A 144179-nucleotide genomic window follows, 5' to 3' on the forward strand; every position below is an offset into this window, starting at 1 on the left:
TCAGTATCCAGTTTCGCTTTCACCTGGGGACAAAGATCATTCCCTGAAATCTCCAGGATTATTGTCATCGTCTCCAACTGCTGCTTCATAAACTCAAGGGAAGGAGGAGGTGCCTCACCAGGCACAGGCAATAATGGCATGGGCACAGGTACGGGCGTGGGCTCAGGCGCAGGCACGGGTGCGGGCACTTGCACAGGAACGGGCTTGGACATGGGCACGGGCACAGGCACTGAAATGGGGGGCAATGGCGCGGACATGGGAGTGGACACGGGCGCAGGTACGGTGACATTTATAGTTTGGTGATCCTCTTCAGCTGGTTTCTCCACTCTACTCTTCAGCTGATTATTAATATTTCCAACAAGTCCTTCTTGGGAGATAGTACCACCCTCTGATGCAGCGTTGACATCGAAATTATTATCAGAAATATTTCCAATGGGTCCTTCCTGGAAGACAGTACCAACCTCGGATGCTTTACTCTCTACTAAGCTAAGATTAGCAGAATTTCCAGCAAGACCTACATTGGAAATACACAACCCTGGATTTGAACTTGTTAAAACAAGGCCTTCCTTACTTTGGCCATTATCTGAAAGGCTACAAAGAGATTTGGTCTTGCGCTTTACTACGTTATCCATTTCAGTATCCTTTCTCTTCTTCCCACTTTTATTATCCAGTAAATTACTGTCCACACGTTTCCCTATTTTTCCTCCTTTCTCATCAACCAGGGAAGCAGCAAGTTCAGCTTCATCATGAAAAGTTGACATTCTATATCTGCTAAAGAACCACTCAACCAACTCAAAGCTTTTATTCTCAGTTGGAAACATACAGTCAGCAGCTTTAGAATGAAGTCCTGAGAGCAATTCTTTTGGAGACGCATTTATGAATTCTAGACTGCCAGACATTCTACTATGGCTGATGGATTCTCTGTGCCGGTTTGTTCGGAACATGTTGCTACCCAATTTAGCAGATGAAGCAGATCCATTTGGAGTCTCCACCTCTTCACTGGTTGTGTAGGGGTAAGATAGATACTTACTTTTTTTCCGATCTCTGAAACCAAAGCCAGCTGTGAAGGGAAAAAAAACATCCCGGTCAGTGACTTGCAGCCATACTAGTGAAACCACAGTGTCATTTTTGTGCACTACACTTGATTAAACAATACAAAACGAATTCTCACAAACATTCAGTACAGATAAAGAAGCCACCCTAGATACCAACATAATAATGGACCAACATGTGATATATATGACCATAATATTGATTACTGAATGGGCTTAGGTTAATATATGATTCATGACCATAAGTAACAAGATACATGAGTACAACATTTCCTCAAATGCAGGGACTACCAATGTAGCATCTACTGAATTTCTTTGACATATATGCCAAGCTTAAGATTTATGCACATGTACTTTTTGAAATCAAATTGGAACAAACAACTTTTATTAATGCAAGAGACATCAGAATTTAAGCCCTGATAAAGAGAATAGAAAACTAGATTTCGATCGAGGATAGGCTGCAATTGGAAATATCACAATTACCAAACATAACATCAAATAAATGAGATTATAAGTGCTACTTGAATATCTTACTTCCTCTGATTTCCTGTGAAGCTTCAGTCACGGTGCCTTCTTCAGTTGTTGTTTTTGTCTGGTCCCCAGAATCAACATCCATACCTTGTGTTGGCTGATCCATATCCATTGCCATCTTCCAAAGACAAAACCAAGATTAGCAAACAAAACAATTCTGAGAGAAACAAAACGAAAAAGATTGAAGAAACCATGAAGATTTTACAGGGCTTCTCCTAGTAAAACTCAATTACCACTTAGCTCACTCCCCCCAATGAATCACTTCTCGTGATCGCCAATGGCTGCAGCTGCAGGACAGAGAAATTTTTGCTTAGAGAAACCCTCATACAAAAGATAAGATCAGTCAATGAAGCTTAGTTTAATCACCTAAAACCCAATGTAGTTCAAAGCATAAACGTCGTATGGAAGTGAAATCAGGTTTGCATGTTTTTTTTTCTCTATAACAAATAAATAATGTAGATAAGGGTGTGGATGTGAATCGAAACAGAAGAAAAGAAGGAATTGAACTGCAAATCACATAGGGTCATGATGATGATGATGAATCCATAAGAGAAAGTAATAAGAGTGAATTACGAACCTGGACGATTCTTCAGATCAGAGTGAACACGAGACAATGGACTGAAGGTGGCAGAGAAATAAGGGCCTGTCTTCTTATATCAAAAAAAAATAAGGGCATGTCTGTTATGCGTAACCTTTCCCTGGATTGGGGGATGAGATTGACACGAAATTGTAACGTTTATTACTATTGTTATTATGATAAAGCTCAAGAGAATTTTAAAATTATTTTCTACAATAACATGAAACAACATTAGAGTTAATATTAAACAAAATACATAATAATTTAAGATATTTAAAATAATTTTAAAAATATATATTTACAAAATAAATTTAACCATTGACTAATTTCATATTTTTTAATATTAAAGATATTACTTTATATAAAAAAATTATCTTTTATATAAAAAATTGATATGTAAATAATTATTAAAATGACAATACATAATTAACTAATTAATATTGCCACTAATGTAAAACTTAACTCCATTTTTTACATAAAAATATATAATATATACTTAACTAATTAACATTATATTGAACTTTTTTTACATAAAAATGATATTTAACTTTAGTACTTAATATATTTGGCATAGGTAAAAAGTAGTAATAAGTTTTATTTGTTTGTTTTTTTAAAGTTCCTGAACTTATGATTAATAATTTAAATTTATATATTTTAATTTTTAATATGAGAATTTGAAAATTTTAACCATTAATAATTAATATAATGATTTTCAAAAATGTAATTAATATAATGAGTAATAAAGTGGATGTAATTTTCCTTTTAGTTTTAAATTTTTTTATTTAATGTATTTAATAGTACAATATTATTTCCTTACATATTTACTATTATTGTTCAAGTGTACTTTACATATATAGATAGATAGATAGATATAGATAACTACTTAAGCTAGTACAACTGTTGACAACTATCATAACAAATTTCTTTTACTACTAATTGTCAACAATTATTTTTAATATATACTTAATTTTAAACTTTTTACTATAAATTAATTTATTGTTGGTATTAAAAAATTTTAAGGTAATAGTTTTATCTTCTTAGTCTGCAGTAACATTCGAAATTCTTGTTCATTCACAACTTAATCCACTCCATCATTTCCTTTTATGTTTACTACCATATACAATATTAAAAAAATTCAAATATATATTCATTTCCTATTATACATGATGCAATTCTAGTTCATGTGTCAATAAATACCCTCTCAATACTCAGAAAATCAAACAACTTAGCTTTAATTCATTTCATTGTGCTCGTGTGAGCGGCTATCACCAATGTCTGATAAAGTGAGTGTGGACAACAAGCTCAAACGTAAGATGGAGGAGCCACCCTCAACAGGGACAAATCTAGAGGAATCACTAACTCTGAGGATTGGAAACACTTCCAAATGCTTGGAGATATCTGAGGGTTTAGGTAATTCTTTTAAGGCTTAATTGCAACTTTGGTCCCTGACATTTACAAAAGCCACGATTTTGGTCCCTCACCTAATTTAATTACAAAAATCGTCCCTCACCTAACACTTCGTGAACAACGTTGGTCCAACCGTCAATTTTTTAACGGAAGAAGCTTACGTGGCGTCTGAAAGCTTATGCGGAAGTGCCACTGGCGTCAGAATCGATTTTTCCTCTCCTCTCGGCTGTTTTTTTTATCTCATAGTGAAGCTTTGCTGTTGGGAGGCCTAGTTGTTGGAACGCTGGGATTGAGGTTGTGTCCTATTCCTCTGAGTTTTTTTGTTGTTTTTTCCTCTGAGATGTAGAGGCATGTGCCTCCCTCTCTCCAGTGGCACTTCCACCTAAGTTTTCAAACACCACATAAGCTTCTTCCGTTAAAAAATTGACGGTGGGACCAACTTTGTTCACAGAGTGTTAGGTGAGGGATGATTTTTGTAATTAAATTAGGTGAGGGACCAAAATCGTGGCTTTTATAAATGTCAGGGACCAAAAATGCAATTAAGCCTTCTTTTAAAGAAAAAATGCAACAATACCAATTTGCTTGCAGGTACTGTGACACGAAACACCCCACTGCTCGATCTCTTGGGGCACACCAAAAGGCCCATAGGCGTGAGAAAGCTGAGAGAGCCCGCTCAAATAGTGAAACCTTGTACCCGCTTGGCCGCATGCATAACAAGTCGTCTTCACCTCTAAGAGTAGGTAGCTATGCTAACCACAAGCTGCACCTTCCAAACACATCCTTCACTGCACCACACCAATTGCAATATCGGATGAATGTGACTTTGGGTGGAGGTGTTGCTGGAATTCCAGAGAGATTGAACCGTGTGGTGGATCTGCAAGAACTTAATCAGGTTCCTTCATTTGTAGAGAGTGGAGCAGACAAAAGTTTCCAAGGTTCTCTTTCTCTTGGAGGCCTTGAGGGAAATACAAGTGTGCCATCAAAAAATTCTGTCTCAGAGGAGCTTGACTTGTCTCTCACTCTCAGACCTTTTAGGCATTAGAGACATGTCCTTGTAGTTTCAATTTTATCTTTTTACCTTGACTTTCATTGTTAGTCCTTCAATAATGATGATTTTAGTTATCGAAAAAATAAAGGGTTGGATGGAATAAAATATTTTCCTCTCCATATAAGCAAAAACTTCGTTTTTCTAAATCCTTAATTATTATCCTTCACTAACTGCTTGGGATATGTTTACTTAGGCTATGTTTAGATAGTCGTTTGTATCACCATCAATGGACTTTAGCAGTCACATACATAAAAAGCGAGTGAAACTCTTCTTATAATTCAAGATGAAAGTCTATTCAAGTTGCACTCACTTAAATATTATCACTTACTTAGTCCATAAATTTATGAAAATGGATTTTTCAGATTTAAGTATTTATCTATATACTCAAAATATACATGGACTAAATGCATAGAATTTACAAAAACTAAATTTATGGTTTGCTCCTTTTTCTTTACAATTTAAAATTTGTAAGTAAATCAAACCATAGAGAGAGAAGCTCTGCAAGAGCTTCTTTTTTATGGCAGTTTTCGACTGGTCAAGGGCGCAAACAGGAGGATTCATGGTGGCAGTCAGGGAATGGTGATGACCCTTGTTTAGTGGTGTTTTTAGGGTCATTTCTTTCTTTGTTTTGAGTCTTTTTGTTGAGTCTCATGTAGTGTTTCATGCATTCTCATGCATTTTTATCTTTCTTTGAGTCTTTACTTCGTTTTGGTAATTTTGTAGTTTTGTAGGGAGTTTTCTTGCATTTTAAGTAAGTTTAGGACTTGCATGGTTTTATTGTGTTAATTGAAGGATCTCTTGTGCTTGTGGAATTTTATAGTGTTTCATGCATTCTCAAAGAGCTTCTGGAATTTTCCTTGGCTTGTTGGTTAAGTTTGCAGATCAGAAACTGAAGGTGAAAGAAGGCCAAGAAGCATGGAATAGAAGGAGGACTTAAAGAGGCTTGAAAGAGGAGTTACAAGAAGCTAAAAAGTCTTTTCCAGCGAGCTTAAGCGCCTAGGCGCTGGGAATTGGCGCCTAGGCGCTAGTTGTTTTTTCTGAACCTCCTGGAATTGGCGCCTAGGCGTTGGGAATTGGCGCCTAGGCGCCAATTGACCTCCAGAGAGCATGTTTTTGGCTGGAATTGGCGCTCAGGCGCTCTGAATTGGCGCCTGAGCGCCCAGACTCGACTGTTTTGCCTATAAATTGGTTTTTAGACATTTCTCTTGGGACCTTTTGTCATTTTATCATATTTTCATAAGTTAGAAGAGAGGGTTTGAGTTCTGGAGCTTGAGGAGCTTTCCCTAAGCCCTATGTTTCAGGTTTCATCTTTATCTTCTTGTATGGATTCCATAGCCATGCTTGGCTAAAACCCCTTTTGTTTTGGGTTCTTTGTAAGACTTTGGATGTTTTAGCTTTCATTCCTTTTCTATTCATGTTGTTCTGAGTAAACCCTTGAATCTCACTCCTATGCTTTATCTTTCAAGCTTGAATGCATGCTAGCTTTTTACTTTTCTATAATCATAACGATAGTTTGTTATAGACTTGAGACTTGTTGTGAGATTACCTCTTCTATACTTGCTGCTAGAAATAGAGGAAGGGTTGAGGTTTGTTGACTTGAATTGCATACTTAGTGCTTCTAACAAATGTTTAGGTTATCAAGGAATTGAATCTATCTTTTGATTAGAAAGGGTTTTCTTTACGAGGCATCGATAGATGACTATCTAGGCTAGAACATCAAGGAGAGACTCAGGATTTATAGAATAGGAAGGTTTGCTAAAACTGAATTTGTTGAGCAAGAACCCAAGGCAATCTCATCCCTGAATTTCAATCGCTTTATTACTTGATCACTTGTCTTTTTACAAACTCAAGAAACAACCAATCATTAAAACTGAATTTTACTCGCTTTTCAACCTTGAACTTGAATATTAAACTGGATTTGCAATCTAATTCCCTGAGGTTCGATAATTTAAAACCGGGTAGATTCTGTGCACTTGCAGAAGAACCAACAAATGGCAGGCAGAATCTTCAACAGAGGCAATCAGCTGTGAATCAGGGCAAGGCTTTGAATTTTTCGTTGTTTGTTGATGGATTAAGAGATCGAGTAACAGTAGCGAAACAACAGGCAATCTTTTCAAAAGCAGGAGTTTTGAGGGATATTTATATACAACGAAAGAAGAAGTTTAGAAGACGATTCAGGTTTGCCTTCATTCGGTTTTGTCGGGATGAGGATGCGTGGAAATCAATTCAGATGTTTAGTGGTGTGAGGCTGGAAGGTTATTTTTTAGTGGTGCAGAAATCTAAGTATCAACGTCAGTGGCAAACACCAACGCCTGCAACCCCCTCAACTTTATAGAAGTCTGGTATGAAGAACGCATCATCGAGATATTATTTGACCAGTCAATGAAACAAATGTTACATACAATTGAAGAAGCAAGTATGGTTAAATGAAGAAGCTGAAGAAAGGCTTAAGTGATCGGTAGCTTGAGAAGCTAGATTATATCACATATGCTACAAAAGAATAGTTGAGCAAAGAACAAAGTGAAAGTGTACAATGTTGTCATAAGAAGTCACATCAGACAGCTATCTACCAACTCCAAACTTTCACTCAAAGATGAGATCTGCTACACGAGAACTTCACCTACCTTTTGGATCACCTTTTCGGAAGTCTTCTTTGAAGTAACGTACAACAACGGACAAAAGCATTAAATGTAAAGTGGATGGCCATTTGTACTATGGAAGAGTTTGAGGGTCAAGCAGCAGACGACGCAACAGGTCTTAACCTAAAGTGAGAAGTATATAAAGGAATACTCGAAGAGCTGAAGAAACACAATACTTTCAATCCTTTCAGCATTGGAACACAAGTCTTTAGAGTTTCTTTGTTCATCATCATCAGAGCATATACAATTCAAATCTTTCTATGAAGATACTCTTGATATTATTTCGTGTCATATCTTGTTCACACTGTAAAAGAGGAACTTGATCTTAATCTTTTAACATCATAAGTAGAAGTAAAATCCTTTTTTCGGATTTGGGAGAAGTTCTAAAGAATATTTGTTGGTAGAAGTCCTATCGAATACTTGTTGATTAGAAGTCATTGATACTTATTAGTGGTAAATCTTGGTAGATACCAAGGTCTAGACGTAGCCCATCGATTTATGATGAAACGGGATAAAATCTCTTGTGTGATTTTGTTTGCTTTAAATTCTTTATTGCAAACGCTTTTATCTTTCGGTTGCACCTTATTAACTCTTTTGACTATACCTTTAAGAACTTATATTTCCTTGAATAAATTTTAAAAATATAACAACTAAATCTCAAAATCAATCATTAACTAATTAGTCCCTATCTAATTAATCCCTAACTCTATCAGCATCAGAAGGAACCCTAAAATTAGAAAAAGGGAGAAAGAACGAAGAAGAGAAGAGAGAGAAACGCTTATGCTTCTCCATCTCAGCAACGCTCTTCCCCGATTTTCTGAACCAGGACGATTCCATGATCTTGGAGATCGTGATTCAGGTACTCGGGTTCGGGTCGAGAAGCTTGGTGATGAGTCTTCGAGCTTCAGGGGAGAACCATGGAGGGCATTTGACGTCTCCTCTATGAGATTCCAATCATCTATGTCTTCCTCCATGACTAGCAAGGCCTTGACTTTCTCTCTTTCCCGATCTCGTCCCTTTTCTATCTCTCGAATCTCTCTTTCTCTCACAAGGTTTGGGGTTTTTTTGGTTGGGGCTTGGTTCAGTTGCTAATCTGCGTCTGGGTTGAGAATAAGATAAAGAAGAAGAAGATGGTGGGAGGAAGGGAGGTGGTGGGGGTTGGGTCTGTTGGGTTGGGGTTTATGAAATTTTGGGTTTAGGGTTCCGTCGACCGCCACAGCTTCCTCTGATGAAGGCATTGAAACAGAGGTTACAGATGCAGGAGCTTCTTCCACCATTGTCGTCTTCGGCAAATTTTAGAGAGAGAGAGAGAGAGAGAGAGAGAGATTTTGATTCAGATCCACCCAAAACCATGCTTCCTTCATCAACTTTCGTCCCCGCCGTTGTCTTTTCTCCGTTCAACCTTCGCCTCTGAAACCAGCGAACCTTCTTCTTCCTTCACCTCACCTCTACTTCTTCTTCTCCTTCTTCAACAATCCTCTTCTCCTTACCCTCATATCCACAATCTGATCTTTGTTAATTAAATAAAGAAATTTGTTAATTATAATTAACTAACACACTTGTAATAAAAAAAGAAATTCACGTGGAAACTGTGATTGTGTAAAAATTTAGTCACATAAGTATGAAACACAGGTAGAGACTCAATTAGATTAAAAAATAATTCTGGGGATCCCAAATTGAAAAAAAAATTAGGGACTAATTTTGATACTCCATCAAGGACCTCCAAAGTATTTAAACCTATTCTAAAATGTGCTGCCACGTGCACGCGTCTTGTTTTTGTGTTTCATGGTGGTCACGATCCGTGAACTCCTTTGAAAGTGATGAAGTGAAGCAATATTATTTAAAAGTTAAAACAGACACAAAGGTGTACAAGCTTCTTATCCTCCATTGCTTTAATTTAATTAATTAATTCAAAATCTTATAATGCGCCTCGTTATCCGGAATCCAAATTTGGTTTTGAAGATATTCATTTATGAGTATTTCAATATTAGTGCCTACTAGGGTGGGCATATTTAAAACTGGTCCACCGGTACACCATTATCATATGTCGTAGGATCTGAGAATCTTGGAATATTTTTTTATTGTATAGCTAGGATTAATTGATGATAAAGGATAAAAAGGTAAATTTATAATCCTCTTCATCTTCCCCAATCAACTGGTCTTCATCTTCCCCAATCCTCTTCATCTTCGGTGATGTCATCGCCGCCACTTGACCCCACATCTCCGGCGAAGCTCCGATGATTTCCAGTTTCAGGACCTCTCCCCCACCTCCTCCCCCTAACTCCCACACCGCCACCAAAAAATTCCTCTTCTCTTCATCTGGTACACCATGCTCTTCATCTTTCCAGAACGTGGAGAAGCCATGGGAGGTGGGGATCTGGGAGACGCGGGCTTTCTTTCCAGAACTTGGAGAAGCCATGGGAGATGGGGATCTGGGGGACGCTCCTCACGCTGCGAAACCGCATTTCCTTCTCCCTCGACCTGGCAGATTTATGCACGACGAGCATTTGGCATCTTTAGAGGTAGGAGGAGAATTTGGATGTGAGTGGCTACGGGCTGCGGCGGCATCGGTTAGATCGGCCATAGCGGAGTGTTCCGGCGGAGGTGGACCTGAGGCGACGGTGGCTACTCCAGTGCCATTGTCGGTGTCTGGATCGTTTAAGGAAGGCAGTGTCATGAACCTGAGGCGGCGGTTTCATGAACTTGCTGCACGGTTCGATCTGAAGAGTTTTGCACTTGATTTTCTTCGTGTTGTTGATTGTGGTGGTGTGTGTGTCTGTGTGCGTGGTTGCAGATAAGGAAAGAGAATTGTCTGAAGCTCAGGAAGAGATTAATAGGGAAGATGACTGAATTTTTTATATTTTTAATATATTGTAAATTACAAAAATAGCCCTTGGTGCACCGGTGGACCAATTTTTAAGTTGCACACCCTAGTGGGCACCTTCAAGATATTTCCCAAATATAAGCGGTACGTGGTGGAACAGCATCTTTACCCCTTAATTTATAGAATAATGTTTCATTCACACTTCTCTTGAAGGTGGAATGAAGAGAGAGATATGAAGAAAAGGAAAAGTAAGAGATTTGATAGATGATAAGAGGAGAGATAGAAATAAAAATGGATGGAAATGAAGTGTTTTGTAAATGAGGTGTGTATATATCATTGTTGGCACACAAAAATTGAATAATTGCTATATAATTGTAAGTCAAAAGTGTGCATTAGTCGATTTGGGAGTAGCTAGCCGTTAGCCAAAGTTACTAAGGTAGCCGAATGATGAGAAATTGTGAGGTGTTAAGAAAACATTTTTTGTTTATTTTTTTAAATGAGAGGTTTTGATTTTTGTACACGAGATGTAAGCCATCTTCATTAAACAAACTGTAAGGGCCCGTTTGGTACGATGTATAGTATAATGTCTGATAGTATAAGACCTGTTTGTATTAGGCCTGATAGGATAAGGCCTGATAAAATTTTAATACAACGTTTGGTCATACACTGTATAATTTGGTGGCAACACTAGTGGTGTGGTAGTGGTGGTATTGGAAGGTGATGATGGATGGCGGCGGTGGCGACAGTAGTGGCAGTGACAGTGGTGGTGGATGGTGGTGTTGGTGGTGGTGGTGGTAGAGGGTGGGGGCGGCGACAGTGGTTGTATGAAGGTATTAACGATGGTGCCTATGGTGGCAGCGGCGACAATGGTGGTGGTGGCAGTAGTGGCGGTGATGGTGGAGGGAGGTGGTGGCGGTGGTGGTAGAGGGTGGTGTAGTGACAATAACGATGACTAGAGCGTGGTGGTGGTGTCGGCAGTGGTGGTGGTGGTGGTGGCGGCGGTGGTGGTGGTGGTAGTGGTGGAGGCGGTAGTGGTGGAGGGTGGTTGTGATGGCGGCTACTGTTGTGGTAGTGGTGGCGGCCACGGTGGCGGCGGTATTGGAGGAGGCGGTGGTGGTGAAGTGTGGTTGTGGTGGTGGTGGTGGTGGTGGCGGCGAAGGTGGTGGTGGTGGTGTCGGCGACGGTGGTGGCAGCAGTAACGGTGGTGCTGGTGGTGGTAGTGGTGGAGGCGGTGGTGGTGGAGGGTGATTGTGGTGGCGGTTGATTAAATATATTGAAGTAGTTTATGCATTGCACTCTTATCATGCCTTATCCATCATCTATACGGTGGATTAAATAATCCATCATTTTGATGTATAAGAGGAGATTGATGTATAAGCTTATACAATACAATATGAGCACCAAACAATGGATAAGTTCATAGTGTATTGAATAAGCTCATACTATCATGCCTAATACGGTGTACCAAATGAGCCCTTAGTATTTGCACTCTTGGGATTATGGACCCGACCAACTCAAAGCACCCTTCACCGTAGGCGAGTAAATGGTTAGAATTCATATCTCATGTTGGGTCATTACTTTAAATGTAAGAATATAAAGGGCCGATTGATTGTAGTTTTTAAAAATTGTATTTAAAACTATTTTTGGAAACTGTTTTCGAAAATTATTTTTCCAAAAAAAAACTGTTGGATTTAAATGTTTTCAAAATTTAAAAAATTGTAATATAAAAACTAAAAACTGAAACATAAAACATCTTTTATTTGTTCTAGTATTTTAGTTTTAAAAACTGAAATTAAGAACCACTTTCAAAAACAGTTTTTGAAAACAAACAGGTTTTTAAAATTTTCAGTTTTTAAAAGCAGAAAATTGTAATCAAACACGCGCAAAGTATATTTCACTTTGATATCCCATTATATCATTCTATTTTTCATCATAACATAACAACACGAGCTTAATTAAAATTACTTTATTAGCAAATCTAAATTTACTATAGCCATAATATATGCCATAAATATGAATAAGCGGCTTGATAAACATTTGAAGAGTACGGTTTGAACACAAATGACATTCATGCATAAATTCTCTTTAGTGATGTATGCAAGTTAAAGAATTTGGATGAAAATCCACCATAGCAACATCTGAAACTGGACCAGAACAGAACCTGGCTTGTCTAATCTACATTCATCGTCTAACTACAAATGATGCTTACTTTAAATGGAAAAGCTTCCTTAGTCTGAATAATAAAAGTTCAAATACTACGGGTCAGACTTAGCCCTAGAGTTTACCTTTCTCAGAAGGTTTTTGATTTCAGTATCCAGTTTGGCTTTCATCTGGGGAGAAAGATTATTCCCTGAATTCTCCAGGATTGACGTCATCATCTGCAACTGCTGCTTCATAAACTCAAGGGGAGGAGGAGGTGCCTCACCAGGCACAGGCAATGGCATGGGCATGGGCACGGGCACGGGCACGGGCACGGGCACGGGAGTGGACACGGGTACGGGCACGGGCGCGGGCACTTGCACAGGAACGGGCTTGGTTGGCTGTGTAGGGGTTAGAAGTCGTTCCACTGTTGGACCGGCTGCAGGAAGATGATGAAGCTTGTAATCAACAAGAGCTGTGCCAAATGGTTTGTTCTTTTCTAAGCTATGAAATGCTTCTCCAGCATCTGTGCTTCTGACAAAAACAATTTGAGCAACACCAGTGCCTTTAAACAACTGAGATTCAGATGCCTTTAGCGGACCAAACTGGTAAAATGCTGTCAGTAATTCATCTTTTGATGGGATATATGCCCCTGGGGCAAATTGTAGGTGAAGAAAGGTTCCAGGTTGTGATTCTCCATTAGTCTCCACTACTCTATCAGTATTAGAAGGCCTTGAACATCCAGATAAGCTTCTTGACTTCCCCGGCCTGAATCCAGGTGTAAGGACATTCACCGTCTCAACTTCTTTCCTGATCAAATCGGATTCAGTGCAAATACCATTCAAATCGGGTAGCTCTGTGACATTTTTAGTATGGTGATGCTCTTCAGCTTGTTTCTCCACTGTACTTTTCAGCTCTGTTTTATTTACTGAGACAGTGCCAACCTCTGATGTGGTACTCACGAATAATCTATGCTTACTAATATTTCCAACAAGTCCTTGCTGGGAGATAGTACCACCCTCTGATGCAGGGTTTTCGAAGAAATTATGCTTAGCAACATTTCCAATGGGTACTTCCTGGGAGACAGTACCAGCCTCTGATGCAGTACTCACTAGCAAGCTATGATTAGCAGTAGTTCCAGCAAAACATTTCTCAAGTGTAACACCAGGTCTGTGTGGGGATAGCCGCAGATCTATTACCAGTGAACTGCATTTGGTGCCTTTCACATCTGTATACACTGAAGCAATCTGAGGATCTTGTGGAGCTTCTATCTTCCGTCTCTTTTTAGGTCCAACCTTTCCTTTGGAAGTACGGCAACTCAGATTTTGGGGAGCTTCAGTAACTGAGCTGCCTTTGCTGCTGCCCTCATTTAAATTTATCTCAAGCCTCAGACTGTCACCTGTAGAAGTATTTATGTTCATATTTGATAGGCCATAAAGAGACTTTGTCTTACGCTTTACTGAACTTTCCATTTTATTATTCTTTCTCTTCCCACTTTTGATATCCAATAAATTACTGCCCACACGTTTCCCTGTTTTTCCTCCTTTCTCATCAACCAGGGAAGTGGCAAGTTCAGCTTCATCATGATAAGTTGATATTCTATATCTGCTAAAGAACCACTCAACCAATTCAAAGCTTTTATTCTCAGTTGGAAACATACAGTCAACAGCTTTAGAATGAAGTTCTGAGAGTAATTCTTTCGGAGACGCATTTATGAATTCTGGACTGCTGGACATTCTACTACGGCTGATGAATTTTCTGTGCCAGTTCGTTCTGAACCTCTTGCTACCCAATTTAGCACATGAAGCAGATCCATTTGAAGGGTTAGTAGCTCTGCTTGGCAGCTCTGTTTTTTTAGCAAGACTAGGAGTCTTCACCTCTTCTGATTGGGCTGGCAAATCTTTATGTCTAGGTCCACCGGTTGTGTAGGGGTAAGATAGATACTTACTTTTTTTCCGATCTCTCGAATCAAAGCCTGCTGAGAAGGGGAAAAAACTTCCCAGTCAGTGACTTGTGAAACCACAACGTCATGTTTGTGCATTACACTTCATTAAACAGTACCAAACCAATTCAAACATTCAGCACATGGTCAAACAAAGATAAAGAAGCCACTCTAGATACCAACATAATAATGGACTAACTAATGTGATATATGGCCATAACATTGAATGAACTTAGGTGAATATATGATTGATGACCATTAGTAATACAATACATGAGCACAACAATGTCTGCATACTTAAGAATAACTGCAGGGTTTACCAATTTAGCATCTACTGAAACTCAGACATATTTGCCAAATAAAAATCGTAACAAACTGAAATTCCAATTTAAATCATTGAAATCAAGTTGGAACAAAAAAGCTTATGATCAAGCACATGTGCTTTTTGAAATCAGTTTGGAACAATTGTCATTAATATAAGAGACTTCATAATTTAAGCACCTATCAGTAGAATAGAAAACTAGATTTTTTATTGAGCATATAATTGGAAAAAATTGCAATTACCAAACATGAGCACAACAATGTCTGCATACTTAAGAATAACTAATAACGGACTAACTAATGTGATATATGGCTATAACATTGAATGGACTTAGGTTAATATATGATTGATGACCACAAGTAATACAATACATGAGCACAACAATGGCTGCATACTTTAGAATAACTGCAGGGTTTACCAATTTAGCATCTACTGAAACTCAGACATATTTGCCAAATCAAAATCGTAACAAACTGAATTTCCAATTTAAATCATTGAAAACAAGTTGGAACAAAAAAAAGCTTATGATCCAGCACATGTGCCTTTTAAAATCAATTTGGAACAATTGTCATTAATATAAGAGACTTCATAATTTAAGCAACTATAAGGAGAATAGAAAACTAGATTTTGATCAAGGATAGACTATAATTGGAAAAATTTGCAATTACCAACATAATATCGTATAAATGAGATTCTAAGTGCAACTTGAATATCTTACATCCTCTGATTTTCTGTGAAGCTTGCGTCACGGTGCTTTTATCAGTTGTTTTTGTCTGGTCCCCATAATCAACATTCATACCTTGTTTATGCTGAACCACAAGGTCTGGTGAAGCTTGAGTCACGGTGCTTTTATCAGTTGTTTGTGTCTGGTCCCCATAATCAACGTTCATACTTTGTGTATGCTGAACCACAAGGTCTGGTGAAGCTTGAGTCATGGTGCTTTTATCAGTTGTTTTTGTCGGGTCCCCATTATCAACATTCATACCTTGAGTATGCTGAACCACAAGGTCTGGTGAAGCTTGAGTCACAGTGCTTTTTTCAGTTGTTTTTGTCGGGTCCCCATAATCAACATTCATACCTTGGGTTGGCTGAACCACAGCCATTGCCATCTTCCAATATACTATTTTATATACTATTCACATAAAAAAAGCAAAGACAAAACCAGATTAGCAAACAATTTGGAAAGAAACAGAAAGAAAAAGATTGAAGAAGCCATGAATATTTTACAGGGCTTCTCCCTAATAAAAACTCAATTACCAGTTAGTCCACTCCTCCCAATGAATCAATTCTCAAGGACATCCAAGGCTGCAGGACAGAGAAAATTATGATTAGAGAAACTCTCATACTAAAGATCACATCAACCAATGAAGCATAGTTTATCAATTCAAGAGCTAACACAGATTCACCAAAAATATAATAATGACAATAACAAATCAAATAAAAACCCAATCACGCAAAAAAAACATCATATGGATATTTCTTGAGCATAATTACAGTAAAACTCCAATATGGACATTAGGGAAAAGACAGAATCAGCGCTATTAACCGCGGATAGCGGAAAATAGTGGACAGCAGCGGAAAATAGCGGAATAGCAGTGAGTCCTCAGAGCGCTATAATGCCGCAATAACCGCTATTTGATAACACTGAACAGAATAAGAATGAAAATAAAAAACAATAATGATTTAGCAGAAAAAGTACTCCACATGTAACAAGTTCATAACTTGGGCAGCCGTGAGTTACCAATACAAAAGTTAAAATCCAATGTGGTTCAAGCTACCCCTAGGGCACATATCTAAGAAAATAAAATCTGGCATGAGAATCCAATCAATCCATAAAAGATTTATCAACTTTCTTTCCATTTCCATATAAATTCTAGAAAATTCTACAACTTGGACTGTTGCTCAAAACTGTGAAAATTGGAAGCAACCAGCTACACTTAAAAATATCAAAATCATATTAACCAAAAAGGGAGAGACCCCATCAAAACACCAATGTGGTCCAATTTACAGAAGAAACCTAAACCTAAATAACCCACAAAATTCACAATCAACACCAGACAGCAGAAAATCAAGTAAACAATTCCAAGAAAAAATAAACAGAGAGATAATTAATTTCAAGCAATAGTGAAATCAGGTCTGCATGTTGTGAATCGAATCAGAATGCAGATTAGGGTGATGATGTGAATCAATTCAGAACAAAAGAACGAATTGAATTGAATTAAAAATTCCAGCAAAGCATTTGCGATTTTTAGGGTCGTGATGATGATGATTGATGAATGTGGGTGGGGGAAATGAAAGAATGGGGGATCGAAGTGAAAATTGAGAGTGAATAATCGAACGAACGAACAAACCTGGAACGATTCATCTGATCTGAGTCAACTCAGGACAATGTCGCAGAAGAACAGTGAGAGTAAAAGGGGAATCAAGGTCGCAGACCAATTAGGGCCTGTGGCTGACTGTGATGAACTGGACTTGAAACTCAACTCCAAACCTCTCTACAAACAGTTATATATTTCGTAACCGGTTACCGGCTACAACGGTAAATTCTTGGAGTATCATGTTTTTTGACGTTATAAATGATATCATATCATATGCAGTTTCATTTTACTTTCCGATGTATCAAAAAATAAATAGGTGATTTCATTTATAAAGATATGGTATCCTAATTACTAGATATCATATTTATTTTCCAATACGGGATTGATTCTGAGACCTCTCTCACTTAACTCATATGTCTTGTAGCTTTTACTACTTGAGCTATCATTCGGGAACAGTCTACAACTCTACATTATATAAAAGTTTTTTTTAACGGAAAAATTATATGAAAACTACAAAGCTAGAGAATCCTTAGACAACCAAGGAACAACAGCGTCCAGGGGTGTCTCGAGGCAAGTGAAGTCAAACTAAGCATGAGGTCCTAGCTTAGCAAGGCAATCTCCAAGACCATTGGCTTATCACGGAATATGACGCAAATGAATCTCCCATTTACGTATGGATATCCGTAAAAAACTCGCACTAGCATGGAAACGAAATATCTCATGGCGAAGCATCTCCACTGCATCTGAATAATCTGACTCACAATACGCCTTCCTAATATTGCACTGCTAGAGAATGAACCCACTCATGCGTGGTTGATGAGTTAATCAGCGGTCATGAAAAGGCATTTAACTGCATCCAAACCTACGAGAGTGAGGAAAGTCCCTCAAATACTGGAATCTATCCTCCTAAGGGTGAGAGCACCTAGTGCAATTGAGAGAAGTAGCAAGAGAACAATAAAAACGACACACATTCACTTGTATAGCGTCAAGAAGAAGGAACCAAAAAGACCCTAACCTTTTCGGGGGCATGAATCGAACACACTCAGTGCCATGGTGCTAAGATATTATTTTCGAATTGGGATTATATTTATTATAATGGGTATTTAGCATTAGATATTGTTTTTGAATGGTGTATTTTGAAATTTCTTTTATCAAGTGAGGAGTCGATATATATTGTTGATATTGTGATGGGGATTCTCGAGTTGTCATGGCTATGAAAGTCTTTGTATTTAAGCATATCTTTCGAGAGAACACTTCACTTTTCTTGGAACTTCTCGGATGAACCGTCACATGTGAAAATATGAACTTTTAAAATTACGTTTTTGCAAATTGGTCACGTTTTCGAACGGTTACAAATGTGACCCCTGATTGAGAAATATGGGCGTTACAAATACACTGTTCTAATTAGTTAGAATCGCGTAATTATTCCTCTTAAGTATTTCTATTTTAATTCTCCTAGAGTTATGTATGGATACAACCAAATACACTTGTATATGCTCTCTTTTTACTTTTGCGTTCCTACCGCAATATGGTATCAAGAATCAGAAAAGAAACCCTAATGAATACTCGACCTCACCTTTTATTGAAAAAAATGTGTATCATTTCTATATTCAACTTTCTTCCTTGTCAGTACACACAAATATTCTTGTCACCATTGAGAAATCGTTGCATATGAGAGATGTGTTAGAACTTAACACTAAATATATCGTTTTATCATATTTTGAATGACAACAATTTTCAAGAGTATAAGTGAAGTGATTAAACATATCATGTGTATTGTATTTCAGGAAATCACACTTAGGTCTCTCATACCTTATCGTCTGATATTCAAAAGACCATGCAAGAAGACGATCAACTTAAGAGGAGAAAAGTCAAAACAATAAGGGCAGACGATACAAGTAGAGAAAGACAAACTAGCCAGATCGTTTGAGCTAGTGAAGAGAAGAATGATCAAGACACAAGACAGTCTACAAAGTTAGAGTCAAAGTATCAAGACCGTCTACGGAAGAAGTCAAAACTTCAAGTCCACTCAAGTAAGATCAAGTAAGGATATCAGATCGTCTAAGAAGACTGCACTCAACGTCTACATATATCATCTATCTCAAGCAATGTTATTAAAACCGGACCGGTGATTAAACCGGTGAGGGCACCGGTTCAAGGTTCATCGGTTCAACCATAATTAAACCGTGGTCCAACCGATATTAGCGCTATTTTAAATTAAGTGAAAAAAAACCAAAAAAGAATAATAGACCAGCAAAACAAATGTCCCAATTCCCTTGACTAAAAAACAACCTAAACTAAACAACTTGGGCCACTACTATACCCGCCCAACAAGAGGCCCTTGTTCCAAGTTTGTCCACAATTCTTCCACCAAGAAAAAAGAAGAGAGAGTGTGTGTCATGTCACATGTGTGTACTGTGCAAAAAGCAAAAACCAGAAAGCTTTGTTTGTTGGGGTTTCAAACTCATATTTTCGTTCCTTTTGAAAAAGCAAAAAGATTTCAGAAACAGACAAATGGATTCTGGTTTCATGCCCCAAACCCTGAGAGAAAGAGAGAGAGGGTGTGTGTAATGTGTTGTGCAAGCCGCAATTAGGGGAAACGCAACAGAACCAGATCAGTGACAAACCCACACGAGCAATTTTTGACCCCCATACCGCCGCGGTCCGCCAGCCACCGCGCTCAGCCCCTCGCCGTCGACGACGCCACGCTGATGATTGATTGCTGCAGAGCCTTGCGTTTACGTTTTTATTTACGGTGTTTCTTTTCTTCAAGACTTCCAGTTTTTCTTTTTTAGTCCTCTGATTTGGCAGGGCCGAGCCCATTTGACAAAAAAACGGAATAAAACTTAGACCGCCCATAGCCGTCAACCGGTCGGTTTTCACCGGTTCTCCCAGTTTTACGCCGGTTCAGCTCCGGTTCTTTACCCAAGAGGTTTTGTGGGTGTTCCGGACCGGCCTAGGGTCCGGTTCCCGATTCTTCTGGTTGAACTGGCCGGTCTGGTCCGGTTTTGATAACCATGATCTCAAGGACTGAACGAATAAAGCTGTGATCAGAGAATGAGCGCCAAAAGATTTTGAAATACATCTCTAACAAGCTAGAGGAGAAGATCAAGTGCAAGAAATCAAGTTATACACTATATAGCACGTTGATCAAGGAAACAAGCACAATGACAACAACTTAAAGTTTCCTCTTTTCCTCGCATACAAGAAATGGAGAAACGGAATATAGATTATTGTCTTTTCATACTATCATCTACTCATCGTGGAAACTCTCTTCAAGATAATCCATGTCCAAAAAAGAAGCTTCAAGTGATTGGTCAAAGCTTATCTCTAAACTCCTAGTGACCAACATGAAGAATGATTGAAGCAAGAAACATAGTCTGAAGAATAAAAGAACGATGTAGAAAGATCATCTGAAGAATGGAAAGACGACGCTTATCAAAACAATAAAGAATGGAAAGACGACAGAAGCAAACAAGCAATTAAAGAAGATTGTCTGAGTGGAACAATGTTTATCAAATGATGAAAGCTGCAAAATCTAAAGAATGATTGTTGAATACAAATTATAAAAGAGCTCAGAATAGCTTCTTGGAGAATTTTTGCAAAGTTAAGATCACATATTCTGATAAAGGATAAAGCAAAGCAAGAAGTACAAAGGTGTCACTATCACTTTTGCATATGTATACACCAACAGATAGAAGTTCAGACCTATGTTACCTACAAGCTAACAAAATACATCTTTTCAACAAAAGGTCTTAATCAAACAGTACTATTCCAGCAACGCGTCTAAATCAAGTACACAATGTACTGTTTCATCCAACGGCTAGAAGCTCTGCGAAGAACACACTCCAAAGGCTATCTTTCTCTCACAGTTGTTTCAAGAGTATAAAGTAAAGAACAGAAGACTTGTAGATTAAGCTTTTACGCTCACCATGCATGCATAAAGATTATGGGCACACAATCAAGGGAGTTTTTGTGCTCAATATAATTATCCCTTTAGACTCAAGAAGAAAAGAAGTCTTAGAGCTCATCACTCATAAACGATCATCAATATTTTCTGCTTCAAGATGAAGATAAGTTTTTTCTCAAGAGTCAAATCTCTAACTTACTTTCTCATGTAATAGAACATAAAGTATAGTCTTAGAGTCAAATATCATCCATAAAATACTTTATGATTCATGAACTTAAATGTATCTACCATCACTCTTTCTAGAAGAGACTTTTGTAGATGAAATGATCTTGAAAAATATTGTTTGAGGAGAAGTCCTATATACTTGTTGTAAATGAGGATTCATGATTATATTTAGTGAGGAGAAGTCCTAATAATACTTGGTTTTCGTGGAGAGAAGCAGTGTTCAAAGAATACTTGGTTTGCCTTAAGAGGCAGGGTTCAAAGAATACTTGTTTTACCTAAAGAGGCAAGGGACAAAGAATACTTGTAAGCAGAAGTCTTTGATACTTGAATAATGAAATCTTGGTATAGCCAAGGACTGGATGTAGTCCTATCATTCAAGGGGTGAACAGGATAAAAATGATGATGTTCATTGACTCCTTCCCTACTCTCACATTTCCACTACACCAAAATATCTCATTGAAGATGATAAATCTTTCAATCATTTGAAATACAAGTTTTTGGATTGCACAATTCAAACTCCCTCCCCCTTCTTTTGCTACTCTTGATCAACTTCACGGTGTGTTGCTCTGTAATTGTTGTTTCGAATAAAACCTAATCCAAAGAAGCTTTCTCCACAACCAAAGCTTTAGGGTAACACATACTCGCATAGTGATGTTTACCCAATTCTGCCAAAAAAATTCTCTTTCGGCTATTCATTTAGTCATTTTGACAAATAGTAAGCAAATAGTAAGCAATGTCGAAAGTGTAAGCATAGGTAGAGAGCTCAGTGTGAAAAGAAGAGCAATGTCTTTATGACTTATGAGAGAGAATCAGGGAAAAGGAAGAGAAATATTTTTAGATGAGAGCAAGGGGAAAAAATGAATAAATGGTGAAGATTTAAAACAATAAACTGACAAGATTGATTTCCTATTAATTATTCAAAAATTTACATAAATAATCATGAAAACAATCACCCATGTGCACTGGTTTTTTTTTGTTGAGATACATGTGCACTGGTTAATTACTACAAAAACTACTTCTTTTATGTATATTAAGATTACAAGATATATATATATATATATATAGAGAGAGAGAGAGAGAGAGATTGAATGTATTATATGAGAAATAATATCTTTGTGAGATTAAGAGAAGTAAATAAATCTTTACCATTATATATTACTAGAAACGATCAAGGTTAAAATAATTCTTCCAAAAATAAGTGTAAAACATATGTAAAATTATTTTACTCTTGCTTATTTTAAAGAAAAGGTGCATCTGAAATATACATTTAGAACAATTTAAACAAATTCAAAATTAAAATTTGATAAAGTACTATATATATATAATCTGAATTATGAATTTGAGTGTGTTACGTTATAATGTAATAATGTAAGGATGTTAATGTTATAATAAGTCAACAATGATTAAATATGAACTATATAAAATAACTTTTCCAGTTAAAAATAATATGTACCACGATTGTTTTAGTAATATTACCTAGTAGTTTCCATTATTTGATTCAAGTAAACAAAGTTGAAAAATAAAAGGCGAAACTTAAGCATATTCACAAATGAACATGAGGATAGAGAAAGAAAGAGAGGGGGAGATAGAGAGAGATAGAGGAAGCTACATTTGAAGTGAGATAGAAACATTCAAAATGGCATCTCCTACACAAGATCGGCCAATTCGTGTGTATGCTGATGGCATTTATGATCTCTTCCACTTTGGTCATGCTCGCTCTCTTGAGCAGGCAAAGAAATCGTATGCTTATTATTTTTTTTTGTTTTGTGTGTGTGTGTTGATTCTATATGGATGTAAAAGAAATTGCTGTTGTAATTGCATGTACCATTTTATAATTTTTTGACCTTTATCACTTAATTGATAATGACAATGTTTTGGAGTTGCAGGTTTCCCAACACGTACCTTCTCGTTGGATGTTGTAGTGATGCAGTTACAAAAAAGTTCAAAGGCAAAACTGTCATGACAGAAGATGAACGTTATGAGTCACTTCGTCATTGCAAGTATTAATATTACTCTTCTTTTCCTTTTTCATGTTATGAGTAAATGTAAAATCTTGAAGGGATATGACATTAATATTTAAGAAATCGTGGCCTTTAAATAAGTTTAATGATTTAGAATGTAAATTAAATAACTTATAGATAGTTGGTAGATATTAGAACTATTGATTAGTGAGTTAGTTTGTTATGTAAGTGGTTAATTAGATATGTGAGTGTGCTATTAGTTAGTTGCTATTGCACTGTATAAACAATAAACAGTACCCACATTACTTTTTATAATGATTGATTACTGGTTGAAATACTTTTTATTTGCACATCCTCTTATTCTTGATTATGTTGAATGAATTTATGTTCCTTACAGTCTAATCACAACTAGATAGTATAGGGGAAGAAAACAACACCATATATTATATGAATTATTGTTTGGTTGTGAACAGATGGGTGGATGAAGTGATTCCAGGTGCACCTTGGGTTGTCAATCAAGAGTTTCTTGACAAGCACAACATTGAATATGTTGCTCACGACTCTCTTCCGTAAGATTAATTTATTTTACTTTACCTCTCTATTTACACAAGTTATGAAATATAAGTGAGATTCTTGCCTGATAAGAATACTAAGTAAAAATATTAACATGATATTAAAATAAGTCTCACAAGAATTTAATTATTTCTAATATGGATTTGTCTACCATGGAGTGGACCAAGAAAATTTTGGTGCACAAGTTAAAAAGGTTTCTCTGTAAATTAGTTTTAAAACTTACGAGTATCGTATGAATAACTTGTACTATATGCTAGTGGTAAAAATATGATTTAATGGTGTAACATATTTTAGCATTCTCAACCATATAATTTCTTTATATTATAGAGTAAATTTTTTAGTAACACTTTTATTGTTCTATAATCATTATTATTTGAATACATCATGAATTTGAATTTTCATCGAATTTTTACTTCATGAAATTTGTTACATATCAATATTTATACAAATATGTACGTTGTTAAAAGGTAATTTTCACATATCAATTATACTTCCACCTTATCAAAATATAAAGAGAAAAGAGATAAATAAGTGTTATGATAGGTGATGTGATAGGAAATGCAGAGAGAGAGAGAGAGGGATAAGAAGAAAAATGAGTGAAAATGAGACATGAGAGAAAGTAAGGTGTGAATATATCAAACTCTACTAATAATTGTTGAGGACTCGATCATCGTTTATGATAAGAACTTTCACACTGATAGTCTTGAGCCCCAGATCCACAATTGATCATGTATCAATAATAACTTAATTATCAGTCCAATGGTCACCAAAGAAATTTACGATCCCTTAGATAATTATAGAAATTGGTTCACCTGAAGATATTAGTTCATGTCTCAATTACGGTTGACATGTTGCATCACCTTAATCAATGACTATAGAGATTATGAAAGATATTAAAAGCCACCTAGTTTGGTTTTCAAGCAAAGTAAATTAAATCATTCACAATTGTTTTCAGTTATACCTTATTATCCTGTTTGCGAATGATGATAGCATTCTTTTTCTTAACCAATCGTAGTATTATTTTATGTATACTGTGGATTGTAAAAGTTGGGAAGATAGGACCATGTTTTCTTCAAGTCGATAAAAGGATGTCGAAGACACAAAGAAATGGTTCTTGATTGGCAGTCATATAACAAGTTGATGTGGAAGACTTAGGTTATAATACTGATAACATGGCGACGCTACAATCTACACTTCATAGTTAATATATTATAATAGATGAAATTTTTTATACTCATCTTAGTATGACATATCTAGAAGGTATTGTAGCAACTAGACTATATATTCTTATATTAATTATTTTCCATGACTATCGTATGCAAGTTTTGTACTTTTATTTATCTTGATATTGACACATCTAGATAAGGCCTTGTTTAATGTTTATACCTATTTTTACATGTCTTTAAAATAAATGAGAAGATAAAAATAATTATGAATAAAATAAAATGAATGTATAATCTTTTTAATTTGGTAAAAAGTTAAATGGATGATCTAATTATCATATTTATTGACAGATATGCTGACACTAGTGGTGCTGCAAATGATGTTTATGAATTTGTAAGTAAGGGAATATTTTCTAAATTTCTTAAACAATTTGTTGTCACTTTCTCCTACATATGTAATGTGTTGTATGCTTTTCGGTGCAGGTTAAGTCTGTTGGGAAATTTAAAGAAACCCAACGGACCGAAGGAATATCTACATCTGACTTGATAATGAGGATTGTTAAAGATTATAATCAGTATGTGTTGCGGAACTTGGATCGGGGTTACTCAAGAAAAGACCTTGGTGTGAGCTATGTTAAGGTATGAATTTGTTGTATATATCCCTTTAATGTTTCATGCTTTAAATATGATAGATTATTAATTATATAAAGAGCATTGCTCTTGTACCTTTTTAAAAAAGGCTCGATATTATTTAGTATATTGTTTAAAATATTAGGACTAGATTACAAATCATAAAAGTTCATCTTAATAGATAACATTACTCATTAAAGCAAAAAGGTACAAAACTTGAGTATCAGAGAAATCACCTTGCTCATTCTTATATCAAAAATGTATAAGATTATGAAATCTTTATCCACAAAACCACAAGACTATATGTGCCAAGACATGATTGATTTCTATTTCATTAACCACTTAACCGAATTTTATCAAAGAAATTTCAATTCGTAGTAAATCATATTCATTCATTTCTTGTAACAAATTTTTTGCGCCACATAGCATCATTCTTCTTATATTGTATTTCTCGTATTTCTGTAAACATGGTATGACATATTGTCTCCCATTTGATGAGAATCATGGTTATTTGGTGTTTAATGTAAACAGGAAAAGCGACTAAGGGTGAATAGGAGTTTGAAAACCCTACAAGAGAAAGTAAAAGAGCAGCAAGAAAAGGTTAGTGTGAATTTTATACCCATTTAATTTTTTTTTCTATCAAACCCTGTCATTTAGTTAACTTGAAGGGTGAATTGTAAATGACTTTTGAAATGGAAGAGAATAAGAGGTAGTGGGATAAGAGAATACTATAGAGGTGGAATAAAAATGAATTCATAAAATGGTGTTTATGGATGTATTAGAGAAGTAAGAGAAATTATATGGTGGACTACATTAAAAAATTGTTTCATCCACGAACCATGTTTTTTAGCACTCAGTATATTTTATTTACAATATCTTACTGATGTGCTAAAATTAATTTATAAATAAACTCTTTTAACTTGTTAACATTTTTTGTTGTGGTTCACATATCTATTGTTCCTCTAGATTCAAATTGTTGCAAAGAATGCTGGTATGCATCGAAACGAGTGGGTGGAAAATGCTGATCGTTTGGTTGCTGGATTTCTAGAAATGTTTGAAGAAGGATGCCATAAGATGGTGAGCTAATTTTTATAAATAAAAAATTCATTTAGCTTCTAATTAAACTTTTACTTTTTCTTTGTATTTACTACTTGTTGCTGCCTGAGTATTTATTAGGGGACCGCAATAAGAGATACAATTCAAGAAAGGTTGAGAACTCAACAATCAAGTGATGCATCATGTATGCTCCAAAATAGCAAGGATGATGGAGATGAAGAGTATTATTATGAGGGGGAAGATGATAGTGATGAAGAATATTTTGAAGAATATTTTGATAATAATCATGAGCGTAATCCCAAGAATAATGAGCTTAATACTCATAATAATGGAAAAGACAAGAACACAAGCTAGGCCTACTTTTATGGAGTTGTTGCATTCTTGTCAAAATGTACAACTTTACACGAGCCTTCTAATTTGCTAGTTTATGGTCAAAATTTTCAACGTTTAATGTATTATTATATACATGAAACTGTTGTGTGTGTCCATTTCCTGAACTTTTTTATATAACTAAAGTCTCATTACTAATATATAGATGGTGAAATTGAAGTTTCATCATCTTATATTCATTTTTTCTAAAATGAGGATAATATTTATTTCTAATTATTTTTTAGAAATAGTCATTCTCAAATTGGACAAATACATCCAAAATAACAATAAACACCTCGCAGAACATTTAATACCAAAAAATAAAATGAGAAAATTACAAAATTAAAATCCAGTATTTTATAAGATTAATAAATAGTAGCTATTTGGAAGGTTTGACCACATATAACGAAAACCCGAATAATTTTCCCTATTGAGTGGAAAAGTATATTTAAAAAGATGGACAGAGTCATGTGCAGTAACAAAAACAGACGAGAATATTTTTTTGCCAAAACCATCTTCAGTTTCCTAATACTCACAAAAAAGGAAACATGATTGCTCCATTTTTGTGTGTTATTGCAACATCAACACGAAATTAAACCTAAAAACATCTATTATAATATTATCAATAGTGAATTATAAAAGACTCTTCTTTTATTTTATTGTTTGACTTTCAAGCTCAAAATCTCCATTTTCGCTTAATTTATTATCTATTTCTAGGGATAGCAATGAGTCTTAGACCATTAGGTACCCGCTAAAAATACCTACAATGAATGTGGTAAAAACCCGCTATATGAGTATGAGGTTGGATATATATGGGTAAATACCCGTAAAAAGTAGTGGGCATGACTGCGGTATGGGTACTATAATACTCAACCCGTTCAATACCCAACTGTCAGTAATTGTAAAAATTACTACCACTAAATCGTCATTTCTCCTCAAAGAGACTAAAATTAGGTAAATACATCCAAAATAAAAATAAGCATCTCGCAGAACTCCTTACAAAAGACTTAATTCCAAAAAATAATATGAGAAAATTATAAAAGTAAAATCCAATTTTTATAAGTTTGATAAATAGCTATTTGGAAGGTTTGACCATATATACCCAAAACTCGAGTCCTTTTTCCCAATTGAGTGGAAAAGTAGATAAAAAAATATGGACAAAGTCATGGGCAGTAACAAAAACAGGCGAGAATATTTTTTACCAAAACCATCTTCAGTTTCCTAAAACCGACAAAAAAGGAAACATGATTTCTCCACTTTTGTCTGTGTTATTGCAGGAACAACATGAAATTAAACCTAAAAAATACCTATCATAACATGATCAATAGTGGATTAGAAAAGACTCCTCTACTTTCATTTTACTGTTTGACTTTCAAGCTCAAAATCCTCATTTTTGCTTCATTTATTATCTATTTATAGGGATGACAATGAGTCTCAGATCATTATGTACCTGCTAAAAGGGAATTGTCATTCAGACCCCCCACAACTATTCAAACCGAAGGAATTTTCTGAAACCCGAAATTACCCCTTTCGAATGCACCTTTAAATTGCGTAACAGTCGCAGTTTGAACCTCATGTTCCGAGTGCGACACGAACGCACACTGAGAGTGCGTTGGTGACGCACTTTTAGAGTGCATTAAAAACGCACCGGCCATTGACCATGAGTCAACAACCGGTAAAACTCTCAGGGTGCGTCTTGGTCGCACCTTTAAGGTGCGTATCAAGCGCACCCTTAAGGTGCGTGTATTCTGAACACGCACCTTCAAGCTGCGACACAGACGCATCTACAAAGTGTGATAAAAACCATAACATAATGGGTCGGGTCGCGTAACGAACATGGGTTTCAGGAAGAATCTTGGGTGGCTGGCAGCAGAAGGTGGCGATGGGGGTGGCGGCGACTCCACTCGGTTGCGGTGTCGCTGGCGAAACCGATGGCGGAGGCAGTGGAGGAGGATGCGTGAGAGAGCGAGGGAGATTTTGAATGAGGAAGATTTAAATGAGTGAAATGTGTTTGGGGGAGGGGGGGAAGGTTTCAGAAGTTTGAAGAAGTGGGAGAAGTGAGGGGGGGGGGGAGTTAGTGGAGAAATTGGGAAGTTTTTTTTAAACAGGGGCATTTTGGATAATTCACCAATTTTGAGGGGTCTGAATAGCTGTGGGGGGTTTGAATAACAATTCCCCTGCTAAAAATACCTATAAAGGGTAGGGTAAAACCCGCTATGTGAGTATGAGGTTGGTTATGGGTAAATACTCGTAAAAAGTACGTAGTAGACATGAGTGCGGTATGAATATACTATAGTACCCAACCCGCCCAATACCCACAAGCAATTTCAAAAACCGCCAATAATTGTAAAAATTACCGCCACTAAACGTCATTTTTTCTCAGAAAGACTAAAATTAAACTCAGTTACAAACTCAGAGACTAATTTAATCATTATCCCAAATATTAATAAAAACATTACACGTGGTGTGTCAAGTTAGCTCTGACATGCCACTAAGCAAGGTCACCTCACCTCTCTACCTCAGGCTAGGACCAAAGCTAATATTTTCCTAAAAGTAGAGATAAAAAGAAAAGTTTTTTTTTTCAATTAGGGACGAAAATTGAAGTAAGCGACAAACACAATGATCAATTAGATAGTTAACTTTTTTTTCGTATTATTTAATAAAAATCATCACAAAAATCTAGCCAAATAAGATTGTCTCAATAGATTGATGATACTTAGTTTTTTTTTTAAAAGAAAAAAAAAAACAAATTCAGAAATCAAGTGATTGAAAGAAAGGTGTAATAACAAAATAATAAACATAACGTGTTAGCTACGCCTATAACAATGGATCTAGAAGCATAGCCCGTTTCAACCCTAGAATAGCCCAATAATTATTACAGAAACAAAAAGAAAAAGAAAGAGTATAGTATTAAGAAAAAAGACCACTAGAATTATAGAAAATGAAATGGTACACTATATATATTATTCTGCATTGGTTGGTCAACAATTCTGCCCAAGTTAGCACCTAATTTGTCTGCTTTACGTCACTTTCAGGCCTCAGCATGCGGACACCAAAGACAACAGCTACCCGTGTTCCTACCGGAGAATGATCTTGATGAGGTGGTTTGACACTCTTTTCAACAATTTATCATTTACCAGTTGAAATTCATGTCTGCACCAAGTAAGGCTCTAGTTTCCAGTTTAGCCGGATTCATATGAATTTCAAACATGAAAGAGTTTTAAAAGGACGCTAGGTAACACTTTTGCTTTCTCAAGAGGAAGTGCTTGGAAATAAACCTCCTTCTCCTCCTCCGTGTTCATGATCATGATGTTCATGAACATCAGCAACACCACCACTGTTTGAGGGTCTGGGATTGCTCATAAACGTGTCGTCTCCACCTTGTGTGGTCCTAGCACGATACATGTTGTAGTGTTGGTTTTGCGGCTGATACAGATTTTGCTGTTGTTGTTGTTGTTGTTGAAGCTGCTGAAGATGGAACATAGTTGGGTTCAGAGGAGGAGGAGGAACTGGACGTGGGACGAGGCCGAAGCCCATTAGGTTAGGCAAGCCCGTTGATGATGGTGCAAAGGGTGCGGCTGGACCTCCAGTGAACTGTTGCACCATGGCACGGAAGTTTGTGGTGTCTGTGTTGAGTAAAGTTGTCGGGTTTCGTCGTGAAGCCCGGGATCGCCGCCGTGTAGGCTTCGACACGCGGCCGTCCGGGCCCAAGTTGGTGCTGGATGTTGGTGGGCTTGAATTCATCGTGGCGGCGGCGGTAGCGGTAGTGGTGGTGACAGTAGTGGATTCAGAGAATGAAGGTGTGAGGGTTTGATTAGGGAGATTTTGGTGATAGAATTGGAGCCAGTCATTTGGGTTAGACATGGTTTGGATCATGGCCAGTGGGCGTACAAGAAGGAGAAGAAGAAAGAAAATGAATGAGGGAGGACTTTTCTTATTTGGGAAGAGTAAGAGGGAAAGAATGGTGTGTGTTGTGATGAGTATTTATGGTGCTTTTTCTCTTCTAATACTTTTTTCACGGTGGTTTCTATTTGTATTATTATTTACTTTAGTCAACTCAAAGGTGTGAATGTAATGGAAGATTCTGTTCGAAAAAGGACAAAATTTAGATCATACTATACACAACTGTTTTCACTGTTCTTCAATTTAAACACCACATGGCCGGGTAAAAAAAAAGAGGAAAAAGTATCATAGTAATGAATTAAGAAAGTGGATAGTCAAGCTTATTATTGTTCTTGAAAAATGATAAAACTTAGATACAGTTCGATAAACCTTGTGCATTAATAGCTACATCCCGATTTTAATCCCCTTAATGAATAAAGATAACACTCCCTCCGTTCCTAAATAACTAACACTTTAAGGTTGTAGCACAAGTATTAATAAATAATAATTAATGTTCTTGTTTTATTAAAACTACTACTATCTAATTTCCTATTATATCTTTTATCTCTCTTATTAATTCTAACTTTTCAATTTTCCTACCACCAATAAATGAAGGATACAATTGGTATAATATAGTTAATGCTCTCTTGAATTTTGTAAAGTGGCAGATAATTAGGAATAAAATTCAGTTAAAAATAGTGTCAGTTATTTAAGAACGGAAGGAGTAGCTCATTTGCACCGCTTATATCTTGCGGTTGAATGTACATCCAAAATTCCAGCATTGAGATTATAGTTTATTCAGTAGAGCATAGAAACAATGCTGTGTAAATGTTGATGTAAACCCATCCAGATTCCACTTGGTTTATTATTGCCAGGAAATCCCGTTTCAGTAGCTTCACTATGAAAAGCCATTAACCAGTGATAGAAGCTAAGACCGACGACACAATATGCAGAGATCCGGTAATGACAACAACACCCTTTTCATCCCCTCTTCTGGTTAGAATCTTATTTGCAGTTCTCAAACAACCCTTTAAAGACGACTCGGTAACCAACATGGTCTTACCATCATCACCTAAATTGCTTTCAGAGCTTACTGACTGTTCCTTTTCCTTTAATAATTCACTGTACTCTTCCAATCCTTCGTGACAAATCCCAATGCCTAGCTCTTCAGAAGCTTTAATCCAGGAATCTCTCAACGAAGAAGCTGGAGTTGTTCTAGTTACATCTCCAGCAATATTAGCTTCGGTTAAAAGAACAGTCTCCGCATGAACACCTGAACAAATGCAGTAGCATATGTAGACAAGTCACTTCACAGTAAGAGTTTTATAGGCTTAACTACACATTGCATTAAGAACTTGGCTCCTTCAAAGTGAGACACACTTAAAAAAGTATGAAATTATAATTAAATGAAAAATTAATTAAATGAATTTACAACTTCTTGATTTGATATATGTGTATATACTTTATTACAAATTGTTTAATTTTTGAAAATCAATAGCTGTAGCTTCACATTTTTTGCTCTTTTAAACGTAACCATTACTTTTGAAGAGTTAAATCCTACATTTAGAATATTATGTAAGACTGGGGCCTGACCCCTCATTGTAACAAAAAAGAATATTATGCAAGACTCAAGATCAACAACTTGAAACAGCATTGATAACCAGCAATTATTCGAAAATTTTATGTCACAAAATCCTTTTAGTTATTAAATAAGTCCTTTCACCAACAATGGCATTATAGGCAGGCAGAAATTAGAGGTCTGAAGGAATCACACCAACTTGATATTCTAAGCTCTCAACCAAAGAACTTTCTCATATTAAAAGACTGGCTGTCACTTTCTCATGTTCCCCACTTGGTGAAATTCTATTTTAACATGATAGTTTAATTAAATTAAGTTTACAATATCAGACTAAACATACTTTACCTGAGAGAACCTCTCTAGCAAAACCGACATGGTCTTTGTCATTTGCCATTGCAACAACAAAAGCAAACCGAGCCTTGGGAAATGCCATCCTTATTGTATTTATCAGTGCTTTGGCTGATTCTTTGGTGTGAGCTACAGCATATATTCACACAACTAATCAGAACTTTGGTTCTAACATATTTGTGGCACCAAGCTAGAAAACTATTTGTTCTTTCCACATTATAAACTATAAGTAAAACTATATACACATAAATTGTCAAACACGACACGACCACGTGAAATATTAAGGATGTGTCCACTCTGGAACAGAAAATTGTCCAAATTTCATGTCTATTTTTTTTCTCAGAAAATTTTCCCGAATAAATGTACCCCAATTCTCTTTAACAAAATTCAAGTCACCAGTTAATCCCATGCGAATTAAGTAAGTCAGAGCAGTCTACCTCCATCAAGAAGTACTGTTATTCCGGCAAGTCCTAATACCTCAGCTTCTTCAGAGGTTAGGAATTGACTCCTTCCAACGAGATATGTATGCTCTAAACCAGACCTAATAGATTCATCAGAAATTCTCCATCCTAATCATCCCATAAACAAGGAGAAAGTGAAGTTAGTCAGTACCAAAACAAAAAACAAAATAGAGAGAGATAATCAACATCAAACAAAACAAAGGCTTTGATTTAATTTGTCATGATCGTAATGACAAAGAGAATGGACCCAGGGGGCAGCTATCAAATGACTAAAGTAGAGTAGTTAAAAGAACTTGATACATGTTTGCACCAAATGCAAGAATTGTTATATCACATCATACTTAAGTGTTGTTTAGTAAAAGATTAGGCAGGGAAGAAGGCCTTTAACTTTCATGAAAATCCACAATGTGATCCACACATCTGGATTCTGGAGCCCAAGAAACCTCCGAATTAGAGTAGGAATATATTTAATTCAACTAAGATAAGAAAAAACACATGTTCAGGATTAAGTCAAGCAGAAGGTAGAAAAGTCGTACCTAAGTTGCGAAGACAGAGTGCCACACATGTAGCAGTTGCAGCATTTTGAAGCTGGTGATCTCCAGGCATTTGTAGCTTCACATCAAGTAACTTACTAGACTACATGAAAAGCTATACTAATAAGTTGCACATAAAACTTTTCCATGGCCAACAATGAAAATGTAGATAGAAAACCTGATAAAATAGCACAAGTAGAGAAATCAGGTGTATTTCTTTTAAGACATTGAGACGTGTGATACAACATAAGGCATGAGATAAAATTACAAACAAAGCAACAAGTATAGACACCATGGCTTATAAGATGCATCCCAAGCAAACAGTGTCGACAAGTAGGAACAAGTTGTGCCACCAAGGTATGTGCTTAACAGTGCAGTAACTAGGCAAACACCAAAAGCTACTGAATACAAGTTCTTACCAGTTTCAAGTTTTTCATAATTTGTATCTCTATATCACAAATTTGACAAGGCCTGCCATTGTGTATGCTGAAACTTTTTATATGACACCTATTCCCAGTATCACATGCTGACACTACAGGTGAATCCAAGGTTATTGCTTTATCCTGAATAATGCGCTCAATATGAGGGAGAAATGGTCCACCCAACACCAACTGAAATGCATATCATAGTCAGCAAAAATGAAATGATAAATGGACACTGTAAGAGTAATATTAAAAAACAAAGTTATGTATCCCAATCCGTCAGGGGGGGGGGGGGCAAGAACAAAGTCCTTATTTTTGTTTGATAAATGCAACTTCAAACAATAGAAGAAGCGACATCTTCAACCAACAAAAAAGTTATTTTATAGCTGTCACAGCACTACAACAGGCAAAATTTCACACTTATTTGGCCGGTCTGTTATAACATAAGCTAGTTTTATATAAGCAAAAGTTATGATAGTTCTTGAGAATAAAGGTAATTGTTAGGACCCCGATTAATAGGATTTTACCACTCTTACCAGAACAACAAAGTGGAAGATATTTATGAGAAATTCTGCAGGCTTAGTTCTTGAATGATACTTCATTTTCTAGTGCTGCAGATTTCACTCTATTTCAAATTTTCTATGGCAGGCCAGGAACCAAACCTCCTTAGTTCATTGCCTATCCAGGGTGACATTGGTTGAGGGAGTGGAACAAGGATTCATGGAATAAGAGATTGTTAGGATCCGAAAATCCTAACAGCCAAACAGCCGAAGAAAGGTAGGGATAAAAGAGTAATTTTTATATAAAACTGATTTTATTATGAAGAAAAAGTAACCAAAGAAGAAGAACCTTCTTTACAAGGGAAAATCTCTTACAAAGGTAAAAACCTATCACAAATCAACACTTACATGACTGTACCTAAGGAGAGTGCTCCTATTTATAATAAGCTAACTCTCCTAAGCAAATAACACTGGCCCAACAAAGGCCCAACTTAAAAAAAACAGACTAAAAGATAGACTTAACTAACTAACAGATAAAGATAGACTTAATCAAATAAACTAGACCCCTAATATTTAGAACCCTGACAGAGATGAAATCCTTAATCAACTTCAGAATAATCTTCGAAGAGTCCAAAACCGAATGCAAAACTTAGATCATACTAAAACGTGTCTTTCTACACACAATAAATTCAAATGAGATCTATAAAGAGAAACACCTAACCGGGCAGCCTTGTTTTATGATTCCTGCTTTTGCCATTGCAATAGTTTCCAAAGAACCCCCAAGAGCTGCCAAATGTTCCTCACCTACAGTGGTTATGACAGCTGCGGCAAGTCCAGAGCTTGATATAATATTTGTTGCATCCCGTGCTCCTCCTAACCCAGCCTGTAGAATTTAATAAAAATATATGCTATCAGTATGGCCATCTTGAAATTATTGGATTTAATTGCAAATAAGAAAAGACCCAGTTTACCACAAGCCTTGGCAACAAAATATGGAAGGTGCATAAAAAACGGAATAAACAATAGGATGACTTGTAAGTCAGTTAACAGTAACACAATTAATAACAGCAGTACAAGTGAGGAATTAGAGTTTAAATAGCTGGAGTTGTACAGGATAGGGAGAGGTTGGATAATTGCTAGGTAACTGAGTTATACAGGTGTAAAGGGTCATACTTCGTAAGGGAATTCTATCTGTGTATCTCTACATAACAGAAGTAACAGTCTTTCTACTTCATCTTTCTTCATGACTTCTTACCCTCTATTTCTTCCCATTTTTGCCTTCACGGCCAGTTCAGGTTCCTATCAGGCCAATACTAATAACAACCACTACGGATGAAGTGAAATCGATAACTAACCTCAATAACCGCAATGTCAACGTTCTCCTCAGCAAATAGGATGAATGCCATAGCAGTGAAAACCTGAAACAGCTCCATAAGTGATTTAACTTGCCAAACACATTAGTTGGTGAGATACAATGATACATAACTTCTTACATATTAAATAGCCATACAGGACAACAGACTACAGAGTAAACAAATAAGCATATATGAGACATCCACCTCGATTTATGTAGAATGCTATGAAGATGTAAGAAAAAGTATCAAAAAAGTGAAACATTAACTTCAGCAAACATGACAATTTCTCGATGATATTAAAAAATTGACAAGACTCTATACTTTAATACCTCAAAATGGCTTATGCAACCATTTTCCTTTTTAATTGCTTGGTCAAGATCCTGCTTTATCCTATGAAATAGTCCATTCAATAATTTTGCGGAGACAGGATCGCCAGATCTTCCTAGCAAAATGCGTTCCCTGATAGTCTGGATATGCGGACTGATTAAGAAAAATAAAGTCTGTCAGCAGCAATAATGGTATAAATCGTAAAGAAGCTACGGCTGAAAATGAAAATGCAATGTGCTCCAGTAAGTAACCGACAAGGCGACAACCTATGTTACTGACAAAGAAACTTCACCTAGTATAACAACCAACAGAATAACCTTCAGTCCTCAAAATATTTGATATAAAAGCAGCTGTTGACCCTTTCCCCTTGGTCCCAGCAATATGAACTGCCTACAAATGGAGTGATCCAGCAATCAAAATAATTATTATTACTTACTTCAACTGCATAAAATTGAGAGTAACCACTAAAAATGCATGGGACCCTTGTGAAAAACCTGTTAGTTTGTGTTATTTGAAGTTCAATATATTCATTCACACTCACTTTCCCTTCTAAAAATGCATGTATAGGAAACATTAGTGTTTGGATTTCAGTTGAGATCAACTCGAAAGCACTTTCAACTCAATAGAACCTATAAGTTACTTTCACATTCGCACATTAGAATTCGTGTTTTTCAATTAAAACTGTCTTGGAACGCGTGTGAACTGAAAACGAAACACTAATGTTGAGAGCAATGTGTGTGTGTGTGTGTGTGAGTGAGAGAGAGAAGTGAGACCTTGAATTTGGAGTGAGGATTGCCAAAATGGTCCATAAGGCGTGTCATTCTACGAAGATCGAATCCATCATCGGAATCGGTGCCTGCCCCAGTAGGGACACCGGACTTCTCATAATTTTTGAGGGAGTCAATGTAATCCAGTAAGTCTTTCATTTCTGGGTCCTCTTGGCGTGAGCACATAGCTCGTAGAGAACCCATTTGCCTTGGGATTCTTCTGAGTAACGAGGACAGAAGCATCATCTTGCTGTGGCGAAGCATCAGGTTGTTTTCAACAGAGATAGCATACCCCCATCACTCGCCGTATGTCAGTCGTTCGCACTTCGCACTCCTTCAGAGTTGCTCGTGCTCTCGACCCTGTTTTCTTCTCTCTTTTTTTTCTTTCTAATTTGTCTGTTGTCATCTATAAAGGGGTACTCTTTGCTAGTTATTCAAAATTGTTGCAGCAACATCGATAGACACGTGACGTGAGAGAAGCAGAGGATGTTTAATTTGTGCATAATTGCCACTATTACCCTTGTTTATTTTGAGCTATTTTTTTTTTTCCTTCGGAAAACTAACAAACAAACAGAAAAAACTAAGGAACCGCTAATAAATCCTTCAAAAGGAAGGTCTCTAGCACCCCATTCGGGCCATTAAAAATGGTCAGACTAGACGCCACCATCTGAGAGCCCCGCTTTGCTAAACAATCAGTCGTTGTATTACCAGCACGATGAACCCAAGCCACACAAATCTGCCACTGTCTATCAAGCAAATCTCTAATATCGCGAAGCACCACCTTGTCCGCATGAAAGGGCACCCGATCCCAGCAATAATCTCGACCAAGTCCCTACAATCAGATTCACATATCACATTTTTATAGCCACGACTCCAAGTGATACAGAGACCATGGCGCATCACCAAGGCTTCAGCCAAGAACAGTGTACTCACTCCCTTAGACCCGTAGAAACCCATCAAGAAGTTTCCCTCCCTATCATGAATCAACCCACTAACCCCCATGCTATTCGTCCCATCCCGATAACTGCCATCACAATTAAGCTTCACGAAATTAGCCGACGGTGGAAACCAGCGGTGCCCAAGCATCCTAGCACCATCCACGCAATGTTCAGGATCGAACACCCTTACCAGCTCGTCGTGCACATGGCAAAGATGACGCCATGCCTGCTCAACTGTCCAAGGATTCTCATCAAACGCCAACACCACACACTCCACAACCCCGCCACGAAGTGCACGCCATGGACACCTTTCCTTGCTGCGTCACCCAAGCCACGAGGTAGATTGTCCAAAATTGACTCCAAGACCGAGCTCCTAACCGTCCCCACAATTCACGCGAGTGCGGACACTCATGTAGACAATGCAACACATCCTCACATCCATGAGAGCATCGAGTGCTAAATTTAAAATTTGTGAATGAATATTTCTTAATTTTAGTTTAATTTATGCTTTCTTCTATTGTTTAATTTCAATCAAATTAGTTACATATAAAAAACTTAAATATGTGGGGTCCATTGTGAGATAAAAAAAAAACTAGCATTGAAGTAAAACTAAAAGAGTTCTTGTGAGTAACTAAATATTATATGACATTTTGAGTTCACAAACACGCTTTTAGGGGTTTTTTCTTTGACAGATGTCTCCACCCATTCAGGAAACAGTTACATGTCTCTCAAAACAAATGTCTTTCTCGGGATTCAAACTTGTCTAGCTTGCTGATGAGATCATGGGAAGTTGTGTGAATCAAGGATTTGAACAAGCTAATTCAAGCTATTGAAGAATGCATTATAAGTTTCTAGTAAACAAATTACAAGAGCAAGGGCCAAAAAGGATTAAAAAAAGCACTGAATGGGCTTGTTTAAAACACTTGAGTTAAACAAAGTTCTCTTTAATTAGAATTTGAGGTCAATCACGTTATGGTCATCATTTGGGTTTGAACAAGTTCATTTAATGCTTCTTTAATCCTCTAGCCTTGCTCATGTAATTGGTGTTGTAGAAACTTACAATACATCTTTTAAGAGCTTGAATTAACTTATTTCAATCCTTGATTCACATAACTTAATTATCTTTTTTTGTACATCGGAAAGATTAGATCACTTAATTATCACGTCCAAACTTTTTCTTAAAAAAAAACAATTTCCCTTGAAGAAAATAAACTAAATACCGTCATCAATTTCGTTTACAATTGATTTTTTTTTTGGTCAAATTGGTGATAGTGGCAATAGTGGACAACATATAAGGGAATACTAGAATTGACCAAAAGGAGAAAAAAAGGAATACTAGAGAATAATGGTCGAAGCAAGTTGGCGGGTGATGATAATGGTCACCACAATTTTTAAAATAATATTGCCAGCTTCATTTATTAAAGCACTGTTACCATCATTTCCCTTTCCTCTTCTCTTCTCTTTACTAATAACAATATTGTCATTCTCTTTGATCGATGCTGTCTAAGCTTAGCTCAGTGTTGGCCATTTTTGTCTCAATCTTATTCTTGATATTATCTTAATCTGGCTTTGATGGACAAGGCAGGTGCTGAAGTTCAAAATGATGCTTCTAGTTCAATGGTGTCTGCAGATCTTGCTCTTCTTCATCACCAGGTAAAATCTCAATGCTGTGCTGCAACCCTTTTGGCTGTAGCATGGTTTTTCTTCAGATCAAATGAGTTTCCATTTTGTCTGAGCAACAGGGTTGAAGATTATGAAAATTTCAATCTTTTAGCATCTGGGTAAACAGGAAGTTCACTTTTTTATTTGTTTTCTCTCTCTATGGAGAAAAAAAGTTGTCCTTTTACATTTTTTTTTCCAGTTTTTTTGTGTTTTTTTTCCTACCAAATTCCAATGAACTTGCTTTGATGGTTTCTTAGACATGTGGTGGAAATGGAGAAGATGACCAAACCTCCTTGATTGCTCAGTCCAGAAAACCTAGTCTGTCTTCTCTGCAAATACCAGCAAGGTCAATAGAAAGTGCATTATCTTCTTTTACTAGGACAGATGGTCCCACATTGTCAAGTCCAGGTTCCACTAGAGGACTTCCCCCAAGGCCAAATTCTGCAAAAGTCAAGTCCTCTATGAGAAATTTACTTTCGGCGAGGAGCTTTCGGGCGAAAACTAGTTCACAAGATTGTGAAAGGAAAGTTCTTATTGTTCCTGACACTTTGCCATCAGATGGCGGTGCTCTGGATCATAAGCCTTCAACTTCAAGGTCCCTTTCTCTTAACAAGGTTGTGTTCCCTGCATCAACAAAAGCAGCACATTCGTTGCCGGTTACTCCAAGTGAAAATTCAGGTGGAGAGAATGTAGATGGAAGACATCCAAGGAGTGATTCTGATTTTAGTGTAGGTTTCTGCTGTTCATTCTTGATTCGTGATCACTGCATCTATGGAAGTCACTGTTTTTCTGCATTTCTTTTTATATGAAAATGACTTGTGATTCTTAAAATATGCAACATTAATTAATGTTTTCGTTTTGTACAGAAAATGAAAGTTAATCAACATATGACTCGATCATTTTCAGTTCCGGTTAATGTTCAAACCACTATTTCAAAGCCTACAGATTCTAGGCGCCTGATTCGTGTAATTTCAGCTAGACCAAATCTACCAACTATTGATGACATTTCAAGTCACAATACTTCAGTTTCAGATATTGGTAAGTCACTCTTCATTATATAGGGGACATAAATTACTTTCTTCAACGTATCTCGTTTAAATTTCTTGATCAAAGAATATGGTTAATCAGAAACTGTCAGTTGTTTTGGCACGCAACAATTTTTTAATATCAGGCACTGAACCATACATAAAAGGTCACAATGAGAATGCATTGTTTAAAAGACTCTGAAGAGGAAAGATAAGATAGAAGTTATTATTTATCACCTCATTTTCTGTCCTTGTCATCAAGGCAGTGAAACTATTCTTTGTATTTTGTTACACCTAGCTTAATTGGATCTATAAATTAGGGATGGCTTCAAAGTACATAAATTTTTTGGATGGTATCTTTTTAGCACCACCCTTTTTTCAACCAACACCTCCCCACTCGTTCTGGAAATTAATTTACCGAAGCATAATTGGATGGTGTGGTAGAACCATACTGGTGCTAAAAGTAATCCCCAATGTTTTGAAGGACATCCTTAACCTATTAGCATCCCCCCCTAGAGCCTTTTGCAAGCCGTAAGTTTGTTGTTGTGCCTTCTTATAAACTTAAGTTCTGATTGTAAGTTAAAGTTATACGTAAGCAAAGACGAGTATGCTATGGATCATATTTTCTTTCGTTATATTGTAAAGCAAGTTTTAATTAAAATAAAACATGTATTAAGAAAATTAGACCAAACCATGAAGAAAGTCAGTTTATGTCCTTCCCAATTGACACACATAGGGAAGCATTAATCAAACATTGTTAAGTATTTGAAGAAAGCTCTGGGAAAGTGTATTATACAAGGATCATGGACACATGCAGGTGGAGGCTTTTTCAGATGCTAATTAGGCGGGGTTCCCTATGGATCAACTATTCACAGCATATTGTGTTTATCGTGGAAAAGTAAGAACTAAAATGTGGTGGCATGATCAAGTTACAAGTTGAAATGCTGAATACTAGGCTATGATTCAAACTATTTGTTAACTTATGTGGGTAGATCATTTCTTGGGCAAGATGGGATTTGAGAGCGCATCCACAGTAAAATTGTGGTGTAATAACCAGGCTGTCATACATATTTCATGAAATCATGTCTTTATGAAAAAAGTAAATATATTGAGATGAGTTATCACTTCATCTAAGAAAAGCTTCAATAAAATTTATATAGGGCTGTCATAATCAGCCCAGACCAATGTAAGGAAGGAAAAACCAACTCAATCAGTACTAAAATCTATCTCCTATAATCTGATTCAGAATCAGATTTTATTAATCTTGTCCTAATACAAATTTAATTACAATATCAGAAAATATCAATCTAATGCTTACTCTAATAACTCACTGATTAAAACATTGTATAGTGTCTTTCTTTTTATTTTGGATTCAAGGTTTGTATACTGTCAGTGTAAATTTTCTTTAGATAGACTTCCAATTGATTTCCGCCAAATCAGTAAATACATTTTTATTTTAATTAAAATTAAAAATGAAGGTAATTGTTTCTCCTACATACCGTTATATGATTGGATGTCAGTGTAAAACTGGTGCATCATAATGAAACCATTTTATTTTTATCTTACATTATTTTGTTGTCTTTATATTTGCATTATCAATGATAACTACTTTGAACTTCAGAAATAATATACTTAGTAATTTTTTTGCTTAAAAGTTTACTTACTATATCATTGTCCTTGGTTATCTTGTTAGCCCCAATCTCATATTCCTTCTCCTCTTTATGCGTTTTGTCACTTTGTTTCCTTTCCAGTCATTGAAGATGCTTCTGAGGATATTCCTGAGGAAGAAGCAGTCTGTAGGATTTGTTTTGTAGAGCTTGGGGAAGGAGGGAATACTCTTAGGATGGATTGCAGTTGTAAAGGTGAGCTTGCACTTGCTCACCAAGACTGTGCAGTAAAGTGGTTTAGTATCAAAGGAAATAAGACCTGTGATGTCTGCAAGCAGGATGTCCGAAACCTTCCAGTAACGCTCTTGAAAATTTCTAATCCTGTAACTGTTGCTTGGCAGCCATTGAATGTACCACAGCAGAGAGAAGTTACTTCCTACAGGTAAGTTTAATTGTTTCCAGTCATGTGCTAATCATTCTTTGTGTTTCATTTCCCTCTGAAACTAACATGTAAGATACCTACAATGTTCTTGTTGTGCTTATTTGTAGGACTATAAGTTCAAAGACCAACAAGTTTCATACTTTATTTTATTTTATGCTGATACTAAGTCTTGTCTTAATATTGCATATGTCTGATCTGGGGCTGTTCAGAACTAACTTTATGCATTCAAACCTTGAAAAATTAATGTATTTAATGAAGAGAAACTGCTCCAACCTATGGAGGAAAACCCAATATTCATAGAACAAGTCAAAATGACTTATCCTTATGTAATTGGCTGCTAGGCTGTGTAACAAACTTGAAATTATAGAGTGTGCTAAATTGTGTGTCATTTGAAGAGTTGTGGCATCTCAAGCCCAATAGAAGTGAGTGACTCTTTAAGCATGTGTGAGTGATCACTTGTGTAAATTTGTGCATAAAGCAAGATAGAAGATGTGAATCCGATAACTTCTCCCTCATTGGCCACTCCATCCAAGTTTCGACCATTGAGAGTCAACAAAAAAAACGGGACAATGGGTTGATGCAAGTTGATGATACAGGTAGGGTGACAGGGTGTTTATGTATGTGATACGAGTAGGGGTTTTGAATTTTAACAATAAATCAAAATGATGTAGTTTTGGTTATGTATATGCACAATGAGTACCCAATTTTTGTTTGAGAAGTTATTTCGATACGTATCCGATGCATACCTACGAATACCCAACGCGTACAGGGCATGTACTGCTGCAAGAGAAGAATGCCCATGATTTAGAGATTCTGAATTTGAATGTCTCATGTCTCGCAATTATCAGTAGACAGTGCTTTGTTAGGTCTACATACTTGTGACAAATCACTAGACAATCACGGTCGTTCTAATTTTAGTTTACTCTACAGGATCTGGCAGGATGTACCAGTACTCGTCTTGGTCAGCATGCTGGCATACTTTTGCTTTCTAGAGGAACTATTGGTAGGCTTACCTTGTCAACACTATGACAAAAAATGTTAGACCATTTTACTTGCATATTATAAATAAAATGATCTGAAGCGGGCAGTCACTACGTGGGAGCTGATTCAAAATTATATGGTTGAACTGACAATTGAACAACTGGCATAGCTATAGTTTCATATGGACCCTTTGAACTACTGGCATTACTATAATTTTATTAATATGTTTTGAACGTAACATTTTGAAAAGTGATTACAATTTTTTAAGGTCAGACATGTAAATCCCCAAAACTAGATTGCTCTTAATTTTATGATCAATTCCATTATTAGCTTGCTTGGAATTGGCCCCATGTATGTCTGCTTCACTAATTGGACAAAGAAAGGGTTGGTGGAGTAAATTTCATAGATAAGGTCTCAAGTGCTGTTTGTTGCTGCTGAGTATAAATAGGATGAATCAGAATGAAATGAACAAATAGAAACACTAGATAGAATACTTGAAAGGGACAGACGGCATGAATGTGACTTGGAAGATTTATGAAAAATGTATCAGTGTGGACCTATCAATAATATGTAAAATTGCAAATGATTAACTAATTTTAGGAAGGTATTTTTCTCCATTTTGCAACTTTTATCCAAGTCACTTTAATGAATTATGCCATGCCGTACTTTGTTGCTCATAAGTGAGTTTATTTTTGGGAGAAAATGAGATAATGTTTCTTTGAATATTTCGTTACTAGAAGGCCATCTTATTAATGTTGTTTATATGAAAAGTGCAGTATAATGTTATATACTCCTCTTGTTAATTATTTCTTTACCTTTATTCTTTGAAATTGGTTTGTACCAGGTTTCTGATTTGGGCTCTCGCGCTCTTGCCATTTCATTACCTTTCTCCTGCGTTTTAGGAATCCTTTCATCTATGATTGCATCAGCCATGGGTAAACTTGCTTCCTTTTGTTTGGCTTATTAAAACAGTAAATTTAGTTCCCGTGATTTTATCCTTTTCTTTTCCTTTTCTGGCTGGTAAGCTTTATTTCCATGGATATTGTTTACATTGAATGCTCCAGAGAATTTTGTCTAGCCATTAAAAGTATCTAGTCATGGTATTTGGGTCTTTAGATGAAACCATAACTATATCTTCAATGAATTGGATGTAGAAATTTGAGATATGTCAGTCAAATTAGATAGAATTGGAAGCAAGGTACAATCTATGTTTAACCTTACAATGAATGTCTAATTACAGGTTGGCATGCTGTTCAAACTTGTCATAATGCATGATTGTTTAGCCTGTACTGTTTGGTTGACATGCCTAGGTAAATAATGTGCTAAGAATTCAGAGAGAGGACTTATATTAGGGAATGAGGATACAGTAAAAATTGGTTAGTTCAAAGAAACAGATTTGTTAACAGCAAGTAATTATTATTTATTCATTGGAAAACTCAATTTCTATTCTTGTTAATTGGATTTAGGATTTCATAAAAATCGATTATGTTATGATCAAATGTTGAAATGTTATTTTGTTTCTGATATGGTACCCTGTAGTTTTCCTGTTCCTTAGACTCTAAAACTTCTACCAAATGTTATGTGGCAACAGCCACGATATGTTTAGATACACAGTGGAAAACTACGGTGAGCCAAAATCACGGTGGACAGAAGTAGCTTCTCTTAGCTTTTGGGGCTGTACTCCGTGATTTTGGATTTATCGTGGTTTTCCACCTGTATCCAAACACGCACAATCTTGACCTATTGATTTCTTGTTAACGTAAGCATCTGCGAGCTAAAAATGATTGATATATCTATTAAATTTTAAATCCCATATGTGGCTTGGTGGCAGTGAGCAGGAGTTACATATGGGCTTATGCTTGCTTCCAGTTTGCATTTGTCATCCTGCTTGCTCATGTATTCTATTCTATAGTAAGATTATCCTCTTTATGTTGTGCTTGTCATGTTTCTTCATTTCAATTTAATGGAGGTGTCACTTTGGGAGCAAAAGTATAAATATATCTTAACACACTTCTATTTCTACTTGTAGCTTAATGTTAACGCGATTCTATCGGTCATTCTTTCGTCAATCAGTGGATTTGGGATTTCAATCAGTATGAACTCTCTCCTAATGGAATCTATTAAATGGAGAACGAGTAGGCAGATTCAATCTTCGAATCAGAATGTTAACACGTCGCAGCAGCAGCGCCAGGATCATGCCCCACGGCATCAAGAACCTCAAAGACAGCATCCTCAGCTGCAAATGTTGTAGCAAGAGCAGCACCAATGACAGCAGACCAGTCTTTCACATCTATGAAGAATTGTGTTGTTTCAGTAACGTATTTTTTACACAAGCTTTTTTTTTTCCTACCGAGGTTGGCATTTCACTTGGTTTTGTATCAAAATATTTCAATCCCACATGAGCAGCTATGTGAAAACTGCAGGCAGTGTAGGAACGTTTTGTTAAATATATTTAGAGTGGAAACTTTTATGTGCTTACAATATATGGTTCTCTTACATCTTAAGGCACCGTTCCAAGTTAAGAGGAATCATACTGTAGATTGGATTTTTTTTTTCTATTGTATTTAAATGGGGTATCATGTAAGGACCATAGGTTTTGGTAGGGTGATGCCATTGTCTCCTAAACTCTAATTATTTAGAGTAGCTGAAATTGCTGTTCTATTAATCAATGTTTTACCTTTATTTTGAGTTCATTTTCTGTTGAATTCCATCACATGGGGCTGTTTACTCATGAGTCAAGCCTTGATTACAAAGGTATAGACGTATATGCCGTTCATAATATAGTTATCGACACTAGATCATATTTTGAAGCATTAGACCTAGTGAAGGATATGTTTGGATATTGTGGTGGATACCCAAATAGATTAGTTTTGAGGATGGGTGAAGCAAATGAAAGGGATGCATTAAAAATGGTAGGTTGTGTTGTAAGAAGCAATACTAAAGTGAAAAACTGGGGATGATTAAATTTGAATTTATACATAATGAAAATAAAAAAAATGAAGAAATGTGATTAGATGCATGTGTAAAGCTTTTTACATAGTTCGTGCATATGAATTAAATCATTCACATAAATTTTTATGTATTTCCAAATTGGTACCAAATCTCATTATTAGCAGGTCTGAGAAAAAACAGGTCTAGTCATGCTAGAGAAGCCGAGTACGACACTCGACATGAACCCAGGTAGGTGGTCAAAGCCCAAGTACTAACTAATTTCCTCTTAGAACTAATAGAAGATGAAGACCACCACAAGAACGTCATGTGGATCATTCACGTGGACAGATACACCAATAAAAAAGGAGGAGGGTGGGAATTATCCTCAGAGGCAGCACATACATACTCATAGAGTGATCTCAGCATTTTGATTTCTCTACAAGAAGTAACCAAGTCGAGTACGAAGCTTGCATCATTAGAGACTTGGGAGCAACAACAATGTTCATCTACTGCAACTCCCAGCTAGTGATCATCTCCCAAGCCAACATAGAATACCAAGCAAAACAATCGATCCTCCAACAATAGTTGGGACACTTGTGGCAAGTTTGCAAGGTCTCCTGGCAAACCGAGTTCCGACACGTCTCACAGGCTCACAATGGGCAGACATATTCTCACAACTAGCCTAATTGTCTTTTAGTAGCCTTGTTATTTGCCCACCCTCAAGGTTGTGATGTCAGCCTTATGTCAAAACTATTTTTATCAGTCTTTCTCTGAATTGTCGCGTGACACCTACTCTCACGCGCCACCACAATCTCATAAGCTCACTAGAGCGTGAAAATTATGTGCCGTCAAGTTTCCAACCACGTTCGACCCCGAGTTCCTGGGTTTCTCACCTATAGTGGTTCACATTCTCACTTATAAAATATGCTACGATAAATAATAGAAGAGAATTGTTATTCAGACCCCCCGACTCCTATTCAGACCCCTCAAAATTGGCGAATTGTCCAAAATGCCCCTGTTAAAAAAAACTTCCCACTTTCCCCACTAACTCCCCCCCCCCCCCCCCCCCACTTCTCCCACTTTTTCAAACTTCTGAAACCCCCCAACCTTTCCCCCAAACACATTTCTATCTTTCAAAATCTCCCTCCCTCTCTCACGCATATCCTCCGCTGCCTCTACCGGCCGCCATCGCCAGCTACACCGCAACCGTGTGGAGTCGCTGCCACCCCCATCGCCACCTTCTGCTGCCAACAGCCCAACATTCTTCCCGGAACCCAGGTTCGTTACGCGACCCGACCCATTATGTTATGGTTTTGATCGCACCTTGTAGACGCGTATGTGTCGCATCTTGAAGGTGCGTGTTCAGAATGCACGCACCTTAAGGGTGCGCTTGATACGCACCCTTAAGGAGCGACACAGACGCACCCTGAGAGTGCGTCATAGACCCTTATCTGTCAAAGCTTCAATGCTATGTTTTTGTTATGTTTTGAGTCTTATGTTGCCAATGTTGGTTCAGATATGGAAAGAACAAAGAATTTGAGTGTGCCACCGGCCAACGAAGGGAGAATTCCCCCCACGACATCGGTACGTAAGGCTCGTGAAGCCGCTGCCCTACGAAAGAAAGAAGAAGCACGTAAAAGGCGTGACGAGGCAACCCGTAAAAGGCGTGCAAGTAATGCAACGACTGCTGCCAGTGCGGTACAGGAGCCTGAACCTGAAGAAGTACAGGAGCCTGAACCTGAAGATGATGATATGGTTGATGCAGAACAGGGTTCTGGTCAAGGAGAGGAGGAGAGTTCTGGTGAAGAAGAGGAGGAGGGTTCTACTGAGGAAGAGGAGGAGGAGGAGGAGGAGGAGGAGGAAGAGGAGGATGGCGGGCATACACAAGCAGATCAAGGTGAGGAAGATGATGATGATGATGATATATTCTTTCCTGGGGGGCCTTATGACAATACCTTGTTGAAGAGCTTCAAGCAACATATATCACTGGAGGTGTGGAAGCATTACAAGAAACCTGTTGAAGTGCTTGATAGGGGTGTCTTGAAAACCTACCACCATGGGAATGCTATGCTTGAGAATGATAAGAAGAAGCATAACGATGTGAAAAATGCTTTTCGACTTATGTAAAGGGAAGGGTTGAGGCTGCTGGTCTATTGCCTTTGTTGACATGCAACCTTCCCTCTGTTGACAAGACCATGCTAACAGCGTTTGTGGAGAGATGGCAGCCGGAGACATCCTCTTTCCATATGCCATTTGGGGAGATGACCATCACACTGGATGATGTTAGTTCTTTGCTACACATTCCTGTGAAGGGAAAATTCTTCACTCTCCCAGTCCTGACTCGTGAGGATGCAGCCAGTGCATTGCATAAACTGCTTGGTGTTACACAAGCAGATGCTGAAGAGGAGATCCGGAAGTCCTTAGGACCTTATGCTCGTTATACATGGTTGTTGAAGGTGGTTGAGGACATGGCTAAGGAAGGGAAGACCAAGAAAGCTGCTAGAGCCTTCTTGCTGCGTTTGGTGGGCATGACGATCTTCTGTGGGAAGACAAACAACAAGGTGGATGTTGCATATTGGGGGATGTTCATGGATTTGGAAAAGGTTGGGGAGTATGCATGGGGCGCCATGGCATTGGCTTTCCTTTATGACCAGCTGAAGGACGCCACCAAGGTTTGCACCACTAGTCTTGGAGGATACTTAAATCTGTTTCAGGTATGATTCTACAACTCTTATTTTAGTTAAATTGTAATTAACGTAATTTAAGGTATCTCATCTTGATGTATGATTATTTGATTACAGGCATGGATATTTGAGCACTTCCCTACTTCATTGTTTGATAGAAACCTGAACAGGAAATACAGTGAGAAAGACCCGCGAGCTTGCAAATGGGTCACCAAGAGGGGGACTGTGGACCTGCATGCGAAGAGGCTAATCCTAGATGACCTTAGGGATAACAATGTTATATGGACTCCATATGACGGGCATAGAGTGGATTGACCCTTTCAGCAGGAGTGTCTTTACAGTGGGTGGATTCGGCATTTAGGCATCATCCGACCATATCTGCAGAGCGTGTGTTGAGGCAGTTCCATATGCTCCTGGATCAACCCAATTTACCACCGGCAAACATTCCCCCTATTGAGGATATTGATGAGAGGTTTGAGAACATGTCTCATTGCGTGGCTGCTCAACATATTGACACTCCAACGACAACGCCTCGCTACTTTGAGTGGCACAAGACAATCTCACACCGCTTTGTGGTCCCTCCTGAAACAAGAGGTCCTGTGGCAGTAACTCTTGTGGTAAGGATCAATAATTTAATGACTAGTTTGATTTTGTTTATGTTACAATTTATGATTATGTTTCATTGTTGCTTGTAGGATGTTCTCGAACAATTACGGGAATTGAATGATATCACAGTTGACCCCAGTGAGACCCCTCAGCGGATCCTCGAGGCAAACCAGCGTATGCGGGATACCATAATGCAGCACTTGGAGTATGGAGGTGATGATGATGACAGTGGCAGTGGCAATGGAGTTGCACCTCATGGTGGTGGTGGCCCTGACAGAAAGAAGAAAGGAAAAGCAAAAGCATCTACCTCGAAGACTAGTTAGGTCTAGTGTTTTAAGATTAATTAAAGGATGACTGTATTGAAGACAAATTACTTTTCACGTAGGTTGTGTTTTAAAGACAAGTTATGTTGTGATGTGATTAATTTTCCCTTAATTTAGTCTCCAATTGTTCTGTTTTGGTAACATGTAACATTTACTGTTCTCATCGCACACTCAGGGTGCGTCTCAATCGCATCCTTAAGATGCGTCTAAGATGCACCTTGAGAGTGCGACATGTAACACCCAAACAATGTTCCATGCCAGGGTCCCTGTACACGACACAAGTTCTGAATTAATCGCACTCCCAGCGTGCGTGTTAGACGCTTCTACATGGTGCGACGCAGACGCTCCTTGGAGCAGCGTCGACGACGCACCCTGAGAGTGCGATTTGCAACTCAAAACCAGAACCAGATATGAAACAGAAACAGAAACACGGTGAAACAAAATTAGTACTTTATTCATAATTTTTTGATGATAAATTACAAAATTTTCGAACATACAAGTACAATGACCCCTAGACCCTAAGTCCTAACCCTAGTACTTGACATATACAAGTACAATGACCCCCCATATGGGATACAATCAGGAAGGAGTCTTCTTCTTCTTCAGGTCATCTTTCTTGGCTTCTGAGGTCCCCTTCCTTGTCTTCTCCTCCTTGGCATCCCGGATAGATCCAGTGCAGCCACCTGAGCCTGGGTGAGCCTTGATGTTTCCATCACAAAAAGGAGACTACGGAGGGCATTTTCTACTGGAGATTGGACCTATTCTATTTAGCAACTTTGAGTACTTTGAACAAGAAAGGATGAGCAAGGATGGTCACCCCTACATTAGCAACTTTGGCACTCTGAATTTGAAATTTCACTTTCAAAGTACTCAAAGTTGCTAATGTTGGGGATAACATCCACATAACCCCAACCACTCAAAACCCCCTAAACCAAAAGAATAACATTAAAAAGAAGACATAAGAAAAGCATAGAAGAGGAGGAGAGGAAGAAGAGAGGTGTTGTGTGAAAAATGAAGGATTGGGAAGCCCTTTTTATAGAGCTGCGATGACCTAGGTTGTAACGACGCACTTAATGACTCATTTAATGAGTTTTACCGGTTGTTGACTCATGGTCAATGCCCGGTGCGTTTTAAACGCACTCTCAAAGTGCATCACAATCACACCCTCAGTGTGCGTCTATTTCGCACTCAGAAAATAAGGTCCAAACTGCGACCATCACACAAGTTAAAGGTGCGTTCGAAAGGGGTAATTTCGGGTTTCAGAAATTTCCTCCGGTCTAAATAGGGGTGGGCGGGGTATGAATAACAATTCCCATAATAGAATAGAATGCATGGAATGTCTCATATATTGATGCTTATAGTCTCTATGATGTTGTTTATAATGTAGCTTCACTTGAGATGATAGACTATGACCTTCCATCATATTTGAACAAAACACAAGCCAACATTGACGAGGTAAAATTACTTTTGATGGGTATTGATCTTTAGAAAGTATTGGAAAAGATTTAGAACTCGTGCTTGGTATTTCGTTAACTAGTGTCTTAGATCAAAGCAACAGAGTCCATCTTTAGTTTGTGATTCAAACAGGCAATATGGTTTGTCTCTCAATTTTCACCAGTAGGATCCTGAATTTTAGATTTGGGCGTTTCCGATTGTAGCTCTTCTCCTTTCTCAAAATGGTCACAATAAAAAACTTCATGTCATTATAAGACTCGCCAGTGACTCCAAAGCTAGAGAGTTATTGTTGTGAACTAACCTCCTTTAAGAAGGAAACATTTTTTAACACACTCCTTCCGACACACTCTTATTTGTTAAAATTCACTATGAATCTATTAAATTAGAATGGTACCTCCCTTGATTTAGTTAGTCCCACATGAAGTTTAACTAATACTACTAATGTGTTGAAAATTGTGTGGTAAATAATTGTATGTTAATAGACCTCCACAACTACGACATTGCTATCAGGAATTCCACATGTGGAGTTGCTCAACTACAAGAAACTGACGATTTAAATCACTATATTCAAAATTTGAGTTTTACAGAGCAAAGTCCACAGTTATGATTGCACAATGACAATGCTGTTACCATCACACGGAACACCGAAACATCCATTCCAAAAAAGAAAAGAGATTAAGATGAGCTAGCCATTGATGTCAGGCAGCATAAGGAATCGTATGACCACAAATTTGTGAAAGCTTAACTGTGTTTGAATCATCAGTGCACATTATATTTCACATCTGAAGGTGGGAGTCAATTCCATGTTGTTCCTGGAATCACTTTGATATGCAGGGGAGCTCCTAGAAATTGTAATGACTTCCAAATCTACCGTTTAGATTTTGGTTTAGTTACAGCTTCAACAAGTCTGAACATCCAACGGTCTAGCATCCCTGTTGATATAAATGAGTTTTACACAAGGAATTTGAGGGAAAGAAAGAAAACAAACTGCAGCAGGAAGTATTTTGACTCATGGATTCCAGAAAATCAACATGTGAAACTGGATTGTGAATATATAACTTTACAATCATAGAGATGAAGTATATCTAAGCATGAAGAAAAACATCATTTTTTTTGTTACAAGAGGAAAAGAAAAACATCATATTTTGGGAACTTTTCCATTTTATTTTCCAGACTTTCTAAAACGAGAAGTCACATTTTGCACATTAAAATATAATCATATGGAACGTACATGTTATATTCAGTAATTAGGGGACAAACCTGTTAAAGCAAACGTTCCACCAAGCACAGCACAAAGCCGAGTAATGAAATGAAGAAAACTGCGGCGTTCTTCTTTGATAGTGACAGTAATAGGTGATAGATCATACAAAAAGTAGACAGCTGCATACATAAAATAAATGTGAAACAACATTTGAAAAATGAAACCTAGTCTCAGAAGTGAACAAAACCAACTTCATACATAAAACCAACCTGGCCAGGTCCGATCAAACTGATGAATTGGGGAATAATATTCTGTAACTGAGAACTGATTAGTTGGTAGAACTTCTTTTGAGATATATCTATATTCCGTTGGAACAACCTGCATCACAATTAGAGAAATTACTACATTTTACGAAAGGATAAATTTGTTAGAATTAGCAAAAAAAAATTTAGTTCTGCTAAAGACTCTCTAGGGTTATGAGTAGTAGTACCCTTGCTAGTTTTTTGGACATATTCAAGCAAGATATATTGAGCACCTCAGCACCCTAATGAAGTTACTCTGATTAGGGATGAACGTCTAGAGTATGGAATTTGCAAGAATGAACATTTGCAGGTTGTCCATATATGGATAGTCTCCAATAAACAAATCTAGGATATGCTCTGATACCATCTTAGAATTTGGGTTACGCCTAACTCAACCTCCAAAAGCTATTTTCGGATAGATTTAGACCTAACCCAAATTCTAAGAAAGACTATGAAGGTTCCGAACACTGATTAAATGTAGCATTAAAGATAAAGGAGAAAATAGTTGCTTTCAATTGTCAGCATTTTGTTGCCCGGGACTTGGCTATTTTGTACATAATAAGAATTGAAACTAGAGGCAAGACAAATCTTAATTTTACTTGAAGGAGAAAGGCTATTATTCAATAAGCAAATATTTTCATAAGCAGGCTATTAAAAATCAATTTAGATAATGGAAAAGATGAGCAAAAAGTAAATTGGCATTTTGCAAACTATCAAGTAAAGCGTGTAGGAATAAATATGACAAACTTTGCTGCTATTGTGGTCAGATTTAAAGATTTTGCATGGAAGAGCCGTATACACAAACCTTTATATAATATTTAAACGTTCCACTTGTATCATGAAGAATCCTTGTTGTCTCATCAAGTGGGTTGTGAATTCCTGGATATTTGGGGCCAAATGACAAATCATGGATCATGTGACTTACATTCACATTCTGCGCTCCACCAAAGATCTGCAGGAAACCATCACAACTGAATTAGGTATCTGATCTGATATACAACAAATCACGAATCTTATTAGCATCTTTTTAAGAAAATTTAAGACAGGAAGGTAGGATACAAGCAGCTAAAACTTACATTGCCGTAATTTTATCTGCAAACTCCTAATTAAGATTTAAGACTAGAAAATTAGATTACTGAAAATTCACCCCAATCAAATTGGTATCATTTGCAAATAAGTGAATTAGGTCATGGTTTTTGAAAGTTCCTACTGTTGTGCAGAGATGCAGCATTGTAGTTGCGACCCATCAGGACGGAGGACTCTTTTTCTTATAGTTGGTCCTTTACAGTGCAACTGTATTGAGTAAAGCTACAGTGTGACAATATCCAGAACAGGAAGGAGGTTTATCTCAGTTATGGAAGTGAGACTGTAACATATATACAACCCCCACTAACCAAAGATTACACATCACATGAGTAAAATTCATATAAGTTTTGATTGTCATAGAACTCCAAATGATACAGATTGGGTAAATCTTTAGAGCCATAACAGACCTTAATAAAAGCAATGGTGAACCAATCATGGCCCAGCGATTTCCCCTCATCCATCTAAAACACCGTACTACCCAAGTAAAGCTTTCAAATACAACAGGACATATCTAAATGCATAATAAAGGCCTGTAATCCTTGCATCTTGATATAAAGAATCCTGCCGCTTAAAAGGAATTTGATATAAACTCAGTAGTTCCCTTAGATAGAGTTAGCTTCATGAGAAGCTCCTAATCTATCGACTTCTAACTTTCTTGACAAAAGCCCTAAAATCTAGGGCATGTAATCCTTGCATCATGTTATTTTCTCCCCTCTTTCCTTTCACACATTCCTCAGAGTTGAGTCCTGCTCCATCGAGGAAGACTGAATTCTGCCTTAAATAACTTCCTAGAGAAAGTGATGCAAACGATATTATTGTTTTTCTTTGGCTAGATATTTGATCTTCTGACAAAATTCACATGCTCTATTTACTTATTTACGAAAATTTGAGCCAGAATATAAGAGCTATTAAAAAGAATTCAAAGAAGTACTTCAGTTTTATTTAAAGTTAAAAGCTCCTTTAATTCAATAAAAGATACCTATGCCTGTCAGCTTTAGTAAAGTTTGTCAAAGAATTACAATATGCATATTGTCAATCACCAAGTACTAAGATTAATGAAGAAAAATATCTTACCATTTGTGCAACATATATATTTAATCCATGCACTGAAATATGAAAATTTCCAGCAACCCTCTGAACATCTAAAACACCATAAACCTGCAATAGAATTAAACAAAATTTTAAGCTTTTGCAAGGTTAGACAAAAAATGCCACCAGAAATTTGAGAGACTAGAGAATATATACCCGGCATCCTTCCCCATTGCTTAATGCCTCCTTCACCTTTTTTATTGTATTTTCAGTAGATTCATCATAGGTTTGTAGGTGAGCTTTTTCTTCTGAATGCTCATGATGTTCTTTATCATCATCTGTTCAGAGTTTTTATAAAGGAAGGCTGTAAGTGGATGAAAATAACTTCAAAAAATGCAAGTCTTCAGTCCAGTTATAATGCCATATACAAAGTCAAAAGTCTAACAGTTAATACCAGACTAGTTAATCTACAATATGAATTTAAAAAAAATATGATTTATGGCAAAGAAAATGTCAGGCAGTCTTCAGTCCATACACAATCACAGCAATAGAAAGAGATGTAAACCATAGGATTTATTCAGGGGGGAGTATTCATCCTCCACTGCCGCCATCATCTCAGCCTACCTCAATGGATCAGATCTCAACCTTCTTAAACTAAGACCTGGTACCCTAACTCGTCAACCAACCACCATGTCACTCTTGATCCTCACAATTATGGGACAGTGCCTCTCTTTTTGGATCTGATCAGATTCACATTGCCAATAGGCAAGGTATTTCCATTACTGCAGTAAGTCCAAATCATTTCGGGTGCAAAATCACCCACATTCTTCAGCTTAACGATCTTCTCTTATTTCCTTCAATTACCAAAAAATTGATTAGTGTACGTCTAGAAAGCACGGGTACCGCGTTTTCCTTGATGTACACGTCCCTAGTACGGGTATGCATGGGTACATGCCGGGTACATAGCCAGATGTAATTTCAAACAAAAAAAGGGTATGGTGTGGGGACGCATTGGGTACTCCTGGGGTACTTTTGGGTGAAAATTACGTCCTTTTATCCCTTTTTTATGATCAGCTAAACTTCTAAACCCTAAATGTTAGGCAGAGACACACGCATGCCACAACCTTGCCTCTCACATTCGAACCTTCACCTCCCCCTAGCCTCTCTCGCCTCCATCCCCTCACCAGCCATCGTACGCTATACTGCTAGGATTTGCATTATGATAGAGGGCCACTTTATAGTCATGTAATGTTTAGTAAATCTTACTTGGATTTTGTAATGTTATGACGAGGGTGGTCACTTTATAGTCATGTAATCTATAAATTGAAGGTAATCTATGCACTATACGATGGCAATTATAATAGACTAGGGGATGACTTTATAGATTTGCATTATACGCTACACCAGTTCATGGCAATTATAGATTAGGCCACCCTCATCATAACTCATGGAGGGCCACTTTATAGTCAATTAGTCATGTAATGTTTCATAACCCAGTAAATCTTACTTGGATTTTTGCACGGCTTGTTGTTTGGGAAGAGTGCATAGATTACCTTCAATTTCTTCAGTATCTTCATGCGGCTACCTCTTTTCATGTATTTCTCTAGGGAAACTCCATGGTTGAACTGCAGTTTAATATAAAAATTAAATCCATCCAAACTGATGGAGACATCGCACAGCACTTAACCAAACTAGAGACTATTGAAGGCTCACATGCCCTTACACAATACCCATCACCAGAATGGGTCAGTTGAACGAAAACATAGGCATCTAGTGGAGACTAGCAAGACACTTTTAGTTCATGCAAATATTCCCCCTCACATTATGGGATCATGCCTTTACTTCTGCTGTGTATCTCATTAACCGTACGCCTACCCCCAGTTCTTGAAGTCCAAATCTCCACACTTTGTTCTCTTCAAGGACATACCTGATTATAAACTCCTTAGGGAATTTGGTTGTCTTTTACCATTTGTCAATTCAACAAATTGATGTAAATAATCATTTTGTAAATGGATACCTAGATGAAGCGGTCTCTATGGAAAAGCCACCTGGCTTTGGGTCCTCTCTGCAAGCTCAATAAGGCCCTTTCTGGGCCACCACCTAGATCTGATATTGGGCCACCCCCCGCTGTCCAAAAAATCAAACTAGCCCCGTGGCTTTTTAAGTGCAATCTACCTGGCACCATGTATTCACAGTGCAATTTAACTGGCTTGTGGCTTTCCCGGTGCAATCAACCTAGCCCCGCAGATTTCCAATACAATAAATAAAAGTCATAAAATCTCCACGCTACAGATGTTTGCACCTGCGTGAGGGAGGTGTGTTGAGATCCCACCTTGACTAGAATAAGGCCAACAAATAGCTTCTTATGTTTTGGCAATCCTAATCATAAGGTAGATTTAGGCCAAGACCCAAATTCTAAGAGCCACATTCCAGTAGGTGCACGGATTGCAGACATTCTGATGACCAAGCCTCTTACTCCAGTTCAGTTTCCAGCTCTCAAGGACAAACTCTGGGTTTTTGACAAATACTCAATTGCTTCCTCACCCTGAGTGTGAGGAGGGCATGTTAGAGTGCTGTGTTTGCGTTCCAGCTTATGTATTGTAATAAGTTAGTTTTCTGTCACTGTTTCTGTTAGTGGTGGGTAGCCTTCTATTAGCTCGGTTTTGTAGTCAGGTATGGTTAGCAGTTACAAACAATTTTTGTTAGTAACAGCCGAAAACTTGTTAGGCTTATATGTCTATAAATGACGTGTACTAGCAGTCTACCACATTGTTGATCCATGAAATCATTCAGAAGTCTATTTAGATGAGCTACTTTCTCTCTTCTCTCAAGCCTATTCTTTTTCGAATATTTACCATGTCAAAAGCCTACTCTCCGAAGATCTTAAGCTAAGGTACATGTATAAATTTTACATCTAGTAGTTTCTAACTGGATATAGTATACATATGTGTATTACTCTATTCTATTAAGCAGGTAACTCTAGAATGGCATGAATCCTCTCATGCATCCCTTAAGTAAGATCTTCAGTCCGACATTTAAGACTAATTATATAAAAATAAATGAGACTGGTAGGAAAAGAGAATCCCCTTATCATACCATAAAAATGGTAATGCACATATCAATTAACAAATGAATTGAACCAAATCCAATATAACTCATGGAATTTTAACCTAGAGTTTTGAAATCATATGCATAATACAACAAGAATTACCATGCTTGTGACCAGCAGCATTTTCATTTTCGACAAGATCAGATATATACTCAGTGCCAATTATGTGGCCATAACTGTTCAGACGAAGCTGCAACAAGTCCAAGCAATTAGTGTAAATAATCATTGACGAAAAGAAGGTAGAGAAGAAAAACAAACAGCTAAATAAATTTACTTTAACTCCATGGCTATTATATAACAGCCACTGTGTACATTTAACAAGTTTATACTTTTGTAATATATGTTAAGAGTTAACAAAGAAAAAGAGAGACAAAATGCGCTGTGTCAAAAACACACAACAGAAGCTGAATATATTGAATAAATGCAATAATATAGTTTCCTAATTATTATAAATACATGATTTTGTTAGACTCTCAACTAATCAACACATTTTACAGAATAAAGTTTTCATCATTTCCCCTCAGGATTGAGTATATAGGTCATATGCACCAAGCGTATTCAAATATCATTCATCCAAGAACCTCACAAGGATTTAGTGAAAACATCCTTTAGCTGATAATTTGAATTGACAAAGCTAGTGATATCTCTAAATAGGATCTTCTCATTGATAAAGTAACAATCTAACTCAACATATTTGCACTTCGCAAGGAACACTAGATTCAAGAGTATATGTGAAGAAGCTTGATTATCAGAAATAAGCACCACTTGTATAGTCTCGAGAAATTGAAGCTCATTAATCAGTAGTTTCAATCATATGAGTTTGCAAGTGGTTGAGACCATGGTTCAGCATTTGATCTTACAACCACATGTCTCACAGTCTTCCAAGATATGAAAAATCCCTCAAATGAGAATGCGATACACAGTAGTCAACAACTATAAGACGCACATTTCTAATTCTAACAAGTTATTGTTAGACAATAGATGCAACATGCACACTCATACTCTCTCTCTCTCTCTCTCCCTCTCACACACACACACACACACACAAAAATATATAATTTGTTTGGTCAGGCATCAAGTTTTGGAGAAAAAAACTTACACCACATAAACTGTTATAAAGCCTAGGATAGAACTAGAAATTGTTGTACACTCAGAAATCAACTAAATCCTCCAAAATAAGCAATAAGATAAAGAAGAAATTTATTTACTTTCAAATTCAATGCATATGAAAGACAAGCGGAGACAACAAGACTTCAAGTAACCTTATAGTGAGTCTCTAGTTCTCAACATATTACGAACTCATCAAATAACATCACTCTAGTCTCCAGAAATCCTAGACGCGTTGAAAGATACACACACACACACACACACACACACACACACACATATATATAATAAACTAAAAACTGGCTTACTTTCCATATGTTTGTATCAAGATCCACCTCGTGCTTGCCTGACATATCAATGGCATCCACACTTAAAACTGGCCAAACAGACAAAGAAGAATGTTGAGGATAAGAATTCTGCATACATATCAAAACCGAGAAGAAACTCGGGAGCAACATCAAGCAGATGAAAAAACCATGCTAACCATCACAAGGTAAAGAAGGAAATGTCATGTTTATATGGATTGGAAGGGTCTCTCCACGCTTCAAGTCTACTGACATCTGCAAAAGATGAGTAAAGGTGAAAACTACATACAACCACAACATATACTATTCTACATATAGAACTCTCATTATTTAATATTGACATTAAACCATGATCAGCCAAGTCCAAGAGGTTACACAACCGGACCTTTTAGCTTATTCCTAAATATCAAAACCAGAGACAAAGGCACCAAACGTAGTTTAGCGGATTGAAGTCGAAAATAGCTAATTCACTTGAATAAGACCCGTGATTAGACAGTATGCAATGTTATTAGAATTTGCGAGGCCTAACTCAACCCAAAAGCTAGCTAGCTCAAGAGTTGAGGGTTGCTCTACCCTTTATAAAGGCTATCTACGTCATATTTCTAGTCATATTTCTAGCCAGTGCGGGACTTCTAACAGTTACCTAGCGCCCAATGTCGAACAATAAAAAAATTCCAAGTCACTTGTGTATCCATTCCAAGTCATGATAAAGTAAAGAACAATTATAAAAAATGCAAACCTCATGGACAGTGTTAGTTGTGAGATAATAACCCAGCTCGTGCAGAAACAGCGTCGCCATTATAATTAGACCAATTATGGAAACTGAAACAACAACAAGAAAACCGAATAAGCAAAATGAAGGAAAAGTCACAAATATTATAAAAAACTGGATCAGAGAAGAAGGAAAAAAGAGGATTACCGAGAGCGCCAGATTGGGTTTTTTGCAACAAGTGATCCTCTGTGCGAGGAAACGCGTCGAGGTTCTTGATGACTTGTTTCATTCCCATATTTACCCACCTTCTTATTCGTCTTCTTCTGTGTGTGTGAGTGCAATTCGACCCAATTCACAAAGCAAAGTGAAATGATTCAAATGCGAACGAATTGCAAAGTGAATTGAAATTCTGAATCGAGAGAGAGAAAGAAAACGGAAAATCAGAGCAGGGCAGCGACCATGGTCCAAGTTCCGAACCTCTCTTTCGTCGTCGTCGTCGTCGACGTCTTTGGTCTAAGAATGAAACCCAGGACCCCAGCCTCTGCCAGGAAAATGTAAATTGGTCAAAATTAATTCCATTATTAGGAGCATTTGTGGTTTTGTTAGTACTATTCTTAATTTTATTTTTACTTTTTGTCAACAAGGATGAGGAATTTATTGTATTATAGTACGAGTAATGAGAAATTTTATACGTTCAAAAATGAGTTATTTTATAAAATAGAGAAAATAAATTAGATATGAAAAGTTTCAATCTAAACTATTGTGGAGAGCTGGATTTGGCACCCAACCCTTAGATTTCACACCCCCAATTTTCGGATTTTCGGGTTCCTAAGTTTCCGAAAGTGGGGTGACATTTCTAATGAGTGGGGTGCCAAATCTAGCTCTCACTATTGTGTTGTCTATAAAATAGTTTTAACACTCATTCAATAACTTTTTTTCATTTGGATGTGGACCATCATAACTTGTTGGGCTGGATGAACGAGCTTCAACAAGGGATGAACCTGCTAACGGGTGGACCAAAAGCTCTCAGAAACGGAAGAACCTTACGCCACAGGGCGACCCATCTTGTCAGTCGGACGATCCACAGTTATGCCCAGCTGGCGTAAAATCTCGTGTTCTTGCCCAATTACGTCCAATCTCACAGATTAGTCAACCGACCGGATACCATTTACTTGAATCAAGGGTTAGGAGGCTCACCTATAGGAAGCCTTCGGTTACCAATTTTATGTTCACTTTTTTTCCACTTTAATAATACTCTAAGTCTTTTGCCCATCCAACTTAGGTCTTAGGGTTTTATTCTAGAACATAATTTAAATATTATTTAAAATAAAATATGGAGAGATTTAATTAGATGCATGTGTAAATGACACTGTGTAGAAATTAAATCCTTACAACAAACTCATTTTACTAACACAAAATAACTTATTAAATAAATTAGATCAAATGTGTTTTTTTTTTACATCAGAAAGATAAATTGCACCATCTAGGGATGAGGGATTGATTTCTGGACCTACCTCACCCAACCTATATGTCCCTTAGCTCTTACCACTTGAAAAGTACATGGAACCAGTGATTAAAAGATGTTCTTTATACTTGCTAAAAAAGTTCAGGTGATAGATAAATAGTACAAAAAATAAATAGAGAAAAACTCTGAAGGTGAGTGATATTGTTGATTCAATACGGTACTATTCTTTGAGAAATTATTGTGCTACTTTCCCGCTTGTTGGCTGTTGCCTGAGATTATTAGTAAGATAGGCAAAAGTAAAATCATTCTTCATCAAATTAATGTGCTTCGTGATAATTATCAACAAGACTTCCTTTGAGTTTTGTTGGCTGTCACAGTGCTCATAATTATTGTAAAGTGTTTAATTTTTACATAACTGCAATGTACTTTCTCAATGAGTTTTGTTCACTTCCTTGTACCATGAATGCAGAAAGGTATTGGTGAATGTTAAGCATGACCTCTGCGACTGCTGCATAGGGTCCATCAATAAACAACACATGAAAAGGAACAAACAAACAAAAGATAGTGGTCTCATCACTTTATATAAGCCTCAGCCAAGAAAACTTTACTGGTCTCATCACTTAATTTTCCCTATTTCTCCAGCAGTTCCTGCCAGCAAAGACTCTCCTCTGGATGAAAGGCAAATCCCACATAGTATTAGAAAAGAAAAGAGATCAATTTCATTCACTCTGAAATCTGAACCACATACATAATGCTCAATGATAGAAATTTAGTATTGTTAATGTATAACATAGAAGATAGACAGAACAGAAGGCATGAGTACTAAGCAATTACACTAGACAGTTGCACCACCAAATGCCCCCATCTTAATCCTGTCATCACATAGATTGATCTTCCTCAGTTACAACCAACACATGTATTATAGTTCCTAACAGCCTGAAATATACAAGTAACATACCTGAACGGATCCTCCCAATAGAAAACCTTGGATCCCACTAATACCCCAACTCGCCGCAGCCACCTTTCATTGTGCATTCACAACAGCCGCGCTACACCAGCACCACCCTCTCTCCGCCGTGACCATGTCGTCGCGTCATCACCCCACACATCTGCCGGACGCAGACCACACCACCTCCATCACTGAAAACCCCAAAACCCTCCAGGACAACCTCTTCACCTCTGACACAACCTCCACCACAAACCACCTCATCACGGAAACAGTATCAAAACAGATTCTAAAAGTAAATATATCAACAAATACAAGAATAAATATAAAAATGAAGAGTAACAAAATAGGAGTGTAAAAATTTATTTGATCAAATAATATGAAGAACTAATATATAATATACACACACACACTGCGCCGGGGGGGGGGTGACTAAAACCTTGTGCGGGCAATTTCCCTCAGTGTTATATGGAGGCCTGCCCTTGCCAATGACCCTGCATTTCATTTGGCTCCACCCTTGTGATCACATGGTGAATTTGTCAAGAATGACACTGCATTTCATATTCTTCTCTACTAGTTTTGGGGGTAAGTTTTACTCTACAGTTTTGGGGGTAAGGCTCCACATAAATCTGAAAAAGCCACTGACTACAGGAGAGTTAATTAAGACACTGATCCAGGCTGCTAAGCTCCAACAGATTATAGGCCCAAAATAAAGTATGGAGAGGTTTAAATGGCGCCAAAACCAACCCTTCAAATACTAGTATGCAAAATCCAATATAATGGAAAAACTATGCAATATAGTAGTGTGCAAAATCAAAGCTCAAACCAGTGCAAAACTGAGAAACAAACTAAGACCAGAAATTTTGGTCCAATACGTAGGCAACATCAAAATCCATCAGCCCATAGTAATAGTACGCATACTAAACAACACAAAGTTGGAGCCAATAACCTAATAAGGGAAAGTGTTAGAAGGAATAAAAAATGAGACATGAGGAACATGGAAAAGAATAGGGGTCAAGCATTTGTATCAGTCACAAAGTTGGAGCCAATAACCTAATAAGGGAAGTGTTAGAAGGAATAAAAAATGAGACAGGAGTATTTCCGAAAAATAAAATAAAAAATGAGACAGGAGGAACATGGAAAAGAATAGGGGTCAAGCATTTGTATCAGTTACATCACATAAATGCAAAGAATTACTAGTTAACCACTTATATATCCAGAATTATCATGAAAACAAACAATAACACAAGTTCCAGTATAATTATCTTGTCCACTGTTTGGTACATATGATATGACACAGCTCTAAAAACCAACTAATAATCAAAACAAGGGCAGCTCTGTTCAACTTTTTTTTTCACACTTATGGTAATGTTGTGGTGGGAAACTCGGGCAGTAGTTCTTTATGCCAAAAGTTTTTTTTTTTACCTATATAAGCTCAACTTTTATTCAGTTCCAACATAGAAAATCATACCTAATACACTACAATGCATGTGCTGACATGTTTTATACTAATGTGAATCAATTCCAAGAACCAAGCATAAGCATATAGTTAAACAATAGTCATGTGTATTAGAGTCATGGCTTCAATGCAGATGTAAAACGCAGTTGAAGATAAACCAGTAAGCCATTTTAATATCATCAATATTCAAGGTTTCACTAAGTCACTTAAGCAGGCTGAAGTCATGTTTAAGTTAATGCCTTTGCATTGTAAACTGAACTGTAACGCCCTCTTAGTAGCCCCAACAAAATGAAAACATTCAAGGTTTCACTAAATCACACAAGCATAATGTTAAATAAAACTCCTTAGTTCCTATTTAACTGACCGCTGTACTTCTGTTCACATTTGACAAATTTCTTTATTTGAGCACCAAGCTCTTGGACTCTCTAGCCATCAATTCTTGTCCACTTAAATTTATTAGAACTGCATTTCCATCATTATAACTGAAATATGATCTATTTTAGGTCAGTGCATCATAGTGCCTGAATCTCATTATTGGACCAGCACTGGGAGTATTTGGAAAAGGTAATATTTTTGTTATCTGCCTTCATAAGTATAGTACATCTTAAAAAAGTATGGGGACAAGACTTCTGACTCTCAGCCGCATTTGATTCCCAATGACTGACTCCGACATTTTGTTTGCTTCTTCAAAACACTGTAACATCCCCATTTTTATTCTCCAGTCTCCACCACACTCTCTCAAGGCCACCATCCTTAGATACAGGAGACAAGACTTAAGCAGCTGATCCCAGCTTTATGAAACTAACAAACCTATATTGTCAATCCTAGATCCCAAAGCGTAGCGGCCGGCCCCAAAATTGGGATAGCAGAATAACGGATAGCGGGATGGCCGGCCCGGGATAGCTCTTGCCTATATTTTGTATAATTTATATATATACTAAGCAGCACTACAACAGGGCTTTCATTATATCTGACATTAACTAGCAAAAATTTAAAATAGTTTGATTGTACCAGTATCAAAATTAAACCGGACGAAATAAAGAAGTCTGATTATATTAAAAAAACAGTTTAAGGCATCAAACATGCTAACAATTACCTCCAAAATTGTATCCTTTCAATAGGCTTTTGCATTGGGATCGCAAACTCCAGTTAAAATGAAGAGCTAATCAGAAAAGGGTCACAAATACCAGCCTCCCCACATCAATGTTTAGGCCACTGAACTAATGATTTAAGACTCCACAACCTCATTTTCCATCTCCTTGACAGCTCTAATCAGGGCCCGTGTGGCTCCCTTGAGATATAGACCATTCTCTTTCAATTCCGCATGCAGCTTTTCAGCCGTTTCCCAATCCATAGCTTTCAAGCAGAGAGACTGGATCAACTTATCGTATTCATCAACATTGACACGAACACCAAATTCCTTCATCTCAGTCAACAACTTTACAGCCTCATCAAATTGTTCCATTTTGCAATATCCACGAATTAGTGAGTGATAAATCACAGGGGTTAACACAGAATGCTTCTTTTTAGCTTCTTCTAAGATCTTCCTGGCAGCTTCCATCTCACCGCCATTTGAATAACCACTAGCAATAACAGCATATGTGTACACATCTGGCCTCAAACCTCTACTTTCTAGTAGCTTCATCATCTCCACAGCTTGTTCCATTTCCCCAGCTTTGCAATAACCAGTAATAACAAAATTGAACACAGCATTTCCAGGAGGCGGACCGTCTGCAATCATTTCCAACATCAACTGCTTGGCTGTACCAACATCTTTAACCCTACACAAGGCTCGAACAACAGCCGGAAACCGCTTTTTGGCAAGTTCCCTCCTGTCCCCAGGGATCTCTTTCAACACCTCCAAAGCCAGTGGTACAGTTTCATTTTCCTGAGAGAGTTTAGCAACCAAAAAGTTAATATAAGGCATAGGTGGGTACTTCCCTAGCTCTATTGCTGCTTTGTACACTGCATGTGCTTCTTTAAGCTTTTTGCCCTTACACAACCAAACTAATAAGTCACCAACACTGTACCACTCAGGAATGCTGCGAGCATCAAGCATCTTTTGACATACAGGTAAAGCCCAATCAAAAGCTGAACGCCTATAAAGAGCTTCAATTGTTAAATAATATGTGAAAGAATTAGGCTCACACTGAAAGACCTCAAATTTCTCAAATACCTCCAAAGCAGCTTTCCCTTTTCCCAATTTTGAGAAGGAAAATATCAAATCATTGAGAATGTACATATCTTTCTATCCTCTTTCTCCCCAATTTCTTTAACCAAGTCCCACAGCAAGTACATATCTTTCTTCCTCAGATCCCTTGTGCTGAGTGCTGCAGAAACAAGGGCCTCAACAACTGGGGTTGTGACGTTTATATATTTCTCCTTCCAAACCCACCTACAAAACCTCAAAAAGATTCTCAGTCAAACCAAATGGGGTTGTTTTGAGCACTTTGATGACAAAGTCTTGGTCCACAGTCAAAGCCATTGCATCAAGACATGACTCCAATGACCCATCAGCAGCATCGTCACATTGAAGAAGACTCACCACATTCTCCAACTTTCCCTCATCAACCCGGTACCCTTCTTCTTGTTCTTCCACAACACGTCCTTGTTCATCACCATTCTGAAGAACACCAGCAGAATCGTTTTGTGAAGAGAACAGGGAGACCCCATTTTCGAAATCAACGGTGGAATCAGTGGCTCCATGACAGAAGAATCGAGGGTTGTTGCCATTGTTGCAAATATATGAGGTTTGAGGGAAATGGAAAGTTGATTGGGGTGGAGGGTTCACCAGAAAATTAGAGAGAGAGGTCTGAATTCGTGACAGAACGTTGTGGTTGTAGCTGCGAATGGCATTTCCATGTCTTGCAATGATCCACCTCCACACCCTCTCAGTCTCAGTATCCTGTAACGCTCTCACTCTCATTCTTTGATGATGCTGTGTCTGTTGTTCACCTCGGACTTCTCGAACTAATCTATACCAAGATTCCCACCCGTTGGATACGATGTTTTTTTCTAATGAATGGTTAGGATTTGTCACCAGCTTAACTCCACTTCTATGTATCATTTCCCCTAAAAAATGTGATTACATGGCATCACTAACAGCATCTCTAATCTCTAATGGTAGTTCTTATTTCTTAGTTCTTAGCACTATTCATGTGGGCTCGTATTGCCACATGTGCTTAAGTAATTCTCAAGCAATTTTGTTCTAACCATGAGTTCTTAGTTCTTAATTTTTACTACTATTCATTTGGTCACATCAACCACATTATTTATACTTTTTATTTTCATAAAGTAAAAAACAAAACTCATAAAGTAATAAAGTAATTTGGATGAGAGAGAAATAATTAATATTTTAAGCTAAGAACTCAAAAAGTAAAACTCCTTATATAAGAACTGAGTTCTTATTTTTAAGAACTAAAAGCTTCACGTCACCACCTCCAATGATAAAGTTATTAGTTCTTAGTTCTTAACTCAAAAATAAGAACTAAGAACCTTGCATTGGAGATGCTCTAATACTTCATCCGTTCCTATTTAACTGTCAACTTAGCATTTTAAGAGAGTATTAAATGATGTTTTTACAACAAATACCCTTGTCAGTACAATAAATGAGGAGATATAACACATACTTTAAAGAGTAAGATAGAAAAATAATCATCACTTTCTAAAAATCAACAAAATTAATCACACATTTAATATGTGTGTCTCCACTAAAGTGGACAGTTAAATAGGAATTGAGGAAGTATATTATAGTGTTTGGTTGGAAAGCAACAAAAAAGAGGGGAGAAGTTATTTTAAACTTGTTATGTTTGATTTAATTTTTGAGGAAAGGGAGGTGAATTAAGGGGACCCAAGACCCCTTATAGCGGCAAATAGTGGTGAATAGTATAGTAATGTTGAACCCCAAGGCGCTATGCTATAGCACTATTGTGCCGCTATGTCCTGGTCTTACCTCAAATGTGGTGAGATATCCGTTAAATACGTAAAAAAAACATTTACAATTTATGCTGTAATAAAAAACTTTAAATTTAAATATTCACTAGTTTGGAAAAAATATTAGTAATAGTAATAAAATGAAGCACTTTATACTCCATTGTTTACACCCAAAACGTTTACAAGATAAAAGTCCATTTGTTTTACAGTTATATGAAATTAAGTTTATTAAAATTAATTTCATATAATTAAATGACGAAATTAAATTTGAAAAAATATACAATTGAGGGGGGGGGGGGATAGAATAATATACCTACATTGTTAGTAAAAAGTTTTACACATTTAACCACTCAGATTTAAAAAATATGCCACATAAACTAATTAAAGTAAATAAAAATTGTTTATACCATATTTTTTATAAATCTGATTGGTTGACGGTCCATACATATAAATTATTCTGAAAAATAAGATAAATGACAGAAGAAAAAAGGAATAACAAAAGTTGCCATGACAAAAAATCCCCAGCTTCACTAAATTAAACTTTAGTATACATATTTGAGCACACATGTAAATACATACATATACCCCATAAAGGAATTTCCCTATGGGTGTTAGATTATTGATTAGGCTTTACACCTGTTAGCATGGTAATCACACCCTTCATATAGTTCTAAACCAGTTTGGCCCAGCTGAGACTCTTCAAAGCAAGCACAACGCCTGCTCATCTTCCCGGTCATCGCAATTTCAAGTGGCCTCTGAACCAACCTAGGGTAGCCAACTTCACACCATACCTGAACAGAAGTGGTAAACCAGTGTCAACATGTTAAACATCTGCATTAATCTATGTGTGGAAAATATGCTGAAAATTTCAGTTGGAACAAACAATATGCCTTCTCCAGCACCTATGTGTGGGAAAGCCTGTTATATATATAAGCTCAATAAGCTCAATCCCAGTCACCAGCTACTCTTTTTTCCATCATACAAAGTTCAGAACTGCTATTTGCATCACACAGTTACAATAGCAATAAAGTTCATCTTGCAATTGCAGTTTCCATAAGGAAATGGGTCCACATATTATCTTTTGCAAGTCACATTCAGCAAATAAGAACACATTTTTCTGAAGTTCATCAAACCAAAGTGTGGCTAAGTGCTTTGGAGTGCGTGTTTTGGTTCCATGTTGGATAGCCTTAGAATCAATTCCCATTGACCAGAATCACTTTTAGGTGGAGGTGGTTATGTAGATTTATGACAATCAACTTAGTATGGGATTTCATAACTACATTTTAAAACATCCCTATAGAAATCATCTTTCCTATAGATGTATCCTAGAATAAATCACTTCACTTTCAGTTCACTTTAACTCGCTTTTAGCCTAATCAATTTTACCAAAATCGCTTTCAATTTTTTTTACCAAAATCAATTCTCACACCGCTGATCCTAACATGCACGTCTTACTCATGACAAGTTAGCGGTCAAATATTTCGTTTTTTTATTTAATAGGACAGCTCATTCTAATAAATTCAAAGCTAATCAAAATTATCAATTCCATGAAAGTTTTCTTAATATGTTTATCCTATTCATTTAGGGTGTATTTGTGAGCTTTTAGGGGAGGGGAGGGGAGGGGAAGACTTTGAGGGGAATGGGAGGGGAGCGCAAGACTAAGCTCTTCCCTTGTTTGGGAGTCCAAAACCCCCCAATTTGGGGGAAATAAAAAATATAACTAAGAGAGGGTTTTTAGAAATACCCCAAAGCCTCCCCCCCCTTTAAAATCTCCCAAACAAGGGGAGGGCTTCTCATAAGCCTCTCTCTGCCCTCCTTTCCAAAACTCAAAACTCAACTCAAAAACACACCCTTAGCCCACTATATTATTTCATTTGTTTTCCATATTATTTGATTTCATAAACAAGGTAGTTTGGACGTAAAATATAAGGAACTTAAAAAGTAATAGGATAACCATGTATCCAAAAGTAAAAAAAAGAAACAGGATAACCATGACTCACCACCAATCTCATGTATAACATACCCAATTGTGATTGGGAGAAACAGCATAAGTTGTAAAAAAGCTGATCTAGAACAATGATATCAATGTATACCTCTCCACCTTCATCTTGACTCCATCTTGAATTGCATGCAGGTTGCTTAGCCTCTTCAGTCTTCTGCTTTTCTAGAAGCTGTGCACCTCTGGCGGCCTTTGCTTCAACCCCTTTCAAGTATTTAGTAGGATTTCCCTGGCTATCGTAGTATCGACCAACTAGTTTGCCAACGTACCTAAACAAATAAAATAAAATAATTACTAGACTTGTAAAAAAAAAAAGACTAGAAAAATAAATTAGGCTCAACTGCAATTTTGGTCTCTTAGCTTGAACTATATGTTATTTTGGTCCCCCAGTTTTTTTCCTACCTAATTTCGGCCTTCTAAAAGTAAGCAAATTAGACTTAAACCTCGCATCATGTGTGGATGAATCAGTTAAAACTAGGAGTAGAACTAACATGTTGGCGACATTAAACTAATTCTAATAATGGCGAAAGCCCTTTTGAAATATTCTTCAATTCTGCGCGAAGAACACCAGATTGTACTTTGGCGAGTTCATCGAAGAAGCTGTGAAGTTTTTTCCACATTTGTCAGGAATGAACACACCACATGAGGCAGTATCGAAGAAGAGAAGAAAGTAACCAGGTAAAGAGTAGTGAATCTTGCTGTTCCCATTCACTGTATAGAGGATTGACATTATCTGCAACTCTATCTTCCTCTGTCAGATATTTGAGGGGAATCACATGATTTACCAAAAATCTATGGAGTATGTGACCTCGAAGAACTTCTTCAATTTGTTGTTTCCAGGAGTTGAAATTCTTCTCATCAAGTAGAATTGTGATTTGATGAGAGAAGGTGAAGGAAGCAAAATTGGAAGCAAAAGTGCTTCCAGGCGCAGAAACAGGTGTGGAAGCCATGGAGGATCAAGAAGAAGCTCTTGATACCATATTGAGAAACTAGAGAGAGAGAGAGAGAGAGAGAGAGAGAGAAAAGTAAGTGAATCTGAATATTTCTGTATTGAATGAATCAGCACCATGTGTTATAATGCTCTTATCTAGAGCTTGAGAAAGATAGCATCCAAGAGAACCCTTACAAATTCAGCACATAGAGTTAGTTACAGCTGTCACAACAGTGCAAAAATAAACTGTGAACTTACTAACAGAATTTAACAGTTCTAACAGTCTCCGGCAATGCTAACGGTCACTTATTCCTAAGTCCTAACAGAGAGTAACATTTATAACCCTGATGAGATAGAGTGTAACCTAAGAAGACACACTTATGAGACTGAGCATAAAGTATATTGAGACCCAGACTGAGATTATGGAAAGAAAAAACAAGTAGACCCAAATACACGAGGAGTCAAAGAATGCAAGGCCTGTTGAAGAAAAAACACATAATGGGGTACTCGGTTATTAACGACTGAGGAGGTCATCCAATTAATTAGGTAACAAGCAGTAAGGACAATATCCCCCATAAATGACGAGGAACATTACCATGGATTAAAAGTGTCCAAGTTGTTTCAATTAGGTGACGATTTATCCTTTCAGCAACCCCATTTTGTTGAGACGTGTGAGCACATGATGTTTGGAGAAGAATGACATGCAAATAAAGGATTGAATGGACATATACAAGTATTCACAGGCGTTATCACTACGTAAAGTGAGAATACGAACACCAAATTGTGTTTCACTTCATGGTAAAACTACTGTGGGAACAACTCTGACCTATTTTTCATTAAAAATAATCAGGTGCAAGGAATCACCAATGAAGGTGAAAAGGTATCTAAACCCTGGGGTTGACCCAGTACATGATATCTAACAAAAGCATCAATACCATAGTGGTAACCCAAAAGATACTCATTGAAATTCCTTCTAAAATATCCTCCTAAGCTTTTGAAACTATGGGGTATTTTACGATGAGTCATTTCAAAACATAGAAGTCCCATATTGCTTGTGTCAAGAATTGCTTGAGAGTTTATACACCGAACTTAACTCAGATGAGGTAAAAATGGCCAAGGAGAGGATTGGGCTCCCACGCATGAGCTCGGGCCACAGTTGACTAAATCCAGTGCAAATTGTCTGATTTACCCCCCTAGTATGCGCTAAACAATTGGGCCTCATGGTCTTTTTACCTGAGTCATCAACTTTCGAGTTTTACAATCACATTTTCCACATGTTAAATGTTTACCTTGTGACAAACATTAAAGCACCGATAGCACCGTCCATCTCTTATTGGTCCACCATCCACATTAAATCACCACTGTCCAAACTTCGTAGTTAACAATTTATCCCCTATATATAGAGACACGCTTCAGTCGTCAGATCACCTCCACTCCTCTCTTCTTCTACATCTTCTGGGTTATAAACTTATGGTTCCTGATCCAAGAGCAGAAGAGACTTTTAAATCTTGGGGAGTCTTCAGAATTGTGCTGAATGAACTCTTAACGACAGTGAATCTAATTCACCTCCTTCCTAGTTCCTACTGTTGTCTAAATTCTTCTTTTAATCTTCTTTGTTGTTGTTTCCATCAACCTTCTTAAAACAGCACAAACCGCTATTTATTTTTGGATTATTTAATTCTACCAAAACCAGCCTATTCAACAAAAACTTGTCCAAGGACCTAGGGCTAACCCAACGCTATCCAAAGATGCTAAACAACAAATTCCATAATGAAACTGATAGGTATACGGGGTTAGTTAAGAAGAGTTATTAGTTTTTAGTGAGTTATAGGGTTAGTTTGCCTATAAATAAGACGTTAGTGAGCAATAGGGATCATCTTGGTATTCATTTGGGATTTGGGGTTTAGAGAGAGCATTGGGTCTCTTTCTAGGATTAGGGAGGGTGTTTGGCATCTCTCTCATATATTTCCTCTGATTCCCAAATTGGGAATTAGGGTTATTTTAAAAGAATAGAATCAGTTCTTGGTTGAGTTCTAACAGAAACAACAATAAAACAATGCAAAAAACAGAAGCTGAACAGGCGCTTGCAAAAAGTTTTTGTAATCTATCCCTAAGAAAGCCGTCAAAACTAATGTCCAAATGCAGTATAAAAAGAATCCAAAAGTGTAATAACTAATAAGCCTTGTAGGGTCTAAGGTCTAGAATCTAACAAAGTCAATCAATTAGCTGAAAAGCATGAACTTGCAAAATATAATGGTGCAATGGATGCATTCTGAATCATTGATTACTTTAGTCAGCTACTTTGAGGATAAAAAATAGCTTGCCGGAAATATGACTCACTTATAAGTTCTGGAATAGAAATCCCTCCAATCAATGACACTCTTCACCTGCACGCACAGAGTAATTTGCGGGGTAAGGTTTAAGATAGAAAGAAAAATGCTATATCTGTATTCAGATAAACTCAGGTATGACTACTTCAAAGAAAAAATAAATAAATGTGAAATTTATAAATGTAATGAGAGAAGTAGAGAAAAATCAAGAAATGCACACTTCCACAGAAATATTCGAAGGTAGCACAGCCAACAGAATAGTACATATTCAGATGACTAGACTTCTAATGAAATCAAAATGTTCATCAGCGATCTTGATGAAGTAATACATGATGTGAGTGAGCCAATATTTAAAACTTGGGAGGACCACAAAGGTTAAGGATTGGAGGGCCAAAGTTATTAAGAAGCCAATCCATGAACTAATCGGTAGAGACCAAAATTAATAAAATAAGGAAAATCCAAAAAAACTAAAAATAACGCATGCCTAAATCAAGCTACCATACTACATAGGTAAATTTAAAATTCACGAATACAGCAAGGTGGCATTGCTCAGGCAAGTTCAGATTCTACACCTTTCAAGTAATTATATTAGCACCTGAATCAAGTTCTCTCTGGCACATTTCTACATGGAAAACGTGTATATTTATTTTGGCCAAAAGATATAAATTAGATTTTTAAATAAAAGGAACTTCAAGCAGAAACTAATTCTATACACAAATAATAAAAAATATAATTTATGAGAAATCGATATTGCTAAAGTTGTCCAAGGAACTAGAGAAATATTTAAAATCAAATGCAACAGCAGAAAATTAATTTTAGGAATACTTAGGAAATTGAAGTTAAAACCTCAGCGCTAGATAGACCGCGTAATGAGTCGGTGAGACCATCTCCTACAAGTTCAGCAAAAAGGAACCAAAAGGATTAAGAAAATGTTTGAATTATTGAAGAAAAATATGTTTCTATAAGTAGCAATAGCAGGAAATTATTTGGTACTACCATAACACAACAATCATTATGGCATTTTCATCTGGCTAACACAAGCTCTACACAGAGCCTTAAATTTCTTTTAAAAGAACTTACAAGCATTGTTAACCTAATTAATTTTTTGTCAACCTTCTCTCATATATTTCCTTACTTCAATTAATACTTAAAAGCTTTCCATATACACATTTATCAGAAGATCTTCTTTGTCATCAATAAAACATCAGAAACAAAGTAATTGACCTTTTTTTATGGTGGATAAAGGTAGATGCCTTCAAGGTTATTGAGATATAAATCCGATATATGATACAAACACAACTGAAAGAAGATCATTTTGCAAGTTTTCCAGAAAGAAGTGGAGAAAGTCCATGGTCAGATAAAAAAAAATTGATAAATCTGATTAGAATTCAAGAAAGACCATGATCAAGTTTCTCTCAGCCTTGACAATGGATTATTCAATCATTAAGAAACACCAATCTAACAAACCAAATAACTCAATTACCTGTGAAATTTCCTGACACAAACGCGCGAGAAGCATCCCTGAATTTTAATTAACAGAAAAATAGTCAATGAGCTGAAATGGAAATATTTCATATGATTCTCAAATCAGAAAATAAAAATTGTTTGGCTGAGGAAAGGGTTCAAGATCATGCCTTCCAGCAAAATGATTGTAGCCCCCTCCTGAACCATAATGAGATTTTCCCTTTGTTACATCATACACAGATCTATCAAAAACAATAAAAAAGATATATCACATTAGAGTTAACAACATAAATATTCAAGTGCAACTATACTATTGAAGAGCATCAGTGTCCAAAACTGAGACAGAGACAACATAGAATGTGGGAGAATAAGAGAGGAATACCCAAGAATTCCTAGAAGAATTGGCAACCCTTCATCAGTTCCATTGAACAATGCAAGCTCTTCAGCATTGAACAACCTCTGTAAACAAAATCAGGAGTCAAAGTCATTGACTTAGTCCAATAGGGTAGTAGTAAAAAGGAAAAAAGATTGGATTTTTTATCACCCAATAGCACAACTGGTATGAAATTCAAAACCCAGAAAAGAATTTCACTTTTCTTTGAAAAAAACAGAAAGAAATTTTATGGGTTAGAAGCAGTGACCTGTGCCGGTTGTGCGGAGTCGAATTTGATGGAAAATCTGAGATAGAGAGCGAGAAGAAGGACCACAAATGTGATCACTGAAAGAGGAGAGGTTGCTAGTGTTTTCAAACTCATCGATTTGGTTTGTTTCTCACTTCACATACAACATAACATTAACAATCACACTCTCGAACTAGTTAATGTTAAGCTTGTCGAATCCTTTTGCTTTTATACTTTTTTTTTTTGGGTGGGGTTAATTACTTTTTTGTCCCTATACTTTTAGAATTTTGGTATGTTTATAGTTTTAATTGCTCAAATTAAGTCTCATACTTGCAAAATTTGTAAAAATTTAGTGTTGGCATGTGGGATTATGCAAATTCAAAATATTGTGGCAAAATATGGGCACCAAGAAGTATTTTTTTTTGTGATACATCGGAAAATAACCAAGAAGTATTCTTTGCCCGTGATGATTTAATTATTTGAATTTATGTAATGTTTAAAGCAAGAAAAGGAAGATATTTAGGCGAAGATAAAAAGGACACCTTGCCATAGTTGAAGATGAAGTCATTTTTCCGAAAGAGTCGGAAAAATTGTTATGCAAAGGGTGAGCGATGGGGGGACACCCCGGGTACCGGTCGTGACCACTAATCGAAGGGTTATCATCATGATGAACTTAAGTACACAGCATGCGTTTGAAGTGACTCCAAGTCATTAAGACACATTTACCCTCATACTTTAGGCACGATGCCTTGGGGTCTTGTGGGCTGGGTGAGTACTAGTCATATAGGACCCGTCCAGATAGATTGACCAAAGGACCATCTCAACTGGTGAATGAAATATCTAAGGTTATTAAGACACATTCGCCTTCATACTTCAGGCACGACGTCTTGTGGACTTGTGGGTTGGGCAGACCCTAGTCATATAGGACCCCTCTAGACCAAGAACTTAAGGCAACCACAAGAAGACGAAATCAAGAGAGGTGTGGGTGACATATGGCGGTCGGAGGCTGAACGAGCAGCCAGCATAGGGCTGCCTCGCCCTTGCATAGGATAAGGCACGCCCAATAGGCATCAAACTTAGGATAATTCTTATGTAAAGGTTATTGGGCCGAGGATTTTGGAGGCCCAATAGTCCAAATAGTTTCAAATCGCTACCGCTATAAAAGAGAGGTCATTTATTGTGCTAAAAATCTTTTACCTCATTTATGATAACAACTTTATTCTCTGACATGTTACTTTCATGCTCACTAAGGTTTCCTAAAAGGGTCTCTGGTGTTAGTCTTATTTAGGTCTAGAACAATAATTTACCTCTCCATTTCAATAACAAGATGAAAATCGAAAATTTCTTTAGCTTATCAATCAAGTTGTTGATACCATTTGCAAAATAATATAATATATAATAACATTGACTTGATGAGTTATTTCACACGTACATTTAACCTCCTAAGCCATATCGAATGGATAATCATATGGAATACATCATATCTCTTGGGAGGATTGTTCACTATAAAATGTCTTTGAACTTGATTCACTCCCTCTAGTAGTTTCATATACTTATCATCCGATATACCCAGCAAAATTTCCTTAAGCTTGGGTATCTCACTTACTTCAATCTGAATTGAGAAAGAATCCCAGTTAAGAACATCACTAAAGGGAAGTACATATTGTTGTGATATTATTACAGGTACACATTGTGCATAAATAGCCTCCGGAATTCTTGGACTTGCAACTTCATACCCACTTGGACAAATGCAATATTTGCTCTTCTTCATTGTCTCATGGTATGAAACTCCTTCCGGGAGTTTCTCATAAACTAGCACATCTTGGTCTTTGTTCCCCCAATGTTGGAAAATTACTGGTCTAATCCTTCCATGCATTCCTCCTGCAAAGAAAGCCAAAACTGTTCGGTTCGAGGGCGGATAGCCGCCAATAAGACTTGTTGTCTCCCCTGATATTAGGTTTATTTCAGGAAATGATGCATCCTTCTTGGGATTGAAATGCTCAGAAATGTTTGCATTGCATAGCACCCTTATTGCGATGAAATATAATTCCTTAACATACCATGTTGCTCTTGGTCCCTAAACACAATCAATTTCTTGTAAGAAACAAAAATATAATTCTGATCACATTTTAATGAACAAGATGAGTTGTTGCAATTCAGGGTTATCCAATCACACTTTAATTTAATATTTACAGAATGATTCCCATGTCCATTCCCAACGTTTATGGGGGTCATCAAATTATTAGACAGACAAATCAAAATAGCAACATGACCCTTAATCTTTTTTTTAGAGTGAATGCTCAATTTCGTACCTCAAAATTGAAGTGTACCTTAGACAAGTTACTCCCTAGAAAAATGACATACCTCATGTGGTCACTGACTATGTCAAATGTTGGTCAGGTTAGTCACTACAGTAAAAAAAAACGTTTGTATCTTTGTAGGGACAAAACCTCCTTGACGTTAGACATAGTCAGAGATTGCAGAGGTATTTTCTTCTTCTGTGGACTAACTTTCTCGACGGTTACACACTAGGATGAAATTAAGCATTCACCCACTTTTTTTAGGTCACATTCCTTGATTAAGGATTAATTTGGCAGAAGGAGAAAAAAAAAGAAAAAAAGGTAGAAGTCTAGTGTGCCCTGTAAAAATATAGAGTACCTTGTTGCGATTTTGTTAAGTTTATGAACTAATTTAGTGATTGTGAAAAACTCCAGGGACATATTTGGGATTCACTATCTCTTTAAATCATGAATTCGTGCACTTTATTTGAGATTGAAAATAGAAAACTTCACTGAAAATATTTACCCAATCATGACAAGAAAGCATGAAATGATCAGCTCCATAACTTCTATTCCAATATGGATACTTGTGAGATATGATGTGGACATAATCACCAATAGTACGCCCTAATACAGCTTTGTCACGAATAACTGGGTGAAACAGATGATCAAGGATCATCACAACACTAAATGGAAGAAAGTATACATAAGCTTCATCTGGATTCTGAGTACGAAGCAGGGTATTCTGTTCCAATAAGTTGATAAAAATTCCTTCCATGGAATATATGCTCTTACAGGGACCATAATGAAATAGAGGGGGCTCTCCCTCTTCATACACAAAGATTTTAAAGAGCTTCTCCATTAAGTGATAACTCCTATTTGACAAAAACAAATGAAAGAATATGAAAAAGAAGGAATGACTCATGAGAAGTTACAACATGTAAACTACTATACTGTTAGACTTTCAACTTATACTGTCTATTTAATTTGTTCATTAGAGTAAAACTTTTATTAGGTGTATTCTAATTTTATAGTTGCCACTGCAAGGTATCATAAAAAATGATCTTTTAATTATCAATTTAGAAACAAAAAATAAAGGTAATCGAGGATGATTAAATTTTATTTATATGTTAGTCCACTTTTTCAAAAAAGAAAAACTTTAGATTTTATTTTATTGTCATTTAACCACTCAAACCTCATATGACATTAAGCTCTTTGATATATAAAGCAAACTTTAGAGTTAGTTTTTTCTTTTAGAATTTTAAATTTTAGCAATTTTGAACTTATTTCAATAAACTTCTTAAATTGAGTTATGCATATTTTTCTTATGCATAAGTGCTTATGCAGTAAGCACTTATTGCTATAAGTGCTTAGTTTAACCGTTTACTCCAAGACAAATCAATGTCTTAATGAGACTTTTATCTCTTAAGTTATGCTTAAATTGCACTAGTAACTAGTATGTTAACCTATATAAAATCTACATCTTCTTATGAACATTTTTCTTTATTTTTGATTTTCATCATTATTAATATAATATTAGTTCCCCACTAAAGATAAAATAGATATTTTAGATGAAATTAAAAATTCAATTGAAACAATAGATATAAGAAGTTGTATTACAGATTTTTTCACAAATGATTTCCAAATCCCAATAATGTAAAATAAATTTTCTCACATTTTTAAAATTTGGATTGACTCTGCGTAAAAAAACTTTACACCATCATTGCTTGAAAATTATTCTTTACTATAAATCCACGTACTTTGAAAAATATTTTTCTCATCCATATATGAGTAGAATTATTAATTTTATTTATGATCTTGATTTACATATATCGTTCGTACCTGTGGAAAGCAAAGGCGTTTCTGTAGATGTGTCCTTGTGGAATATACTCAGTATTATCTTCAGGAGGTACTGTGACATTGCTTCTCATGGCTTCTCTTATCAATGCTCTTGCTTTTGCAAGATTTGCTTCAACCTTATTCAATTTGCTACCTTCCTGCATTGATCTTTTCGTAGCCAATTCATCTTTAACAAAATTCAATTCTCCATTATTGGCCATTGGCTTGTGTTTACCTTCATCCTACATGTACAAACACCAACATATATAAATATTGAAACCATAACATTTTGCTGTTGCTCAAAACCAAAATGACATGCATATGATCTTTTTTTCAAAGAAGATAACATTGGACAATAGATTCATACCTTGAATGGTGAAAGTGTTGATTCTGAATGTCCATTTTGAATCCAGTTTACACCCTCTGTTTTACTAATACAAGAAAACACCACAAAGACAGTGACTGTGATCACAGCGAAATTCAAGTGCATTTTAATTTGTTGAAGTGTCAAATCCTCTTGAAGCTCAAAACAAACATTGATTCATTTCCCATGTATCTCATCTCATTCTTGGGAGAAGTTTTTAATTGTGGAAGGCATGTTGTGTGGATTCTCCAATTTTTGACCTTGCGGTTGCAGTAAATTGTGGAATGAAAAATTCAAAGATACCCAAAACAAATGAAAATTAACATATGATCTTGACTTGACCCTGTAAAATTTGGGCCCATCTGACAGTGCACTTCAATTCAATTTCAGAATTCAGATTGTGTAAAGTTAGGTGAATAAATGCCACCTTATCAACGGTTAGAGTTAGAGTTGACACGTATCATGTTAGACATAGGAAAAATATTTATTTCATAATTTAATGTATTAATATTACATTTAGTAATTATTAATGATATTAGAATAATTAAAAGAAGTCAATTGTGACTTTTTTTCAAAAATAACTATTGTACTAATTTAACATTTAATGGTTTTTAATGACATTAAAATAATTAATAAAAGTGAATTGTGACTTTTCTACCATTAGAATGTATGCTGACAAAGTCATTTTTCTTAATGATTATTATTATTTTTTATATAACAAAATAAATGAATAAATGAATGTAATATCTTACGTTCAAAATGATATCAAATATGCTATCATAAAAATTGATATTAAATAGTTTTAAATGATTGATTTGGAAATTAACTCATAAAACTTGCATTTTATGTTTTCGTGGAAGATTAAAATGGTTTTGGTATATTAACTCAAAGCATAACATATTAAAAAAAAAAGAGAATTAGAATGTAACTAGGATTAGATTAAAAAAACTTAAATAGGTGATATACGTATCTAAAAAATAAAAATGAGAGAGGAAATATGAAAATGTATGATGCATGCCAACAAAGTACTCTTATGACATTAATTGATGTTTCTCCATATAATACTCCAAATGTCAATAATAAATGAGGAGAGATAACATTTCACTTCAAAGGTTTACATGGGTTGGCACAACTAGCTTTAGGTTTCGGGTTTAACTCTCACATTCCCATAGGTTGAGGGTTTGAATTCCTCCGCGATCACTAAAATCTTAGTTGGTTGGCAACCCTCTGTAAGATCAAGTTTTGATCGAGTAGTACAACTCTATGTTTTGATGATTACAAGTTAACATTTTAGTATGAAAAATTATGGTACTCTAACGTGTTTTTCTGAGTGTGCTCTTACAGGCTCTGACCTTCATCTAATCTCACACCAATCAGAAGCACTGTGCTTAAAGAATGACCCTAGCAACGCTTTCGCAATCTCTATGTTCAATCTGAGCAGTAGAAAAGCTTCAGAAGATCTGAAGTTAATCAAGCTCTGACGTGGACTCAGCTCACTTGAAGTTCTGAAGATCCAGACGTTCTGACAACCCAGACACTCTGAAGGTTCAGATGTTCTGATGGTGTAGAAGACTCTGAAGATCCAGAAGACTCTGAAGTCCAGAAGCAAAATGGCTCTGAAGACCAAGTACTTCTCCTCTGAGTTCAGAATCAGAAGATACAACGGTCAGATGATCTATGCTTCCCTCTGACTCTGATCAACAAGCTTCACAAGTTCCAACACGAAGCATTCGTCTGATCAGAAGTCTACTAGGTTAAAGGTCAAGTCACTATCCAAAGTACAAAAGCAAATGTACTATCCTGACGACCTAACCTAACATTCTCAGCCACAACAGAAGCTGGAAATTCCAGATCTGCCCTCCAACGGTAGCATTTCCATGCAATGTTCAAACCCTAATCCTTGGAGTATATATAGAGGTTGAAGATTGAAAGATGCGGTTGGAAGAATCTCATACACGCAAGCTATACTCAAATCTTCTAAGCATTCTTTCTTCATTGAATTCATTGTGTTTACTACAAGCTTTTAAGAAGCAATTTCCTTGTAAACAATATTTCCTAAACAATTGTTTAGTTTACCTTTAGGAGATCAAGGTTGATCGGATCCTAGAGAAGACTAAGAGAGTGAATCTTAGTGTGAGCTAAGTCAGTGTATTGTTAGTCACTTGTAGGTCTCAAGTGCAGTTGTAACAATTATCTGATTAGTGGATTGCCTTCATTCTAAGAAGGAAGAAATCACCTTCACGGGTGGACTGGACTAGCTTGAGTGATTCATCAAGTGAACCAGGATAAAATCCTTGTGTGCTTTTCTCATCTCTTATCTTAAGCACTTTACTTGTGTCTCGAAAGGTTTGATAAAATCTTAAGGTGGAAGTTTTATTCTGAAAACGTTATTCAAACCCCCTTTCTACCGTTTTTCATAACTTCAATTGGTATCAGAGCGCAAGTTCTGATTACCACACCTAACAGTGTTCAGTGATCCGGGCCGGTGTGAAAAACAGATGGCTACCACCAGTGAGATGCAAAAAGATGGTTACAATGCAAAGCCTCCCATGTTCGATGGTCAAAGGTTCGAATATTAGAAAGGCAGAATTGAAAGTTTCTTTCTGGGCTTCGATGCAGATCTCTGGGATATCATTGTGGATGGCTATGAGCGTCCAATTGATGCAGATGGCAAGAAGATCTCAAGATCAGAGATGACTGCTGAGCAAAAGAAGCTTTACTCACAGCACCACAAAGGTAGAGCTATTTCCTATGAAGAGTACCAGAAGATTACAGATCGTGAGTTTGCCAAGGGCATCTTTGAATCCTTGAAGATGTCTCATGAAGGAAACAAGAAAGTGAAAGAATCAAAGGCGCTGTCCTTGATCCAGAAGTATGAATCCTTCATCATGGAACTTAACGAGTCCATTGAGGATATGTTTTCCAGATTTCAGTTGCTTGTAGCTGGAATAAGACCTCTCAACAAAAGCTACACTACAAAAGATCATGTCATACGGGTCATCAGAAGTCTTCCTGAAAGCTGGATGCCTTTAGTGACTTCAATAGAGCTTACAAGAGATGTTGTGCATATAAGTTTAGAAGAACTCATCAGCATACTGAAATGTCATGAGCTGAAGCGCTCAGAGATGCAAGATCTGAGGAAGAAATCTGTAGCCTTGAAATCTAAGTCTGAGAAGGCTAAATCTGAGAAGTCAAAAGCTCTCCAAGCTGAAGCAGAAGAATCTGAAGAAGCATCAGAAGATTCTGATGAAGATGAGCTGACTCTGATCTAAAAAAGGCTCAACCGCATCTAGAAGCACAAGCAGAGCAAGTACAGAGGCTCTGGAAAGGCTAAAGGAAAATCTGAATCCTCATCAGGCCAGAAGAAGTCCTCAATCAAGGAAGTCACATGTTTCGAGTGCAAAAAATCAGGGCACTACAAGAGTACTGTCCAAAGCTGAAAAAGGACAAGAAGCCAAAGAAGCACTTCAAAACAAAGAAAAGTCTGATGGTGACTTTTGACGAATCAGAGTCAGAGGGTGTTGACTCTGATGGTGAAGTTCAAGGACTCATGGCTATTGTCAAAGACAAAGAAGCAGAGTCAAAAGATGCAACTGACTCTGACTCAGCATCAGAAGAAGATCCTAACTCAGACGATGAAAATGAGGTATTCGCTTCTTTCTCAACCTCTGAACTAAAACATGTTTTGTCTGATATTATGGATAAGTATAACTCTTTATTGACTAAGCATAAAAAGTTGAAAAAGGATTTCTCTGCTGCTTCTAAGACTCCTTCTGAACATGAGAAAATTATTTCTGAGTTGAAAAACGATAATCATGCTTTAGTGAATTCTAACTCTGTGCTTAAGAACCAGATTGCTAAGTTAGAAGAAATAGTTGCTTGTGATGCCTCTGATAGTAAGAATGAATCTAAATATGAAAAATCCTTTCAAAGATTCCTAGCTAAAAGCTTAGACATAAGCTTAATGGCTTCAATGATCTATGGCGTAATCAGAAATGGAATGCATGACATTGGCTATTCTAGACCCAATAGAAATGAGCCTCCTATGCATAAGGCTAAATCCTTATATGAATGTTTTGTACCCTCCGATACTATATTGCCTGAACCATTACCTGTTAAAGTTTCTAACCCCCCTCTCAAAAAGGGAACCTTTTCCATGTCTAAATATCATGCTAAAATTCCTTTACACTATCATGTTGAGAAACCCAAGGCGATCAGAACCTCTGAGGTAACTAACAAGAGAGGACCCAGAAAGTGGGTACCTAAGGATAAGATTATCTATGTTGCAGATATCCTTGATAGCTCAACTGAAACACCAATCATGGTATCTGGACAGTGGATGCTCGCGTCACATGACGGGAGAAAGGCGTATGTTCCAAGAGCTAAAACTTAAGCCTGGAGGCGAAGTTGGCTTTGGTGGCAACGAGAAGAGTAAAATTGTTGGTACTGGTACTATTTGTGTTGATAGTAGTCCATGCATTGACAATGTTTTATTGGTAGATGGCTTAACTCATAACTTATTGTCTATAAGTCAATTAGCTGACAAGGGTTATGATGTTATTTTCGATCAAAAGTCCTGTCGGGCTGTAAGTCAGATCGATGGCTTTGTTCTGTTTAACAGCAAGAGGAAGAACAACATTTATAAGATCAGATTATCTGAGTTGGAATCTCAGAATGTGAAGTGTCTTCTTTCTGTTAATGAGGAGCAATGGGTATGGCATAGACGGTTAGGGCATGCCAGCATGAGAATGATTTCTCAGCTGAGTAAGCTCAACCTTGTCAGGGGCTTACCTTCTCTGAAGTTCTCTTCAGATGCTCTTTGTGAAGCATGTCAGAAAGGAAAATTCACAAAAGTCCCTTTCAAGGCAAAGAATATTGTCTCTACCTCAAGGCCGTTGGAACTTCTGCATATCGATCTGTTTGGACCAGTGAAAACTGAGTCTATAGGTGGCAAGAGATATGGGATGGTCATTGTTGACGACTATAGCCGTTGGACATGGGTAAAACGAGAAGGCTTGTAGGATTGTGCGTGTCAGAAGTGACCATGGTGGAGAGTTTGAGAATGACAAGTTTGAGAGTCTGTTTGATTCCTATGGAATTGCACATGATTTCTCTTGTCCCAGAACTCCTCAACAAAATGGGGTTGTTGAGAGGAAGAACAGAACTCTTCAGGAGATGGCTAGAACCATGCTCCAAGAAACTGGCATGGCAAAACACTTTTGGGCAGAGGCAGTAAACACAGCATGTTACATTTAAAACAGAATCTCTGTGAGACCAATTCTGAATAAGACTCCTTATGAATTGTGGAAGAAAATAAAACCCAACATTTCTTATTTTCATCCTTTTGGTTGTGTTTTCTATGTTTTAAACACTAAGGATAGATTGCATAAGTTTGATGCTAAGTCTTCTAAATGTCTATTACTTGGTTACTCTCATCGATCTAAAGGTTTCAGATTTTATAATAATGATGCTAAAACTATTGAAGAATCTATTCATGTTAGATTTGATGATAAGCTTGACTCTGATCAGTCAAAGCTAGTTGAGAAGTTTGCAGATTTAAGCATAAATGTACCTGACAAAGGCAAAGCTCCAGAGGAAGCTGAGCCAGAGGAAGATGAACCAGAAGAAGCTGGTCCCTCTGATTCACAACCTCAGAAGAAGAGCAGAATTGCTGCATCTCATCCTAAGGAATTGATTCTGGGTAACAAAGATGAACCAGTCAGAACCAGATCAGCCTTCAGACCCTCTGAAGAGACCTTGCTCGGTCTGAAAGGGTTAGTGTCCTTAATTGAACCTAAGTCAATTGATGAAGCTCTTCAAAACAAGGACTGGATTCTGGCTATGGAAGAAGAACTGAATCAATTTTCCAAGAATGATGTTTGGAGCCTAGTGAAGAAACCTCAAAGCATTCATATGATTGGAACCAAATGGATTTTCAGAAACAAGCTGAATGAGAAAGGAGATGTAGTCAGAAACAAGGCAAGGCTAGTTGCTCAAGGCTACAGTCAGTAGGAAGGAATAGACTATACTGAAACATTTGCTCCTGTAGCAAGACTAGAAGCAATCAGACTGCTGATCTCTTTCTTAGTGAATCACAACATAATTCTTCATCAGATGGATGTTAAGAGTGCCTTCCTAAATGGTTACATCTCAGAGGAAGTCTATGTTCATCAACCCCCAGGTTTTGAAGATGAGAAGAACCCTGACCATGTGTTCAAATTGAAGAAATCTCTCTATGGTCTGAAGCAAGCTCCCAGAGCATGGTATGAGAGACTCAACTCATTCCTTCTGGAAAATGAGTTTGTAAGGGGTAAAGTAGATACAACTCTCTTTTGCAAAACTTACAAAGATGATATCTTAATTGTGCAAATTTATGTTGATGATATTATATTTGGATCTGCTAATCAATCTCTATGCAAAGAATTTTCTAAGATGATGCAGACTGAATTTGAAATGAGTATGATGGGAGAACTCAAGTACTTTCTGGGTATACAAGTTGATCAAACACCAGAAGGAACGTACATCCATCAGAGCAAGTATACTAAAGAACTTATGAAGAAGTTCAACATGACAGAATCTATAATTGCTAAGACTCCAATGCATCCTACATGCATCCTGGAAAAAGAAGATGCAAGTGGTAAAGTTTGTCAGAAGCTTTATCGTGGTATGATAGGTTCACTTCTATACTTAACTGCATCTAGGCCAGATATTCTGTTTAGTGTTCATCTATGTGCTCGTTTCCAATCAGATCCGAGGGAAACCCACTTAACTGCTGTTAAGAGGATCCTGGGATATCTGAAAGGTACCACTAACCTTGGCTTGATGTATAAGAAAACATCAGAGTATAAGCTTTCAGGTTACTGTGATGCTGATTATGCTGGAGATAAAACAGAGAGAAAAAGTACTTCTGGAAATTGTCAATTTTTGGGAAGCAACTTAGTCTCATGGGCAAGCAAGAGGCAATCAACCATTGCACTATCCACTGCAGAGGCAGAATATATCTCAGCAGCTATTTGCAGCACTCAGATGCTCTGGATGAAACATCAGCTGGAGGATTGTCAAATCCTTGAGAGCAACATCCCAATCTATTGTGATAACACTGCTGCAATCTCACTGAGTAAGAATCCTATCTTACACTCAAGGGCAAAACACATTGAGGTAAAGTATCATTTTATTAGAGATTATGTTCAGAAGGGCATACTTCTTCTGAAGTTTGTTGATACTGACCATCAATGGGAAGATATCTTTACAAAGCCCTTAGCAGAGTATAGATTCAATTTCATTTTGAAAAATCTGAATATGGACTTTTGTCCAGCATGAAGATGGCTCAGAACCTCTGACTATGATACTTCTTTATCAGAAGATGTCTAGTTCAGAAGGTAACTCCATTAGAGGATAAGTACCCATTGGTGCTCACTCTGAAGCTGAGACAGTAAACGTGTGTCAGTAGCTATGTTACATCGTTCCTTGTGCCCGTGCTGACTATCTGTCGTAATGAGTATTGATGTGCTTCTCTCCATCGTGTGATATGTGTATTAACTGTTGCTACAATGTCTTTAATTTTTAACTGTTGATTTTACTTTGCTCTTTAATCAACAACGGTTATTTTCAAAAACCCACTATACACACACGTTCTCCATCACTTACTGATTTACTCTCTCTCTCTTCGGTTGCAAACCCTTAATCCCCACAATCTCTCTCTCTCTCTCTCCATTAATCCTCTTCCTTTCTACCCAAACCTTCAACCGCTTCAGAGATGGTGAAATCTAACAGAGGTGAAACTATCGACGGTAGAAGATTTCCTGTCATGGTAGTAGGTCAAATTACCGGTCAATCGGGCTCTGCAACTCAGAGAAATCAACCAGAAGCTCAAGCTACAGGGTAGATGATTCCTCTCACACAAAGGGGTTGTGCTGTTACATGTGTCTACTCTCCTGACGAACTCCAGGTTCTTGCTGAATGGAGATTCGACCTTGACAACATTGCTGCAAATGGGTATGATCTTCGTCCTGAAGTTCAAGCCCAAGGCTGGGAAGAATATTTCAACAGGCTTCGTGGTCCAGTCTACATCAAGTTGGTAAAGGAATTCTGGAAACATGCCGACTGTGATGATAACCAAGTGGTTTCCTACATTGCTGGCAGAAGAATCATCATCACAGAGAAATCAATTGTTGATCTTCTAGGTGAAAACACCGGTACAGGCTACAGATTCCAACTGACGGAATCAAAGGTGAAACCCAAGACCAAAGAAGGTGTTAACAAAGCTCTCTACACAAACTGGAAGCCAGGCAAGAGTGATTGCAAAGTGGTAGAACTTCATCCTAAGCTGAGGATCTGGCACAAGATTTTTCTCAACTGTATCAATCAAAGGCCAAAGGGAAGCTCTCCAGACTACATCAATTTTTGTCAGAAAGTGATGCTTTTCTTCATTCAGGACCGTCAGAAGATCTGTCTTCCCTTCTTCCTGTTCTCTTATCTCAAAGAGTGCATCAGGAAATCCAGAACAACTACTTCTCACAAATCTGCCATCAGATACATTCCTTTTGGAAGATTGCTTTCAGACCTTTTCCTGGAAAGCAAATTGATAGATGATCTGACTAAAGCTGGCTGCACAGAGGATCTGGCGACTGTTGTTGGTGATGTCTTCACTGCCACATCCATGAAGAAGATGGGATTAATCAAGACAAAGGTTGCACCTGCTCATGAAGACACCTCTGATGAAATTCGACAGAGAAGAGTCCCTCTGACTGATTACCCTCTGTGGTCTCAAGCTGATGATCCAGTTGCTATCTTGCACTATCTAGCTGACTCGAGAGCACAAGGTTTTGAAATAGATGTGGATGAGTTCTTTAGAACCCTGCCACCAGCTCCAGAATTTGATTCTCCTCCCAAGAAGAAGAAGAAGAGAAGAATAATTATTGAGGAATCCTCTGAAGAGTCTGATCCTTCTGACGGTGTTGATAAGAAGAAGAAGAAGAATGACAAGCTCAAGAGGAAGCATGAGGAACCCTCTAAGCCAAACGCTCCATCTGATGATGATGATGCTCATCCACCAAAGAAGTCAAAGAAGCATGTGAGAATAGTGAAGAAGTCAACCCGTGTGGAACCAGCTGTTGAAGTAACCAGAATTGAGGCTCCTGCCAGGATTACTCGGTCTGCAGTAAAATCATCAAGTAAGTTTGCTATTGCATTTAATGATTATGATTTAAATGCATTTGATGCACTCCCTATTTCTGCACTTCTTAACCGAACTGCTACCCCACTCTCTCCTATTCAAGAGTCTCAACCAGCTGAACAAAACATTTCTCCACCCACTTCACCTAGATCTTCATTTTTTCAACCTTCTCATGAAGAAGCACCTCTTTGGAATATGCTTCAGACTCCAAGACCCTCTGAACCTACCTCACCTATAACCATTCAATATAACCCACAAACCTCTGAACCCATCATTTCTGATCAATCTCACCATGAACCCAGAACCTCTGATCACTCTGTCCTCAGAGCATCAGATCATCCTGTTCGCAAAACAACCGATACAGAAAATACCACTCCTTGTCCCTCTGTATCCTTTCCGACAAATGTTGCTGACTCCTCACCCTCCAATATCTCTGAATCCATTCGCAAATTTGTTCAAATTGCAAAAGAAAAAAAGTCTGCAATTCCTGAGTACTACCATACTGTTCCAAGCCCAAGGAGATATCCTGGACCTAGACCAGAACGTCTAGTTGATCCAGATCATCCCATTCCAGTAGTCCCTTTGAATGCAGTATCTCCTTCATCTCAACCCATCCAACCAGCACTTCCCTCACAACCAGAACTTGTTCAACCAGGACCTGTTCAACCAGAAAACTCAGTCTCTAACCATTCTTCGGTTAGATCTCCAAACCTTGAGGTTGAAACCTCTCAGCCTAACCTTGAGATCAACACTTCAAATGTTCAAACTTTAGATGTTGGTTCTCCTCAAGGTGTTTCTGAAGCCAATAGCAGTAACCACCCCACCTCTCCTGAAACCAATCTCTCCATTGTTCCCTATACATATCTTAAACCCAACTCCCTTCTTGAGTGCATCAGTGTGTTTAATTATGAAGCATCATTAATGATTCGCAATGTGCAAGGTCACACTGACCTTCATGAGAATCCTGACTCTGTTGCTGAAGAATAGGATCATCTGTGTGATTGGATGATTGCTCAAGTTCCTATCATGATGCATCATCTCACAGCTGAAAGGGATTAGAGGATTGAAGCTGCTAGGCAGCGTTTCAACAGAAGAGTGGCTATGCATGAACAATAGCTAAGGGTTGAGTTACTTAAAGCTATTGAGGAAGCAAGAAAGAAGAAAGAACAAGCAGAAGAAGCTGCACGCCTAGAAGCTGAACAAATTGAAAATGCAAAGTTAGAAGCTCTGAAAGAAGCTGAAAGGCTACAGGCTGAAGCTGATGCTCTCAGAAGTCAAGTTCTTGCACCAGTGCCTTTCACAAGTGCTGCTTCACAATCCACTCAAGCTCCTCACTCTGCTCAGGATGTTCCATCTACTTCTACTCAGCCAAGTTCTTCCAAGCTTGCTAATTTGGAACAACGTCTTAACACTCATGAGACTCTCATGTTCAGCATGAATGAAGCAATTCAAGAGCTCCTTCGTCGCACTGCAAAGCCTTAGTTTTTAGGATCTCTCTCGTTTTTCTTCTTTTATTGATAAAATTTTAGTTCTTTGTTTTCTTAACTTTAAGTTATTTGCTTCTATGTTTTATACCTATTTATTTCCTTATGTGCTTGTTTATTTCATGTTCCTTTTTGCATTTATCATAACATATATTTGATTTTTTTTTTTCATATATGACCAAACCATTACATATTACATCGTCATACATCTACATTCCTCTAGAATGGAGGATCCTTCCTCATTCTCCTACACTCTTGGCGCTGCTCCACTCTTTCCTTCTCCAGACGATCGAGCATGTACTCTATGTTGCCGAGCCTTTTGCTCAGATCCTCCCTCTCCAAACGATCTTCTATCGTTTCCAGATTCTTTTCCACTGCTTCCTTTTCTTCCAGCAGATTCAGCTCAGCTGGCGCAGCTCTTGAATCTCTTTCACGAAGCAGAGGAACTCCTTCAGATCTTTCTCCAACTCTGGACTAAGATCCTCTTCCAGCAGCGTTGTGGTAAGCTCATGTATGGTTCTTGAACCATCTGGATGCCTAACATTCAAGAACAAATCTTCTTCAAAGGCCTTCTTCCTGAGCTCCTCTAATGCAACCATGTATGATGCCATTTTTTAATTGGAATTGATCTTGTTGTGAAGCTTCCTTAGTTCCTAATCGCTTTATATAAGCATCATCTTTTCTCCAACAGTTATTGCTACTGCAGTTTCTCGAGGATAAAGTATTGGTAACTGACGCTTCTCTTTACTCCCGTGGCCGGTGGTAAACGTTCTACACATGCATTAACTCCTCTCTTTAATCTGCTAATCTATTTTTCATCATTAATTAATTCTCCATCTTTTTGAACTTAGTCCTTCTTTACAGGGGAGTACCTTGTACTTCGAGCTAAGTTTTTCACACCCTAAGCTTTTTGCTTATGACAAAAAGGGGGAGTATAACCCAGTTTTTGATCTATATGCTGATTAGTGTGATGTTTGTTATTTTTGGAGAAATTAAGAGTTCCACTGTTATGACCATAGATATGTCATTGGGCAAATACAAGGAATACATTTCACTTCTTCTGAAGTGATTTTAGTTGACTCTGATCAACAAGCTTCACAAGTTCCAACACGAAGCATTCGTCTGATCAGAAGTCTACTAGGTTAAAGGTCAAGTCACTATCCAAAGTACAAAAGCAAATGTACTATCCTGACGACCTAACCTAACATTCTCAGCCATAGCAGAAACTGGAAATTCCAGATCTGCCCTCCAACGGTAGCATTCCCATGCAATGTTCAAACCCTAATCCTTGGAGTATATATAGAGGCTGGAGATTGAAAGATGCGGTTGGAAGAATCTCATACGCGCAAGCTATACTCAAATCTTCTAAGCATTCTTTCTTCATTGAATTCATTGTGTTTACTACAAGCTTTTAAGAAGCAATTTCCTTGTAAACAATATTTCCTAAACAGTTGTTTAGTTTACCTTTAGGAGATCAAGGTTGATCGGATCCTAGAGAAGACTAAGAGAGTGAATCTTAGTGTGAGCTAAGTCAGTGTATTGTTAGTCACTTGTAGGTCTCAAGTGCAGTTGTAACAATTATCTGATTAGTGGATTGCCTTCATTCTAAGAAGGAAGAAATCACCTTCACGGGTGGACTGGACTAGCTTGAGTGATTCATCAAGTGAACCAGGATAAAATCCTTGTGTGTTTTTCTCATCTCTTATCTTAAGCACTTTACTTGTGTCTCGAAAGATTTGATAAAATCTTAAGGTGGAAGTTTTATTCTGAAAACGTTATTCAAACCCCCCCCCATTTCTACCGTTTTTCATACCTTCACCCTCTTCAGAGAGATCCCTCGACGCTCCCTCCAGGAGTGAGCCTCTACTGGACTCCCCAGCATGCCACTAACGCCCTAGCCAGTGGTTTGGATGCGTTTTCTCTTCGTTCTACCATTTTTTAAAAACTAAAAATAGGTTAAACTAAGAAAATAAATAATATATTTTAAAAACTTTACATATTAATTGCACTAGTTAATATATGTTTCTTCTCTTTCTTTTAAGCAGTGTTAGTATTAAATTCGGACCGGACCGACCATTTCAACCGGTCCAACCATGAATCGGTAGCTTGGCCAATTAAAGTTGACTATCAGACTGGGCATGCATTCAAACCGGAATAGCTCGACCGGTTTACACGAAAAACCAGCGTCTCGACCGGTTCAGTTTTAGAATTGAACCGACGAGTTAACAATTAAATAGAATTTCTAAAAAATTGTCCACAGGAGTTGAACACAAGACCTTAATTCTACAAGCAAGCCACACAACCACTAATCCACATAGCTATATAGTGATCCCCTCACACAATAAAAATATTAATAATGTATTTCCATATAGTTGTCCTCATACTCCTCAAGATACGTGGTATGCAACTTTCCTTCAATCCTTTCATTCCTTTGTCTCTTTGTTTATTTAAAATACTTGAAAACATTATATGTGGAATTATGGATTCTTCGGTTATAGTAGGAAAAAAAAAAGAATTATGGATTCTTCCTTTGAGGTTGGAAAAATTTAACCTACACAAGTAAAAATTTGTGCAAGATTACACAACCTACTTTTGACCCACTATAATGATTTTTAAGATTTTATTATTTTTTATTAATAAAGTTAGTTTTTTCACTTTTAACCTAATTACCCGATAATCTTTTTACTCTACTCTACGCACCCTTTGAGGTTGTGTAATTTTGTTATTATTATTATGGGTTGAGTTTTATTCCCTATTCTAGTATGTTCATAAATCGTTAATGTTTTATCGAAAAAAATGTGTTAGTTGTTGTTTCCATTGTTTCTCCTCGTGGGTTATATTATAAGGAATTGTTATTCAGACCCCCCACAGCTATTTAGACCCCTCAAAAAGTGCAAAAATACTAAACTACCCTTAATGAAAAAAAAAAATCCTCACCCCACTCCTTACCGGCCTCTTTCCTATTTCTTCCACCCACCACCACCACCACCGCCGCCGCCGCCGCCACCACCACCACAAACTCCATCTTATGTCATTTTTTAAAATTTCAAACATTATGGAGTTGATTCTATCGTTTTAAATTTTTTCTACAATTCAACGTATTTTAAAAGTGCGTAGTTAACGCACTTTAGAAGTGCGTGACAAACCCCCCTTAAAAGTGCACGCACTTTAAAAGTGCGTTTGTCACGCACTTCTAATGTGCGTGTGTCAGACACTTCTAGAGTGCGTTTAATTGCAGAAAAAATTTAAAACGACAGAATCAACTCCCTAAAGTTTGAAATTGTAAAAAATGACATAAGATGAAGGTTGTGGTAGTGGTGGCGGCGACGGTGGTGGCGGCGGTGGAGGTGGTCGGTGGTGGTGGTGGTGGTGGTGGGGACGGAGGTGGTGGGTGGTGGTGGTTGGTGGAAGAAAGAGGAGAGGTAAGGAGAGAGGAGAGAGAATGTGAAGAGTGGGGTTAGTATTTTTTTTATATTTTTATATTTTTTTTCATTAAAGGTAGTTTAGTATTTTTGCACTTTTTAAGGGGTCTAAATAGCTGTTAGGAGGGTCTGAATAACAATTTACTATATTATATTAGCAGTTGTTTCAATTCTTAAAGTCTCTCTAATTAAGAAGTTCTATATATAATTCCCTTGCAAAGTTTTCTTGTCCTTTCTTTGAGGATAAATTAAAGAATATGAATACCAAGTTTTGGTGTTGTAAAAAATTGACCATCTTTTTAATTAGCCTAAATTGGAAAGTTGATATATACAAGTTGTTTCATGTGACTTTGTGATTAGTAAAATGGGTCATTTTGTTATGATATTATGAATTTTTAAATTTTTTTAGTGTCAACCGAGTTAAGCGGTTCAACTAGTGACTCAGTGGCCAGACCAGTGATTCATTGACCCAGTACCCTGACCGAGTCGAACGTCGGGCCGAGTTTAATAACATTGTTTATTGGAGTTATTTCAAACGGAGATCAAACATTACGTTTTTTAAACCGTAAATTACATTAATTCTATTAAATTGAGAGTGAATGCTTGAGACAAGAGATAATATATGCTTCATAATTACGATGAATTTTACTTTTAATTGTAATGATAAAAACCTAATTACACTTTTAGTCTCTCATTTATTATTGTGATGGTTGGATTTGACTCTTTGATATTAAACCGACGATTTTGATTCCAAAATTTTCAGTTGTGTACATTGAGCAATTTAATTTTGTCTGATTTCCATTCAATTAATAACTGAGGTAGCTGACGTGACTTTCATTGTATGACATGCATCCAACATATAATACACATAGGTGCCATGTCATTTTTTAAAAGAATATATTACTGAAATTAATTTGATTTAATTATTAGAAGTTTTGTCAAAAAAATAAAAACTTGATTGTGAATCACAGGTGAGTTATCTTCTTCAACCCTCCCCCTTCATCACACTGCTCCTTCGGCTTCCTCTTCACCACTTCCTTCCTTCCTTCTTCACCACCTTTGTAACTTAAATTAAGCATCCATCTTTCTCATTTAAGGATGCAAGTCTTTAAGAAGAAAAGTCTCACCCTAAAGAAAAGAAAGAAAGGATGCTGCATCCGAAACAGGGATGTCTCAACACCTAGGTCAGTAAAGCCCTTGCTTTAGGCCCCAAAATATTTTAGGCCCCAAATTTTTTGTTTTTTTAATTAGTATATATTTTAAAGAAAATTATCCAAGAATAGACTAATTAAATAACATATTAAGTGCCTAAAAGAATGAATCTTTTAAGTGCAGCATTTATTTTTAACTAATTTCAATTTATTGTGTATTTTGAATTGATAAAAACAGAGGAAAATTGTGATTTTTTATTTGGTCTCTCTGAATTCTTCTTCTTTTACTCTCTCCAATTCTTTCTCTATTGAAAAGAAATTTTAAAAGAAATCAATTATGATAATTTACTAAACGATTTTGCATCTCAAAAAGCCCGAAAAATAAATTTTATTTAAATTATTTATATAAAAAATTAATTTTATAAATGCCCAATTCTTAGAGTTCGCTTTAGGCCTCAATATTGGTTGAGACGGTCCTGATCCGAAAGGAAGGAGAAAATGGAAAAAGAGATGGTGGCTGGGTGGATGTCATCACCGCTGCTACTAGGGTCTCCATTTCCCTTCCATCTTCCACCACCACACGTCCTTCATCTCCCTTCCGTCCACCCTTTTCTACAGCAAGGTCAAAGCAGCCAGTCAAGGATCAGTACACCATTTGAAGTTTGTGGATCATTCCTATACATGAATTTTTACACAAATTTTTATAAATTAGTGAAGAGGTTTCACGGTGGTTTTGCACATAATTAATAATTACTATAGGGGTCTTCTGCAACATAGCAATCACATCTGCTTCAAGATCTGAAAAATTATAAAAAGATTAAAAAAAGTGAATGGTACATGGGATTCTGGTGGAAGGTTGAATATCAAGAAGAAACGAGTGTAGGTAAGTAGAAATTTTTTCTGAAGGTGGTTGGGAAATGAGTTTTTGATGAGTCATGTTGGAAGGTTGAAGAACAAATTAGCGTGAGTGTATCAACCGGCTTCATGATTGCAGGAGAAGGTGGCTCAAGCTTTTAAGCTTAATTATGGCTATGGAGTTTGCGTGCTTGGAGGAAGAATAAGGAACATGTGGGGGAGGGAAGGTATATGTGTAGTAATATTAGAATATTATTTACTTTGATAGTATTTACTTTTAGGAGTTTTGTTTCTATTTAGGTGATTAGAAGAGATATTGTACATAATTACTTGTGTCATCGATTAGCTAGGTAGTCTAGTATCTATAAATTTTAGTTACCTAGAGTATTTATATTCAAGAAATAATATTATAATTTCTCTTACTTTCGAGTTGGTATCAGAGCTTCCGATCTTGGGGCTCTGCTTCCGTGCTCAAAACCCTAGTCATCGTATTATGGCGTAGTTCTTAGTCAAGGTTCCACTCACTTGGAACCCTAGTGACCCATGTTACCCTTCTCTTTTACCCACCACTTCATTGAAGATACATTTCCTTACACGTTGATCACTACCTAGCCCTCACCACCACCTCTACTGTGTTCGCCACCCTTAGATCGACCAATCCCCAAATTAAAGCGGCGTCTTTAGAGCCTCCTTCACATGTCGCTAGAGTCCCCAACACTTTATAAGACGTAGGCAAAATGACCTTCGAATTGTGCATTGGATGTGGGATCTGAATTGGTTGCAAGGCTTGGCAGCATGGTTTAGGGAGGGTTATTAGAATTCTTTGTAAGTTTCCTTGAAAATACCCTCTTGACTTTACAAAATTGATACTATTTTTCCTTGCTAGGTTTTCCCAATGGGGTTTTATCTTAGTAAGGTTTTAATAAGACTTATTTTGATAAGTCTATTTTCAAGGAGACATTAGGTGGGGCAGCTTCGTCATATTTAGGATCTTTGTTTTTGTACATATTAGTTCTTAGCTTGTCTATTCCCTCTTCTTCTTTATCTTTGTATTTGGTTGAAGTACCTATTGTACTTCTATTCAATAAAATTCTTATTGCCTTTTAAAAAAAAGGCAAAATGACTTAATATGATCAATATTTTTTTTTCAGGGATGACATTTTGATTTTTTTTTTCCAGGAATCCAATTTGATTTCTCTTACAAATTCAAGGACTTCAAACATATTTAAGCCTTTCTTAAATTCAATAAAATAAAGGGTTTCCTGCATTATCATCTTGGTATAGGACAACTATATGGTGTGGAGCTAATTTTAATTGCTTTTCTTTTGGACCTGGGTGACTTTTGTTGCTTTTTCTTTATAGGGTGATTAGGAGGTTGTGTATTCATATAGATAGTTGGAGTTTTTTTTATCCCCTTTATCCTTTTCCGAAGAATAAGTATTACCAAGCGGGGAAAAAATAATCTTAATTTAATTAAAGTTATCACACTCCCTTTTGGAATAGGTAATGCATAAACAATCACTATTCCTAACAGAACTAACTCTAGGTCATGTATCGTTAACAATGACTATTCCCTTTATTTCGAGTACTCACACTGTGTTTCATTCTCATGAGCAAGGATACAAACCCAATGTCAATTACTATTTCTTTACACCACTCTATGTCTATAGCTAATATGTCTTTTACGGTGTCCTTGGTGAAGATAAATAACAAATACCACGAGTTTTCAGTGTGGTATATAAATCTCATGCGTTTTTTGTGTGCTATATAAACACTCAGGTAGTTGGGATAAAGAACCATATTCATGTGTCCCATTGGGTCATTAAAATCTTTGGAAAAAGCTACGATAACTTAGTCATCACATGCATTTATTTGATCATGCTCTAGCTAAAATAGAAATAAAACACTCACGTGCCATGTGAAACGTGACAACTCCCTCGATACTGTTCATGTGGCCACGAATAAATGAGTGTGTATATAGCATCGCCTTCTTGTTGAAGCCTTGCAAATGGCGTGGATGCAAAACGTTTTTGTTTCAGTCTTCTGCTAGGATGTTTTGTACAAAAATCGACTGCAAATAACACACATTATATACAATTTTTACTTTTAATATTTAATATACGGCTTATTTTTTATTTTTTTTACAAAGAAGGAAATAAACACAAAAGCTAACTCCTACTAGGGACAAAAACACCCGAATAATCAACAAACATAACAGACGCATCAACGCCTACAAAGACTGAGGATACAGTTGGAAGTTGGAACCTATCCCCATAAGAGGAACCAAGTTTGGAAAAGTATGTTGGAGAACACAGTCCAAAGCAAAAATTTAATCTATAGTATTGATCTTATGTGTTCAAAGTAGATACGGGCATAAAGACCAAATTAAACAATAGAAGAGGAAGAAACTTGATGTTAACAACGGTCTTGAAGAACAAGAACATATATCTACATACATAAGCTCTAATGTCTATTCAACATGCACAAGGCCAAAAGTATTTGTCACATCAAGATCTATCAAATGTGCATAAAGTCAAAGGATTTGTTGAAATTAAAAGATCAAGAAGTAAGATCATCAGCACCAAGAAAATGAAGACAGTGTAGAACCTTAGCTGAAAGAATTTATTACATTGTCGATTCACTTGTGGTAAGCTTGTAACTTAGGTTTTCGAAAAGGTTATTGAATTAGAATGAAGTGAAAAAAAATCAAGTTATTCAGTGATAACTTGGTAAGTTGAGGTTCCGATGAATCAATAATCTAGTTTCGAAAGGTTTCCAGTGACAAAAGCCAATTTCTCCCAAAATAATTGAAAAAGTCACAGTTTCGGTGAATCGAGACTTGAGTTTGGAAAGAAAATTTGAAAAGTAAATTAAAGTGCAAAAATGAAGGATCTAGAATTAAAAGTGCGTGAAAATTAAGAAAATCACTTAAAGGAAGAATAAAAAAATGAAAAAATAATAAATAAATGCTCAAAAGCAAATAAATCAAAGGGAAATTTCATTAATTAAATGAAAGAAAAGGAAAAAAAGTGGATGGAATTCTGATATATTAACTCGTATAGTCTCTTTTATGTGTGATCGATGTGTTGACATTTAGATTGTTAGTATGATGGTGTCCAACCCTTTTTCCAGATTACATTGGCCTATTTATAGTACTAGAGTTTAGATAACTAACTAATCCAAGAGACTAGATTAAAACTAAAAGAAATTGTGTAATGTAAGTCGTTTCCTCGGCATAACTTAACTTCGAACACGTACCTCAAATTCCTTTTCCCGCCTAGACTTGATCCCAATTCACCCACATTTTGGTAAATGCTCTCATCATGGTCGTGTATTAATTTGGCATGTGAAGCCTCTAGATCTTTAAGATCGTGGATTCTAGACGTGAACTGTTCTAGGCGCGGCCTTGAGCTCCAAGTTATGCACATGTCATCAAGCCAAGCGCCTAGATTCTCCTTCACTACTCCTCACCAGCTTTGGCCTTAGCGAAATTTTCCTCTGTTGAAACCAATTGGTTCTCGAAATCCTCCAACAATTCAAACTTTTCGTTCAAACTTAGGTTCCTAGAGATTTTTTCATGTGTTTCTCCCAAAATTTTCCTTTGTCGAGATGTTTGCCACTAAAAAATTCGCTGGTTTAGCGTCAGACAATTTCCTTGTTTAGCGTCGGTTACAACCGTCGCTAAATGGACTAGCGGTGCTCAACCTACTAACACTAAATTTGGCGCCACAAAGCAGACTAGCGGCGGCGAAAGGCAACCGTCGGCACAACCGCCACTAGATTCGTTTTAAAGGACTAGCGTCGATTATAACCTATGCGAAACCTATTTTCTGAATTAGGTATTCTAATCATGGATTCACGGCGGTTTAGACAGCTGCGAAACCATTTTTATCGATTATTTAGATAATTGATTAGCGACGGTTAAAGCCGACACTAGTCTGTTTTTTTTACGTTCCATCTATAATTTTGTAACCGACGGCATGGTTCGATTAAGCAGTTGTTGATGGTAACTGCCGCTAGACCTTCGTTTTCAAAATTTTAGTAATAACACTAGTAGTAAAAGGAGAAAAGATAGGATAATGCAATAACTCTTATTCAATGCTTGTTGCGCCAGTAGGATATGATGATGCAATCTTGTCATTATCTTATAATGTCCATCATGTGTAAATTGTAGACTAATTATTTGAATTAGTAAGCTAGTTATTTACAATTTACTATTAAGTTTATAACTTTTAATTATATCATCATTTTTTTTCTACTTTTATGATAAGTTTTTGGTTCTCGAGGTCCCTTGGGAACGAGGGAGGCGGGAATAAGGATGAAGAAAACCTATGCCCGCGGACTAACACTTTATCCAATGTTAAAAAAATACTTATAATTAAAAAAATGAAAAATACGTGTAATTAAAAAAGGAAAATCGGCTAACAAAATTAACACGTCATCATTTACGTACATGTTGACATCCCACATCATCATCAAACTGGTCAAAAGACGAAAACTAAATTGTTTAACAAGTTAAGGGAGAAAAATAAGGATAGAGATGAAAACTAAATCTCGCTATAATTCAAAAAACTTATTTACTTTCACTTTAGAGGATTCACACCCCTAAAAATGATTAACATGTATTTATAAGATGAAAACTACATTAAATATCTTATAACTATCTTTCCTCCTGGGGTTGTCTAAATGACTCATAGTAAAAATTTGGTTAAATCACCCCATACTTAAGTGTCCCAATCATATTATAACATGTGTTCTTATATTTTCCACCTCACTTAATTAACCTATTTTATTTTAAATTTTCATAATATATATTTTATTAAATAATTTAATTGCAGAATGATCCTATCAATTTAGATAATAACATATGATTCATTTTCTAAAAAAACATAAAATCCCTAATCCCTATTTTCTTCCATCTTTCTTCTCTGTTCGTCTTCTCCGTGGAAGCAATTGTGATCTGTGTGTTTACAGAATTGTGGACTTGTGGTTACATACAACCACCCCCTTGTGATAATTGCATAAGTGCCGAAGCAATTTGCCTCTTGATTTTTTTATTGAAAAACAATCAATAATACACACAACATACACTGCTTTTTAGCCTCACCTAATTGTTGTTTCAAATTCTGTGTACAAAGTATGAATCGAAATCAATTTATAAGGGTTGGTATCATCTCGATCAGAGTTTCAAACGAGGGCCTAACACACAGCATTTTGCCTCTCTATAAAAAGAGGACCAAAACTGAAGAATACACACAGCAACATTTTCCCAATTATAGGAGTACTCAAAAGTATCGTGGGACTCTCACAAATCATCAACCAAATAAATGAAGTTCAAGCAGAAGAACACAAACTAAAGTAAAGGAACAATAAACAACGAATATTGCTTCCGAGGAGAAGAGCGTACAGAGAAAAAAGTTGGAAGAAAAATGAGGATTAGAGATTCTCTATTTTTAAGAAAAGGGCTATATGTTATTATCTAAATTGAAAGATTTATTATGCAATAAAATTATTTAATAAGATAAATATTATGAAAATGTAAAATAAAATAGTTTAATTAAGTGAGGTGGAAAATTAAGATCACATGTTATAATATAATTGGTACACCTAAGTATGGGGTGATTTAACCCAATTTTTACTATGGGTCATTTAGACAACTCCATCTTTCCTAATTGAAATATCTTCAAAAATATCTCAGCTAGCTTTCTTAACGAAAAGGAAAAGGTGAAAACTGAAAAGAGCTGCCATTATCAGAAAGAATAAAAACTAGAGCCTATATGGAACGTGGTCTTTAAGGGGTTGAAAATTGAAACGTTGGGTTTCAGTCTTGGATTCTTTTGGTCCCAATCGTACATAAACCCATAAAACACACTTGTGGGTGAAATGTGAAATCCACAAAAGCGATTAGAATTGAGAAGAACAACAAGGGTGCACTCACTCATCACTCATTTTATGATCTGAATTCCACCACGTGAAAGAAGTGGAAACACAAATAAGACACAATGCATTAAGTGTGGCATACACAAAGAAAGCAAAATTTCCAATTCGGGTAATTTCCACTTCAAAAGAGCAAGCAAAAGTAGCTACCAACAAATAGCAGCCACGTGAAAATACACATCAAGTTTACTGTGTGACGTTAATTCATTGATTTTCATCACGCTGCAGGTACGTAACTCATGAGAGCTACAACCCTATACAAAAGTTTTGGACATGTGTAACTCATTTCCAACGTGCTTAGTACTCATTCAAATACTTTGTTTTTTCAATTCAGTGATAACGGATCATGTTAAAAATTGGTACGGATATTTATAAATAATCCTTTTATCACTAGTTACATGTAGTACATATTATTTATAATATATATTTTTTATATGTTAAAATTAATTTGCAAGCTTTGATATTTTAATTTGTGAACCAAATTATATTGTTCTTTTTATCGTGCTAGACAAATCTTTCCTAACCCCTTTCTTTTTCTTTATTCACGCTCCCAACACCTATATATATACCACCCTTGAAATCTCTGTCTCATGCATCAAACCGACCTCGTGTCTTCTATATATTTGTTGTTCTCCAACATGCACTTGCCATTTTCAAATTTCTCACCCGATTAGAATCTTTTTTTCTTCGCTCTCTCTTTTACACTCTGAATTCAGAATAGACATTATCATGAAGAGAAACTGCTATTTGAATCTTCGATCAAATCCTTCATCCCGTGAATCAATGTAAGCAATTTCGGACTTTTTAAATTCAATGTTATTTATCTTGCTGTGATTTCGGTTATTTTCTCAGGAAACAAACGGAGTTTTTCTTGCACTTGCAAATTTATCTTTTTGTGCAAGGATTTTTTAGGAATGAGGCGTTGAACGTAAACCAGCAAATGGTTGCCATTCCTCATAGTAGACGCCACATGTTGGATGTTACAGAACTTCAGGTATGTAATTTCCGTAGCGGTAAATTCTATCTTTGACAAATTCTTCATTCTTTTTGTTGAATTTAATAATCATGTTTTCCTCATTTATTTAATGGAATATAAAAAAAAAACTATAGTAATTTAAAAGTTCCATGTGTAAAGTGCAATATGGTTTCAAAGTTTAAGATCTTTAATGAGCGATTCTATGGTAGACTATATTCAAAATCGGTACACGCACCAATAACTATAATTTATAAGTGCATGTTACTCACCATGTTTAACTTGATAAACAGTTATTTCTCCGTCCATAGTAGAGAAACCATTATAATATAATGTGATGGAAAAACTAATTAAATTTGGCTAGTAGTCTTTTTTAAGAAAAGGAAATGAATTCGTTATCAACATGGTTGAAATTATTAATTGGAAGAAACGGTTGAAATTATTTGCAGGCTAGAGTGATAATATGGTTGGCAAGTCAAGAAATGGAAGCAAGGAAGGGTAACAAAGGACCAGCTTCAATACCATTGTTTCCATTGCAACCTCAAGCACTATTAATGCAAGGCTTTTGCATAAAGAGATCACTTCACAATTTCCTTCAGAAGAGAAAGAAAAGGTCTAAAAGTCACGTCTAGCTCCATTGCAACTTACTATAGCAAAAACTAGTCAAATTATGTACTACCAAATTTTACCCTTTGCGGGGACCAATAGTGTATTTTCACTTGATACACCACTTTCTTCAGTGGTCTAGTGATAAGGCACATTTTTATCAATGAAGAATGGCTCTTCCAGTTCACTATGACATCTTCTAACCATAAATATTCCAGTTTTGCATATATGAAAAAAAATGTGTGGGTCGGTCGCATTGATCGAACATTAATGAAAGGAAAAATCATGAATGAAAAAATTGCAAGAGTTAAGGAAACAATGAATGCCACACGAAAAAAGGTAGGAGTATATATTAAGAGAATGTTAAATTCATGAGATGCAATTTGTATTCTTACATTACCGTTAACTTCTATAAATAGTAGTAGTTTGTTGACTTTGTTCCTTTTTAAATTGGCTTAATAGCACTTTTGGTCCCCCACGAATGCGTTTTGTGCAAAATGAGTCCCTAAACTTTAAAAATAGCATTCTTGATCCCAAACGTTATACTCCGTTAACAGTTTTGATCCCTTTTCCCTATTCCGTTAGAAAACTAACAGTTTATGCTTACCTGGATTTAAAAAAAAAATTAAAATAGATATTTTTTTGAAACAACAAACCCAGCAAAATCTTCTTCATATGTAACCAAAAAAACCCAGCAAAATCTTTGGCATTCATTAAGCTTTTCCCAACTCGCTATCAAAACCACATCTCCCAATCTCAACCAACCCCCATAAAAAACGTTACCCCAACCCCATCACTGAAAATCCTTTTCCCCAAATCTGGTGATAAAATTAGAAATTTCTCAACAACAGAACCCGGAATCAATTTAATGGAAATGCAGTAAAACCCAAGAGGAGAAGAAATCAGAGAGAAATAGATTGCAGAGTGAGAAACCCATAAGCAATGAAAACCCAGATTGAAACCCACGATGCTTGCTAACGTGGGTGACATTCAAGTTTCAACCTTGCTCCAGCTTCGAAACCCATAAGCAATGAAAACCCAGATTGAAACCTTCCTCACAATCTCATCCCACCACCATGAATAGCCAACGAAACCTTCGTACCATCTCTGCTGAAAGGTTTCTAGAATGGTAGATCTGAGGATTCTATGAAATTTCGTCTTTGAAATCTCTCTCTGCTGATGGGTTTGTTGGAAGAAGAAGGAAAAGGAGCAGGGTGGTAGCCGACAGCGTGGAAGAGGAGGAGCTTTGAAGGAGAAGAGGAAACTTTCGGTTTGGAGCTTCGAATTTTTTTTTTACGTGGCTGCTATTGGAGGAAGGAGAAGAGGATGTGATGAGAAAGAGAGATCGAGAGAGAGTCTGAATATGTTGGATATGAGGGTAATGCAAAAAGTTTCCAAATTTATGAGGTGAGAGTGATGGGTTTGAAGAATATGATGAAGATGATGGTAGGTTGTATGAAGAAGATGAAGAAGTGATTGAATTTTCTGGAAAATCCAGAAAACGTTAGTTTTTTGATGGAAAAGTGAGGAGGGACCAAAACTGTTAACGGAGTATAACGTTTGGGATCAAGAATGCTATTTTTAAAGTTTAGGGACTTATTTTGCACAAAACGTGTTCGTGGGGGACCAAAAGTGCTATTAAGCCTTTTAAATTAGACAAAACATCCAATGTATACCGGTCGTAAGTGGTTAAAAATTGATATTTGAATTCCTGAGTTTGAAAGTTCGATTCTTAGAAAATGCACTCTTGAAAATATGTTTAGCATTTATCACATCCGGTTGATTATATATGATTGTCTCAATAAAGGATCACTACAAGAAAACGAAGGTTTAGTGGCGGCTGACTAGCAGCAACCGCTGCTAAACCAAATATTGTCGTCGGTTACAACAGGCGCCGCTAAGGAAAAATAATTTTGTGGCGGGTTTTTGTCCCGGTTCATAATGTGAGTTTTTGTTCAAAATACTTATTAAAATTAATGATAGAAAAGTATGAATATCATTTCACAGTTGTGCTTATAAAGAGGGCACTTGATACCATCTATATAGCCTCTTCAACTCTTTTGGGATATCAAGATTTTAACATGACATTTTCTCAAACACAGAGATTAAAGAAATGTATGGTGGTGGTTTTGAAAAAATATTCAATCAAGCAAGGCCAATAATGATTTCAACCAATGTAAGTTTACAACATTTTTAATGACTAAAGGTGTGCTTATAAGGAGGGCACTTGATACCATCTATATAACCTTTTCAACTCCTTTGAAAAATATCAAGATTTTAACATGACGTTTTCTCAAACACAGTGATTAAAGAAATATGTGGGGATAGTTTTGGAAAAATATGCAATCAAGCAAGGCCAATAACGAATTCAACCAATGTAAGTCAACAACATTTTTAATGACTAAAGCTGTGTTAGGCTTTAGTGAGAATTAGTGACTATTATTTGTGCTAGTTGCACAAATTTCCTTGTATGTGTATATACAAACTATTCAAAAGGTGCATGTATTAGGCTTTAGATCAATAGATGCTGATCATATAAATATTTAGCTTAATTCCAGTTTGGGCCCCTGATGTTTCGCAAATGTGTGGTTTGCATCCCCTATGTTTAAAATGTGCGGTCAACATCCCGCATGATTCCAAAACGATCTATTGAATCCCTTCCGTTAAGTTCCGTCAGTTGACTAAACGGAACTCGCTAATGATGCATTTTTTTTTTTGAAAAAACAAATTAGTCACGGAAATAATCCATCACAAACTTAATTAACTTCGTCACAAAATTGATCTTCATCTTCCTCAACTGAACATCTCAAAATAAAACATCACCCTCACCACAAAATTGATCTTGATCTTCCCCATCACTACCAAACCCATAACCAGCACGCTAAGCCACCACCCAACACCCTCACCCCACCCGAGAACTTCTTCCTCTTTTTTTTTTCCCAACAACCCCACCCCAGCAAACTGAGCCGCAACCACCCATAAACCCAACCCCACCCCAGTAAACACAACAACCCAGAGATGAAGGAGGAAAGTTGTGAGAGAAACCCAGAACGCATTTTCCCTCGCTGTGTCACAGAAGTGTTCCATGACTATTCTCAATCTAGAATGTTTCAACTAAGTTTCTCTCAATTTTGGATTCTTCACCTTCTGATTCTGGGTATTTCTCTCAAAACCATTTCCCCTTTTTCGTTGAAGAAAATTGCTTCTGAAAAATTGCTTTTGGGTTCTGAAAATTAATCCCCTTCTGATTTTGGGGATTTCTTCATAAAACCGTCTCCCCTTTTTCGTTGAACCAGCTTCTGAATTTTTTTTTGGTGGCAAGTTTCCAATTCTTGAATTGTTAAGAAGTATCCACTATTTCACCCATGAATGAGATCTTGAATGTTTGCTGATGGATAAGGAGATACAAATAGATACATATATTTTTATCTTTTCAAATAATCAAATTTGCCACCACTAAATAAATGGTGGAAAATAATAACCTACTAATCGTGAAATTTATCAGAATATTAGTACATAAAGAAAAATTTCATGATCGGAGGTTAATGTGGAGATCAAAGTCTCCCTCTACTGTGATATTGATTTGTAAGTGGACACCTACAAGAGAAATGGAGGTCAATGCAGGTCAAAGGCTTTACACAGCTCCTTGTTTCAGTTGCCATTAACTAGGAGTTTCAACAATTTAGTCAAAGATGCCTTCTTTATCATACCAAATATCTACTAAGAAATCACCAGCTTCTGAAAATTTGTTATGGGTTCTGAAATTGTTCTCCCCTTCTGATTCTCTGGTTCTGGAACTTTGTTATGGATTCTGAAATTGGTCAGGTAGGTCGTGGTGGTGGTGCGGTGGTTTTGGCCAGGTGGATCCCGGTGGTGCGTGGGAAGAAGAAGAGAAAGGCATGGTTCCGTTTAGTCAACTGACGGAACTTAACGGAAGGGCCTCAATAGATCGTTTTGGAATCATGCGGGATGTTGACCGCACATTTTAAACACAAGGGATGCAAACCGCACATTTGTGAAACATCAGGGGCCCAAATTAGAATTAAGCCTAAATACTTCTTACTAAGTACATAATTCAAAAGCACTAGATTTCAATACAATATGATATATAGAACTTGTGATAGGCTTTAGACCAAAAATTAGCTTTGGTGATTTTAAAATATTTGCACCGCTCCGGGGTAATTTTTTATTTTATGTTTTGAAATTTTTAAAAATTAAAACTAGTTTTTCAGTTTTTTAAATTTAGTTTTATTTTTTCTAGTTTTCAGTTTTAAAAAAGTTGTCATCAACTTTGTAAATCTACAATAGTCACAAAAATCATTAACCTTGCAAATTCACTATAATGGGTGGTAGTACTGGCGGGATAATGGAGAGACCATGTAATATTGGTGGTAGAGATTGATGCTACCTAGTGGCGCCGACAGTGCCAACTATGGTGGTGGAGTATGGTGTGTAGAGACAGTGGCAGCAGTGGCAGTGGTAGTGGGTGATGGTGGCAGTGGAGGTGGTAGCGCAGGTGGTAGTGAAAGCTCCAACATTGGTGGTGAAGGTGGTTGTGGAGGCTGTGGAGAATGGTAGTGGTGAAGGTGGCACTAGTGGAGCTGGCAGTACCTGGTGGCGACGTTGGTGGTGGTGATGGTAGAAATGGTTGTAGTTATGGCAGCGACGGTAACTGCAACAGCTAATTGTGGTGGCAGTGGAGGCGACACAGTGGTGGAGGTGTTAGAGGATGGTGGTGGCAGTGGACGTAACAACGGTAATGATAGTAGCGACGGTGATGGTGTTGGAGGGTGGTGGTGGTTGTGGAGGCAATTGTGGTGGTAGTGGAGCTATATGAGCGAATGGACGTCGGTGGCGGTGGTAGTGGCGCTGGCGCCTGTTTGAGTGGTGGAGGTGGTGGTGGCGGATATTTATTTGTACATTTTGGGCACAAAATAATACCCTAAAAATCGGGTGTTACACGAGACATAAGTAACCATTTTCAGAGATATAGTCCACCGGTCGGAGAGCCAAGAAATTCAAAAGGAATACAGTCTCTTCGTTAGGCAAAGATAGGAGGTAAGTGACTCTTTTCAAGGATAAAATCCACGAAGATTTGTGGAGAATGGAGATAGATGATTAGGATGGTATTGGGAGATAAGAATTGGACTGTTGATTGGGTCTCTAATTGGATCAAACAAGAGCATAGGGGCCATGTTCAATGGTTGTCCATGGAAACCGCGCATATGTTTGGATTTCCTCAGAGTGTACGAGGTCACCTCCTCCTTTGTGCTTTTTCTCACTCTTTGTTGATTGTTCTTTTATCCACTCGATCTCTTCGGGATGTGTGGATTGATATAGGACACAACTGGTAATTGACATTGTGGCTTCTATGCAGAGACGCATAGGGAGGTTCCTCTCAGTGCAGAAATTCAATCTCTTCATCATGATCTCCAACTTCTTTGGAGAAAGATCACTAAGAAAGCTTTCTATGAAATAGACTGTTTGAAAATTGACAAAACCCTCCAGAATTAAATGTTCATACACCATGTGTGTGTCAGTAAGCTATTGGATATTAATTCTCTTATGTGGAGTGATTGGGTTTTTCATCTTAATTATATTCCGAGAGATGCTAATAAGCATATATGTCGATCGTATTACTGGAATGGGAGCTAGTCTTCAGTGCCCACTTACCATTTGATAACCCTTACTTGTGCTTTTGCTTTTTGGCGACAAGTTTTTTTTTTTTTTTGAAAATGGCGACAAGTTAAGTGTGTAGTTTTTGTTTGTGATGTAAAATTAAATTGATTTTAAAGAAAAAACTGGGTAGCATAAAGATTTAAAAAAACGTTTACTCAATATCAAAACTAGAACTAAGTTCTCAAAAAAGGAATGCGAGGTAAAAAATTGGAGGGGACAAACACTAAAATATCTTTATTTCCTACAATGTAGCGCTTATTTTGCAAAAAATTCATATATAGATTTTCTTGCAGATTTTAAGTTTTTCATGTGAATTTAAATCTTTAGGAAAAATCACAAGGATCATGGGAGATTTTCCAAGAAACAAATTTGCAGAAAATAGTTATAGGAAAATTCACAAAAATTAGTTGCTTGAAAAATTGAATGCGAAATCCATAGGATAATATACCATTGGATTTATCTGTAGAATAATTTACTCTCAGATGTATATCCAATGGACAAAGGAAAATCTAAAGAAAATGGCTTGCATGTGGATTCCATTGCATTTGAAAGGAGATTAATTAAAAAAAAACATTACTTTTAGGATAAATAAATAATTTTTTCCAGTGAGTATAGTAAAAAATATAAAATACAATTCAATTTCATTAATTTATTAATCATTTAATATGTTCTTAATTTCTTTTTTTATCTCAACCGACCATTATGATACTTTTATTTTCATTGACTAACAATATATTTCGTGCAATCATTGTGCTAGATGCAACTTGGATCTAATGAGAGAGAGAGGAGAGAGGAAAAAGAAAGACGGGAGGGAGGGAGGAGGAGATAATGTTTTTAAAATAAAATTTGTAAAAAATTACTTAGATCAACAATTCATTTAATCAATTTATGCTACACAATCCAACAAAGTTCAAAAACTATGGATAAATAATTTTCAATTCAATAAACTAAGTGAATGGATCTTATCTATCCATTTAATTTTCATTTTAAAGATGGATGAAATTCATTGTGAATGGATTGAATGAATGATGAGTTAATGGATCCATTTGACATCCCTACTTATAATGTATCTAATAGCATTTGACCCAACTTTTTTTTAGCTTAAAAGTTACTTTTAAGTTAAAGTTCAAAATAAGAGCTTTAAAAAAAAGATAAAAGTTGTTTGTCTATTTTTAATTTTTATAGCTTAAAAGCTACTTTTAAGTTAAAAGTTGTTTGACATAAGATTTTTTAAAACATTAATTTTATTTAAAAGTAGAATTTGAAAATTAATATGAAACTAATTTAATTGCTTAAGTGATAGTAAAAAAAATCATCTATTCAAAATTTTAGGTTAAAAACATAATATGATTACGCCGTCTTCCATGAAAAATTTGTTTTTCCTTAAAACAGAGAAACCATGGTGATCGATGAAACTTGAAAGCAATAATTCTATGAATGTGTTAGGGGCAATTTTTGTCTTATATATTCCGCTCGTTGATCTCTGGTTTTATGTTTTGATGAATCCCATCCAATTCTCAACAAAAAAAATGGATGCAGGAAGGAGAAGAGGGAAAGAAAAAATAAATTATCATGAAAGCAGGAAGGAGGAGAGGGAAAGAAAAAGAAATCTGGGAGAGGCGACGAAAAGAGCCGAGCGATTTGTTTAGGGAACAGTTGAAATAGAGGCATATGCTAAATAAAATAAGTAGCTTTTTAGATAAAAGTTAATCTTTAATTTTAGATCTTTTATCAAATTTTCCTTCATAAAAATAAGTAACTTTTATTTTAAGATCTTCTTTAAAATTTTGTTTGGTCCAACTTTTACTTTTAAGACTTTTACTTTTAAGGAGTTTTTAAGCTAAAACAAAGTTGGACCAAACACATCTTAAACTTCTAATTGTTCGCTCCAATAACGAATTCACATTCATATATTCATGTAATGAGTTAAACTAATGTGTAAGTGAACAAAACATTGTAATATTATTTGCTAGTAAATTAGAATATGCAAATAAAAATGTATTATTATATTGTGAAGTTCACTCTGTCTGAAGATCCAAACACTACTCACGTAACACTAGTTTGACTCAATATGTCTGGGCCTAAACCACGGTGCAGAGGTGCACACTTCACAATCACATTCAAATGAGAACTTGGGCATCATCCAAATTGGAGATGGAGAGTGCATCTGGGGATTAGTGAGAGGAATTTTATGCATAGTTCTATCTGAAATAGAAAACACTCCCACTTCGGTAATGAAGGAGTTTTCTGAGACGCCAGTGAAATACACGCTGCCACGCTGAAACTTTGGACAATACTTTGCATCAAGACATTCAATGTTGATGTTAGACACAAACAAAACATGATCATCCAAGTTCTCTACCTTCACCAATTGAGGCGTGGTGCAGTTTTCTTCCACCGCAAAAATAACAAAATCTATAATAGGTGTGTGAAATTTGGTGTCATCAGAGAATCTCTTCACAACAAAAATATTCCCTCCACACTCCACCAAGTAAATGGTCATGCAATAGGACCTAATGGTTCTTGATAGATTAGGAGCATGTTCAATTGGGTCAGTAGATTCCACGCTACCAACCTATAAAGAGGGAACCAACAAAACTAGTGAAGGGAGTAAAAATTTAACATGTGTTAAAAAATCTAGAAAAATAATTGGAGGATAATGAAAAAAAATAAGGGGGTGAACACAACACTTGAACATACCTTTGATATAGTTGTAAAATCTCAAACAATATAAAATGGTTATTTATATGATTTTAGAAAGAATATTTTTTCTATAATAATGTTTTTAAATGTTATTAATTTATTGTTAAATTTAATTTGAATTCTCATTTTTTTTTTAAAGATCATACATTTTCTTTAAATTTGAAATAAATCCATATAGAGCGTAATAGTTCAAATAATTATACCATAAGAAACAAAATCATAAGAAAAAAGGTAACAAATATTTTTATTAAATTATTGAATTTTAAAAGAAATAAAATATGGTAAGCTGCTAGCTATCCACTATAAACTTATTATCAAACACTTAAATTCTATTTAAATAAATTTATTACTAATATATAATTGAAATATATTTCTAAAAATATGATTCTTAAATACAATAATTTTAATCTCATACTTGTTTTCAACATACATATATTATTACTTAATACTATATTTAATGAAATAGAAAACATTCTCCACCAACCTGAACAAGCACTCCCTCATCATACTTGAACATGTTCACTTTCAAACCACCTCGTTCCACTGCATAAAGCTTGTTATCATGAAAAGCCACATTGGAGTAGACGTTATCACTTGTGTGGTAACCTTTCCATGTAGTGTCTCCCACCTTGCACCACCTGAGGTCACCCATATAAGTGACTATTGCGACTAAGGTGGGGTTCATGTTGGGACACATGGAAATTGTGAAAGCTACGGGTGTGTGCATGCCAAAGCAATCATCGCCCTTGGAACAAAGCAAACATGTCATCGTTCTAATAGGAGGGAGGTCAAGGCGAAGCTTCGAAAAGAGGTTGAGGATAAAGAGACTTTGATCAAATCTAAGGATCAACCACCCTTTTGAGGACCCTACAATTGTGGTGTTTTGCAAAGGGCTGAAGGGTTTGTAAATATTGTAGGCTTGCTTGTCTGTGGTGCTTATGACCTAAATGAAAATATTTAGTAGACACCCAAATACACCAAAATTAAATAATAGAGAAAATAAGAGAAGAGAGGTAATTAGTAATGGATATAATTAATACATTTTTTTGCTTTCGGCACCAATTAATATTGCACGTCAATTTATAAATATACCTGGTGTGCATAGATTAGATAATTTTAAACTTACATGGATACTAAATTTATATGGATTCATTTCATTTGGGAGATAAAGAAGCGAGACACAAGTTAAGAATATAATATTATTATTTGTGATATATGATATGATGATAAGATATATAAAGACAAAAATGTGATGTATGTGATGTGTACGTATAGTTTCTATGTTTAAAAATTAAGAGCCATTACCTGAAACTCAGTGCTAGTGCAGTCGTTACTAACAAGCCAGGGTGCGTCAGGGATCCAATGGTAGGCTTTCTTGGATGTGTTAGCAGAAAGCCAACTCTTGCACACAGAAATGAATCGAGCCTGATTTGGAATCGTCAGAAACTTGCAAACCTGCTCCAAGATCTCTGATGGCATCTTTGACCAGTCTGGTAATAGGAACACGCTTTCCTTAAGATTCTTCCTTTTCATCCTGATGAATGACATAAGAACATATTATTGTCTTTGTGTGCGTGTGTAGCTATCAAGATACCTCATTGATCTCTCTCTTTTTGCTACTTTCCATCTCTTTCTATCAAATGATATCATATATAACATATATTACTACTCTCTACGTTATTTCTTTCTCCTCCTTCAAATTCAGGTGTAGAAAACATCAAACATTATTGTTGTTGTGTGTGGAGTGTCTACATTTGCTAGAGTCTCAACTTAATTAAGTGAAATCAAATACAATTTAAATTTCTTTAAGATATTAAATTTATTTCATATGTACTTTTAAAACATGACTAGATTCACCTTCCGATGAAGCCAAAAAAAAAAAACATGACTAGATTAGCAATTTTTAGAGTAAGACTTGAATGCCTATAATTTCAACAAGCTACTATGTTTCTCATAGTTTTTATTTTAAAATTACTAAAAATTTAAAATTATTATTATATGGTAATATGTTAAAAAATTATTAATAACTAAGTTTTTCAAAAAATTTAATTTTTGTTTAAGGAATAAAATGTATTAAATTTCTTAAAAATTATAATTATAAACAAAGGAAAAAAATATATTCTGAACTTCTTTACAGACATTAAATTAATAATTTATATTAAATTGCATTGGTAACAAATAACCGAACTTAAGGTGCATAAATGAGTCAAAATCTTTTTAAAAAAAAGTCAAAATGAAAAAATATAAATGCATAATTTAAATTATGTGCGCATTAATGACTTAAATAATAAAAATTCAATTCGCCAACCCCTAGCAGCCTTGTAATGGTAAAAATATAATTTCTTCTTTTTTTAAAGGCAAAAAAGAATATATTAAGATGAAGTATAATGAGTACTTTAACACAATACAAAGAGAGAGAGAAAAATAAGGCTTAAATATGTTGGAGGCCCCTATAAAATAGGGGTCCTTTGGTTTAAGCCCCTACAAAAATTTTTCTTGGAAATAAGCCCCTAATGAGAAAATAATATATAGTGATAAGCACCTGCCGTCAACTTCCGTTAAAAAATATATGAGTCAGCAAACGGAGCTGACGTGGACCTTTGCCACCTCATCAAGTGGGCCCACAAGCTGCTGACGTGGAAATGAGAAGAGAAATATGAAAATGTCAAATGTGGGATTTGAACCCAAGACCTAGAGCATAATGGGCAACATCCTTCCCACTAGGCTACAAGTTGCATCAATAATACAAGTGCTAAATTTAATATATATCTCATTTAAACTGACAATTTTTTTTAAAAACACCATAATCAGGACTCGAACACCATACATGGAGGATCATACTCAAAGTCCTTACAATTGAGCCACTGACTCATTTTGTTATTCATGCGCACAACAAAATATATATATATATATATATATATATATATTATATTATGTAAAAAAAAAGAACAAGAATTCAACCCCACTTAAATCATAAAAAACTATTATTTTGTTCTTTCAGTATATATACTCATTAGTACTTAAAAAAAGTGAATATATGAACTCTAATAAATTTGCAAGATTTAACTTTTTTACGTTTTAAAGTTTTGTAAATATGTTTTCTATTTACATTTAATATTTTATTTTGTTTCAAATTGATCCATTATATAAGAGCGTATACGAGCCTAAAAATGTAATTTTTAGAACTACCACATCAAATTTATTTAGCATTATCAGTTTGTGTTTAAATATATATTTAGTTTTGCGCTAAAAATACATGCATAAATTAGGCATTGACTTAGTGGTTAGAGCCTCCTCCATGAACCTCTATGTTTTGGGTTCAAATCATGCTTAGGACATTTTAAAATTTTTGGTTGAAATATTAGCAGCTTCAGTTTAAATAAGATATATATTAAATTTTGCACTTTTACTAATGATTCGGCTTGTAGCTTAGTGGGAAGGATGTTGTCCATTATGCTCTAGGTCTTGGGTTCAAATCCCACATTTGACATTTTCATATTTCTCTTCTCATTTCCACATTAGCAGCTTGTGGGTCCACTTGATGAGGTGTCAAAGGTCCACGTCAGCTCCGTTTGCTGACTCATATATTTTTTAACGGAAGTTGACGGCAGGGGCTTATCACTATATATTATTTTCTCATTAGGGGCTTATTCCCAAGAAAAAAATTTGTAGGGGCTTAAACCAAAGGACCCCTATTTTATAGGGGCCCCCAACATATTTAAGCCGAAAAATAAAGATGAATAATCGATGACTAACAGTATAGTAGACAAAGATTCATCTACTACTAAGATACCCCCACCTCTCCTTTAAGAAAGATTTTAGAGAACAAGCCTCATTAAAATCTTACTAGCTAGGACTTCTTCTAATTTAAAATTAGATATGATATCCCTATTTGTTCCATTTTGTTCTATTCGATTATTTCAAACACTGCACCTAATTGATCAGTTGATGCCTATAGTGAATTGGTTCTAAACAAGAGAATGGATTAACTTATTGGAATTTAAATGTAAAAACTAATATATTTATATTGATTTGCCGCGAGATTCATTTGGTGTCTATGCATTCTACAATTTTTCTCCAATCGAATAGAATAAAATGAAACATAATAAGAGAAACAATATGATGGCTCATTCGCACAAAGAACAGGCGCGTTAAAGAGTTAAAAGATGAACACTAAAATGTTTGAGACATAAAGAGTATGAGAAATGTCTTAGAAACAGAGAAGATGAATGGAATGTTAAACGTTGCTCAAGTACTAAAATTACTTATTTTTCATGAAAGATGAAAATCATTACCTTGTACACGGCGAATGAACGATTTTGCTCTAGAACTGTGTTTCAAAGAAAAAGAAAAAAAATATTTTAATGATAATTTCATTAAAGATGAAAGAAAATTTTCATTTAGGATTATAAAAATAAGGGATAGAGGGAGAATGTGATGAATCAAAAGTGAAAGAAGTGAAAGCCCTTACCTTGTGGAGGAAGAGCGAATAAATGACCCTGGAACTACTTCAGATATAAAAAATGTCAACCAAAAACATAAAACAAAATGGAGGAAAGAGCAAGAAATTTGTGAATATGGAACAACATGAAAAAAAGAAAATATTTATCGTGAAGTATAAGAATGATGAAAGTGTTTTTGAGGTCAAAGAATATAGGTGAGAGGAAAAAATACACCTCCAATCGAAGCGTAGTAGAATTGTTCTAAGATGAAATAAACTAGTTTAGAAAAGGAGACAAGAATGAGAAAACATGGTGAATCTATTATCTATTATATATATATATATATATGGGCTAATCTACAAAATGGAGGTCTTCTTCTAGAAAGCTCTCTCACGGCTATTCCATTTCCCTCCAAAATGTCAAAGCCTATGGTTTTGAGGTACACCTAGTGCCTCTTTGAATATATTGATTCCCTTGCCAAAAAAAAATATTCCATGAAATTTTAAATACCTTTATGAGATTTCTGAATTGAAAAATAGAAATATTCCACAAATTTGGAGTCATGAATGTTATTCCTTAAATTTGAATTTTTACCCAACATTTAATACGAATTCTTAATAGAACAAAATTTTAAAATCAACATTTTTCATAAAAAAATTATAATAAGAAAATGAAAACCTTTTAAAATTATTTAATTTTGAGTTTACATATATATGTTGTAAACTTTTAGAAATATTATATTATTATATCATATTATAATATAACATTACTAACATTAATATGTAATAATTATATATGCTGTCAAAAAAAATATGTAATAATTATATCTATTAAGTCAATCATTACAAAGTTCCATCAATTTGAATTTTAGGTTTCGTAAAAAAAAATTGAATTTTAAGGAAAAGAGGAAAATAATATCCTAATGAATGATATTGATTAAAACTTTAAATTTAAAACGAATAAAAGGAAACAATTTCAAAATAATGAGACTTGATGAGCAATTATGTAAATTTATTTGGAGATGCCACGTACTAATTTAATTAGAGGATGCCACGTACTATAAATAAACACTATCAAAATAATTATTTTGGTCTTATAATAGGAAGGTAGTAACTAATAATTGATACACTTCAAGAATAACACATTCTACTCCATAAAAAAAAAAGAATAATAAATTCTACAAACAAAAAAGCTTAATTCCTTATTTAAAAATTTAAATATTAAAAAAAACACATTACCTTTTGTCTTAAATCTATTTAACACGTTCAAAAAATATTATAAGTCTATAGATTGAATAAACACAATTATATGCCTAAATTTTAGGTTTAGAAAAAATTCCATAAATATGCATGAAAACTGCATAATTCAAAAAATAAATAAATGGAACTACCATAATTAATATTAAAATAAATTATTCAATAGTTAAAACTCACCTTTATAAGTTATAACGGTTTGACCAAAATATAAATATCATAAATACAATTAAAATTTACCCAATTAACAAACTTTAATACAGTTTGACCAAAAAATAAATACTATAAATACAATTTAAATTTGTTCAATTAAGAATTTTCCCCATTTATAATTTTTCATTTATATACTCAATTATTATATACCTAAATTTTAGGTTTAGAAAACATACCATAAATTTGCGTCGAAGCTGCAAAATTCGAAATGAAATATACCATAATTACTATTAAAATAAATCATTTGATTTCAATGACTAAAACTCACCTTTATAACACAGTTTGACTAAAATATAAATATAAATACCATAAATACAATTAAATTTTACCCCATTAATAAGGTAACCCAATTAAAATATAATTACTATTTTAGAGAATATCTTTATAGATGATGTGACAGAAAAATTATTTATTAATTTATGTATTATTTATTTAGTTATTATTTAGCTTAATCTTCCAAGTTTATTTATTAATACTTATTAATAATTACTTATTAATACAAGTATGTATACTGTTGAGTTTCAAAAAAGGGAACTTTCACATGCTCATATCCTGATATGGTTGGAAGAGGATGAAAAACTGAAAACAGGGAATGACATTGACAAAATCATCTCAGCTGAGTTACCAGACCCTACTTTGTTTTCTTCTTTATCAATTTTTGTTTCCAATTTCATGATGCACGGTCCATGTGGTTTAGCAAACAAGTCTTCTCCGTGCAAAAAAGGTGGGCATTGTGAGAAATTTTCCCCGAAAGATTATGAAGATTCAACGAGAATTGATGGGGAAGGGTATCCAAAGTATATAAGTAGGCGAATTGGAATTCAAGTAACCACAAAAGGAGTGCACTTGGATAATAGCTATGTGGTCCACTACAACCCTGAACTTCTTATGTGGTATCAAACTCATATCAGCATTGAATATTGCAACAAATCAAATGCTATTAAATATTCGTTCATGTATGTGAACAAGGGTCCTGACAGAATTTCTGTTGAGATTTATAACTAAGGTAAAGACAGGAACCAATATGAAGTTGTAGATGAGATAAAGCAGTATTATGACTGCACATATTCATCCCTATGAGAAGCAATATGAAAAATTTTCCAATTTTATATTCATGATAAGTGGCCTCGAGTTTATCTGTTATCATTTCATCTGTCAAAATAGCAGTCTATCACATTCAGGGATTACGAAAGAATTGGCACAGTTGTTTGGCGGAATGAGGATCTTGATACAATATTCTTAGCATGGTTTGAAGCAAACAAAAAATTTGAAGCTGGTCGAAATCAAACCTATGCAGAATATCCTCAAATGTGTTGTAAATATTGCAGTAGGAACTCAATAAAATTTCATTAATATGAAATTAAGATTACAATCATAATCACAATTGTGTGAGACATTTCACATTGACACTTTGATACTGTCCTCAAGAGTTTATTCACTAGAGATGCGAAAACTTCCCAGGATTCATCAGACTCTTCTAACCAATTGGTTAGGACTCGAAATTGGAGATAACGAATTACTGGAATATAAACTCAAATAAAATAACAAAATGAATTCATAAAAAGAAACAATTTTCTACTTCATCCTCACTCTGTGGCAGCTACCATCATATATATATACTCAAGCATTGAAACTTCACAGTTGTGCAAAAGGAACAAGACAGTTAAAGCATTTATAACCATCAAAACCAATGAGAAGTATATGTTTATAATACACTAACGTTGAATCATAGTTAATATCAATTAAATGAATTTAATAGGAAAATAAAAGTATATAGTAACCATGGAGATACAATTATTTTTACTTTTAATTTAAGAAATACTAATATAAACTTATTATTAATAAAATATTCATTTATAACCATGAGGCAATGATGTGGAGCCTCAGGAAAAGAGACATATGAGACTTTTGGTCACTACCCAAAAATGATGCACAAGTTCTAGATGAGACTTTTGGTCACTATCTCTCCTGGTTGTGGATAAATCTTTTTTTAATGAAACTTTTGGTCACTATCCAAAAAGGATGCAGGAGTTTTGATGATGTGAAGACAGTTTATGGATAACTATTTGAAACATTATGTGATGAATGTCATGCTTTGGGGTTTCTGACTGATGAAAAAGAGTTTATATACAGAATAAATGAGTAAAGCGAAGTAGGTTCAGGGCACAAGTTAAGACAATTATTCGCTACTTTTCTATTCATGTGCACAATTAGTAAACCGGATTTGGTTTGGAATGCTACATGGAGGATATTAGCTGACGAAATTTTGTACGAAAGAAGAATACTTCAAATACCAGGTTGTATATTACTATTGATTTTTTGGGTTTTTTATTTTATTTTTTTCACTTTAATTATCTAATTACTCAATTTAATGTGTATTTTATTTTTTATGTTCGGTTGAGATTGAAAAAATTCTCCAACGAAATGCATGGGGATCAAGGATCTTAGTTGTTTACCATATTCGATATTGGATGATGTGGAAAAGTTTCAAAACAAGTTCATAGTGGAAGAGCTTAACTATAGTAAAGAAGTAATGATAGTTAAACATGCATCCTTTCTAAATATGATGACAGATGAATAGAATGGTGTGCATGACAGCATATTGCAGTTAGTATTGTCTGATAATGGTTGAATTATTTTTGTATGGATATGGAGGAATTGGAAAAACTTTTGTCTAGAATAATTTATCTGCGGCCATCCGTTCAATGGGTATGATTCATTTGGGATGAAACCCCTATGTTAAAGAGGAATTGTTTCGAGGCACTGGATATGACTTTGAGAGATATCATGAGACAAGAAGATGAAAGCAACATGAACAAGCCATTTGACAGTAAGGTTGTAATTCTTGGCGGTGACTTCAGACAAATTCTTCCGACCATTCCAAAAGGGGGTAGGCAAGACATCGTATCTGTTGCGGTAAATTCTTCTGATCCTTGGAAGCTCACTAGAAACATGAGATTAAGAATGACAAGGTAACCTAAACAAGAATTAGTGATAAAAGAATTTGCTGACTGAATTCTCAAAATTGGTGATGGCAATTTTAATTCAAATGAGCATGGTGAATTAGATATTGAAATTCCAGCAGATCTTTTAATACATCATAGTGAAAATCCTCTTCTCGATTTCATTGACTTCACGTTCCCCAATCTATTTCAAGTTTTTGGAGGAACGATGCATATTGTGCCCTACCTTGAAATCTGTTGAGAAGGTTAATGACTTTATCCTTGAGTTACTTCCAGGTAATACTATGGAGTACTTGAGCTCCGATAGCACTTTCAAATCATATGAGGTCCGAGTTCTTAATTTCTCATGCTTCGGAATTCCGAATCAACAAATAACTTTGAAGAAATGTGGTCCTTTAATGCTTTTGAGAAATATAGATCAAGCAACCGGTTTATGCAATGGGAAGTGACTAATTGTGGATGATCTTGGAATAAACATTATACATGCCACTGTAATAACACGAACCAACATTGGGGATGACATTTTCGCTCTAAAAATGGACATGGTGTCATCTGACTCAGGTTACCCATTTAAGTTTGAAAGACGTCAACTTTCAATCGGTCTGTGTTGTGCAATGACGATAAATAAAAGTCAAGGTCAGACACTATCCCATGTTTGCCTATACCTTTCTCGCCCAGTATTCACACATGACCAATTTTATATAACTTTCTCAAAAGTAAGGTGAAGAAATTATGAATGTTGCTATTAACATCATCATAATGTCATGGGTTCGCTTACAAACGTCGGAACCGACAACTCATAAGACCGAAATGGGGTGCTCGCAAAAATCAAAGAAATTGAGATTGAATTTGATGCTTATATTATTTATTATTTCACAAGAGTAAAAAAATGGTTATATTTCAAATAAAAATTTAAAATAATAATAGTTCAAAGGAAGTAAAGTTATTTATTCATTTCCTAGGTAAAAATTTAAATGTGTTTTGTTCGATGCATTCATCGAAAACTTCAACACGTTTCTAAGTAATGACGATGTCAAACATGTTGTTGTCATATTCATGGGAAATATGAGTGTTATTCAAGGTACATTTACATTATTTTGTCTTCTACATACTAAAGCGACTTTTACATATAATAACACATATTTTACGCATATAAACCTGACTACAAAAGAAAAATCTCCAAGCGAATATCAGGTACAAGCTTGGTTTAATTTCACTAAAGTTATGTTTAATCCGAACGTTCCAGAAACAGTGTCTTACAAAGATAGGTAAGTGCCATATAAGTTTTTCATAATCAAGTGGCCTATCATGACCGCAACTGTCACACAACTGCATACTCTGATGGAGAACTCTTTTTTTGTCCAAACTGTGAACAACACATCAAGCCTACCACCAGGTAAACATCAATTAACTTTGTTTTTTAATTAATTTGATTTATATTCAATTTGTTTTTGCATTCATGTTTTCTGCAGGTATAAGCTACAGATTAAAGTAGTTGATAATATTGGCTCTGCATCGTTGATCGAGGTCGTACCCGATGCAAATAATTAATTAAGAAAGCTGTAGTAACTAGGAAGTGCCTCCTAGGTCGTCTCCCAAGGATTATCGTTTGAACGAAGATTCAATACTTCAAGAACGCACACACACTAGGGGGTTATGATTCAGTTACAATAAGAAAGGAAAAGATAGTGATAACTCCTAGGCAAGTGTACCTATTCGTTAAGTAGTAATAAATTATCGAACTCAAGGATTGCGGTCGTCTAAAGAAATTTAACCTATTAAATAACTAAAGAGACTAAGGAAAAAAAGTTTGGGGATGGATAATTGTTGTTGAAACGAACTTAATTAATTGCAAGGTAAAGTGAAAAGCAAATACGTAGTATTGAAAACAATCAAAAGGGGAAGTACCTGGGGTAGGATTTCATCAATTTCACTTATGTTCTTAATAGACTAATTAACTCATGAATTATCTAACTTATTTATGGTGCTTGCCTAAGTTTCTACGTGATAATCTCTTAACTACGCAGAACTTCCAATTAAACTGCTAACACTAATCTCTTAGTTCCTAGACGAATTCAATTGGGGAATTAAAGTATTTAGTTACTAGCCAACACAATTAGAAGTTACCCTTATCTCTAAGGCGTAGGCGTTCCTAATCAATTTCTCACCGGATCCCTATTTTCTACCGATTTCTCAATCGCATACAAAATAGCAAAGTTAATCTTCATGCATAAAGATTCATAGATAAAAGATGAGAAATTCATAAATAAAACTAGAATTCATGAACCAAAAAGTAAATCAAAACATAAGGTCAAGAGAATCAAACCGAACACCCCAAGTACCTACAGAGGTTTAGCCAAGCATGACTTTCATGATAAATAATTTATTGAGAAAAATAAAGGTTCTTCAAAAAGCTCCAATACTAGTATTAACTCTAGAGAAGAAGGCTCAAAAGCTGCTCTTAATACCTGCCCTCCTCCAAAATCTCTGGCCTCGTTCCAATATATATTAATTCTGTTTCCTCTGATTCTGTTTCCGTCTTTATTCTAAATATATTATGTAATCTTAATTTCAATCACGTGATCACCCTTTCTGTTGCTTTTGCTTTTTGGTTCAACACCTGCCACGTGTCGCGCCTCTATTGGACAGAGCTTAAAGGGGTGGAATCTAGTCCTTTTCGAACCATTGTCTTACGGTGGAACCTCAGAAGGATGGAGCCACGTGCTTGAAGGAGATTCCGCAGCCGTTTATTTCCGCAAGTGCACTGCAACTCCGTGGGCTATCACCACCAGATCAGATCCTTTTTTTCCTGATTTTCTCTTTTCCTCAATTCCGAAAATCCTAAATAAAATAAAATCAAAATAAAAAGATATATCAAAATAAAATACTAAAAAGATAATAATTCAAAATAAAACATATCAACTAAAAATAAAATAACTTAAATCCTAATAAATCTAAATAAAAATCATAAAAATATATAAAAATACTAAAAACCACATAAAAATAGTAAAATACATGGAATAATCATGTAGTTGCCTAAAATGACTAAAATATCCTAAATAATATGTCAAAATGCATGAAAATAAACTAGAAAAATAGCTTAAACACCCGGGTCATCAGATAGTAAGCAAATTAACAAAATCAAATAAAACAGACGAACCCCTTTGTTCAGTATATCGTTGCTCAAACATTGGTACAAAAGATGAATTCTTTCTGATTAATTCCCTAATTCGTGAGAACTAATTAACTAAGAGGAAATTAATTCACAGTTTCCTAAAGTAAGCGATTAAGAAACGGTTAAGCACTAACATGAACTAAGCGATCATGAATCAAACTTTATTTCTAAAACTACAGAATTAAGCAAACCCTAGATCAAAAACAGAGATAAAGAAGACTAATTAAGAACGAATTCTACATTAAGAACTATACCTCAAGAGTAAGATATACTTTGTAAATGGATTCAATCCAAGAAAGTTAGCCTTTCATGGATGGAGCGGAAACAACTATAATATTAGAGAAGATAGGGAGTAAAAGCATAAACCCAAGCAGAATCATAATAGTTAACTGAAAATTCAAAATTGTATTCAATAGAAAAAGTAAAACGTAGAAGGTAGAAGGTAATTTTTGTCTCGGCACAACTCCTTAAATAGAGCTGAGATCAAATCCTAATCAAAATCAAATCCTAAAAGATAAAATCCTAAAATAACAAACATAAATAAGATAGAATCTTAGTATCACGAAATTAAATCCTAAAATATAATCTAAAATACAATCTTCACTTCAGCACAAATACAATCTTCATTCAGCAATTCCAAAAATGCCCTTAATGGCAAATATGACCTGAAAATAATAATAAACTTAATTAGACTACATAATAAAAATTCATTCCAAACAAAGTCAATTAAGCACAAAGAACCATCAATAATGCCAAATTAATGTTATGAAAAGTGGGTAAAATATTGCTCATCAGTCGTTTGTCATTTTTGAACGAGATGGTTGTTCTCTTCTCAATCAAAAAAGCAAAGAAATTATGAAAAAAAAATGGAAAATTTGAGAATTTCTTTATCCGCATTGAGAATTTCTACTTTTTGAGTATATTGCCCTCGGTGGTCAATTTGAATCATTTTGACAATTTTTAATATTTCATATATTTACCACGGTTGTCAATTTTCAATAAATCACTGTATGTTTGAAAATCTTCGTGCAGAGTTATATATATGTGCTATTCACCCAAAAACAAATTGCCATGAAACAACCACAGAACAATTGCCCATTTTTTGGTACTATAAACCTATACACTAAACTAACAAAATAACAACCAAATTTTTTTAAAAAAACAAAGAACATAACTGTATTTAATAAATATTAAAAAAATTGTTCAACAAATTAAAAAAAAAAATCGAGAATAAATTCCCCCGTGCAAGACACGGGTATAAAACAAGTATATATATATATATGGGCTAATCTACAAAATGGAGGTCTTCTTCTAGAAAGCTCTCTCACGGCTATTCCATTTCCCTCCAAAATGTCAAAGCCTATGGTTTTGAGGTACACCTAGTGCCTCTTTGAATATATTGATTCCCTTGCCAAAAAAAAAAATATTCCATGAAATTTTAAATACCTTTATGAGATTTCTGAATTGAAAAATAGAAATATTCCACAAATTAACCATGCATAATTTATGAATAAATGAATCAACTAATTTGAAGAAAATAAAATAATTGTTTACCGATAAATGAATCAGTGAATATTATGCTATATTTCTATATTACGAATCTTTTTCTTATAACTTTACCATTAATATAAATTTACACGTTGGAATTTTGGTTTTATATTAATTAAATTACTCTAATTAAATAAATAAGAGAAGATTTAAATAATATTTATTTTTCATGTTAAAAAAGTTAATATTTTTTCAATCAAATAATTCTAATTCAGTGGCCAGTCATTTCATTTTTTTATCTTTTATATTTACGAAAATTAAGGGTTTTTAATAATTTTATGTATGAGTTCAAAAAAAAAAAATTATGTATGACATGTCAATAATTTACTCCATTAAAATATTTCTTATGAGTCTATCAAATAATTCAAATTCAAAATATTTACAATATATATTTTTTACTTATCTATTTTACATAAGGTTTTCACGTGTCACCCATGGCTATACCATTTAAGTCCAAAATGACATATTCCACGAAATGTTTTATGCCTCCAGATTTTTGGAAATGAAAAAATAAATATTCCACAAATTTATTGTGTATAAATTATGAATAAATGGATAAATTAATATGAAGCAATTAAAAAATTATAATTAAATAAGATTAATTTTCATGTTGATAAAATTATTATTTTTGTTCAATCAAATTATTCAAATTCAATGCTTCTTTACTTTTTATATTTTATATTTACTAAAAATAAGGTTTTTTCAATTTTAAGTATGAAATGTTACTAATTTAATATACTACCTCAAAAAATAAAATTAACAAAAAATATATATAATTTATATTTAATATTAATTAATATTTCAATCTAAAATATTGTTTTTTTTTCTTTGACTTATTTTTTTCTAAAGAAAAAAATATATTGATAAAGGAACACTCAATTTTACTTTGACTTATCTTAAATATCAAAAATATTTTTATATAAGTTTCTTCATCTTTGTTTTTGAAATTTTTTATTGTTCGATAAAAATAACTTTGTTAATTATTTAATTAAATAAATTATAATATAATTAAATAAGATTAATTATCATGTTGATAAAATTATTATTTTTGTTCAATCAAATTATTCAAATTCATTGCTTATTTATTTTTTATCTTTTATATTTACTAAAAATAAGTTTTTTTCAATTTTAAGTATGACATTTCACTAATTTAATACACTACCTCAAAAAATAAAATTAACAAAAAATCTTTATAATTTATCTTTAATATTAATTAATATTTCAATCTATAATATTGGTTTTTTTACATTGACTTATTTTAAATATCAAAAAAATATTTTTATATAAGTTTCATCATCTTTGTTTTTGAAAATTTGTATTGTTCGATAATAATATTTTTTTTTGGTTATTGGGGGACTATGCTAAAAAAACTACACACGAAACGCCCTTGGGTAACCAACACCCGTGAAATAAAAAAAAAGGTTATGACAACTAGGAGGAGGATCCTCATAAACAAAGGTATCTAACTCTAGAGAGTGAGCAATGTTCGTCAAACAATACGCAACTTGATTAGCTTCACGCAAAGTGTGGTGACACTTGACCTCCGAATCCTTAAGCATCAAATCCTTGATCTGCAGAACTAAGGAGGCATAGGGATGAGTACTCCTCACACAGCCTTCATTAACAAGGGTACACCGCCACAAGGGAATCACTTTCAACAATCAGCCGACGAAAGCCACGAGCCCATGCCAAATGAAGCATAGTAAAAATCCCACATAACTCGCTCCAAAGGACATGTGATCGACCCAAGTTCCTGCTAAAACCAAACATCGTACTGTAACGCCCCAATTTCTCAACTGAGGAATCACATTAGTAACCTGATAAGTCTAAGGACTATTTTGTAATCCTAAAATACAAGGGTAATTTTTTTCGAAGGGCTAAACACATTGTCGCTAAAGCGAATGCACCTGTCACTTGTTTGATAAAACACTTCCATTGTAGATTTCTAAACATAGCATAACCCTCAAAATTAAACCTGTACCCAATATAATAATAATATACATAGTCATATAGTAATTCACGATATCATAAACAGGGTTCAAAATAAGTACGCACGCTTAGACAAGTGGCAAACACAGGGTTTTAGTAATGGAGTTTTCAGATAACAAAGGAGCTCAAATACAGCCCTCAAAAGAAAATAAAACTTCTCCTTCCATCTTCACTCCGTCGCTTACTATCTCTTCTACATCTCGTGCATGACTAAGCATCATCGGAAGGATCTCCATTGCCTAATAGCGTTAAGCGCCCAAACAACATGTAGCAAACAGAAAAGGTTAACTCCATGCAATTACTTCACATAAAAGAGAAAAACATGTTATTCAAGTTCAACAACATAATATGGTAAGTAAACGAGCAATTTAATTCAAGACAGAAGCCAACACATCAAACAATAAGTGTTAAATCAGATATCAACAAAATCAAACGTTAGTGCCTATAATGCGACTATATGCTACTAGCCTACTACCAAGATGGATCGATCAATATCGTCTCGCAAGACAGGACAATCACGCTGGACCACACCCCACCCCATCGCCACTTTATAATGCCTCGAAAGACGGGACAATCATGTGGGACCACACCCCACCTCATTGCCACTTTAGGTCCAAGCCCTATATGTCAAGTCAGTCAACAATATCTCATCAAGCTCAGTGGTCACTCAATCAACAATTCCAAGTCCAATAATCAAGTCAGAGTAACCACATGTTATTCATATTTCCCACAAGCAAAAGTCAATTCAATTATGCATACTAGTTCATCAAGTAAATCATTAAGCAATGAACAATGGCCTAAGCCCAAGAAAATAAAGGCGTAAGCCCCAAGATTTAACAATGGTCAAAGCCTCAGAAAACATTTGACAAAAACCTCAAAACAGTCAACAATAACAAGTATATATCAGAGTAAAACATGTCAACTTCGCAATCAAACTAAACACCTTCATCTCAAACACAAGCAGTGCAATTAAAGCAGGCAATACTCAAGAATACTTCTATACTGAGTTACCCTTACCTTCGTGAGTAGCAATAGTGCATAGAAGTTGCGAACCTCGTGATCTTTCAGATCTCAGAAAATTAATCGCTTTCGTAAATGCTATGCTTCTAGATCCTAGCTTCCGCTCTCCAAGACTCAAGATTTTTTTTACCTAAAAGTAGCTCACATAAATAGCTAATGCTATTGTGAATATTGTGGGGATATAGCTTTGTGTGTGTTTTGCACTAATGGTGAATTGATAAAAAGAAAACCCTCACAACTTACGTTGCCTTTTATAGGATTCAAAAGGTAATAAAATAATTAAACTTCATGGTGAAGAAATCTGAAAATGTGGATACATATGAAGGCAAACAGAATGGGTGAGCTGTGTGTTTCATGGCCTAGAGTTAGACGTGTAAGATGGTGGTTGACTATAGGCATGTGCTGTCATGAAAAAGGAAGATGATTCAGCTTAAGAATTGAAGTGTCATGCTTAATGACACATTGAGCCCATCGTCCTCTGCCACGTAGGGGAAAAGATTGAAAGAAAACTGAAATTTTATACTAGTAACTAGTAATGAAGGTGAATAAATATGTAATGAGGTTATTTTGGTAGTGTAGGATTTAACTCATAGAGCTATAGAAAAAGTATTAAGAAAATGAATCACTATCCTAAAAATTATTAGAGACTCTATGATATAATTTAAAATCATTTTGAGCAAGTTTAAGTGACCAAGTGTAGAAGTGTTAATAAGTTTTATATATATATATATATATATTAAATTTTCTTGCAAAGTCACTTACGTGACTCTTCTCTTTTTTTTTTCTATTAACTTTGTCACTTACGTGACTGTATTATTATTTTTTATTTTATTTATTTAATTAGATTTAGGAAGAGAATTATAATAATAATAATATTAATAATACATTCATTTATTCAAACACACAAGGCACAAATAACCTATCAACTTAAGCTCAATAGCGCTTATTGCTATTAAACCGATAAATAACTAGTTAATTAATTGCATAAATTATCCGGGTCTTACACGTACCATTGACCATCTGAGTCCTTGCAGACACCGCCACAACCTTCTCAAATGCTACATGTGACATTTGGGCAAGACTATTTCTCCCATAGTTCCTTTACATGTCGAAGAGTGAGTGACATTCCATTGAGAATGTGACCTATGCAGATGTAGTTATCATTGTCCCACTTTTGTCTCTCTCTTGTTTCAGCCATGATTTCATTTTCCTTCTCTGATGGTCTTGTAGTGTTTAGAACATACACCACTTTCAGGGTTTTAAGAAGGAATTGCATCTGTAAGATCAAGTTTTGATCTAGTAGTACAACTCTATGTTTTGATGGTTACAAGTTAATTATTAAGTATGAACAATTATAGTACTCTAACGTTGTTTTCTGAGTGTTCAAATGACAGGCCAAGACTCTGGACCTATCTCACAAGAATCAGAAGCACAATGCTCAAAGAGTAACCTCTGCAACGCTTTCGCACGTACTATGTTCAATCTGAACAGTAGATCAAGCTTCAGAAGATCTGAAGATTACCAAGCTCTGATATGGATTCAGCTCACTAGAAGCTCTGAAAGATCAGACGTTCTGAAGGATCAGACGCTCTGAAGGATCAGACGCTCTGAAGGATCAAACGCTCTGAAGGATCAGACGCTCTGAAGGATCAGAAGCTCTGAAGCATCAGAAGCTGAGTAGTGAAGACTCTGAAGTCCAAGAGTAAGCTGGCTCTGAAGACCAAGTACTTCTCCTCTGAGTCCAGAAGCAGAAGGTACAAAGGTCAGAGGATCCAAGCTTTCCTTTGACTCTGATCATCAAGCTTCACAAGTTCCAAGATGAAGCACCACTCTGATCAGAAGTCAACAATGTTGAAGGTCATATCGCTATCCAAAGTACAAAAGCAATTGTACCATTCCTGACGACCTTACCTAACTGATTCAGCCATAGCAGAACCTAGAAATTCCAGATCTGCCCTCCAACGGTAGCATCTCCATGCAACGTTCAAACCCTAATCCTTGGAGTATATAAAGAGGCTGAAGATTGAAAGATGCGGTCTAAGAAACTTACTCACGCGCAAGAAATATTTAAAATCTTCTTAGCAATCTTTCTTCAAATAGAACTAAGTGTGTTTACTATCAGCTTTTGAAGAAGCACTTATTTGTAAACCCAATACATTCAAACAGTTGTTTGTTTTACCTTTAGGAGATCAAGGTTGATCGGATCCTAGAGAAGACTAAGAGAGTGAATCTTAGTGATAGCTAAGTCAGTGTATTGTTAGTCACTTTGCAGGTAGCAAGTGCAGTTGTAACAAAACTCTGATTAGTGGATTGCCTTCATTCTAAGAAGGAAGAAATCACCTTAACGGGTGGACTGGATTAGCTTGAGGGATTTATCAAGTGAACCAGGATAAAATTATTTGTGTGCTTTCCTTATCCCTTATCTCTGCACTTTTATCATTGGTGTTTGAAGAGATTTATTTAAATCTCAAGTGGGTTGAGTTTTTAGTTGTAAAACGTTATTCAAACTCCCTTTCTATCGTTTTTCATACCTTCAGCATCTTTTTCTGCCACTACATCAACCTTCTCATGAGACCTCATTCAAATACTTTGTTTTTTCAATTCAGTGATAACAGATCATGTTAAAAATTGGTACGGATATTTATAAATAATCCTTTTTATCACTAGTTACATGTTGTACATATTAATTATAGTATATTCTTTATATGTTAAAATTAATTTGCAAGCTTTGATATTTTAATTTGTGAACCAAATTGTTATTTTAATCGTGCTAGACAAATCTTTCCTAACCCTTTTTTTTTTCTTTAGGTTTAATTGCACTTTTGGTCCCCCAACTTTGGTCTTTCTGCGAAAATCGTCCCCAAACTTTAAAATTAGCAAAAAACGTCCCTAACGTTTACACCCGGTTGCAAAATTGGTTTTCCGTCAAATTCCATCCAATATTTAACGAATTCTGGGATAAACAAAAAAAAACAAAACCTAAAAATTGATGAATATTCATCTTCTTCATCATCATCTTCAACATAAAGCTGAAAAAAATTCCAAAAAAAAAAATCAATCTGCTCAAACCCAGTCACCATCAAACACCTTACATAAAAAAAAAAACCATCAAACACCTTACATAAAAAAGCAAATCCTTTCCATTCTCCTTTCACTCAAAGAAATCAGAGTACATTTTTAGGATTTGAGGTCAGATATGTGGGAATCTAGATCCAGCCCCACCACCACATTCTTCTTCGAAACCACTTCCTTCTTTCGCTAGAGCCATTTGCCACCACTTCCTCCTGTTCTTCAAAATCAAGATCTGGCAGCACCACCACCAAACCGCGTCGCCACCACCACCTCTGGGTTCGCAACGCCTCCTTTACGTGGATCTCCAGTCCACGAAGCACCGCGCCATCACCACCTCTGTTGAAGCTCTTCAGTCACCGACCACCGCCGTCGTGTATCTACTCCTATGCCTTCTTCATCTCTACTCCAAACCAAACAAAAACAAGCAAAGAAAGAGAGTAGGATTGAGGGAGGAAGAGAGATGGAGATGGAGGATTCGAAGAGGAGCGGCGGTGGTGCTTCGGTGACGACGAGGAGCGGCGGGGTGGTCTATGGCAGATTCAGATTTGGGTTCAATGGAGGTGGGTCAAAATTCCAGGTCAAAACCCCACATCCTCTTCTTTGGTGCATGTCAAAACATCACCTTTGAACAATATTTTTGAATTTTTTGATTTGGGTGAGGGAAAAGGAGTATTGGTTTTTATTTCTGGAAATTTTTGTGGTTGAATTTAATGAGTTTGTTGTTGGGAAGATTGTGAATTTGAGTTTGAGTTTGTGAATTTCTGGGTTTTTAATATGAAGATGATGAATGTTTCAGATACTAAATTTTTTAATTAATTTTTTGAGGAATATTCCGTTAGTTTTTGGATGGAATTTAACGGAAAACCAATTTTGCAACTCGGTGTAAACGTTAGGGACGTTTTTTTTCTAATTATAAAGTTTGGGGACGATTTTCGCAGAAAGGCTAAAGTTGGGGGACCAAAAGTGCAATTAAGCATTTTCTTTATTCACGCTCCCAACACCTATATATTTACCACCCTTGAAATCTCTGTCTCATGCACCAAACCAACCTCGTGTCTTCTTTCTCTTTGTGTTCTCCAACATGTACTTGCCATTTTCATATTTCTCACCCGATTAGAATCTTTTTTTCTTGGCTCTCTCTTTTACACTCTGAATTCAGAATAGACATTATCATGAAGAGAAACTGCTATTTGAATCTTCGATCAAATCCTTCATCCCGTGAATCAATGTAAGCAATTTCGGACTTTTTAAATTCAATGTTATTTATCTTGTTGTGATTTCGGTTATTTTCTCAGGAAACTAATGGAGTTTTTCTTGCACTTGCAAATTTATCTTTTTGTGCAAGGATTTTTTAGGAATGAGGCGTTGAACGTAAACCAGCAAATGGTTGCCATTCCGCATAGTAGACGCCACATGTTGGATGTTACAGAACTTCAGGTATGTAATTTCCGTAGCGGTAAATTCTAGTATCTTTGACAAGTTCTTCATTCTTTTTGTTAAATTTCATAATCATGTTTTCCTCATTTATTTAATGGAATATAAAAAAAACTAAAGTAATTTAAAAGTTCAATGTGTAAAGTGCAATATGGTTTCAAAGTTTAAGATCTTTAATGAGCGATTCTATGGTAGACTATATTCAAAATCGGTACACGCACCAATAACTATCATTTATAAGTGCATGTTACTCACCATGTTTAACTTGATAAACAGTTATTTCTCCGTCCATAGTAGAGAAACCATTATAATATAATGTGAAGGAAAAACTAATTAAATTTGGCTAGTAGTCTTTTTTAAGAAAAGGAAATGAATTCGATATCAACATGGTTTTAATTATTAATTGGAAGAAACGGTTGAAATTATTTGCAGGCTAGAGTGATAATATGGTTGGCAAGTCAAGAAATGGAAGCAAGGAACAAAGAACCAGCTTCAATACCATTGTTTCCATTGCAACCTCAAGCACTATTAATGCAAGGCTTTTCCATAAAGAGATCACTTCACAATTTCCTTCAGAAGAGAAAGAAAAGGTCTAAAAGTCACGTATAGCTCCATTGCAACTTACAATAGCACAAAGTAGTCAAATTATGTACTACCAATTTTTACCCTTTGCGGGGACCAATAGTGTATTTTCACTTGATACACCACTTTCTTAAGTGGTCTAGTGATAAGGCACATTTTTATCAATGAAGAATGACTCTTCCAGTTCACTATAACATCTTCTAACCGTAAATGTTCCAGATTTGCATATGTGAAAAAAAAAAATGTGTGGGTCGGTCGCATTGATCGAACATTAATGAAAGGGAGTCATGAATGAAAAAATGCAAAGTTAAGGAAACAATGCATGCCACACGTTGTATTAAGAGAATGTTAAATACACTAGACGCAATTTGTATTCTTACAATACCGTTAACTTCTATAACTAGTGTTAGTTTGTTCTTTTTAAATTAGAAAAAAACATACAATAGGTACCGGTCGTAGTGGTTAAAAGCCGGTATTTTAATTCCTGAGATTGAAAGTTCGATCCTTAAAATATGCACTCTTAAAAATATCTGTGATATTTATCACACCCGGTTGAATATAATTGCCTCATTAGAGTATATCTATAATTAAAATCAAAAAAGTATTGACAGAACAAAGTGAAATTAAATCTATGGTATATACTCTCATAATTAACTAATATTTCCAAACCATGAGTGTAGCGTGGAGGTTGTTAATCTCATCTCTAAACCATGAAGTTAGTAGTTCGATCTTCACTCATGAAAATGAAACACATTTTATGGTTAGATGCTTACAACTTTGGCAAACCCGCAATACGGGTATTACACATGTTTCATGTATGATTACTTTTGTCATTTTTTAAAAAATTTGCAGCTCCGGGCTGTTTTTTTTTTTGTATTTGAAATTTTTAAAAATCAAACTAGTTTTTCAGTTTTATATTAGTTTAATTTTTTGTATTTTTCAGTTTTAAAAAATTTATCATCAACTTTGTAAATCTACAATAGTCACGATAATTATTAACTTTATAAATTCACTACAATGGGTAGTAGCGCTGACAGGATAATGTAGAGGTTATGTAATAGCGGTGGTAGAGGTTGATGTTACCTAGTGGCGGCGGCGGCGGTGGCAGCCGTGGTGGTGGAGTATGGCAGTGGTGGAGGCGGTGGCAACAACGACAGTAGTAGTGGGTTATGGTGGCATTGGAGGTGGTAGTGCCTGTAAGACCCAAGATTTTAGAATTAAATAAATAATTAATTTCCAACTCACACATAGGATTCTGTGTAAGCGTGAGGGGAACTTGACTTGTGTTTGATGTTTGGATTAGTATTATGAAGAAGAAATTTCAGGAAATGACTAAGAATGGTACTATAGTCGTTATAGTTTATAGCACGAGTTTTATTCACTTCCGCCTTAGGGCGAAAGTGTTAGTTAAAGGCTAATCTGCTCTTAAAGCACTGTAGAAGCAGAATTCAAAAATATTCAGAGGAATATAAGAACTTCTCTTATTCCTTTCCATGACGAGTGTTTCGACAAGAAACCCTGGACTGTACGAACGATCGATTTCGATTCTCGGAAGTTTGCCGAAACCAAGTTCCTGGTAACTCAAGAACCTTAAAACGAACTGTAGATGAAGACTTTTTCTATTCGGAGCTTCAAACGAAGTTTCCATCCGCGTTGTCTTATTCCGTTTAATGATACGAACCTTTCTTCAGAAGGAAGTTTCTGCATCTGACATTCGCTGCAAAAAGTAGTTTTTCGGGTTGAATTATTTCATACCGCTTTTTGGATCGTTTCATTTATTCCAAAACCTTGATTCAAGTTCTGGAAACTTGACATCGGAAACCCACTCAGCATTCACAGAGTATTGCACAGGAAAAATCGGAATCGGGAAATATTTGTTTTGCCGCGTTTTTGACCAACCTAATAAATAGCCAAAATTTGAAATATCTTCATCATTTTCCATGCTTTGGCCGTGGGTGAGCTTGAGGAGAAGAGGGAGAAGAGCTTTTTGCAATCCTTGACTGATCGTCGCACTAACAATTGCTATACGTAGGCCTCGAGGTACTGATGCTTTTCCTTACTTCTGATCGTAAATTCTGTCGCTTTTCTCTATGTCTTTATGTGCTCAAAGTTTTGAGCTTTTTGTAAAACTGTCCAAATAACTTGATTTCTCTGTCTAAACTTATTCCCTGCATGCCCAAGAACATGTTTAGCGGATTACATTTCGCCGAATCTCGTCGAATCGCCGCAGAACTCCAATTCTGCTCAAATACCCATTTTTTATGCTGAGGTTCCGCTTTTTGAATCAAAAACTCTCGACTGAGCTTAGTCGTCATAAACGTTGTTGGTATCGACTTCATCCAATTTTTTTTTCAAAATTACGATTTTCTGTTTCCGAGCTAAAAATCTTGACCAAAATACCCCTGTTCTAGTTTTCGATCCGATAATTTTTCTGAGAGTTTCCCTGGCCTAGATATCGCCTAAGAATACCTAGGAATTGATTTAGATCGAAGAAAAAGTTCGGAAACCCTATTTTCTAAAGTGGCCGAAACTTAGTGCTATGGTTCCTTGTCCAAAAATAATGTTTGGGTCTGTATGGTCTAAGCTATAGCGTAGCTCTTTCGATTGTCAAAATTTTGGCTTTGGTTTCGTGTTATTCCTAGTTCTGTAGCTCAAGTTATGCGCGTTTTAGCAAACGAAGTTCTATTGTCAATTCGTGCCTAAAAAGGAACTCTGAAGCTTTAAAAGCTTTCTTTCCGGTTTCGATTAGCGTTATTAGATAGTTTTACTTCTAGTAGGGCTTGTGTTGATGATTGTGTTTCCTTGTTCTAGGTTCGCAACTTCCATGCACAACTTCAGTAACACCCCACTTTTCGTTATTAAGTTGTTTATTATTTTATTTTAATTATTATTATGCTATATGGTAATTTGATGATATGTGATTTAATTACATGATAAGGTCATTAAGTGATTTAATTAGATAATTAAGTGATTATGTGATATAGATAAATATGAGTTTTAGATTTTATAGTGAGTAGTTGGGAGTGGGGCCCATTGTAAGATTATTTAAGGGTTAGGAGTGTATTAGAAAGAGAGTAATAAGAATTAGAGAATTGGAGAAGTTAGCAGAGAAGACGTGAAAAACAAGGAGAGGAGAAAAGAGAAGAAAACCTAGAATTTGATCTTCAAGAAGAAAAGAGTCTAGGAGGCTTTGTACCGGTGTCATATAAGGTAAGGGTTTGAATTTACCTTGTATAATTGTAGAATAACAGAGGTTGAGTTTAACATGAATGAACCCCCATCTTCTTTGAAAATTCAGAACTGAGAGACTGTGTTGAGTGTTAACATGTGGTGAGCAAAATTGATTTTGGGCGAAATTGAGGTTCCGGGGAAAATTGGGTTCTGTTCTGTTTTGCCCGCAGATACCCTAACAGTCTGTGTTGTACAGAGCATAACTCTCTCTACAGAATTTCAAATTGAGTGAAACCAATTTTGTATGAAAGATAACTCATAGGGCTATGTTGGGTAATATTTTCATAATTTTTCGATTGCTGGTTCAATACCAGAATCATTTGCAAGTTCATTCTGTTTCTGCCCGCAGACACCCTAGCAGCCTGTGTTGTAGAGAGCATAACTATCTCTAAAGAATTCTAAATTGAGTGAAACTAATTTTTTATGAAATCTAACTCATAGGGTTATATTGGGTAATATTTTCATAATTTTTGGATTGCTGGTTCAATACCAGAATTATCTGCAAGTTAACTCTATTTCTACTCGCAGACACCCTAACAGCATGTGCTGTAGAGAGCATAACTCTCTCTACAGAATTCCAAATTGGGTGAAACCAATTTTGTATGAAAGTTAAAGTATAAGGCTATGTTTGGTAAAATTTTCATAATTTTTGGAGTGCACGTTTAGTACCGGAATTATCTGCAAGTTTGCTATGTTTCTGCTTATTTATGGGATTGATTCTGAAACTGATTCTAGTAATTGATATGAGACATTTGATGATTTTGTGTTGCTATTTTGTCAGTGGAATAGTGAATGATTTGATAATTGTATTGAAGTGTTATTTTGTGCAATTTTGGTGTGATTTCCGTTATGGAATTTGGTGAGAAAATATGTTATATATTTGGGGCTGGAGTGGTCTCAAATTGCATGTTCTAATTTATGAGTTTTTGTACGAAATACACTTCATTTAGTCAAGAAGCAACGTGTCGGTTTTCATCGGAAAACTGAGGTTTGTCCCAGAACTGGCGTGGTTCTGGAAGTCTTGAGTGGACTTCATTGGTGGTTAACTGTCTGGAGTGGACGCGGTGATACCACTAAGGTTAACAATTGGTACCACATGCATACATTAGAGTCTCACACACTAAGTTTCACGTTTTCAGTGGTTTTATGTGTTTGGTGATTTGTTGGTGAATTGTTTTGTTGTTGTGGTAAAGTCGAATTATTATTCTTCTTTAAGCTTATAATTTTCCGAAACATTAATAAGAATTGTGAAACTGTCTTGAGAGAAAATATTATAATCACTCAGATTTTAAAGACAATGTGAAGAGTTTATAAAGCAGGATCTGAATTGTTTACTTGCTCTTTGTTATGCTATATTTTATACAATGTAAGTTCTTACCCTTCTGTTGGAATGATGTTCTGTGCGACATCGCTCAGGTACTGGAGGTAGAGATGTGGCTCATGAGGAGTAGCTTCGGAGAGTCTTAGCTTATGTTATTATTATTATTATTATTATTATAAAATAAGTGTCTTGCTCTGTAATGTAACACTGGGTAGATATTTTACGTTACTTTTACATTTTTGTTGAGAGGATCTTATAACCTCTCCTTATGGAAGTTTTTGAATGATTTTCTAAATTATGCCGATGTCGTACTGTTGATGGCCGAAGTGCTTATGAAATTCAGTTCTGAGTATGATGAATTTTATTGGAATATCATGGAAGATAAACCCATTTAAATAAGTGATCTTAAGCATCTTGGGATTATCTGGCTGGTTTAGAAATTTTATTGGCATAAATAATTCTTTCTTTGAAAAGCATATGAATTTATAAATTTTCAAACACAATCAGTGTTAATTTTAATGAGTTTTCGTGAAGAAGTGTAATACTCCCTTGATATGTTTTTAAACTCTGATAAACGTTTTTAAATAAAACAATGGGAAAAAGGGTGTGTTACTCACGAAGGTAAGGGTAACTCAGTTTTAGCGCGTCTTTGAGTCTTGCATGCTTTTATCGCACTGCATGTGCTTGAGATGAAGATGTTTAAATTGATTGAAATTTGATTATGATTGTTGTGCTGAACTGGGAAAATGTTTTCTGGAGGCTTCGGCCGAGTGAACTTATTGAGACGTGTGTCTCCGTTTTTTGAGAGGCTTCGGCCGTTCACTGGTTTCTGTCATTACTGCTTTCGTGTGGATTTTTGATTGTTGTCGTGGTTGATGTTGCGATGGATAACCTACTAAGCATGTGCTAAGTAGCTATATGCTGTGTTGATATTTGTACATATGCGTTGTTAGGTTGTACTGTGTGGCCTTCGTGGCGTATTGTGTGGCCTTCGTGGCATATTGAGTGGCCTTCGTGGCATATTAAGTGACAGGTCAATGGGTTTCGTACCAGATGACTGTCCCGTCTTGCGAGACACTTTTGATTTGATATGTCTTGGTAGTAACACCTCGTCGTACTACAGGGCACTTATATGGTTTTGGTTGATATCTAATTCGATGCTATATTGTTGAGGTTGTTGATAATTGATTTCAATCTATCATTATGTTGCTGATATCTGATTAAATCTATGTTGTTGATATCTGATTTGATTTTATGTTGTTGGATATATGTTGTCATCTATATGAAATTAAGTCGTTAGCTTATGTGTCATGTTATGCACTTAAACTTTAATAGCATGCTTTTCCCTTTTATACGTGGTAATTGCATGGAGTTAACCCTTTCTATTTGCTATTTGTTGTTTGGGCGCTTAACGCTATTAGGCGATGGAGGACTGTCGATGAAACTTGACATTTGTACGAGTCGGAGCTGAAGACTTGAAGATTAGTGGAAGACATGAAGAGTAGAGTCAGGTTTAAGGTTTGAGCCTTGGGTTAGAGAGCTTACCGCTATTGGTTTGAGCTTGCCTAATAATTTTTAGGAATTTGCATTTGAGATTCAGGTAGGTTCCGATGCATTGCTTTCTTGCGGTTCCCCGGTGTGGAGATCGTAGGGAGTAGGTCGGATTAGGGTGTCGTGGCATAACAAATTCCTTGTTGGATCTGATTTCATTCGTTAGATTTGTAGTTGTGTTCTTTCGTTCATACATTCGAGAACTTGCCTTGTTCAAGGCTTGATGTAGATTTTATTTACTGTTGGGTGTAAGCATTATATGTTTGGAAAACATTTCAAAAGAAAAAAATTACTCGCTTTATAAATCCTTTTGGAAAACATTGCATATTTATTTTATCAGGTTGATACCGTAACCCCTGAAAAATCGGGGCGATACAATTGTGGTATCAGAGCTTTGGTTGAGAAACCAGAGCTTGTTGGGGAATAGGTCTTCTGTGCTAGGTTGTTTGAACTCTGTAATTGATCGGCTGGGTGTTGATCGATTGACAGAGTGTTACATTATAAATCTATATGAATAATTGTTTATTTAGTCTACTAGATGTTTCTTTCTTGTTGTTGCTGCCATGAACACTAACCACTAACTTTTGACTTGGTGGTTATTACCCCCACCAAAATATTAACTGTAGTTGTTGCTTGCCTGTTTTGTTAGATGATATCCCAGGTATAGACTTTATGTATTGATAGGGAAAGGGGTATGCATTAGGCACATTCATTCGACTGTTGTTTGTGTCTGAAGGTTGTTCGTGAATGAATAACCTTATGCTAGTTAGTATTGGTTATATAGTTGACATATGGATATGTATAGGTATCTATCATAGAACCTCGTCTTGTTCTGACCTGAGTGTCTGTTGTGGTCTTTGACTGTTCATGAAAACAGGAACAGGAGGCTTCCACAACTGAACGAGACTCAAGGTTTAGACAACATGAATCCGATGGAGCAATCTATTGCTAATCTGACTGCCCTTATGGCACAACAAGTTACCAACACTGCAGCAAGGGAGGAAGCTGAAGCTCAACGTGCTGCTACTGCTGCTATTGTGACTGCTCAAGACCGAGCTGAAAAGAATGCTCGCCATGTGCAGCGGGAGGAACGCGAGTTGGCTGCCGCTCAGACTAGGGGTCTGAATGATTTCAAGCGTCAGGATCCACCGAAGTTCTCTGGAAGCTTTGATTCGGAGGAAGCTGACCTATGGCTCCAAGAGTTGGAGAAGATCTTTACTTTCTTGCATACGACTACAGAGTTGAGGGTGAATTATGCGACCTACATGTTGACTGGTGAAGCTGAGTATTGGTGGCGTGGGGCTAGAGTTATGATGGAAGCCGACCATCAAGCTATCACTTGGGAGTGTTTCCGTGGAGCTTTTCTAGACAAGTACTTTCCTGCTAGTGCAAGAGCCGCCAAGGAGGCACATTTTCTGCGACTTCGTCAAGGGGGTATGACCGTGGCGGAGTATGCTGCTAAGTTGGAATCATTGGCGAAACACTTTCGCTACTTTCGAGGGCAAGTGGAGGAAGGCTACATGTGTGAAAGTTTTGTTCATGGGCTAAGCTACGAGCTACAAAGGGCGGTGCAACCGCTGGGGATCAACCGCTACCAAGTATTGGTGGAAAGGACAAAGGGAATTGAGGCTATTGATAACCAAAGAGAAAAGTACCAAGGTCTGAATAAGTCTAAGCAAGGAAGTGGAGGTCCGACTAGGGCTAACCAATGCAGGAATGACAAGGGCGAGAACTATCCGAAGAAGCCGTATGTTCGTCCTCAGGGTAAGGGGACGACTTCTGGGTTTGTTAATCCTTCGAGAGGGGATGCTATCGCACTGAGACCTCTACCAGTGAGTTTGGAGGGTGTGACTTGTTTCAAGTGCAACAAAAAGGGGCATTTTTCCCATCACTGTCCTGAGGATCCTTCGATGTGCTGGAATTGCAACGAGCCAGGCCATCTTGCTAGGGATTGCTGGAAACCGGAAGTTGAGGTCACTATGAATACTGCAAGGGGACAAGGAGGCCAAAATTAGAACTGGAATGTAGTGTGCTTCAAGTGTGGACAAGCTGGACACTGCGCCAAGGCATGCGCAAGACGTTGCTACAACTACAGAAAGCCAGGGCATTCAGCTAAGGACTGTGAGGAACAAAATATTGAGCCGACTGCGAGAAGACTGGGGGATCTCGTGCAACCACTTCAGGAAGAGTTGCGAGTGCAGGGGAGCAGGCTGAGGAGAGCATGATGTCGTCGGGATCCTGATCTTTTGGTTGACTTACGAACTGATGCGATATTCTTTTGGAGTTTCTATGTTTTGTCGTATGCTAACTACTTTGGTTGTTAAAGTCTCATACTACAATCTTATTATACTTAACTACTCGAAGTATCAAGCTATATCATAAGTTTCTTTCAAATTTTCCTTTAGTGTTCATTATCGCGATATACCTTACTTGTGCCGTAATTATTATTTCGATGTAGTAATAGCTTCACTGTAGGGGTAAAGGAACTGTCTAGACCTAGGAGCTCGTCGTAGTGGGATAGGTTGGATTTAACCTCAGGTTATACGTTCGGTGATAGCAAGTTGGGAAGGTTTGACTCTGACTTAAAGGTTGTTAGCCTAGATTGGGAGATAAGTTATGTTAAGTACTTGGCTTCTTGGCGGGTGTATAGAATTTGGGCTTATGAGTTATCGTATGGTATGTGTAAGACTTGGAGTCTTGTCAGGTTTAGATTAAGAGATTAAGATTTGGTTTTTTTGTGAGGGTGGCTCATTGGTCTTACCAGCTATTTTCTAAATTTCCTTCTTCTAGATATTAAGCCTGATCAACTTAATATTGGGGAGTGGTATTCAGAATCCTAGCCTGTGGGGGACGATGAGCGTTGAGTGGAGCCTGTGTGGCATATTGTGTGGGCCTTGTGCCGTTGTGTGGAGCCTGTGTGACATACTGTGTGGGCTTTGTGCCGTTGTGGGAGCCTGTGTGGCATACTGTGTTGGCTTTGTGCCGTTGTGGGAAGCCTGTGTGGCATACTGTGTGAGCTTTGTGCCGTTGTGGGGAGCATGTGTGGCATACTGTGTTGGCTTTGTGCCGTTATGGGAAGCCTGTGTAGCATACTGTGTAGGATTTGTGTCGTTGTGTGGAGCCTGTGTGGGCTTTGTGCCGTTGAGTGGAGCCTGTGTGGCATACTGTGTGGGCTTTGTGCCGTTGTGTGGAGCTTGTGTGGCATACTGTGTGGGCTTTGTGTCGTTGAGTGGAGCCTTTGTGGTATACTGTGTGGGCCTTGTGCCGTTGTGTGGAGCCTGTGTGGCATACTATGTGGGCTTTGTGTCGTGATGTTGTGGCCTGCGTGGCATAGTGTGTGGTTTGAGAACTGATATTTTAAGTTGAAGGAGAAGACCAATGGACGATGTCCGTAGCTTCTCGTTAAACCTTAAGTTTCGAGGACGAAACTTTCTTTTTGGGGGGTAGTATTGTAAGACCCAAGATTTTAGAATTAAATAAATAATTAATTTCCAACTCACGCATAAGATTCTGTGTAAGCGTGAGGGAAACTTGACTTGTGTTTGATGTTTGGATTAGTATTATGAAGAAGAAAATTCAGGAAATGACTAAGAATGGTACTATAGTCGTTATAGTTTATAGCACGAGTTTTATTCACTTCCGCCTTAGGGATGGTGGAGTGGAGCCAGCAATGGTGGTGGAGGTGGAAGTGGTGGTGTTAAAGGATGCGGGTGGCGGTGGACGTAACAATGGTGGTGGTGGCGGCGACAGTGGAGGTCGTGGTGGTTGTGGGCGGTTCAGCGTGTTCCGACCAATGATGACATTGTACGACGCGACTACCTGCAAAACCAAATACCTTACGCGCAAGAGCTTTGCGTTCTCATAAACGCTAAAAAATGTGTCCAAATCCAAGTAGCCGCGTACCCAAACCTGTTCCCCCGAAAAACCTACCAAAGTCCCGGAATATGGCATCATGTCTTTATCTGTGAACCACGCGGTCGTGGGTTCGATACGGCGCCAAATGTTCCAGCCAAGAACATAGAAAGAAAATATAGTACCTGGAGTGAGGGGATTGCAATGAGAGAATCTAGAGAGAGAGAGAGCGTATAACCGCTTAGAGAGAGAGAGAGAGTGTAACTAAATATTGAGTTTGTTATTCATGAAATGAGCTAAGAGTCTTTTACAATTGGTAACCGCCCCCTATTTATAGGCCGGGGGTTGGGCCTGGCATGTCTAACTGCCCTTAGTGGGCTGGTTGGACATCTCGGAGGAGACCCAAACCCTTGGCTAATGCGCGCTTTGGGGCGAGCATCCCTGGGCGAGAGGGTCTCACCCAGTCCATGACCAATTACTTTTTCTTCTTCAATGACCTTTACGTTGTAAAATTGTGAATCCTAATATGTTGCATTTCCATATATTAGTCTTCC

General features: G+C 36.1%; 12 protein-coding genes and 1 pseudogene across 15 annotated transcripts; 6 read left to right on the forward strand and 7 right to left on the reverse strand.

Moving 5' to 3' along the window:
- Positions 1–4129: 4129 nt before the first annotated feature.
- On the forward strand, positions 4130–4609 carry LOC130724765 (zinc finger protein 8-like). The gene has a single exon (XM_057576048.1). It carries the CDS (start codon positions 4130–4132, stop codon positions 4607–4609), a length of 480 nt encoding a protein of 159 aa, XP_057432031.1.
- Positions 4610–12128: 7519 nt separating this feature from the next.
- LOC130723336 (serine/threonine-protein kinase ATM-like) lies at positions 12129–16962 on the reverse strand. 2 transcript variants are annotated; one of them, XM_057574336.1, is made up of 4 exons: positions 16833–16962; positions 15739–15786; positions 15200–15613; positions 12129–14195 (listed from the first exon to the last, which is right to left on the reverse strand). In XM_057574336.1, exons 3-4 carry the CDS (start codon positions 15588–15590, stop codon positions 12334–12336), a joined length of 2253 nt encoding a protein of 750 aa, XP_057430319.1. In that variant the 5' UTR covers positions 15591–15613; positions 15739–15786; positions 16833–16962; the 3' UTR covers positions 12129–12333. The 2 variants fall into 2 exon arrangements, with proteins under 2 accessions (XP_057430319.1, XP_057430320.1); XM_057574337.1 differs by having other exon boundaries at positions 12129–14192; positions 16833–16956.
- A 5544-nt stretch (positions 16963–22506) lies between these two features.
- LOC130726589 (choline-phosphate cytidylyltransferase 2-like) lies at positions 22507–26846 on the forward strand. The gene is made up of 8 exons (XM_057577892.1): positions 22507–22674; positions 22821–22934; positions 23369–23464; positions 24983–25025; positions 25115–25270; positions 25793–25861; positions 26228–26338; positions 26438–26846. Exons 1-8 carry the CDS (start codon positions 22571–22573, stop codon positions 26669–26671), a joined length of 927 nt encoding a protein of 308 aa, XP_057433875.1. The 5' UTR covers positions 22507–22570; the 3' UTR covers positions 26672–26846.
- A 2603-nt stretch (positions 26847–29449) lies between these two features.
- Positions 29450–30802, reverse strand: LOC130726591 (VQ motif-containing protein 22-like). Its single transcript, XM_057577894.1, has one exon. It carries the CDS (start codon positions 30560–30562, stop codon positions 29939–29941), a length of 624 nt encoding a protein of 207 aa, XP_057433877.1. The 5' UTR covers positions 30563–30802; the 3' UTR covers positions 29450–29938.
- Positions 30803–31215: 413 nt separating this feature from the next.
- LOC130726590 (dihydrofolate synthetase) lies at positions 31216–37257 on the reverse strand. Its single transcript, XM_057577893.1, has 10 exons — positions 36867–37257; positions 36386–36483; positions 36096–36246; positions 35767–35829; positions 35133–35294; positions 33909–34100; positions 33493–33592; positions 32933–33064; positions 32493–32624; positions 31216–31841 (listed from the first exon to the last, which is right to left on the reverse strand). The coding sequence occupies exons 1-10, from the start codon at positions 37122–37124 to the stop codon at positions 31480–31482; spliced, it is 1650 nt and encodes a 549-aa protein (XP_057433876.1). The 5' UTR covers positions 37125–37257; the 3' UTR covers positions 31216–31479.
- A 1947-nt stretch (positions 37258–39204) lies between these two features.
- LOC130726592 (uncharacterized) lies at positions 39205–46208 on the forward strand. Of its 2 annotated transcripts, XM_057577895.1 has the most exons (8): positions 39206–39451; positions 39718–40188; positions 40327–40498; positions 42237–42534; positions 43465–43537; positions 44360–44450; positions 45347–45426; positions 45545–46208. In XM_057577895.1, the coding sequence occupies exons 1-8, from the start codon at positions 39371–39373 to the stop codon at positions 45764–45766; spliced, it is 1488 nt and encodes a 495-aa protein (XP_057433878.1). In that variant the 5' UTR covers positions 39206–39370; the 3' UTR covers positions 45767–46208. The 2 variants fall into 2 exon arrangements, with proteins under 2 accessions (XP_057433879.1, XP_057433878.1); XM_057577896.1 differs by lacking the exon at positions 45347–45426 and having other exon boundaries at positions 39205–39451; positions 45545–45685.
- Positions 46209–47964: 1756 nt separating this feature from the next.
- On the forward strand, positions 47965–49445 carry LOC130724766 (protein MAINTENANCE OF MERISTEMS-like). Its single transcript, XM_057576049.1, has 3 exons — positions 47965–48201; positions 48576–49160; positions 49248–49445. Exons 1-3 carry the CDS (start codon positions 47965–47967, stop codon positions 49443–49445), a joined length of 1020 nt encoding a protein of 339 aa, XP_057432032.1.
- Positions 49446–52050: 2605 nt separating this feature from the next.
- On the reverse strand, positions 52051–60960 carry LOC130723395 (uncharacterized). 2 transcript variants are annotated; one of them, XM_057574426.1, is made up of 12 exons: positions 60843–60960; positions 60573–60688; positions 60393–60475; positions 59833–59908; positions 59657–59724; positions 58344–58431; positions 55349–55470; positions 55178–55261; positions 53823–53969; positions 52985–53093; positions 52775–52894; positions 52051–52446 (listed from the first exon to the last, which is right to left on the reverse strand). In XM_057574426.1, the coding sequence occupies exons 2-12, from the start codon at positions 60658–60660 to the stop codon at positions 52382–52384; spliced, it is 1050 nt and encodes a 349-aa protein (XP_057430409.1). In that variant the 5' UTR covers positions 60661–60688; positions 60843–60960; the 3' UTR covers positions 52051–52381. The 2 variants fall into 2 exon arrangements, with proteins under 2 accessions (XP_057430409.1, XP_057430408.1); XM_057574425.1 differs by having other exon boundaries at positions 60573–60937.
- A 1322-nt stretch (positions 60961–62282) lies between these two features.
- LOC130724053 (pentatricopeptide repeat-containing protein At3g02650, mitochondrial-like) lies at positions 62283–67195 on the reverse strand (annotated as a pseudogene).
- A 1475-nt stretch (positions 67196–68670) lies between these two features.
- On the reverse strand, positions 68671–75701 carry LOC130726485 (membrane-associated progesterone-binding protein 4). Its single transcript, XM_057577761.1, has 8 exons — positions 75534–75701; positions 75275–75351; positions 75063–75134; positions 74912–74949; positions 74275–74318; positions 73439–73485; positions 70262–70436; positions 68671–68959 (listed from the first exon to the last, which is right to left on the reverse strand). The coding sequence occupies exons 1-8, from the start codon at positions 75645–75647 to the stop codon at positions 68792–68794; spliced, it is 735 nt and encodes a 244-aa protein (XP_057433744.1). The 5' UTR covers positions 75648–75701; the 3' UTR covers positions 68671–68791.
- Positions 75702–76891: 1190 nt separating this feature from the next.
- Positions 76892–80254, reverse strand: LOC130724663 (probable glycosyltransferase At3g07620). Its single transcript, XM_057575941.1, has 4 exons — positions 79998–80254; positions 79634–79872; positions 78318–78666; positions 76892–77589 (listed from the first exon to the last, which is right to left on the reverse strand). Exons 1-4 carry the CDS (start codon positions 80118–80120, stop codon positions 76930–76932), a joined length of 1371 nt encoding a protein of 456 aa, XP_057431924.1. The 5' UTR covers positions 80121–80254; the 3' UTR covers positions 76892–76929.
- Positions 80255–102593: 22339 nt separating this feature from the next.
- LOC130723910 (protein JAZ13-like) lies at positions 102594–103784 on the forward strand. The gene is made up of 3 exons (XM_057575055.1): positions 102594–102803; positions 102871–103012; positions 103441–103784. The coding sequence occupies exons 1-3, from the start codon at positions 102748–102750 to the stop codon at positions 103621–103623; spliced, it is 381 nt and encodes a 126-aa protein (XP_057431038.1). The 5' UTR covers positions 102594–102747; the 3' UTR covers positions 103624–103784.
- Positions 103785–140738: 36954 nt separating this feature from the next.
- Positions 140739–141788, forward strand: LOC130724767 (uncharacterized). The gene has a single exon (XM_057576050.1). It carries the CDS (start codon positions 140739–140741, stop codon positions 141786–141788), a length of 1050 nt encoding a protein of 349 aa, XP_057432033.1.
- Positions 141789–144179: the final 2391 nt, after the last annotated feature.

The sequence above is a fragment of the Lotus japonicus genome, chromosome 6 (genome assembly GCF_012489685.1).
Source record: "Lotus japonicus ecotype B-129 chromosome 6, LjGifu_v1.2".
In the NCBI taxonomy this organism is placed as follows: domain Eukaryota; kingdom Viridiplantae; phylum Streptophyta; class Magnoliopsida; order Fabales; family Fabaceae; genus Lotus; species Lotus japonicus.

Bases quoted from the DNA above. Each gene is read 5' to 3' on its own strand.
- LOC130723395 (XM_057574426.1), bottom strand. From the start codon at position 60,660: ATGGGAATGAAACAAGTCATCAAGAACCTCGACGCGTTTCCTCGCACA. The intron at 53,970-55,177 runs GTAAGATATTTT...GGTTTCCTGCAG, and splicing joins ATATATATGTTGCACAAATG to ATCTTTGGTGGAGCGCAGAA. The intron at 53,094-53,822 runs GTTTGTGTATAC...ATTGTGATGCAG, and splicing joins CGTTTAAATATTATATAAAG to GTTGTTCCAACGGAATATAG.
- LOC130723336 (XM_057574336.1), bottom strand. From the start codon at position 15,590: ATGGCAATGGCTGTGGTTCAGCCAACCCAAGGTATGAATGTTGATTAT. The intron at 14,196-15,199 runs GTAAGATATTCA...TCCCCTTCTCAG, and splicing joins TTCACAGAAAATCAGAGGAT to CAGGCTTTGATTCGAGAGAT.
- LOC130723910 (XM_057575055.1), top strand. From the start codon at position 102,748: ATGAAGAGAAACTGCTATTTGAATCTTCGATCAAATCCTTCATCCCGT. The intron at 102,804-102,870 runs GTAAGCAATTTC...TTATTTTCTCAG, and splicing joins CCTTCATCCCGTGAATCAAT to GAAACAAACGGAGTTTTTCT. The intron at 103,013-103,440 runs GTATGTAATTTC...AATTATTTGCAG, and splicing joins TGGATGTTACAGAACTTCAG to GCTAGAGTGATAATATGGTT.
- LOC130724765 (XM_057576048.1), top strand. From the start codon at position 4,130: ATGCAACAATACCAATTTGCTTGCAGGTACTGTGACACGAAACACCCC.
- LOC130726592 (XM_057577895.1), top strand. From the start codon at position 39,371: ATGGACAAGGCAGGTGCTGAAGTTCAAAATGATGCTTCTAGTTCAATG. The intron at 39,452-39,717 runs GTAAAATCTCAA...ATGGTTTCTTAG, and splicing joins TTGCTCTTCTTCATCACCAG to ACATGTGGTGGAAATGGAGA. The intron at 40,499-42,236 runs GTAAGTCACTCT...TTTCCTTTCCAG, and splicing joins TACTTCAGTTTCAGATATTG to TCATTGAAGATGCTTCTGAG.
- LOC130726485 (XM_057577761.1), bottom strand. From the start codon at position 75,647: ATGAGTTTGAAAACACTAGCAACCTCTCCTCTTTCAGTGATCACATTT. The intron at 75,352-75,533 runs GTCACTGCTTCT...TTTTGTTTACAG, and splicing joins ACTCCGCACAACCGGCACAG to AGGTTGTTCAATGCTGAAGA. The intron at 74,950-75,062 runs GCATGATCTTGA...ATTAAAATTCAG, and splicing joins TACAATCATTTTGCTGGAAG to GGATGCTTCTCGCGCGTTTG.
- LOC130724766 (XM_057576049.1), top strand. From the start codon at position 47,965: ATGGAAAGAACAAAGAATTTGAGTGTGCCACCGGCCAACGAAGGGAGA. The intron at 48,202-48,575 runs GTTGATGCAGAA...ACTTATGTAAAG, and splicing joins AACCTGAAGATGATGATATG to GGAAGGGTTGAGGCTGCTGG. The intron at 49,161-49,247 runs GTATGATTCTAC...ATTTGATTACAG, and splicing joins GATACTTAAATCTGTTTCAG to GCATGGATATTTGAGCACTT.
- LOC130726591 (XM_057577894.1), bottom strand. From the start codon at position 30,562: ATGATCCAAACCATGTCTAACCCAAATGACTGGCTCCAATTCTATCAC.
- LOC130726590 (XM_057577893.1), bottom strand. From the start codon at position 37,124: ATGCTTCGCCACAGCAAGATGATGCTTCTGTCCTCGTTACTCAGAAGA. The intron at 36,484-36,866 runs GTCTCACTTCTC...CTCCATTTGTAG, and splicing joins ATCCTCACTCCAAATTCAAG to GCAGTTCATATTGCTGGGAC. The intron at 34,101-35,132 runs GTTAGGTGTTTC...TATGCATTTCAG, and splicing joins TCATAAAACAAGGCTGCCCG to TTGGTGTTGGGTGGACCATT.
- LOC130724767 (XM_057576050.1), top strand. From the start codon at position 140,739: ATGGCACAACAAGTTACCAACACTGCAGCAAGGGAGGAAGCTGAAGCT.
- LOC130726589 (XM_057577892.1), top strand. From the start codon at position 22,571: ATGGCATCTCCTACACAAGATCGGCCAATTCGTGTGTATGCTGATGGC. The intron at 22,935-23,368 runs GTATTAATATTA...GGTTGTGAACAG, and splicing joins GAGTCACTTCGTCATTGCAA to ATGGGTGGATGAAGTGATTC. The intron at 25,862-26,227 runs GTTAGTGTGAAT...TTGTTCCTCTAG, and splicing joins TAAAAGAGCAGCAAGAAAAG to ATTCAAATTGTTGCAAAGAA.
- LOC130724663 (XM_057575941.1), bottom strand. From the start codon at position 80,120: ATGCACTTGAATTTCGCTGTGATCACAGTCACTGTCTTTGTGGTGTTT. The intron at 79,873-79,997 runs GTATGAATCTAT...TTGTACATGTAG, and splicing joins CAACACTTTCACCATTCAAG to GATGAAGGTAAACACAAGCC. The intron at 78,667-79,633 runs GTACGAACGATA...TTTGTCAAATAG, and splicing joins AACGCCTTTGCTTTCCACAG to GAGTTATCACTTAATGGAGA.